The sequence below is a fragment of the Dermochelys coriacea genome, chromosome 9 (genome assembly GCF_009764565.3).
Source record: "Dermochelys coriacea isolate rDerCor1 chromosome 9, rDerCor1.pri.v4, whole genome shotgun sequence".
Classification (NCBI taxonomy): domain Eukaryota; kingdom Metazoa; phylum Chordata; order Testudines; family Dermochelyidae; genus Dermochelys; species Dermochelys coriacea.
Window position 1 is genome coordinate 21,548,470 of NC_050076.1, and position 134,438 is coordinate 21,682,907.

Genomic DNA, 134,438 nt, shown 5'->3' on the forward strand with positions numbered 1-134,438 from the left:
GGAAAACCTTTCATGGTGACAAGCAAGGTAGGCTAATTCCAGCAGTTAACAAGAATATTAGAGGAACAGTGGGGGGTGGGGTGGGAGGGAGAAATACTACACTGTAGTAGTCACCTACTACAGGACAGGCCCAACAAAGAAAACAACAGAACGCCACTAGCCATCACCTTCAGCCCCCAACTAAAACCTCTCCAACGCATCATCAAGGATCTACAACCTATCCTGAAGGACGAGCCATCACTCTCACAGATCTTGGGAGACAGACCAGTCCTTGCTTACAGACAGCCCCCCAATCTGAAGCAAATACTCACCAGCAACCACACACCACACAACAGAACCACTAACCCAGGAACCTATCCTTGCAACAAAGCCCGTTGCCAACTCTGTCCACATATCTATTCAGGGGATACCATCATAGGGCCTAATCACATCAGCCACACTATCAGAGGCTCGTTCACCTGCGCATCTACCAATGTGATATATGCCATCATGTGCCAGCAATGCCCCTCTGCCATGTACATTGGCCAAACTGGACAGTCTCTACGTAAAAGAATGAATGGACACAAATCAGACGTCAAGAATTATAACATTCAAAAACCAGTTGGAGAACACTTCAATCTCTCTGGTCACTCGATCACAGACCTAAGAGTGGCTATACTTCAACAAAAAAGCTTCAAAAACAGACTCCAACGAGAGACTGCTGAATTGGAATTAATTTGCAAACTGGATACAATTAACTTAGGCTTGAATAGAGACTGGGAATGGATGAGTCATTACACAAAGTAAAACTATTTCCCCATGTTATTTCTCCCTCCCACCCCACCCCCCACTGTTCCTCTGATATTCTTGTTAACTGCTGGAATTAGCCTACCTTGCTTGTCACCATGAAAGGTTTTCCTCCTTTCCCCCCCCTGCTGCTGGTGATGGCTTATCTTAAGTGATCACTCTCCTTACAGTGTGTATGATAAACCCATTGTTTCATGTTCTCTGTGTGTGTGTGTATATAAATCTCTCCTCTGTTTTTTCCACCAAATGCATCCGATGAAGTGAGCTGTAGCTCACGAAAGCTTATGCTCTAATAAATTTGTTAGTCTCTAAGGTGCCACAAGTACTCCTTTTCTTTTTGCGAATACAGACTAACACGGCTGCTACTCTGAAAACTGGGTACACAGTTACTCACATAGACCTAGCTAAGTGTGCAACCCTCTACTGCAAGGTTAGGCAATATAAATCCAAATTGGCCAGCTCTTCCATGACTGCAATGGGCTTCAGTGGAGTCACTCTGATTTATACCAGCTGAGGATCTAGCCTGAAGGATAAAATGTGGACAAATATCACTATTATTTAAAACAGTTTCTAAAAATCAACAAACCCAGACAAATGTGACAGCAGAAATTAGCAAGGTATAGCAAAGACATTTGCTTGTTCATAGGAGGTCTGACTGATGTGGCAGCAAGTATTCATTGTCTCCTCAGCCAATTACATTTTAGTAACCACTCTTTTACAGCAAATCTAAGTGTCTCCTTAAGAGACTGGAGCCCACATCTCCACTCTTCATCAGAATATGTGACTAGATCCCACACCACCTATCAGAAATAAAAGTTTAAACCTTGGCCCCACCATCAAACAGCCAAAAGTCCCTTCCAAAGCTGACAGGATGGAAGTGAAATAGAGCCACTAGGCTGCATGATTGTCACGAGTAGCCCTCTCAGCAAGCGTTGCAAGGACAAATTTAAAGAACCCTCCCTCCTTCATTTTATGTGTGCACTGCACCTTGGGGTCCCGATATCTGACTGTGGTCTCCAAGTGCAACCATACTACAAATAATACATGGGTAACTAGTACGCTGGAAGCTTTTGCTGTCACATGGGTGTGAGTGAAATAATCCACCATCTGTGCAGTCTCCCTCATGTAACCAATGAAACAGTTGCATGCAAATTAACTACAGAGTAAGGCTGGTGTTTGGTTGTGTTACCTCTGATATCACAATGGTCTTGGCCTCTTGGCATAGTATAGATCAGTAGTTCTCAACCGGGGTCCAGGACCCCCTGTGGGGCCGTGAGCAGGTTTTACGGGGCCAAGCAGGGCCAGTATTAGACTCACTGGGGCCCAGGGCAGAAAGCTAAAGCCACACCATGCAGGGCTGAAGCCTGAGGCACCGCCACCCGGGACTGAAGACAAAGCCTGAGCAACTAAGTTTTGCGGGGCCCCTATGGTGTGGGGCCCTGGGCAACTGCCCCGCTTGCTACCCCTTAACTCCGGCCCTGGCTTTTATATGCAGAAAAACAAACAGTTACTACGGCACAGGTTGGATGTGGAATTTTTATAGTATGTTGGGGGGGCCTCAGAAAGAAAAAGGTTGAGAACCCTGGTAGAGATAACACGCATGTAACAGCAAGGCCTATGTGTGTAAAGTCAAAATGACTTTTGACTTTAAAAACTGGATGGTAATAAATGTGAATCCAAGCAATGATTGAACCTGGTGATATTCTGAACAAAAAGAGCCCTCAACCAACCTTGACACATCACTTCACACTGATTCAGACATTCTAGGCTTCAGAATGACACACAGACACATGAAAATCCTGGAATCTTATTATGAGATATAATAATAGTCCTTCAATCACATGGAAGGGCTGGAAAGAATGAGGGATCTACTTAGTGTCTGGTGAACAAACAGATAATTGGCCTCTCAGAGCAAGGGAGGTTATCTTGTGAGGTCTGAATGGCTTCATCTTGCAATGAAATTGAAGTCACTCAGCCCCAAGAAGTGCTCAGAACCTTGCAGGATCAGGCCCTTAGGGTACATCTACCCTGTGATAAGAAATTCACAGCACCAAGCCTCAGAGGCCATGTCAGCTGCCTATAGGGTTGCCTACTTTCTAATCGCATAAAACTGAACACCGTAGCCCTGCCCCTTTCCCGAGGCCCTGTCCTCGCTCACTACATTCCACCTCCTTCGGTGGCTTGCTCTCCCTCACCCTCACTCACTTTCACTGGGCTGGGGCAAGGGGTTGCGGTGCAGGAGGGGGTGGGGGCAGGGGCTCTAACTGGGAGGTGCTGGCTCTGGAGTGGGACCAGAAATGAGAGGTTCAGGGTGCGGGAGGGGGTTCCAGGGTGGGGTAGGGGCTTGGGGTCTGGGAGGGGGTATGGGCTGTTGCCTCAAAGGGGGAAAAAGGTAACCCTTAAAATAAATCAGGTGTGGTAGAGGGAAAGAAAATGGATACCCCTTTTACTCAGAAGTGCAGATGCGACCCATTCTAGTATCTGATCACTCAGTGGACCATACCCCAGGTATGGTGTGGTGTAAAATGAAGAGGAGATAGGTAAGTGAGGTGAAAACAAAGATATGTATTAGGGATAAAAATGATTAATAGGGAATTTAATTAATTAATAGGGAAGGGGAAGAAAACCACAAATGCAAGCAGTACTAGAACCAATGACAATAACAACAGTGACTTCAATGGGGCATGAAGCCCAGACCCAGATAAATCCCTCCTTTGGCCAAATACCCTATAACAAAATAGATGTCTTCCTACTCAGTCTAGGTGCTGGGTTGTGTGCAGTGGTGATGCTCAGGACCTCTACTATCAGGCTAGTGGAAAGCTGTCAAGGAGGAACTCTGAGGAGTCCAACGGATGAATGGTGATCTCCGTGGAAGAGAAGCCCTCTGAAGATGGAACTGAAGGACAGGGTAGGTGTTAGGATCTTCTAAGATGCCTTCGGGACAGATGTTACTCTTGTCGATCTGGTCAGAACCACGATGAGACCCATACTGCGCATAGGCAGCTGCTCAAATGGACAGCAGCCACATCCGCACAGGAGTCAGTCTTTTATAGACATCAAGGCATGAAAAAGTGGACTGTTCCAAATGGCAATGCCAAACAAGTCTGAGGTAATAGAATCTTCAGGGATTTGGGTGGGGAAAATAGATGGAATGTCCGGAGCCCAAAGGCGGGAAAATCCAGTCCTGACCAGTTGGGCCTAGTTTAGAGTCCATGCCCCTGAGGTAAACAAGGATGTAATTCTGAAGTCACGTGTCACAAACCCCATTTTGTTTTTCTTACTCTAATTATATCAACAGGGCCGAGGGATTCAGAGTGCAGGAGGGGGCTGCAGGTTGAGGCAGGGGATTGAGTTGCAGGAGTGGGTGCAGGCTCTGGGGTGGGGCTGAGGATGAGGGGCTTGAGGGGGCTCAGGGCTGGGGCAGCATATTGTTGCTCGGGGTTGGAGCGTGGGCTTACCTCAGATGGCTCCCAGTCAGCAGCACAGCAGTCCTAAGGCAGGATCCCTGCCTGTCTTGACGCTGCGCTGCACCTCAGAAGCAGCCAGCAAGTCCAGCTCCTAGGCGGGGGGAGGCCAGAAGGCTCCACGCGCTGCTCTCACCCGCAAACACCTCCCTTCCCCAGCTCCCACTGGCCGCACTTTCCGGCCAATGGGAGTGCGGAGCCAGTGCTTGGGGCAGGGACAGCATGCAGAGCCCTGTGGCCCCCCCGCCTAGGAGCTGCACCTGCTGGCCGCTTCCAGGGCACAGTGCAGTGCCAGGACAGGTAGGAACTATCCTGCCTTAGACCCGTAGCACCACCGACCAGATTTTTAATGGCCTGGTTAGTGGTGCTGACCGGAGCCACCAGGGTGCCTTTTTGACCAGGCATTCCCATCAAAAACTGGACACCTGGCAACCCTAGCAGACTACGTTGCACTGGGCTCAGACTGCGGAGCTAAAAATTTCATTGGAGACATTCAAGCATGGGCTTGAGCCTGGCTTCTAAAACCCTGTGAGGTTTCCCAATTCCAGCTGAGGGAAGCTTTTCTTTTAGGAGACAAGTGACAAGAAGCTTCTTACTTAGAGGAGTGGAAGTTCTTTCATATATGGTGTCTAAATGAAACGCACACACTCACCCCTTCCAACTCTTTCACAGTCCTTTTGACTAACTTTCACCACTGTGGAAAGTCTGTCCATAGCCACATCTCTCTCCCCCCTCTGAAACCTTATCAGCTTCCACTTAATGTACGTAACTGTTCCATGCTCTCTTCTTGGATATTTGTCTTACAAGACACTCACTGTAGCATGAGAGTATTGAAGTCTCTACCTACCTATTTTTGAGAAGCTGAAGTTCATAGCCAGTTATGAAATATAAAAAATTATTTTTTTCCAGATAGAGTACATAAGACCTCTCTCTCTCTCTCCCCCCCCCCTCCTTCTCTCCTGGGGGATCTACTGCGTGTTAGTTCCCAGCTCCCTGAAAAACTATAATAAAGCAAAGAGAAGTATCATAGAAGGCCAATTCATCTGGGGTCCTTTCTAGTATAGCTGTAGTGTTCTATGAAATTGACTGTCAATTAAAGCTTTATTTTGACCTCCAAACACCAGCTGGGGCCACACTCCTCCTCAAACATCTGCAAACTGGTGCAAGGAAACCCCTCACCTTCTTAGAAGGGACATGGCCCAAAAACTGCACAGGCCTGTATGCAAGCAATCTGCTGTTTTCCATTGTTTCAGCTGTCAACAAACAAGGGCATTTAATAGTTCCCTCATTTAACTGGAATGAAAGGCAGCTATCATGCCCAACAGTTCCAACAAGGTAGTCAATTACCTCACTCCCAGCATAATATCTTACTAGCAGTATCATGAACAGGTTTCTGTAACTAGCTAGATATGGGGAAATTTAGATAGGTAGCATTTTGGGTTGGGGTTCCCCCCCCCCCATTTACTGCAGCTGTTATATAAAATACCATGTGTATAAGAATAATTTCTGTGTAGCCCTGGAAAAAAATGTAATGGGGGGAAAATATTATCCATGTTCAACAGTAAATCTCACTGAAAATGTTCCAAATGAATATAGGAAGTTCAAACAATGAAATCTAATATGTTCAATGCCTTTTAATATAAAATAAAATTAATAATACATAGCAGAGAGTACCAGTAATTCAGGATAGCAGTTATGGTGTACATTCTGTAAGTAAAATCACTGGAAAGCCACTTGATTTTTGGCCTTTACATATGGAAACTCAACTTGCATTACGAACAAGCTATTGAAGAATTAGAACTGATCAAATGCCCAGTGGAGGACTTATGACTCTGCCAAAGGGCCTGATCTAACTCCACTGAGGTTACAGGGAGTCTTTTCATTTACTTACATGCTATCCTGAAGAGAGATGCTTTTCTAAATTGGGGCTTATGGGTCTGATACATCATTAACGTAAGCATATGCTCACCTTTAACCATGTGCCATAGTGCCATCCTCAATCAGTTTTGGCCATAATGATTAATGATACTAGTGAGTCACTGCTTTCTTGTTCCAAAGCATACAAATTAGTGTTAAGAAAGAGACATGTATTTGTGTAACTCAGTATAAAACATGTTCCTGTCTCAAAATTAAGGGGAAACTAAGGTAATTCTAGAAATAAGTAACATTACGTTAAATTTCTTGGATTTTCCAGGAGAAAGATTAAATAAGTGTTATAAAGCAATATTCCATTATGCTAGCAACAGAGCTCTCTCGTGCTGATGCTATTTTGAATGCTGCACAATTCAAGTACTCCTGCTCAGTAAAGGAAGAGTTTTTTCTTCTTTAAGTGACTCCATAGTCTATCACCCAGACCGCTTTGTTTTTATTTATTCATTTTAAAGTAAGCCATCTCATCAGACATGTTATTCTAAACCTGTCCAACTCAAGAATATTCAGATCCCTTCAGTAAAGAGACATTTTCATTGTAGCTTTTCAGTAATACTACACTGAATACAGACATTTTACAAGTTAAAAATCAACATGTATAGAACAAAAAAACAGCAGATATGATCCATTCTCTCTGCACAAGGTACGTTTCCCCATTCTCCTTCCATTGTTTATTAGTGCTTCTTAACACACATCCTTGGTTGTTTAGAACCAAAGTTCTGTAGGGCAGAATCAAGTCTTCTTTAACAGTAAAGCCCAGTGCCCATCTAAAGCACTATAGAAATAAGCAACGTATTAAGGCCAGTTTTCCAGAAAAACAAGGTATTTTTATTCATATAACCAGACAATAATGGAAACCATTTACAAATATTCATCAAAATGTAAAGCTGTAAGGAGGCTACTCTACTTTTCCAGGCTGCAAAACTCATAAAAATAATGCAAAAAAAGCAGTAAAGCTATGAAACCCATAAGAATGGCCATACTGGGACATACCATTGTAAGAAACCTTCCCACAGTTCTAATGAGTTAGTCCAATAGAATGACTATCCCAAGCCTTATTTTAAGGTAAATCCATTACTTGAGGCCTCATCCAAAAATCCATTGCAGTAAATGGAAAGACTTCAATGAGCAAAAGATTAGCCTTATTTGTTTAGTGTCCTAAGTTCCATATGACGTCAATAAAGGGTGAAGTTTGTCCCATATTTCTGTGAGAATCATGAAAAAATTCATATACTATACAAAAGCATGCCTGTGTATCCTTATGAATAGAATATTGCTTCCCTTAAGATAGATTTGTCATTTACTTTATATACATTTGTCCATTATTTCCTTAAAATCCAAGTAATTGCTCAATAACCCAACACATAAGTGTGGAGTTTAGATGATAATGACCACATTGTCTCACTGCATTCTCGCAAGGATAGGAGTCCCTTTCAGTTGTGTTAAAAACACAGGTGCAGTTCCAGATCTATTAACTCCAAGTCCAGGTTGACTGAGTGATATGCACCACTTGAGTTGGCAGCTGAGAGGACTCTGAATGCAAGTTAGCAGATCTTGAAAAGGCACTTATACCACAGTGATAGGTGATTTTATAGGAACCTAACTAGATATTTAGATTCTGACCTCACTTAACCAATGTTGCTATTCAGCTGAATCATCTAACTCATCACATCTATATCAGTTCAATTCATTTTTCTTCCAATAAGAAAATAATCCACTATTTTGGCCATATTCTCAGCCCTGGTCTGCCACCTTTGTGCCATGGAAGAGTTGCCATAACAGGGCATCTGAGGATTTCCCTTGCATTGTTGGGTGTCTCAGGCAAGTGACCACAGCACCTGAACTATGGCAATCCTAGGCCAGTGAAATGGTCCCTAGGGAACTATTAATGCTGTGTAAGTTATGACAGCCTTGTTGTTGTTCTAATTTACATGCAGAGCCAAATAAGCCCCCAGAATCAAGGAAGCACAAAGAGGATTTTAAGCTTCCATTGCCCCTTCAACCCAGCCAAGCATAGATTGGCTGGACTTGAGAATTTTTTCCCAGTTACAAACTTTCCTGAATGTAGGAAAAATATATACTGTATATTCTGAGGATGCTGTATAACAACCAATACCAAGGTACCACTTTATCTTAACTAGAAAGGATCCTTTAAAATTACCCTCTGAAAAAAAAATCTAATGCCCTGTGTTGATTCTGTGTTGCCTTTGAGGGCACTAGTTGCACTGTAGAATTCAGTCATGTTTCACATACCTCAGTGGACATGCTTCAATGGATAGTCGTATCCAGAGTAGAGAGGGAATAGATTTATTTACTTTATAGACAAGGTGCAGCTTGGCTCACAGCTGTCAGAAATGGTATTGCTTTAAATGAAACTTATTAGCTCAGGGTCCCAAATGGCAATTTTATTGTTCAGAAATAGTATGGCACAGAAAGATAGACAGACACTTGGTGGAGGCTTATTAGAAGATTCTTATTTACGTACGAACATCGTTATGTTTCAGAGTTCTTTAAAGTATAGGGGCCAATCCACCAGTTATATATTTTCCTTTTATTTTTAATTAAAATGAATTAGTGCTTATAAAAGGTGCCAGAGAGGCAGTGGCACTGCAATGTTCTCCAAAATGCTGCCAATGGCCTTTGGCCTGTGAACAATGCTGCTAATAAGAATGACATTTAGTGCCAGAATACAAGCCAACACTTGTTGATTTGCTTGGAGGTTTGGGTGCTACAGAAGATGCACATCAGCCAAGGAATGGTGGTCCAGATCTCTGGGGCCAGTCATAGACTGGAACAAACTCACACATGAACTAAAGACCATCACAAACCTCACTAGCTTCTCCGACAAATGCAAGCTGCTCATCTTTGATTTTGTCTCCTGTAACATAAACACATAACAGTGTGTACCAAGCCAACCCCCAAGCAAAACAAAACACTGCACTGCACACAGAGTTCTCCTCTTGGGCAGAGGATATGAGAAAGGATGAACCACATGTGACAGAGGATAGTCCATTGGTAATGTGCTACCAGAAGACACTATGGTGATGAGTGTAGTGTAAGACCCTGTATAGAACAGGATGGATTGATACAAGATCAGTGTCCTTGGACTGATGTTACTTTCTTCTTTCATGACAAAATCCAGCTCATAAACAAAGGGTAGGGACATGGAATTGGGCCTGCCAATTCTGCATGTGGAAGGAAACATGGAAGGGAAGCTCATAATGGCTATGTAAGCACAGTATGAAATGTTGTCCACTAACCACAGTAAGAGACAACTGGACGTATGATAGCAGTTGAGCAGAGGTCACTAACCTTTCACAACCGCAAACCAAATAAAAGGAGTACTTGTGGCACCTTAGAGACTAACAAATTTATTTGAGCATAAGTTTTCGTGAGCTACAGTTCACTTCATTGGATGCATTCAGTGGAAAACCAAATAAAGATTTTCAGGCAAAATAAATGCAGTGAATTTTGACTTGACGTTTTAGAAAGTGGTCAGTGGCCAAGGAGATGGGCATGGATCTTTGAGTGGTTATGCTGAAGAAGCTGCCCGCTTCATGAGATAGATTGGCAGAGAGAAACATTCTCCCTGGTTGGGGGAATCTTCTGTCATTGTCTATACCAAAGGACGAGAAAGGGAGTAATGATGCTTTTGAATAGTGGACAGAGAGATTACAAAAGGTGGTTGAAGGGGATGCAGGTCGTGTGTTGGGAAATCGGGAGACAGGGCAGCTGCGGTGGCTAAGACAAGAACACATGCCTTTTCCCTTGGTGAAATTTACTGAGGACAAATATACTCAGTATTAGTCTTAAGGTTTAATTGTAGCAAGTCACATAAAAGCACTAACACAATTTTGTTGGTTTGATCAGCAAAAGTGGAAAAGGTTTTTTTCACAAAACATTTTCACAAAAAAAATTAGTAGAGAAAAAATTAGCAAATTATTGGTTTCTTTAGCTTACATAATAGCTTACATCATCGTCATACTCCATAAAATTTCCCTTAGCAAATATTTACTTAATATTCCTACATTAAAAAAAATTCCCAAGCATACCAACTCTACAAAAAGCTATTAGACTTCTCTGACAAAATTATTCAACAAATTATCAGGTTAGTTTTTCAGACAAATTCCCATACTACTTATATGTTATCAAATCAAAATAAAGTCAGAATATGAAGCTCGTAAATGTAACCCTTCCTGTGATTAAAATTCTCCTTAAGGAAATAATGCACTAAACAAGAGGCTTAGTTTAAGATCCTTAAAAGTTCATGTGTATGCTGTTGGAGCTATCAAAGGGCCCATAAAACAATTTTCAATAGGAACTCACCCGTACGCCTTATGCTGTTTTTCCAGGCAGTTAGTCTAATTAAGCCTCTTAGGCAGGTTACAGCTCCCCAATGGGATCTGAACTCGGTTTACATTTAGAATAATTTCTCAAAATCTTTGAGCCTTTGACTGAGGTCCCAGTTATTTTGTGACCATTCAAGGGGATCTTTTGATTGCCTTGATTTTAGCTAGATGATTAATTACTGAATAGGCCATACCAATTACGTTTTGTTAGCAGTCAGGATTGTAAATGCTAACCATTTTGAAAAGCATTAGTGTTTGGGCTTATAACAGCCAAGCGGGAAAACAATAAGTTCCATGTTTCATAATGGAGGGCCAAATCCTGCTTTCCTAACTGACACAAGTCCCCCAGTGAGGAAAGCACTTAGTTACATGCTTAACTTTAACCACGTGCTTATATCCCATTAAAGTTAAGCACATGCTTAAAATATGATTTCTTGAACTGAGATCACCTTAAGCGCAAGTTGTCTGAATCAGAATCAGAGTCACAGCTAGAACCATTTATGTCATAGTGGTGCCACTCACATGAGTAAGGAGAACTGGATTTGGCCCATATGCTGCTTTCTGTTCCATATGAAAGTTCTGGCTCATGAATGACAATTGGCTGAGTATAGACATGATGAATCAATAGTTTCCATCATTCACCTCTTCATCAAGGTTAGCAGTATTAATCAATTAGATTGAAAAATCTATTTTTCTCTTTACTAAATTATCGTTCCAAAGAAAGTGGAAAAGTTCAGAAAAAAAAGTTGGCCATAATGGAGCAACTTCAGATTAAAACATCCAGAAATAGTGTAACAATACATATGCTTTTTTCCCTGCACATCATTTATGTTTACAAACTAAATACAATTTAGATTACGTCAGTAGTTACCTCGCAAGGAAATAAATCTCAATGCTCAACTCATCAGAAGCCAATGGGCCAAATTCACCCCTGGTGTCATCTCTGAAGTCATTGTCCACTTGTGCCAGCTGTAAGTTTGGTTCAATAGCTATTTATTGTTCACATATTTGATCAGATCTCTCTGTATGAAATATAAACACTTTATAAAGCCTAGTTATTCAGCTATATTTAATGCATTTCAATTAAATGGTTGCATTTATTTTAAACATTATGCATATGGACAAAATAAACCACAAATACTTTAAACACAGCAGCAAGTATACAAATGTTTTCACACCTCGCTCTATGTTGAGTGTCAGTGATGACAAGTTATTCAAAGGAAACAAGACTCAGTTTTAGCAGGTAAGTGAAAGAATTATTTTTTTAAAACATTTAGGGTGGGATTTCCAAAAGCACTGAGCATCAACTAACTTCTCTCAAGTGAGCCATTGCAGAGTTAGGCCAACACGGAGCACTTCTGAAAATCCCACATTATAATATTTTTATATGAGAATCATATCCTGCAAACTCTTAATGCTCAGCACAGTGCTAGCTATCATGCATAGTCCTATAGAGGCAACACTCAGAGGAACTATAGACAGTAACACGCATTATGCTTGATTGAAAGGAAATGCAGGAACAGGCTCTAAGTATACAAAAGTTGTTTACAGAGCTTTTAAAAATAGTTGGACATCATAAACCAATGTTTGTTTGTTTTTCAAGGTAAAATAAATTGAAATTTACCTTTATCTGCATTTCATCATCTGAAACACATAACATATGGAAACATTATTTTCCTGTAAGGGTGACTGAAAAACAACTGTTAAGAAGCAAAAAAAAAACTTCCTTTAGATTTTATAGCTTAAACTAACTTGAACACAATTCCTGGAATTCAGAGTATTCTCAAGGACAGTTCAACTTTTATTTCCCATATTTTATATCAAGAGATGCCTCCAAACTTTTCCCCTCAAAAAAGATGTTGAGGATAATTCCATCATCTAGATGTCAGGCTAGCAGTGCAATATGATATTCATAAAATTGGTGTCACCACCATGCTCTGAATACATTCATGTTTTTTTGCAGATTGTGAAATATCATTAACGTGATTGAGGAAAAAAAGGTACTGCTGCTTAAAAGAAAAAAGTGAAAACATTTTCTACCTAACAGGGCAATATATTGCTTCCATTAAGTTATTTGACAAAGTTAGAATATTATCAAAAGGAAAGCAGACACTCCACATAGATTTCACAGGAGGTGCATCCGTATGTGTGCACATGTACACTTGAGCAACTTCATGTCCTCAGGTAAATATTTGACATTAAAATGACTCATACTCATCTGTGTGACTTCTCTTTGGGTTTTTAAAGGTCTGGGTGATCTTTATTTTTATATGAAGAGTACACTGAACTGTTTCCCCTTGCCCTGACTGTCACCCTTCCCACCAGTGATCCAGTGAATGCTATGCACCTCACTGCACAGACTTTTCCCTCAGAGAAATGCTCATGTAAAGCTAGAAACTCATACCAAGAAGTCAAAGCATGATTGCTATTATTAAAAATACAAGTTAAATGAGGGGGAAGTATATAATTAAAACTAAGGGGGGGGGAGGAAATAAAGCCAGGATCATATGGACACAAATCACATTTTCAAAGAATGACATGCAATTTAGCACAAGTACTCACAAATGTGTTAGTTGCCCATACAAATAGATACACACACAAAATATGGCTCAATTTTGAGGCTCATTGTAGGTTGCCAGATATATGTCCTGAAGCTCCATCAAAGAAGCTGACAAAAAAACAAAAATACAGCACCAGATTCATCAGTACAATCCATTTACTTTGTGCCATTATTAAGATTTTCAGGCCTATGACACAACCTAGAACCATCTCTCAGCTACTCTAACAAATGTTGGGGCAGGACTGGCACTGAATCAGGAAACCATAAGCAAGCAAATCATAGACACTGGGGAGAACTGCTAGCCTACAATTTGGAAGGACTAGAATATGGTATCCAACAGCCAGAATCAACTGCCATAAAAATGCTGTCATATCCACCCCTGGGAATTTCAAAACTACTTTAAGGGCCAAATTCTACATTCCTTACTCAGACTAAAGCTCCCAGTGATAAAACCACTGGACATAGGCTCAGTACCAATTCCTAGCACAGCTCCATGGAGCAGATGCATAATATCTGTGGTATATAATATTGATTTGCAACCTGTTCACATTTGTTGCCTATCTGGGAGGGCAGCATGTGGATACTGTGCACCATGAGCACCTGAGACAGGATAAATAGGCCAGGCACTGCAACATTGTAAGTGGCATCAGTACTATTACATCAATATGCAGGTTGCAAAAGTGCACTTCTCAAAGGCAGACAAGTCTAATGTGAGCCAGCAGCCACACTGTATGTAATCTCTTACTAATCAAGCAACTAATGTTTACAATACAATACCTAAGTAACCTTATTTGTCTGCCACTCTAGAACGGCCTTTAAAAAAAAAAACCTGTGTGCTGCCTGCAAAAGCATCACTTTTTGTGCATTATTTCTTCTTTTGTCAAATATAATTTGCAGCTGTGTTCGCAAAAAAGGACAAAGCCACTTACCAGTTGCTACAACATGCTAGACATTTTTCATTTCCTTAACTAAAACCCATTCTGAGTAAAACTGCTGAAAGGAAATATGCAATTTTCTGTGTTATTCTAGTAATTCTTCTTGTAAATGATGCATAATCTGATAAACACAAAAGAGTGACCTTGGCATTTCTGATTAGCGTGCCAACCACAATGTTAGAGCTCTTGCTTTAAAAAAAAGTCATCATTATTTAGCTTCATTGGCCAGTGAAACAATTGACTTAGTGAAGGAAAATAACTCATTAGCAAATCTACATCTCAGAAAAAGTAGTAGCTGAAATTATAGAATTATAGAAAGCTAATAGGGATGCTGTGTCATAAGAATAGATCATATTATGGGAGAAAAAATATTTTCCATTGTTAGCTGTCAAATAATGACTATATAATTATTTCTCATAGTTCTGTGTATTTTCTGAAATATTATCTAAGCTAGAAATGTAATCAGAATGACTCCCTGACACTTGGGCTCCATTAAATATTAATTCATGCTTTTCCTAAAAAAATCTGAAACATTAAAAAGTGTTAATATCAAAGAGCAGTAGAATGGTGAGCTATAAAAACACACTCTATGAAGAAATATAGCAGAGAACACAGTTAAAGATAATTTAATTATTTCACATCAGTTGACCTATATTAATGATAGAGATTTAAAGTGATACAGCTGGCTGTATTTCAAGGAATCCCTGTTGAGGTTACAGGGACAAACCATCCCGATGAGTCGAAAGAATAGTAAATATGGCAGGCGACCAGCTTGGCTTAATGGTGAAATCCTAGCGGATCTTAAACATAAAAAAGAAGCTTACAAGAAGTGGAAGGTTGGACATATGACCAGGGAAGAGTATAAAAATATTGCTCGGGCATGTAGGAAAGATATCAGGAGGGCCAAATCGCACCTGGAGCTGCAGCTAGCAAGAGATGTCAAGAGTAACAAGAAGGGTTTCTTCAGGTATGTTGGCAACAAGAAGAAAGCCAAGGAAAGTGTGGGCCCCTTACTGAATGAGGGAGGCAAGCTAGTGACAGAGGATGTGGAAAAAGCTAATGTACTCAATGCTTTTTTTGCCTCTGTTTTCACTAACAAGGTCAGCTCCCAGACTGCTGTGCTGGGCATCACAAAATGGGGAAGAGATGGCCAGCCCTCTGTAGAGATAGAGGTGGTTAGGGACTATTTAGAAAAGCTGGAAGTGCACAAGTCCATGGGGCCGGACGAATTGCATCCGAGAGTGCTGAGGGAATTGGCGGCTGTGATTGCAGAGCCCTTGGCCATTATCTTTGAAAACTCGTGGCGAACGGGGGAAGTCCCGGATGACTGGAAAAAGGCTAATGTAGTGCCCATCTTTAAAAAAGGGAAGAAGGAGGATCCTGGGAACTACAGGCCGGTCAGCCTCACCTCAGTCCCTGGAAAAATCATGGAGCAGGTCCTCAAAGAATCAATCCTGAAGCACTTAGAGGAGAGGAAAGTGATCAGGAACAGTCAGCATGGATTCACCAAGGGAAGGTCATGCCTGACTAATCTAATCGCCTTTTATGATGAGATTACTGGTTCTGTGGATGAAGGGAAAGCAGTGGATGTATTGTTTCTTGACTTTAGCAAAGCTTTTGACACGGTCTCCCACAGCATTCTTGTCAGCAAGTTAAGGAAGTATGGGCTGGATGAATGCACTATAAGGTGGGTAGAAAGCTGGCTAGATTGTCGGGCTCAACGGGTAGTGAACAATGGCTCCATGTCTAGTTGGCAGCCGGTGTCAAGTGGAGTGCCCCAGGGGTCGGTCCTGGGGCCCGTTTTGTTCAATATCTTCATAAATGATCTGGAGGATGGTGTGGATTGCACTCTCAGCAAATTTGCGGATGATACTAAACTGGGAGGAGTGGTAGATACGCTGGAGGGGAGGGATAGGATACAGAAGGACCTAGACAAATTGGAAGATTGGGCCAAAAGAAATCTAATGAGGTTCAATAAGGATAAGTGCAGGGTCCTGCACTTAGGATGGAAGAATCCAATGCACCGCTACAGACTAGGGACCGAATGGCTCGGCAGCAGTTCTGCGGAAAAGGACCTAGGGGTGACAGTGGACGAGAAGCTGGATATGAGTCAGCAGTGTGCCCTTGTTGCCAAGAAGGCCAATGGCATTTTGGGATGTATAAGTAGGGGCATAGCGAGCAGATCGAGGGACGTGATCGTTCCCCTCTATTCGACACTGGTGAGGCCTCATCTGGAGTACTGTGTCCAGTTTTGGGCCCCACACTACAAGAAGGATGTGGATAAATTGGAAAGAGTACAGCGAAGGGCAACAAAAATGATTAGGGGTCTAGAGCACATGACTTATGAGGAGAGGCTGAGGGAGCTGGGATTGTTTAGTCTGCAGAAGAGAAGAATGAGGGGGGATTTGATAGCTGCTTTCAACTACCTGAAAGGGGGTTTCAAAGAGGATGGCTCTAGACTGTTCTCAATGGTAGCAGATGACAGAACGAGGAGTAATGGTCTCAAGTTGCAATGGGGGAGGTTTAGATTGGATATTAGGAAAAACTTTTTCACTAAGAGGGTGGTGAAACACTGGAATGCGTTACCTAGGGAGGTGGTAGAATCTCCTTCCTTAGAGGTTTTTAAGGTCAGGCTTGACAAAGCCCTGGCTAGGATGATTTAACTGGGACTTGGTCCTGCTTTGAGCAGGGGGTTGGACTAGATGACCTTCTGGGGTCCCTTCCAACCCTGATATTCTATGATTCTATGATTGCTTCGGATACTGATATCCTTTATTTAAACTTCTACCCTCCCTTTCCAGCTGTTCTGAAATATTGAGTTTGTAACTACAACATCATCAAGTATTTCAAATTGAACTGATTGGATTTTGGGCCATATAAATAAAGCAACAGATATTAGAGCCACAGACATTCCCAAGCAAATATCATCCATTTCCTTGAAAGAATGAACAGAAATGTGGTTATTATACCTAACTAGGGTGACCAGATGTCCCATTTTTAAAAGGGACAGTCCCGTTTTTTGGGACTTTTTCTTATATAGGTGCCTATTACTACCCACTCCCTGTCCTGTTTTTTCACAGTTGCTATCTGGTCACCCTATATCTAACCAGAAATGGGATCGTGAGCCGGAGCATTTCACATGTAACAAAACATGGCACAAAATGAAGATGCTTAGATGCCAAATTTTATGTAATTTCTTGTGTGATTTTAACACAAATTAAAGAACTCATTTGTACATTTGCAAATAATTTTTATACAGCCATAAATTTAAGCTTATAGAAAACATACCCTGCCTTCCCCAATCAATTATATGAAACAGGGCACGTAGCAGCAAAAAACATAGTAGCTATGGCTGGGGTAGGCAAGTGGGCACTAGAGGGTGTCTGTAGGTAACTGGGTGAGCTAGTGGCTGGGGAGTTGGAACCGGAGTTAGGGGGCTGCTGGGAGAACAGAAGTTGGGTGGGTGCCTCGGTTTGCTAGAAAGGTGCCTGGAAAGCCTAGGAGTATAGGGAGGGGGCAGCAAGAAGCCTGGTGTAGCTCTCTGAGGCCTGAGGCAAGCCGGGGCCAACCCTGGGCTCCTCATCTTCTGGTGTGGAGGGGGGTTGCTGCTGCCCATATCACTGCTGTTTCCTCCAGTTGCTGCCACTTCCATTGTCTGCTCCTGGCTGCTCCTTTCAGGCTGTGATCCAACAGGGCAAACAGTCAGAAGGGAAGCATCTGCTTGGCTTCGCAGTGGCCCCTTATGTCCAGAAGGCACAGCTGCAATCAAATGCCTGCTGCCTTCCCACAGCTCAGTTGGATGCATGGCTATCTAACTGAGATACATACAGATGTGCAGCATCATGCCAGATGCAAGATACATGACAGCCACATTGAAAAAGGGTTATACCAAGATTATCAAAATGCATGCGTAAAGCTAGATACTGAAATCTATATTGGGGCACCTAAATAATTTGATTTGCAAAGGTTCTGCGCACCCACTTAACATTCCTCTTAACTTTAATGGCTCAGCACACATGATTTATTGCATGGTAATTATGACATTTGTTGCTTTGATTTAAGCATCTAACTTTAGGCACCCACATTTGAAATTTTTGGTCTTTGCCTATAAAATGCCTGAGGAGGAAGGGAGGGAGGGAGAGAGACAGAAAGTACTAGGAATAACTTGGTACTCCTCCTAAATCAAACTGAACCCAACACATGAAATCCAGAACCAGACCCTGGATTTATTATACAGACTAAAGAACTATAAGAAGTTTCCACATCACTATGACCTATGACAACAAATGGCCAACAAGGAGGAAATAATAGCAGTACAGAAAAATATGGAGATTAATTTATCTTTCTTTTTATTATCAAATGTCAAAGTGAAGGTGCGCACACAAACACACACACATACACACGTCATAACAGCACTGAACAATTATCCAAATTAATGGCATTGTGATGGGGTGGACTAAGCGTAAAGGCCCCCTGCTGGAGGCCTCAGTGTCCTGCCACAGCCATCACAGAAAAGGAGCACCAGGGGAGTCCTCCAAACAACCAATCAGAAAGGCAGCAGGGGAAGCGGCCAGTCAGGGTCCAGGAGGGCCATATAAAAGGAGTTGCAGAGCCAGAGACAGTCAGTTCATTGCTGGAGCAGTAGTTCTCAACCAGGGGTACATGTACCCCTGGGTGTACGCAGAGGTACATCAACTCATCTAGATATTTGTCTAGTTTTACAACAGGCTACATAAAAACACTAGTTAAGTAAGTACAAACTAAAATTTCATACAGACAATGATTTGTTTATACTCCTCTATGTACTTACATTTCAGTGTATAAGAAGGAGTACTTGTGGCACCTTAGAGACTAACAAATTTATTTGAGCATAAGCTTTCGTGAGCTACAGCTCAGTTCATCGGATGCATTCAGTGCCTGGAAAGGTTGGGAGCCACTGAGCTAGAGGATGCAGATAGTGTTCCTGACTGGCCAAAGGGAACTGCAGCATCACATCAGCTCAGTGTGGGCAGCAAGGAAGAGCTCCTGGCTGTCTCACTGGCTGCTGGGTCTGAACTTAAATGAGCCCTGCGGTAAGGGTGAAGGTTTGGCGAAGTCTGGGGCCTGTGGGGAAGTGGCCCAGGGATTGAAAGCTGTGTAGTTAAAGGGACATGGTGGCACATGGTTGCTATTCTTAGGGTCCCTGGGCTGGGACCAGGAGTAGTGGGTGGACCTGGATTTGTCCCTCCCATCCCCCAACCCCCCTAGGCCTACACTCGGATAGCAATTAACCTCCAGAAGGGGAACTGAACTACTTAGTGGCCCAGCAAGAGAGCTGGGGGCAGAGTAGACCAAGAGGGCAAAACCATTGCCTCCAGGGAGGAAGCCCTGGGGGTATGGCCCAATATCAGGGCTAGGACTATTTAAAGACCTCAGACACACCTGACCAGAAGGGGTGCTTGCAAGAGATGGGTGCCATGCCATTACAGGCATCCTTAACATTTGAATGAGAAAGAAAGATTTACCATTTTGTGCTGCTAAAAGAAACTGTAGAGCGAGGTTCAAGTTGCAAAATTAGGACCCAGGATTTCAAATACACCATGGGTAGAACTATTGTGTAGGCCTAAGACCTGATTAACTCCCTCCCCCCACACACACACACATTAGATTCAAGGATTTTAGTTCAGTCCAGTGTAAAGTCTGCTAAAAGGGGCCATTAGATGTGTCTAATTTTGAACACCATCAAAGTTTTAAGATGCAGGTTTGGTCCCAACTCCACTTCTGTTCCTATTACAGTAGTGCCCAGAAGCCCCACTAAGATTAAGGTTCCATTGTACTGGGAGCAGTACCAGCTTTTTGTAAGACGCTCCTGGCCCCTAGGAGCTTACTGGTCTAGGTTAAGAAAATTAAGTCAGTAGTTGTGTGTGTGGCTGTATGAACATATACTTTTTAGTAAAACTGGAGAGAAGTGGATCTTTCTAAAAAGCAAACAAATTACTTCTGCTGCAGCTGCAGAACATTCAGGGTCAATACATCTCAGATCTTAGCTTGGCAGTGACCTGACAATTCAAAGGCTGAAATTTACAGTCTTCCTGAAAAAGTTCTATGAATTACTTTATGACTCTAGCATTCTTTGCATGGAACAAAAATGTCAAACACACAAGGATTCAATAAGCTCTTTTGCATCAAATGCAAGTAAAACCCTCTCAGTTTTCACTTTCAAGGAGATCTACAACATAACTAGGAGCCAGAACCAGCAGAGGGAAAACATTCCTATTCAACACCACTTGTAAATTATGCTTATTTTTTTTTTAGGACAGTACAAAACAGGGAGATTGCTTTTGCTGCAACGTATTACAAGGGTATTTCAACATCAATTTGTTCTACTATTCAGCATACATATGCACACACACACACACACACGGAAACCTATATAGAAACAGACAAATATGTGACATATGATAATCTCCTATCAAAAGCATCTTATCACAATATACTGTGCTTACACTTTTAAAAAATACCAATATATTCCAGTCTGCCACAAAGACTTCTACATCATTTTAAATGGAACAATGTGATACTGTAATCTGATATTTGAAGTCAGTCCTAGGGGAAGCCCAGTACAACACAGTCTAGGAAGCAGGTGGTGGCGGCAGGAGCTTGAGAACTGGGGAGACACCAGCATCTAAAGAGTAGGACTGGTGTGCTGCCAGAAACAGGCACTAGACAGTTGCAGGTGGAAGGACTCCAAGTCAGTAATGGCAAACATAGATGTGAGGTTTCAGAGTAGCAGCCGTGTTAGTCTGTATTCGCAAAAACAAAAGGAGTACTTGTGGCACCTTAGAGACTAACAAATTTATTTGAGCATAAGCTTTCGTGAGCTACAGCTCACTTCATCCGATGAAGTGAGCTTAGCTCACGAAAGCTTATGCTCAGATAAAATTTGTTAGTCTCTAAGGTGCCACAAGTACTCCTTTTGTTTTTATAGATGTGACGGGAGATGGAAGTAGGCAACAGGATGGAGTAGCAAAGGAAATCCCAAGAAAGAGATGGGGGAAACAGAAGTCTAGAAATGAGTGAGGAGAGAAAGGGACTTGCCTACCAGACACTATCATGATAGTGCTGTGAACTGGCAGAGTATTTTGAACATCACCTCTGGGAGGCCAAAAGCAGATACTGATAATTCTGTGTGTGGAAAAAGGCAGTCGGCTATGATGTTACTGACCACACACACACACAACACATAGGTAGCAGGAGGCTGGTAGTCTTCTTGGAGCCTTACCTGCTCTGATCCTATCTATCTTGCTGTTGGTACTTTAAGGAATTAAATACCTCCTATTAGGAACTTCTATGGCCCTCATCTCTTACTATCTGAGCATTTAGCATACAAGCCCTACTGGTCAAAATACTAAGCCAGCAGAGCTTTAACTGTTTGGAGACATGCTATCCCTTATTGTGCAATAAAAACCAAGCATTGAGCTAATCAAGTAGTGACGGTCTAACATCCACTCAGGCAAGTGGTCAGATTTCTCTTATACTTAGATACCAGTCCTTAGTGCTAGGCAACAGGTTCTGTATGAATTCAATAGATGGATTAAATCAACACATTTAATTCCTAGGCCCCAAAACCCAAACAATGATTTGGAGGCATGCCCTTCATTTCACTAAACCGCACCCATTATTTAGCAAGGAATATACAACATAGGGAACAATGAGTGCCCTGCAGTAGAAGAAAATAACGCTCTCTTTAAACCTAGGACTAATTATATCCATAGCTGCCAAAGATCCAATGCAGTCTATTACAGTGTCCCTTTAAAGTCCCTGGCACAACAAGCTAGAGGTGGCTGATTGACCTACATGGACGGATCAAGTCTCTGCCCATTCCTTCACATGACCTTGTTGGCCAACCTGCCTGTGCTACTCAATCTCAGACTGTGCTATCAGCTCCATGCCTGTAACCTCCCAAAGCAGCCAGTTCAAGTCCCATCCATGAGCAGAAAACCCTGGTGTTTAGTCTTTCTGAACAATTTGGTCTTTCCCTTGTTACTGTGAGAGTATACTGGGCAATAGTGATAGATATAATGAAGCCATAAAAGCCATTCCTACTGTAAAATCCTCACTGGTTTGGCTCCCACCCACACCCCACAGTAAAACAATAAATACAGAACACTCCCTCTAGAGTTTTCTTTTATTCAGCAGAACTCCTAATTTGTCACTTTTTCTGAGAGGTAGCTATGCTAACAATACATTAACAGGTCTTTTAAAAATGGCCATGAGTTTCCAAATATACTTGTAATTTCTCCCGGCCCACAGGGAGTGCCTGTATTTACTACTTTGTCTCATACGCACATTCTCTCAAGTCATTCTTTGTTTCTAGCAGCATCACTGTTGCTCCTGGGTACAAAATTGGTTATATGAATTGGTGCTCAAACAGTCCAAGTGTGATGTAAACACTTTTTTGTCTCTCAGTTCATTGGGCTATTGAATATGTCTCTTACTCTTGTCCCTCTACAAGAACGGTTTGCTTTATTTATTTTTTTCCATGGAGGAGTCTGACAAACCAAGCAGTAGCTACTGTTTCTATTACATCTAAAGCTAGCAGAAGTGTGAGGGCTTGCACTGGAGGAACAGAGTAAAGCAATAAGCAGAGAGTTACATATAGGCAAGAAAGGTCTCATTATTGTGTCAACAAGATCGGTATACAACTCTCCTTACATTGCTGTTAGGATCTCTACTATTGTGTGGTTATTACAATAGCTGTGTAACAATGTGTTTTTTTCTGGGAAGGAGTTACAAGCATTCTTGTCATTTCACCTCTCATGTGAGACTACACAAATAGGCTCAGCTGGAAAGACTGTAAATTCAATCTCATAGCTTCTAATGGGAGTGTCTACTGATGATGCATATACTATCTAATTTCTTGGCTGAGTGACTGGAGGCATGAGTAAAGAATGGAAAGGAAAACATTTGACCCTACTTCCAGTTATACCTTCTGTCTAGTAGGGCTGGGCTAATAGATCCTGGATACCAGACTAGTGTCTGAATGCTTTTGTAGATTTTAAAATAATCTAAGGGCATTTCTAGCAAATTCTCCCTTTGTAGACCATTAGCTTTCTGTGAAAGAAGCTGAAAAGTCAGCCCCCTAAATCCAATAAACACACAAGAGCTGTACACATAGCTAATCATCCTCTGCAAGCCAGAGCCATCTCTGCAGAGACTCCGTTCTTCCATGCTACATCTTATCTGCCTGTAACTTTAGATTGGCTCCCCCTGATAACCATTTCTCCTCAGCCTCACTTAAAAAAGTGTTGTTCTATTGCAACCAGGGACCTTTGCTCAGAAGTTAATACATTTGAGGCTGCATTAATGTCTGATTGGATGTCCAGCATACATGACTGAAAGTTGATGTATATCCCCTTCCTTGCCACACATCAATCCTGAATTTGTCGTTCTTCTGCGGGATCCAGGGAATCACACAGTAGAAAGACAGCTGACCCCTCACCTAGACACCCCACACACAGGCAGGGACAGATCTGTATGCAGATGGTGACTTCTACACACGTCCGGGGCTAGGGAGAGGAACGATTGAGACTCCTGTGAATATTTTCTGTTATACTTATAGGTCCCAAATCCTCAGCTACAACTGCAAGTAAGATGGAGGAGTACAAAGATACCTCTGAGCCTCCTTTGTGCTCACCTGAGCTTGGGCTGATCCAATACCTGGCCAGTCCTCTGGTATAGATTAGAATAGCCTGAGGGGTGATCTACATTGTACCAACAGACATCAGAAGCACCAGTAATGATCTCTATGCCAGTATCAATGGCGGGAGGCACCACTATGCAAATTCTACATCAGTGGTTTTCAAACCATGGGTCATGACTCAGAACTGGGTCACGGTGACTCTGGTCAGCACCACCGACCAGGCCATTAAAAGTCCCATCAGCAGTGCTGCCCAGCTAAGGCAGGCTAGTCCCTACCTGTTCCAACATTGCACTATGCCCTGGAAGCAACCAGCAGCAGATCTGGTTTCTAGGCAGGGGGGCCATGGAGTTCTGCGCACTCTCCCCACCCCGAGCACCAGCTCTGCACTTTTCTAACATGTCTCTAAGGTTGAATTTGGGTCATTTACCTGCAGGATGCTTAACCCTTTCTGGCCATGCATCATATTTTTGTAAGATTTGTTGCAATTATATAACAGTGGTAGCAACAATGAGTTGCATGGTCATATTCTAACCCGATACCATCACAGGAGGAGGTGATTTTTAAGAGCTTGCACTGTACAGATCTCTCTCTATACAGCATAAGACAATATAATTTTGGAGTTTACACTTCAAAGGAGGGGTGCACGTGAGTGCTGGGTAAATCCCCACTTGAATCTTCCCACATAGAGCTGATTTTAGTCCGTGTCTGCAGTAGGGTGACCAGACAGCAAGTGTGAAAAATCAGGACAGGGGGTGCGGGGGTCATAGGAGACTATATAAGAAAAAGACCAAAAATCGGGACTGTCCCTTTAAAATCAGGACATCTGGTCACCTTAGTCTGCAGCTGGGTGTGGCCTTACCTGTGTATGTGCTAGAGAAGGCTTGAGGGCCTGGCACAGCAAGGACAGGGTGAGGAAGCCCAGGCTGGTGGAACAGCCGGGCTCAGTGGGACCCCAGTATATCAGGTAGCATCCCGGACTGAGGGGTCCAACCCATCACAATGGTATCAAATGAAATTAAATATCTGGAACCTTGCCATAAGTAATGGATGATGATCACTGTAGCTATTATCTCCATTTTACAAGTGGGGATACTGAGATAGAGACTGGCTTGTCCAAGAGCATGGGACAAGTAAACGGAAAAACTAGAAATAGAGCCAACAAAATGGAGCTTTCTGAAGCAATCGGAAAAATAGCAGAATGTGAAGGAGTTTAAATAACTTGACACAAAGCAGAAAAAAAATTTCTTGTATCTAACTGAATTTGTCATGGACTGTTCAACAGACTAAGCAGATTTATGTTTGAATCTCTTTGGACTATTTGGAACTGGCTGATCTGCAGAGACCATAGGTATGGCCTAGGAGAAAGCATGTTTATGTGCATGCATGCCCAGCTTAAATATCACCTTTGTATTCCCCTGATCTTGGTGGTGCTCCATACCAGAGCGATGCCTCTGATGGTTGCTCTAGCTACCAACAGCTCAAGGGGGCCAAAAGTGCAGCCAAGGATCCATGGTGCGTAGATGTGTTCTGGCCACCCTCCTTTTTCCTGCCACCAGCAAAGAGGAAGCATGACATAAGAGCCTCTACACTGGCTCTACACCACTGCAGGTTCACCTTTGCACCACACTAAAGAATCTGATCCCTTACATTGATAAAGTAGAGACGCTAGATTATATGGACAAAGCTTTACTTCGTTCCTCAGAGATACAAGGGTTTGTGACTCACCTTATGAGCTATAGACATAAATTGTAAATAAATTCTACAGCACTAAGTTTATTTCTAGTCTTAAAAATATAAAATTTCTGAAAAAAGTGTTAGTTATGAATGTGCTCTCTACAAGCAGATTTCCTCCATGTGCCGTAACTACTTTATTGCTGTAGAGAATATAGTTCCACCTAATCCAACCCACAGCTACAGCAGCTGTGCTCAGCAGATATATCCATTTGTATGAGATTTCCTTAAATGAATACCAAGCAGTAGTGTTCTGTTAGCAAGAGTGAAAACCCAGTTAGCAAATTTTAGTGGCTAACTGTTAAGCATGTATACAAGACTCAGTGAAGCCATTAAGAGATAAGTATAGGAATCTAAAGTCACTGATGCCAAGAATTTAGATTCACAATTCAAAGAGAGAGTGGATATTTATATCAATAGTTAATGTTATCAAAAGGGAATTGGAAGGGAGATAAGGATTGGTTCAAACTTTGAAACATTTCCTAACTAGTAGGAATTAGGAGGCGACTTTCAAGGGGGGCAGATTATACTTACTCTTTCTATTGTGGGGTTTCTTGCACTTTCCTCAGAAACATCTGGTCCTGGCCCCTGTCAGATAGGATACTGAACTGTAAGACTCATGGGTTGATTCAGTATGGTAATGGCCACATTCAAATGACAATGTTTTAAGAGCACAGCAGAGCAGGAACTATTCGTGAGAAATTTAGAGACTGGTCAAAAGTAAAGACTAAGAAGAATTCACAGTTCCCAAATTATAGCCAGAAAGTGAGGAGATTGCTAGGGTAGACTTTTCATACTTGTTTCTGAATGTGAAAGCAGCATGGGGCCTAACAGCAAATTATGTTTACATATTTAAAATAGATTGAGGAAGAATCCGGGTAACTGGAACCAACCTGGCAGGATGATCTTCTGCAAGCACCAGGAAGCCAATAGTCTCTCAGTCTCCCTCTCGCATCCCCCAAGATCCTCCTGTGGTGCAACCCAGTCACCTTCTTCCTTCTCCCTGGACACTACAAGCTAGCTGTCTAGCTGCACAGGCAGCTTCTGCAATCACAGCATTTCTGAAACTCTAGTTTTGTTTTGTAACCTCATCCATCTCTACTACCCCCTGGTTCCGACCGCACCCTTTTTCTCCATTGCAGCATCTATCCTGTTCCTCCTTCCCTCTCCTGGTGGCCATCACCCCTCTACAGTTCCCATCAGCTTTATCTCCTCTTCTTCATCCTGATCTCTCCCTTCCTCCCAGCAGCACAAATCCAGATCCCACAGCCACACCAGTCTCTGCCACTTCCTGCGCCACCTCTGGTGACATATGCTCAATCCTGGCCTCTCCCTCCATCCTGGACCATCTCCAACTCCTACCCCTCCACTTCCCCCTACCACCATTCCTAAACTCATGCCCATGCCCATGCCCATCCCCTTCACGCTCCCTCACCCTTCCCTGCTGTCTCTGGAACACCCCTCCATCTCTTTTAAAAAAAAAAAAAATCACAGCCATACACACACCCTCTTCATATCCGACTCCTCCAGAGACTTGGATTCCTTTTTCAGACACTGCATCTGCCGTTTTCCTCTCTTATTCAGGCCTCTCCTTTTCTTCCAGCCCTGGATCAGACCATGAGGATGGAGAGGTGGTTAGGCTTCTCCTCTCCCATTCCTGCCACTTCCTTCCCTTCCCCTTTCTCTCCTGTTTTAAATAGCTCAGAACCCTAATCTTCGCTTGTCTCCATCTCCAAATTGCTGCCATTTACCAGCCACCCACCTACTCCTCATCATCCTTCCTCTCTGATCTGGACTCCTGGCTCTCTCTTCTTCTTGTTACCAATTCAGGTTCAGTCTTATTTAGTAATTAAAGAGACCTCAGGTACACAAACGTGATTGGTATTTATGAATTAATTATTAGCACATAACAGGCATATATGTTATCAATGACAAGTATGAGACTGATGACAGTGCTGTCTAGTTTGACTCATTGCCCACAATTGGACCTTATGATAGGTACCTTGTTTACAGATTCATTTTAGGTTGTTTCTTCTTCTCATATATAAACAGATTTTTCACACATTTCATAAACTTCCAACTGAAAGATCAGCATCTGGCATTTATTGTTTGTACTATTTATATTTAGATGTACATTTCCAATAAATACATTAAATTTGTCAACTTAACATCTAAGTCTTGTGGTTACTACATTCCTTGAAAAATCATGTACTAAGTGACACAGGGCAGTATGTTAAAGTTATTTTATATCTTTTGCAAACCGGCATTTTTTCCCCTTCATACACTAGTCTAACAGCAGTCTCAAAGCACCTTGGGATCTTGGTGTACTTACTAGGTATTAGGCCTAAAAGAAGGCTCACCAGTCAATACTCTCCTCACATATCATCTGTGATCTCAGCTTCCATATTGATGACCCATCCGAACCCTTCACTGCATTTTTCCTCACCCACGTGCTTTATGATGACCTGCAGCGCTGGTTCAGCGCTCCCACTGTTCTTGGGCCCTCACCAAGCACTGCACTTTCTCTGATCTCTGTTGCCAAGTTCTTCCTCTCTGACCTTCACCACGTATCTTTCACTACCACCCACGCATGCATGCACACATACACGCACCCTGTAACTCAGCCTGTGAATTTCAGTCCAACAACATATATGGCTTTGTCTACTCTCAGCCCTCTCCTCCTTTCTTCCATTCACACAGATGTTGATTTTCTCCATGCTTCACTCTCCTACATCCTTGACACTTTTCCCCATCTTGCCCATTGTAAGGTCTGTTCTGCCAACCACCAGCCCGGGATCACTCCCTATATCCACTTCCTCCACTTTTGCCCTTACCCTGTGGAACATCTGCAGCAGAAATCCTGTGACCAGGCTGACTTCCTCCACTCTAAATTTGCTCTCTCCTCTTTCACTTCTGCCATCTTCCTACCTGAAGTACTCTACTTCTGCAACTTAATTGAATCCCATACTCACAACATCAGCTGCCTTCTCACCAACTCCGAAGAGTGAGTCAAACCCTCCCCACCTCTTTTCTCCACTTCTCTCTCTGCACAGGACCTTGCCAAGAAAAAAAATGGCTAAGTATATTACCTTCCCTCTCCCCAAATTTTCTCCCCCACCTTCTCCTCCTAAAATTCTTTCTTCCTTCTACTGTCACATAGACACAAGTTTCTCATCTACTCTCCTCCTCTAACCCTTCTATATGCTCCAGTGATCCCATCCCATCTTCTGATCTCCCTCATGCCCATACTCATTCCCTTCCTTACTCTTCTCAACCTCTCATTCTCCTGGGGCTCTTACAACTCACAATACAAGCATGCTTTAATCTTTCAATCTAAAACAAAAACCACACTTCAGCCCATTTCACTCTCCAACTACTCCACCTTCCTACTCCCTTTCTCCTCTAAGCTCACTGAATACAGTCTACAATTGCTGTCTGAAGTTCCTCTCCTCCAGTTCTGTCCTAGACCTTCTCTAATCTACCTTTTTCTCATTGCATACTACTAAAACTACTTGGGCTAAAGTCTCTAATGACCTCTTCACTAAAGCTTAATATAGCTCACAAAAGGTAATAAAGAGACAAGGTGCAGTCATTGGGTCTCATGGGAAAAGCTGCTGGGAGGGATTAATGTTACTTTCAGAGGTTAAAAAAAGTGATAAATGATAAAAATATTAATTGCAAATGGCTTCAGTTGGAAGCCTGATCACTCTGCACAACAGGATAAGGATATTGTCATGGCCGAAAGCAATCAATCAATCTTAACTGCATCCTGACACAAACAGTGCTTTGCAAGAGAGTGGGAATTGAGGAAGTGAAAGAAGTAGTCACCTGTTTTTCAGCAATGTCATCCTTTACATTTAAATACAGGAAGAGTCTGAGGGAAACAAAAAGAAAAAGAGGATGGAGTCTATTGCATGAAGGCACCACCATTTATAGAAGCTTGAAATGTTGTTAGTGTTAGGAAGTAAAATAATCAGGAAGAGCATAACACAACTTTGTGGCAAGTTTCTTCTGTGAAACAATAAAAAGCCTGCACAATAGAAGGCAAGAGCCTTGGAAACGAAGTTGAGAAATGTTTTGACATAAAGATAATACAAAAAAATAAAAGGTAGAAATACTTGGGGAGAAATAGCAATTGAAAGGAAAACAATTTATATGTAACAGAAGCTTCTGTACACATTCAAAGCATGAAGTGGGCTAGGTAAACTCTTGTTGACACATGAAGAGCAAAAATGCACTGAAATTTATCAACTTTAAGCATCAGGTCTGAATTATTCTTAAATTGTCCCAACTTTCATTTCAACTCTATACGATTGTTCTTTTAAAAAAGGGCTGTTTAATTTCTCTAAGAAAAAACACACTGAAAGCTAGAAATAACTCTATCATTAAAACTCCCCTACAATAATAGAAACTGCAGAAAAGCTCTCACAAAATGAAAGTAGTCCTGAAAATAATAATTTAAGCTCCTATCCTGCAAATACGCAGAACTCAGTGTGATTACTCACACACTTATGTCAAAAGAAAAGGAGTACTCGTGGCACCTTAGAGACTAACAAATTAGTACTCCTATGAATAAAGGAACACAAATGCATAAATGTTTGCAGGATTGGGGACCTTCGCATACAAACAGTACAGTCTAAATGAAGAGTGGAGTGTTGTTTGACAGAACATGAAATTCAGATTCATATAAAAATGATCAATTATGTGAAACTCAATTACTTAAAACATTAACAAAAATTAAATTAAGCCTCTTAAAAGCTTACTTGCAAATATATTTTAGTAGATTGCTAGGAGGTCTCTATATACAGGCCATTGCAAATGTGACTCAGAGCACAACCCTAGAATGGAGTTACTACATGAGTAAATCTGCAGGAATGGGCCGAAATCCTCACCAGCTATTACTTTGATCCAGTTCATTTATGTATCACCATCAGATTTCCACTACTGGCTCAATCCAGTAGACAGTAGGTGTATCAGTACACAGCACTATTTTTTTTGCATATCCCCTAGAATAAGCCACTTATGTACAAGTCAGATATCCAGAGTAACAATGACTGCTGCTTCTCCCATTACACTGGATTGCACAGAATTTGCTCTTACCTACTAAAACCCTGCACAGCCTGTGGCAGTTATGGTTTGGGTAGCAAGAAAAAGGGACATGTTAAGCCTTAAAGGGGCTGTCTCAGGGCTCCATTATTTCACATCCTAGATTTTCAAAACAATTATGCAGAAGTTATGTGGGTATGTGGACTCATCTTTTGACTAAAACAAATGGAGTCCTGCCTCCTATTTTGTGCAGAGGAACTGAGCCAGTGCTGCTGTGAAAAGACACTCAGCACCCTTAGAGGAATGGAGCTGGTTTTACCTCCAGCATCAAATTTTGCTCCCAGTTAGGTCCGACACAAAACCCGTTCAAATCAATGGAAAGACTTCCACATCCAACAGGCTTTGGATTAGGCCCTTACAATGGTGTAAATGTGGAGTAACTCCTATTAAATCATTTGAGCTACACCCAGGTAACTAGAGCCCTGTGCAGATACAAATTTATATCCCCAGATGAAGATATAAATCAGTATCAGCGGAACCACAGGGCTCTCCCAGGAACTGCAGCGGCGAAAGGAGGAGAACATGGGGCCGCGGCTCCAAGATTTATCACTGTGGATATCCACATCTGCAGATATAAATTTGTATCTGCACAGGGCTCTACAGGTAATAGAGCAGAATTTGAACATAAGAACGGCCATACTGGGTCAGACCAAAGGTCCATCTAGCCCAGTATCCTGTGTTCCAACAGTGGCTAATACCAGGTGCTTCAGAGGGAATGCACAGAACAGGTAATCATTAAGTGATCCATCCCCTGTTGCCCATTTCAAGCTTCTGGCAAACAGGCTAGGGACACCATCCCTGCCCATCCTGACTAATAGCCATTGATGGACCTATCCTCCATGAATGCATCTAGTTCTTTTTTGAACCCTGTTATAGTCTTGGCCCTCACAACATCCTGTGGCAAGAAGTTCTACAGGTTGACTGTGCATTGTTTTAAATCTGCTGCCTATTAATTTCATTTGGCTCTAAGTAACTCATTTCTAGGTACAGGACTGCAGTTTTTACTTCTATGTTTTTCACCACATATTCTGCAGAAGTTACAGAGATGTTTCTATACTTTCCTAGCATAAAGAGAAAAGGTTTTATTTATTTTGATTAATAAAGACTTGCTTGGATAATGGTATTTGTAGCACTTGCAAATTTGAAACTATTGTAAATCTCCAAAGCTACCCTCCTTTAAATCTTTAAAAGCTCCAGGAGATTTTCAGTCACTTTAGATCTTGGGTAATGTGATTCGCCATTAATCCTAGTGCAGTTAGGAAACATTAAACACATTTGGTCTGCTAAAAATTTCTCGGTTTCATGTTTTCCACTATAGAAACTCCACTCATAGCTGTTGTCAACTTCATAGGAGGAGTTGGCCTTCATGATGTTATAAAGTGTTCTTGAAGCATTACAAAAGCAAAAATCATAATTTTCTGCAGGTATCATTTTCTCTGCCCAACTAAGCTTTTAATGTTTTCAGTAATGCTGATTTATTGGGATTGCTTAGGGATGCAGTGCTCAAAAGCATCTTTACTCATAAAATCTCAGTGACAGAGAATAACTTTTACATCTTTCAAACTGTCCATTGTGAAAGATTTTTTTTCATTACAATGACAGTGCTTAGAGATTTTCAGTGTAATATGGAATGATAACTCCCTCGAGACTCAGGCTGTGTCTGGTTAGGAACCAGTGAATTTGGCCATGTTCTTCAAGACTGATGAAATATTCTTGATCACGTAGTACATAAACTAAGTAACTTGCCTATTTGTCTGCTTGAATTTACACAGGGGTAGGCAAACTTTTTGGCCTGAGGACAACATTTGGATATGGAAATTGTTTGGCGGGCTATGAGTGCTCAGGCAATTGAGGGTTGGGGTGCGGTAGGGGTTGAGGGTTCTGGCTGAGGGTGTGGGCTCTGGGGTGGGGCTGGGATGAGGGCTTTGGGGTGCAGGAGGGTGCTCTGGGCTGGGATTGAGGGGTTTGGAGGGCAGGAGGGGAATTAGGGCTGAGGCAAAGGGTTGGGGCATGGGAGGGAATGAGGGCTCTGGCTGGGGGGTGCAGGCTCTGGGGTGGGGCTGAAGGGCTTGGGGTAAAGGATTGGAATTGATGGGTTTGGAGGGTGGAAGGGGGATCACGGCTGGGGAAGGGGGTTGGGGCATGGGGGGGGCTCAAGGGTGCAGGCTCCAGGCAGCGCTTTCCTCAAGCAACTCCCCGAAGCAGCAGCATGTCCCCCGCTCCAGCTAGTATGCAGAGGCACAGCCAGGCGGCTCTGCACACTGCCCCATCCAGAGGTGCCGCCCCCACAGCTCCCATTGGCCGCAGTTTCCAGCCAATGGGAGCTGCAGGGGCGGGGCTTGGGCAGCATGCAGAGTCCCCTGGCTGCTCCTACACATAGGAGCCAGAGGGGGGACATGCCAGCTGCTTCCTAGGAGCCAGGGCAGGGGCTTGCCCCAATCTGCACGACTCCACTCCCCAGAGGGAGCTCCAGGGCCAAATTTAAAGGTCTGACAGGCCAGATGCGGCCCGTGGGCTGTAGTTTTCCCACCCCTGATATAGAACATATTGGTAGTGAAATCCTGGCCCCATTGCAGTCAAGGGCAAAACTACTATTAAAGTCAAAGAGTCCACTATTTTACCCTAGAATTTTATCTGTACTAGGATATCTAAGAAAACTCTAGCTGCAACCACACCAGTAGTGAATGCTAGTAAGGATCATAAGTGTAATAAACAATTTTCAAACTAAAAAAATAGTATGGGCCATATCATGCCATTACTTTATAGACAGAAGTCCCAATGGATTTCATTGAGGACTTCTGCTTTAAAAAATTACAGTTCAATATGGCTTTACATTTGGAAAAGGAGAGTACAATAGGGCAGTAGGATTTTAAGACATTTCCTCAACCAATGTGACCTGCTGTCTAAGGGGTAAATTCACGATTTTCTGCGGAAAGACTGCAGAGATAAGATAGCACCATTCCTTTCAGAATTCTTAGTCTTCACACTTAAGTACTATGTGGGACATCCTGTCTTCTGAGATGGTATAACCTTGTGGAAAAAGCAGAGGTATAGAAGAATAAACCCATGCAAAGAGAGAAGGACCTCTGGCTCCTGCCCTAGAGTATGTGCAAGTGAGATGACCATGAGCTTATTCATGCTCCATTCCCCTGTGTTCTGTTTGGTTGCTAAATATGTTCATAACACTCATTTCAGTATGCATATATCCTAGAGCTTATGCCATTTGGAGCATAACACCTTGTTGAGCAGTAAGAAGTGCCATTATCAAGGATGACATCTGATCTATCCATTACTACTGACAGAAAAGCAACATACCACAAAATGAGATTGTCTAATAGTCCCCTTTTAGTAGCCTGGCAGATCTCATGAACCACTTTAGACTTTGGATAGGACTTCTGATGCGACTATCAGTTGCTTTCAAATCGGCTAATATAGGCATGAATGTACTCATCATGGTAACTCAGATCATCCTCTTGTTGACCTGTGAATCATGACCTAATCCTGGAGAGGATTTGAGACAAGCTTAATTCATATAGCGTGTAAGAAATTGCTTTTAATAATTAAAAGTGATACCAATATAGCAGAGCTGCAAATAGAAAAACATGCAGCCTAAACATTAACATTAGGTAGGCTTGTTAATAAGCTATGGTTTAGTGAGGCTTATAATAGCCTAACAGTTATAAGTTTTATTATTAGTGATATAAGAGTTAGCATAAGCAGTTTGACCTACAGTTATAAGATTTAGCATAAATGCTTTTTTTAATAAAAAAGTTAATGATAAAAGAACAAAGCTAATGGAAATTTTGGGGATTTTTAGTCTGTGTAACCCTGAGGTTAACCTCATTAAATATATTATATTAATTATATTTCTCTCTGGTGCATCTGGGCCCAGCCCCTTGCCTGGTTTCTCATGCTCCATCCCAAAAGGCAGCTATTGTTTTGCATGCTATGTTTTAGAATAGCCATGTCAAATTTCAATCAATAAATATTTGAAAGGTCACTTCAAGCTCTCTCCTACCTCTGTTGTCCCAGACATATCCCCTCATTAGTGAACCTTTGCAGTTTTATTACACTTTTGTCAGTCAACCATGATGACTCCTTGAACTAGCCATAGCTTTTTCAGAAAAAGTTTAAATTGTCAAGAACACTCTGACCAGGAAAAAATTACTACTCTTTTTTTTTTTCAAATGTTCTAGAGAAAAGCACTCTGGAAGATTATTCATTTCTAATGTTACAGATAACCAAATAAATGAATGTGCAGTTGTCACCATTGAAAAGTCAACATTTACTAGTGACTACCACCCCGCAATACTTAAGATACCATAGTTATTCCCTTTTGAAGGACTAGGGAAACAACTAGCATCTCAGTTACCACAGCTTGGTAAATTAAATGTTGATTTGTTCAATGGCAACCACTGCACATACTTTGGGACTAGTCAGGAGCACTACTCTGAGCCTTTGCAGTGGAGTAGGGGGAGTAAAAAGCCCCCTTACTTCACTGCACAGGCTACACACCACATAAGACCCTGAACAGTAGGAGAGAAAATGCTGCTGTTCAGCTGTTCCACTTCCTTCTATGCAAGTGGATAAGGAGAGGGTGGAGCAAAGGTCTTCCTCCCCATTCGTCAGTCACTGCAATGGAGCTGCCATGGAGGGAGAAATAACCTGTGCCAGCAAAAGAGCTGGAGCAGTTTGCTTCTTTCATTGGTCAAGAAGGACTGGATCATAAAGTTGCAATCCATCCCTACAGCATTGGATTCAAAGCCCATTAAAAACTCTGGGAGAATACATTCACTTCAAAAGGCTTTGGATCAAGAGCTATAAGAATTAATGTACTGTCTGTCAGTAGCACACATGGTTAAGAGGACATATCTAGTGGGGTTCCACAGGAGTCTGTCCTGCATCCAGTGCTATTCAATATTTTCATCAGTGACTTGGATAATGGAGTGAAGAGTATGCTTATAAAATTTGCAGATTATGCCAAATGGGGAGGCATTGCAAGCATGTTGAAGGACAGGATTACAATTCAAACTGACCTTGACAAACTGGAAAAGTGGTCTGAAATCAATAAGATGAAATTCAATAAAGACAAGAACACAGCACTACAATTAGGAAGGAAAACTCAAATGCACACAAATACAAAAAAAGGGGAACTGGGTGGACAGCAGCACTTCACAAAAAGATCTGGGGGTTATAGTGGGTCACAAACTCAATATGAACTAACAGTGTGATGTAGTTACCAAAAAAAGGCTAATATAATTCTGGGGTGTATTAACAGAACTTCTTTATGCAAATCAAGGGAGGTAATTGTCACACTATTTGGCACTGGTGAGGTCTCAGCCTACTGTGTGAAGTTCTGGTGCATGCTTTAAGAAAGATGTGGCTACATCAAAGAGTGAGATCAGAGGAAAGCAACAAAAAAAATGCTAAAAGGTTTAGAAAACCTGGGGTGATCAGACACCAAGTGTGAAAAACTGGGACAGGGGCTGGGGGGTAATAGGTGTCTATATCAGACAAAGCCCCAAATATCAGGACTGTCCCTATAAAATCAGAACATCTGGTCATCCTAAGAAAACCTGACCTATGAGGAAAGGTCAAAAAACTGAACGTGTTTAGTCCTGAATGAAGAAGACTGAGGGGACACTTGATAGCATTCATCAACTATGTTAAATACAATGATCAAATGTTCTCCATGTCCACTGGAGGTAGAACAAGAAGTAATGGGATTAATTTCCAGCAAGAAAGATTTGGGTTAGGGAAAACTTTATAACTATGGGGATTGTTAAGCACTGGAATAGGCTTCCGAGAGAGACTGTGGAATCCCTATCAGAGATTTTAAAAGGCTAGACAAACACCGATCAGGAATTATCTAGGTATACTTGGTCCTGCCTCAGCGTTGGGAGATGGACAAGATGGTCTCTTGAGGTTCCTTCCAACCCTACATTTCTAGGATTCTATGGCAGCACTGCATATATAGAATTAAATGTCCAAACTGTCTTCATTCCATACAACCTGCCTCAGAAAAATCCTCTATCTCAAACCAAGATCTATTGACACAGTGCAGCCAAGAGGATCTGAGCACCATCATTGCCATAGGAGGCAATAGAAGATGGATCAGTCATGTGCTTCGAATGGAAACTGATTCCATCACCAGAGTAGCAATAAGATTGACACCTGAAGGCAAGCAAAAATGAGGCCACTCAAAAACAACATGGCAAAGAGCTGTGGAAGCTGAGATGATAAACCTGGGGCACAGCTGGGGAACCCTTGAAAGACTTGTCAGAAACGGACAGCAGTGGAAGAGCTTCATCACTGCCCTAAATGCCCGAGGCATAATAGGAACATGATGATGATGAAGGCAAAGCATAAAAGCTACATTTTAAAAGTGCTAATAGAATCAAGAACCAAGTATCTGCTAGTAGGAAGTCCATTTCTTGAGCAGACTTAATGAAATAAATCAATTTCAATTATACATTATGTTGTTCCAGGTCAATGGACAGCAGCCTGTAAAGATTTCATTCCTGTCTCCGAGGCCACTCATGTAACCCAAGAAATTAACAGAACTGTAGACTGTACTACTTTCCAACAATCTTACTCAAAAGACTCAGTCATATTTTCATTGGCGATTAAAAATCCTAGATTAAATGCAGAGAATATATTCCTGAAACATGACTGATAATAAATTAATGAAAAAGTCAAATTCAAAGCTCTGAGTGCACATAGGTCGGCAGCTGGGCAGGCACAGAGCCCTATTGAAGTCCGTGAGGCTCCAGAAGGGTGCAGTAGTCGATCCACACAAAGTCAGTTGCAGGATTGGGGTTTAATATTGTAATACTGGTCTGTGGTCTGATCCAGCTCCTGTTGAAGACCAAAAAAAAAAACAACCCACACACCATCATCAATGGGGTCAAAAAATGTCCTACCTTTGAAATAGTTCATCCCCTCCCTGGATGCTGCTTAATCATCCCTGCCAATGCTCTCTTATTCCAGGGCTCATAATGCACCTGTCAAAGTCATTGTTGTTGGGGTTTTGGGGGGGGGGGAGGGAGAGGAGGGAAACTCAGATAGGAAAGTGTCATTCTCACACACTGCTCATTGTGCTGCATTATCAATATATGCCATAGATTTTTGCTTCTCAGAGCCTCACCACCACTCTTTGGAAGCACATGAATCCTGAGTAGATGGTATTTATCACAGGCTAAGAGGGAAAGTTTTATGGCAGCCCCTTGTAAAAAAAAAAAAAAAAAGCAGCATATCATTGATCAAAACACAGAGTGGATTTTTTCCAGAAAATTAAAAATAGGGTACAATTGCCGTGCCCTTGCATTCTTCCATTTCCTATGTTTGTTATATAGTGAATGACATCCAGCCAGCTAGTTTGGATTGTTCATGGTGTTGAATTGTTTCAGAGTAGCAGCCGTGTTAGTCTGTATCCGCAAAAAGGAAAAAGGAGTACTTGTGGCACGTTAGAGACTAACAAATTTATTTGAGCATAAGCTTTCGTGAGCTACAGCTCACTTCATCAGATGCATGCAGTGGAAAATACAGTGGGGAGATTTATATCTGTATGAGTTTTTTCATGAAGTTGATAGATTTCCACTCCATATGGCTAAATTCAGTGCCTTGCATAATGAATTGAGAACACACAGTCAGTACAGCAAAGCCAGCATTTTTAAAAATACTCCGTGCAATGTTTTAACACCACAGTGGAATGTTTATAACAGAAGAGACTACCAATAATATAACTTATTTAAATTTATCAAACACATTTAGATAAATATTCTGAAGCTATACAATCTGTACAGCTACATTTAAACTCCTAATGTTGGGAGTTAAATTTACTAGAGATCGCTTCCTAAATCCCAATCTGTATACCATAAAGACTCTTACTCAGATTCTTTAGTGCATTCTGATAATGGTTAAACTCTAAAGAAAAAGCCTTCAACCCTGAATATGACAAATACCATTTTATCATGGTGAGACATGTGGAACTCCTTTGAAAATGTACCCTTTGTTTTTCAAATAGTATTTGTTGCCCCCCCTTTTTTTTTGTATTCAATAAGCGACACAGAGAGTTTTTGACTACTTTTTACACAGAGCACAAATGAAATACATGTGAATCAATCCCATTAAACTTAAAGGTGAGTGCACTATTGCACCTATCCGATAGATGTATTATACAAAACCTAGATGCCTAGGTTTTATATCTAGATGTAAAAATGAAGTAACAATTGAATTGTAACTATTGGTTACAGAGCACAGATAGCACTTGCACAGCATTCTTTCTGCTCTCTTAACATAGGCTATGAGAGGTTTTGTTTGGTATTTAACAAATTAAAATTGAACTCTGCCCAGAATGAGCTGTGTTACTAACAGAGCTGTGCAAGTAACTGGTTTTTTGGTTCAGCCTAAAATATACATGTAGTGTGCACCCCATCTCAGGTCAACTCAAAATGAATTTTTTGGCAAAATGAAAAACCTGAAAAGTTTTCATTTCAGAAATGTTTCATTCAACCCATGTTTCATTTCATTTGAAGCTTTATTTAGAAAAAAAATAAAACTGAAGTAAAATTAAAAACAAACCCACAAGTCACTTTGAACCAAAGTTTAAATATTTTGTTTGAAAATGTCAAAATGAAATCTTTCTGCTATTTTGAAATTTTTCCCCAATCAAAATGACTCAGTAAACTCACCAAGTTTGTGAAGTGTTTTGGTTGACCCAAGATCTGAAAATAAAAGTTTTGGCCAGCTCCAGTTTCTACCGAAGTAATGGAGCTACACCCTTTACACCTACATTGAATTTCACTGTTCCATCATATGGAAAGCATGGATGAAATATCTTATTTTAATTCCAACATCATCTTAACTGTCTTTCTATACACATTACAGCTTATACCTAGATTTGCTCATCAGTCATTTCAATTTGCAGGTTGTCACACTTTTGCATTCTCCATGCATTTTGATCTGTACATTAAATTCAAGTAATACACAAAACACTCAGATGAATCCTCCCAAGTGTCATATGGTCTCCAGCAAAAGCCTAACTCACTTGGGGACAAAAGGTTCACTCAAAACATGACTCATATTTCCCCAGAAGATCGATGAATCATTATCTAGGTTAGTTTGTAATAGTTTCAGTTTCCAAGAATTTTCATATATGATACACACCGCCTTTCCCTCTCTAAATTGTTTGGCATTTGAAAGTCAGTGATTAAATACTGTAAAACCACTACAGAAGGGATGAACAAAACTCAGTCATGGTAGTAGAGGTAGTCTTTTAGCTAAAGGTCAAATTAAATTGTACTGCAGATTTTTAAAATGCTGCTTATTGGAAGTAATCCTTAGATCTGTTTTCACTCTACTTTGCTTGATTTACTTTTATTGCTCACTGATGTTAATAATGTTCTTATATATACTCACATTCTTTATTTCTTACTCTCTCATAACAGGACCTTTATTGCTCTTACTCAGTTAAGAATTAGAATCTGTTTTCATTTTATAGATTATGAAAAAATAAAGAAAAATGCATATGTGGTTTTACAAGAAATTTTATTTGGAGTAGAAAACAAGATGATCATCTCCTCGCGCTATACTTTATTTTTCAGTACATTTTAGAAACAGATTTCTAATACAGGAGTAATATCAATAATGTAGAATGGGCTATTAACTGTGCTTTTGATAGTGTTTAAGAATTCATTACACTTTAGTATTGAGGCATAATGAGAAAATTGTTCTGTAAGTATAAGTGAAGAGGTGCATTAGACTGAAGGACAGTATAACACTGGTATGAAAATAACCTGGTTCTGTGTACTAGGAACTAAGGGACAGATTTTTTTTTTAAAAGATAGTTAGGCACCTAACTCCTGGTTACATATACTAATGCAGGGGGTGGGCAAACTATGGCCCAAGGGCCGCATCTGGCCCTCCAGCCGTTTTAATCCAGCCCTTAAGCTCCAGTCGGGGAGCGTGGTCAGGGGCTTCCCTGCTCTGCATGGCTCCTGGGAGCGGCAACATGTCCCTCCTCTGGCTCCTACAGGTAGGGGCATCCAGGGGGCTCTGCACGCTGCCCCTGCCCCAAGCACTGCCCCCATTGCCAATGGGAGCTGCAGGGGCTGTGCCTGCAGATGGGGCAGTGCGCAGAGCTGCCTGGTCGCACCTCTGTGTAGGAGCTGGATGGGGGACATGCCGCTGCTTCTGGGAGCTGCTTGAGGTAAGCACTGCCCTGAGGCTGCACCCCTCATTCCCTCCCATGCTCCAACCCTCTGCCCCAGCCTTGATCCCCCTCCTGCCCTCAATATTGTGTTCAATATTGAAAATGTGTTTCAGGGTGTGAAGGATGGATATTTAAAAACCCACTATTTTTCTTGTGAGTCAACATCAAAAACCTGAGATTTTTAGAAAAATCATCATCAGGACAAAATTTATAAACCCTTTACAACTGAAAGAACACCCACAAAAGAGGCATCTTAGCCAGATCCTGATGCCCATCTCAGTCCACTTCCCACAGAATTAGAACCACCTTTCCTCCCCACTTTGGTCCTGCACTAAGTGTAACTCCACTTATAAAGATGTTAGTAGGAAAAGATCATTTATTATTCAACCCAACATGGAGACCAAAGGAGCTCATTTTATAATTACTCAAAATCCTTGCTTTCCAATTTGATGAAAATAGTCCTGTGCACCGTTACATATTGGGTATAATGATACAAATCAAGCTTGACATTTCTTACAGTAAACTCTGAATTATGAGTAGATAAAACTAGAACAATTTTCAAAAATTTAAAAAAAAAAACCCACTATTTTTTCCAAAATCTCAGAATGTGAAAATGGCTTTTTTGATTAACCTCACACTACCCAAGAAGAATTCTTTTTTCATAGAGATACAGTGGCCAGCAGAAACACTGTGTAAAAAAAAGATTTTTCAGCAAATGAGGGAGTTCAGAATTGGAGCTTTCAGTGGAAACTTGAGCCAACCCTAACAATGGAGACACTAGTTAAGCTTATGGGATGAAGACAGATTGAGTTTTTAATCGTGGCAGAGTCAAAAGTTGGCATATATTGTTCAAGACTCTTGTTTCTCAAATGTAGACTACAGCACATATAACAAACAAAGGTTTGGGTCTATCATTTTAAGAGATGTTCCAATAAAGGAAGAGGGGAGGGAAATCAAAGCAACAATGCTATACTCAGCACACTGTTTGATCCTGTCTGCAGAATATCTACAACACTCTATTAAAGTTTGGTAAGGGCAATTATTTTAAAGGGCATCTATCTGACTAATACATCTGGTCAAACCTTTCATTTTAAATAATGTATTTATTGGTTTGAGACCTTTATTTTGTTTCAGAATTGGCCACAAATCAGTCATGTGATTATCAGTCAATGTGATATATTGCGTGAATATATTTGGTCCTATGGGCTATTCCAGACTGTTCTTAGCCAGGCTGATTTTCAATCCATGTGATAGGTCACCTAACTCACCTGGCCTAGTCATGCAGTTTATATACCCACAGAAATCAGACAACTTAAATTTGCTCGTGTACCAATGTATTTCACTGGCAAATGGATTAACAAACGTTTGGGGGATGCGGATGCAAAGCCTCCCATATATGTACAAGGGATGAAAGCGTCATAAAATTTGGGCCCTTTTAGAAAATGTTGGGGCTCCGGTGAGCTGGGGCTGGGCACGGGGCAGGGAGCTGCCAGTGGGTGCTCTGCACCCACCAAATTTTCCCCATGGGTGCTCCAACCCTACAGCACCCAGGGAGTCGGCGCCTAAGGTGCCACTTTTGATGTGATCAGTGGGGGAGTGGCTGCTCCCCCCCAGCTATGCTACCCCGCCCCTAGGAGCCAGAGGGACCTGCCGGATGCTTCCTGGGAGCTGCCCCAGGTAAGCCCCGCCGGGACTCCCCACCTCACCCCCGGTAGGTGCCTCTGGCTCTTAGGGATAGGGTGGGCACCCACTACAGGGGCCCATGAGACCCTCCTGCCCAGTTCTGGGGGCCGTCAGGAGACGGGGAGGGGATGGATGGGGCAGGGGTCTAGGGGGGAGGGCATCAAGGAACACGGGGGGGTTGGATGGGGCAGGAGTCCCAGGGTGCGGCGGGGGTGGGCAATGACCCCCTTGTGGGGTGAGGAGGGAACCCATTGTTAAGATTTTGGCAGCTCATCACTGGCTGTATCTCATAGTAATCTGAGGAGATTTATATTCCAACACTATATTTTGAGTGTAGTTCAAAAGGCAAAAATACTCTGCGACACTTAACTCAGTTAAACATACTTTTTTTTAATATCAATAGCGAAGTCATAGAGTTTAAGGCCAGGCAAGACCACCAGGTCATCTGGTCTGACCTCCTATATATAACAGGCCACCAACAGCACCCAGAATCTGCTCACTAAACCCAACAACTGCAATGAGACCAAAGTATTAGAGCCCACAGAAGACTACTAGACAATTACGTGGCACAAGCAAATAGGAGGGACTGAGATGCACCAATGTCAGGGAAATGATTAAAATCAGATATACCCAGTTAATCCTGACAAATCACACACATCCACACACTTCAAAGGAAGGTGAAAAACCCGCAAGGTCAAAAAACAAAATGAAGGTAACTTAATTGGTCTGATCATCAATTGGTCTATGCACAATGACATATCTAATTTACATGCATGCTTTTCAGTGAGTGTGCATCAATCTTCAATGTCCACCTACAAGATTTGATCGGTTCCTACCAAAAATCAGGGATTTGCACATTCATATCCACTAGTGTGTTCTCAAAGCAGTCCTGAAATTGAAAACCCTCAAATAGATGGAATGGGAACTGCAGCACCTACTCACCCCAATTCTGGTGTATGTTCTACCTCTGAAAGCCAACTCTACTCATGTACTGGGGCCATAAACTCAGCTGAAATTGCAACCAAGATATCTCCTCCTGACACAGAGGAGTTTCCCCCTGTTGGAAGTGTAAGGTGGGAGACTGAGTCAGAAGTCCATCCAATTTAGGCTTAATCAATTTTTGCCTTTATTTATAAGTTTTCAGACAGAACTATTGTCACGTAGAGTGTCTGGACATATACTTATGCCAGCCAATAAATAGAGAAGACAAAACTGGGCATCTGTTCTGGGGTATTGGGAAGCTCTTCTGCACTTCATAACCTCTGATCCCTGATCTGGTTCTTCAGTCTCATTCCCTCCGGTTTTGGTCTGGTATTTCTCTGATTTAGACCTTGTTCACTTGGTTTTTTATAAAATTTGCATATTACATATTCATTACCTTTTCTCCAGTCAGGGTTAAGCATTATCTTACATATCCCATACAATATATATGTGCAACCTTCAATTTACACAACTTTCACTATTTACATTATTTTCATGTCATTATGTTTTCATGTCCCTTTGCTCTTTGTTTTTCCCAGTAAGGGGGACTATAACAGTGCTCACTCACCACTCCAGCACCTCCTTGTGGCCAATATGGAAATTAATTCTGGCAGCCAGTGCGGCCTGCACTGGTGGTGCTCCGCCTGTGACAACTTCTGCTCCTGGACCCAGTTCCCTCCAAGGACCATGGTGTCCTTTTCATTGACACAGCCCTCCAGCTGTGCGACACTCTGTGCTCCCCACCTTCCAGGGACATCTCTGTAATCCCTATCCAGCCACTTCTCTCAGTCTACCATCTAGCCACTTCCCCAGTGACAAGTGGTGTGGGGGGCCTGTACTAGGCCGCTGCTTGCTACGCCCCCTGCGACTCCTCAGTAGATTTCCCTGGGACACTTCCCTCTTTGCCCTTGCCTCAGGGCCTCAACCTGCAGATCCCTGCAGCCCACCAGGAGCTGCCTTTTGCTCCCCGGGTCTCTGCATGCATCACTGCTCTGCCCAGGGTGCTGGCTGCCTTCAGCCTGCAAGGCAGCCCGTTCTCCTCCCTCCTCAAACTCCAGGGAGTGACTGAAGCTACTCTGCCCTGCACCTCTTCTTATAGGGGCCTGCTGGGCCCTGACTGACTGCTCCTCTCATTCTGTCTCTGATTGGCTGCCTCCTGCACAGCCTCCTTAGGGCTTATTAGCCCCTTAGAGCCTAGTGTGGGGCAGGTGCCCCATCACAGGGCCTTTAATATTACAGTTTTGTGTATCTATAATACTAATTAACTTTCCTTTTATCTAAAATCTTCCAACACAACATATGCCATGAACAAAATATCACCTTTGTCCTGTCAGCAGTGAGATTTACTTTAGCAAACATGCACGTAAGAAAAACTGGCAAAATACTCTTGCAGGCAAAGTTAGGCAAAGGCCTTGGCACAAGTTACCTCTCCAAACTCATCCAGAATTATAGACTATAAAAATAGCAAAACCCTTATTTTTACCATTTGGCAATCTTTTATGTTCTTATGATATTGAAATATAGACAGCCATGCTGGGTTAGAACAATGGTCCATCTAGCCCAGTATCTGGTCTTCCGACAGCGGCCAGTGCCAGATGCTTCAAGCGGAACGAACAGAACATGGCAACTTACCATGTGATTCATCCCCTGTTGTCCAGTCCCAGCATTTAGCAGTCAGAGGTTTAGGGATACCCAGAGCAGGGGGTTGTGTCCCTGACTATGTTGGCTAATAGCCATTCATGGACTTATCCTTCAGGAATTTATCTAATTCTTTTTTTGAACCCTGTTATAGTTTTGGCAATGACAACATCCCCTGGCAATGATTTCCACAGGCTGACTTATAATATATATAATATATTATATATTGTATAATCATAACTAATTTTTATTTGAGTGGGGAAATTTTGGGAAACTCTGTGACTTAAATGTCAACATTTTTAATCTTCTTCAAACATGGGTTTTCGGAAGACTTCTTATTCAAAGTCCATCATCATCTCTGCAGATTACTAAAAGGTCTTATCAGTAATTTTTCCCACTGAATTTTGAGGGGTGCTTTATTTTAGGGCCCTGAGAATCATTGTTCCCCAGCTCTCAGGTCATGTACGACCTATTTCGCTTCTTCTCCTGCCAATAAACAAAAATTGAAATGGTCTACCTTCACAGCCTCCAGTGTAGAGGCATGCCAGAATTGTGGCCAGAGACAGATGAGGTATGTCATGGACAGTGAGGTGTGGCCAAAGCACACTGTTATGGGTATTCCAAGTTGCTGTAACAGCCCTTCGGGGGCTATGACAGACAGCTATAAATAGACAGATTTATGCGGGAGACCAGAACAGTCAATAGCCACCTCCAAAATCTCAGGGACCACAAAGTTGGTATAAAGCCACCTAACGGCACCCAGTTCAGAATTGAGGCCACGTCTTATATGTTAGAATTCCTCTTGATTTTTCAACAGGGTTTATAGGCTTGTATTGGACTATCCATGAATGTGGCGTTATTCACCCAGTTTTTCCTGCACCCTTTTATAGTGCAACATTGCCATCTTCTGTCCATTCCTTCATCAGTTTTCACCACTGACAAATAATTGGAATACATACAGTGTTACAGCTAGCTTGTTACAAACAACGCTGTTCAAAATGCAAAAAATTGCAATTAATCAGTTTTAAATTAATTTTAACATTTAAAAAAATATATAAGATATGATATGGCAGGAAAGTATTTGGAGGAAGGATTATGAAGAGTAATGTTTTAATATTTAATACCAGTGAAAGCATTAAATCCTGGTACACTGAAATGTTAGTACAGGTGTACAACTTTTGAAAAAGCAACTGTGAAAAAACAGGACAGGAGGTGGGGGGGTAATAGGCACCTATATAAGGAAAAGTCCCCAAAAACGGGACTGTCCCTTTAAAAATGGGACATCGGTCATCCTAGTACAACTCCAGGACGTTTTTCATACCCCTGCAATTCACTCATTCAAAAAAGAAATTGTACATCCTTCAAGCTGCAGTGTGTACTTGGATAATATAAATGGACAGTGCCAGGTTTTATCAGTTTGGGAAAGGATGTACCAGATTCCTTTTGCAGTAGGTTCAGTCACCGGTTGAATCCTGTGTGCCTCATCTCAGACATAAACCCTGGGGGTTTGTGATCTCTGCTCATTTTTCTTTGTGGCAACTCCAGGAGGGGACTCAGGTAACTACATTCCAATTTGCAACAGTGGATCCACAACAGAAACTTTCTGAATGGAATTCTAGTTTTTGCTGCAGTTACCATAGTCACAAGATCCTGTGTCTTCAGAAAGTATCCCAGGGTTGCTGGGAAAAGTCACCAGAGACTTTCTGAACCAGTTAGAAACCAGAGGATTTGGGTCTGGCCTCCACTGTGGTTCTTGGATGGCAATGGAGCTGGTACAAAGGGGCCAAAATCTGGTGGAACTGAACCCCAGGTAATATCCCTGGTCCATGGGGAATCCCCAAGTGACTCAGAAACTATGTCATCTTGCAGCCTTTCTGTCAGAAGGGGAATGGTTGAGGGGAGGGAAAATAGCTAGAGAACATGTCTACCTATTCTTGGCTGCTGAAATGGCTTCTTGGTTGCCATTGCAACCAGCAGTACAGTCACATGGAGACAGTACAGCTCCCCTTTCAGTGCTAAAAGCAGAGGGGAGTTCCCTCTTCTCAGCTTGGATGACTGTGGAGGGAGAGAAAGAAGAATACTCCACAATTCCCTGCCCTCCTCCTCGGCTGGCACAGTGAAAACTCTCCTTCCCGTGTTCATTTAGTCTCATCGCCGATTGCAGCTGAGCATATAGAGGTACATGTACTGGGATCACAGCGAGGGAGAGGGTTGTTTCTTTTTGTATCTAGCAGAAAGATACAGAGTGATCTGATGAAAGAGTAGACCCAAACCAAAAAGCTGGATAATGCCCCCACTCCACACTTTGGATCTAGATCTGAACTCATGGCTGGACTCTAGCAGTGTAATAGGCATAGCCAAACCAACCTCCAAAATCTATTCACCCCCAAACTTGGTTGAAGAGGAAGTTTTGAACTTTAGACCCAAAGGTCAATTGGTTTCCCTCTTGCTAGTGGTCTACACAAGAACCAAGAATTCAACCACTGAACTTTGGAGAAGTTTTTGTCTGGATACAACGTGTGATAGAAAAACCTAAATCACTAGAGTCAGACTGGGGCCTCAATTCCCTGTACCCTGGAATACAGGGTGATAGGGCTCAAACTCCAGGCCCAAACCATATCAGAATAGCTTGGGTCAGGCCTATGTCTATTTTATTTTTTATGAAAAGGCTTAAAACTGAATCCACACCAAAAATATGTATCCAAATACCCTGGAGGTTTGAGACAATTCAGAATCCAAACTCAGAGCCAGATCCAAACTTCATGAGTGGTCTGTCTCTCTCCATTAGGCCAAACCAAACCTAACCTCCAAATGCAGACACCACCAAATTTTGGATAGGGGCAACTCAGACAGCATCTCTATTGGGTTGGTAGGTCACCTGTTACAGTCGTATTGTTGCCCCTTTGACAAGCATCAGCAGATTGTCCGAGCCTTACAGGTCAGTTTCCTATTTGGAGCAAAAATTGGTGACGTGAAGTTAGGTATTTCCTTTGTGTAATATGTTTATTTACAAATTTACAAAAGTTCTGTTCCCTTCAACAGGGAGTAACAAACACATAGACAACTGCCTCCTGTGGAAACCTCATATCATGCATCTCTGTCCCATTCCCAGAAGTGACAGTCTTCTGACCCTCTCTCTCCAGGACCTTACACATCTGTAACTGTTAACAGTACCAGTCCCTTACTTTAAACCTGGCCTGGTAACTCCTAGCCAAGGCTGCTCACCAAGACCACATGGCTCAGAAAGGTAGACCTGCTTTACCTTCCTTTTTTAACCCTCCTTTTGTGCAGCTGCTTGAACCTCAAAGCTTCAACTGCCAGACAAAGGAAAGCATTTTAATCCACACTATAACATTAATGAAGCTCTGTGCATAGTTACTACATGGCCCCTATGGAAAGCTTGTACAGCAGTGACCCCTAACATGCAAACCATTAGCACCTTTTGCCCTTGTAGTTCGTTTCATGTCAAGAGACCTCAAAACATTTCAATAAATGCAAACAAACAAACAGCAATGAAATGAAGCACCTCTGGGTTGGAGTGCAGGGGCCAGTTAGTTTACAGTTCACTGCATAACAATGGCTGGGGGCAGAAGGGAATTCTGGCAGAGACAATCCTTACAAAGCATATAGCACCATAGCATCCTTAATGCACATGCAGAGCCAACAGGACCTTTGTATGCAAAGCCCAGTATGAAACATGCTTCTCTCTTGTGTAGCAATTAGGTTTACCTACTCTAAAATACTGTTTTTCAAGTGGCTTGTTTAAGAGCATTTTTGAAAGAACAGTCTAGACTTTCATTTGAGAGACACCTACAGAAATCTCTTCATTGCATCTTTCAAGCTATGATCAAACCTGATGCATTTTCCCCCATTCTCAAATATTTATTTTCTACTGCCACTGTGAAGCTTTTTATTGTTATAATTTAAAAAAAAATATATTTACTAGTTCAGAATTAAAAATATTCCCTTTTTTAAATCAAAGTTCATATTGAATTACTGCAAAACATTTGGAATTTTTGGAGCCTGCATATAAGAGTGAAAGTTTATATTGTTCCTCTGTGTATAATGATGATTGTAGCATTTGTAGTAATGATGATTGTAACATTTGGTTCTTTGCATTCTCCCATTTCCATCACCACGGTGTCTGATACCACTAGACACAGTTGACTAGATTTCCAGATCTGAGAACACAGAAAAGAATTATTACCTGATTTGCCCTTACAATCATGTTGTGTCCACAGCTTAGGCAGTAACTGATAATTAGGCCCAGTGTGTCACACCAGTAGCCCTGAGATAATTCAAAATGATCAAGTTGTTGCAAGAGAAATCTTTGGGAGTAAATAGCTGACTGAAATATTTCTAACAAAATAGGGGTTTTTTTCTGTTTCCAGCTTAATAAAATTTTAGATGAAATGTGGCATCTTATGCACATTTTTTCCATTTGCATTGTGTCCCCCAAGAGGCAACACACCAAAGCTGGCAGAGCACAGGTCTGGGAGCCAGCGACACCTGGATTCTATTCCTGCTTCTCACACCAACTGGGTTAGTACTTTGCACATTTCGAGCACTTTACAAACATTAGCCTCCCAATATCCTTGTGAACTAACCTCCATTTTACAGATGGGGGGACTGAGGCTGACAAATGGTTGGTGTCAGAGCCAAGTTTCAAATGCAGAGCTGATGACCCCCAGGCCCATGCTCAGTCCATTAGAACAAGTAATTTAACTTCACTACACTCTCAATTTCCCCCATGGAATAACAACTCCTTACATTCCTACCTGACGGGGTGTTCTGGGTTTAATAAGTTAACACCTGGGCGGGGCTTTGAAAATATAAAATACTAGATAATAAATAGAATTAAGTGTCCTTGCAGCCTGGACAAGTAGAGAGCAGCAATGCACCAGGGAGAATAAACATCACTCATTGCCTTCCATGGAGCCCCAGAGCTAAAGACCCAGGCCAGACAAAGGGAGCATGTCTTGACAGAGTATTGACAGGGTATTGAATAATGAAAGGAGCTGGAGCAGAGCAAGAGATGAAGCAATTTCTATGTCTGACTAGCCAGAATGTGGTAGTCTTACAGCACATGTACATTGCATTGATCCCATTGTCTGGCTGAGATCAAAAGGGGAGAGAAAACAGATGGTCAGCCTCTCATCTAGGGAGAGATTAGCAGCTTAGACAGTGTCATAAAAATAAAGGGAAGCATAACCACCTTTCTGTATACAGTGCTATAAAATCCCTTTTGGCCAGAGGCAAAATCCTTTCACCTATAAAGAGTTAAGAAGCCAACATAACCCCGCTGGCACCCAATCCAAAATGACCAATCAGGGGACAAGATTCTTTCAAATCTGAAGTGGGGGAACAAAGGGTTTGGTCTGTTTGGGATGACGCTTTTGCCAGGAACAGATCAGGAATGCAAGCCTTACAACTCCTGTAAAGTTAGTAAGCTAGAAAATGCGTTAGATTTTCTTTTGTTTAATGGCTTGTAAAATAAGTTGTGCTGGAGGGAATGTATATTCCTGTTTTTGTGTCTTTTTGTAACTTAAGGTTTTGCCTAGGAGGATTCTCTATGTTTTGAATCTGATTACCCTGTAAGGTATTTACCATCTTTATTTTACAGAGGTGATTCTTTTACCTTTTCTTTAATTAAAATTCTTCTTTCAAGAATCTGATTGATTTTTCATGGTTCTTAAGATCCAAGGGTTTGAGTCTGTGTTCACCTGTACCAATTGGTGAGGATTCTTATCAGGCCTTCCCCAGGAAAGGGGGTGTAGGGCTTTGGGGGGATATTTTGGGGGAAGACGTCTCCAAGTGGGCTCTTTCCCTGTTCTTTGTTTAAAACGCTTGGTGACGGCAGCATACTGTTCAAGGACAAGGCAAAGTTTGTACCTTGGGGAAATTTAGCTTATTCTTATCATCTTAAGTTTAGGGGGTCTTTCATGCAGGTCCTCACATCTGTACCCTAGAGTTCAGAGTGGGGAAGGAACCTTGACAGACAGAAAACAACAAAAATGGGATTCTGTATGGAAAAAGCAGGCTAATCATCCGAAACTAGAGATGTTCAGTGGGAGAGAAACATGGGCTGCAATAGTACTAAAACAAATCTAGGACTGACAGTGGAAACATGTTTGCAAGACTGAGGGTGAATGTTTGCAATGTGATGAGGATGTAAAAAAGAGACTAATGCAGTTTTGGCCAGCATACAGAAAGGCAGCACACAACAGAGCAGTACTGGGGTCTCTACACACAGCTCTGGTGTAACCCTGCCTGTAACACCCAGAATTCAGTTAGTAACACTTGAGGGCTGATGACTAATTAAGACGGCAGCTGAAAATGGAGAGCTTTGCTAAGCTGTGCCAAGTCAAATATCTGACAGGTAGTAAGACTCAGGAGAAAAGGATCTAGCAAGGTACCAGTAACTGGGAGTAATGAGATAAATGAAGAAATAGAAAAGAAGACTGAACATCAAGAAGATCTTCCAGACCAGGAGATCTCTTAAGCAACGGAATAATCTCCTAAGGAAAATGATAGAAGTCCCCTCATCGCATGACTAGTCTGGACACAACAGCAGAAGTACCACAGAGGGAGCAATCCTACCTTGGCAGAAAAATGAACTGGATGAACTAAACAGACCATTTTTCATCTCCGACTTCTGTGATGTACCATCTCCTTCATTTTGTGCTCCAGAATACATTGTAGTATAGGATTTCTGGAATTAGCACATGCATCGCTTGCTATCCTAGTGGATTCTGTTGCTTTTCCCTGTCTGAATTTCCTCCCTGAAGCTGACACCGTGGGTGCTGTCACCCATATAATGACTAAAGTCTGACAGTTGACAGGCGACATGTCTTCTGTTAGGGAAATTGTTTTTCCCTTACCTTTCATCATGTCAACAAATGCAAATAGCAGATAGGCAACCACCATCATTGCATTTAGTGAGAGGGCACTGAGTGGGACAACCTGTGAGCTATTGTATTATTATCCACATTTTACAAAAGGGAAAATTAGACACAAAGGCATAAGATGATTTGCCTAAGTGGCATTAAATTCAAGAATTGCATATGGCACTGGGAGGCAGGATATCTGGGTTCTGGTTTGGACACTGACATGTTAAATAACCATGGGCAAGTTACTTATTAACCTCTTGCTGTTTTTACTGGTTTTGGCCAGTGATACATGTCCATGAACAAATGCTCCGGCAGTGAATTAAAATTGGAGATGGGCCCAAACTGAAACCCACATCCAAACATAGGAAAAGTTTGGATCTAAGCTTCATGGCTTCAGCCTATTTACAGATTTAACAAGAGCTGGTCAAAAGTTTGTAAGATTTAAGATTTTGTTTAAAAAAATCAAAGTTTAGATTGTTTTGAAGAAATTATTGGTTGAAATTTGTAATTTTTTTTTAAACAAAAAATACATCCTGTTTTTTGACCAGCTCTAACTGAAATGCAATTTCTCTACCCACAGCTGTCATTCATAGATGTGTGGATTGTGATTATCTAGTCTGACTGCCTTTATAACACAAGTCATAAGATGTCCCCAACGTAATTCCTAGAGCATCTTTTAGAAAAGCATCCAGTCTTGATTTATCCAATCTTGAATCATAGTTTCCCCTAAATCATTTTAAGAGTTCACAGATTTAGGGAATCAAAATTTGGGCTAAGCAAACCAGTTCAAATAAAATAAGAATCCCCTGAATCTGTCCCCAAATTTCAGAGGGTCACATTCTGATATCCTCTCTCACATTCATTAGCTCCTTACTACACAGGTAGTCCTGTTGATTCCAGTGGGACTACCAACGGCATAAGGGGTATCAGAATCAGGCTCACAAAAGTGCCAAAACAGTAGAAGAAAGATGCTTTTGTGATATCTCCAATCTGAATGACAAAAGAAACAGAAAACGTATTTGTTTGAGGAGAAACATCTTTCTGCAAGATTTAAAATCTACTTTTGCAAGCAGACTAAACGATAGTTAAGTTTTGAATAAGCATCCAAAGTTTTCCCATTAATTAGAACCTAGACACTCAGTTATATTCACCAGTAATGTAAATGGCATTTTATTGTACAAGAAACCAGCACTGTTAGCATTTTCTAAGTTTACCTAAGCAAAGAAGTTTCCTTTTGGATCTTTGAAATTATCAAGCTTAACTCTTAGATCCTGTATAGGAAACATTTTCCACCAGAACACCCTGAAATACTATAGCTCAGCCTTCCACATTAGTGTCAGGGGTTTAGCTTGGCCAAGAGTTACCTTATTTTGGACAGAAAATTGGGGTTTGACCTAATGAAATTTTTCCCAAGATGTATCTGCTCTTCTTGAAGATGTTCAGTTGTTGCTGGGAAAACCAAAAGCTGAAGTTTTCATTTTTCAGCGACTGAAAAAAATGTGCCCCCTCTGCACCCCAAAATTCTGACCAACTCCTATAAGCAAATTAGTTGTGCCTGTGCAATCTAGGAAATAGACTTGCTATAGTTTTCCCAGAGGTGCTAAAGTAGGACAGTCAGATCAGCAAAATAGTCCAGAATACTGGACTATTTTTAGATATGGCTTGCTATTACATACAGCACACTCCTTTCCTTTAGAGTGCCATTTGAGAGCCTATCCCTCCCTCATTGCCAATTGTTGTGTCTGTCAATGGGTGATCAGAAACACTGTGTGCTAAGCCATTTAACAGAGTAATTTTTTGTAAGGAGGAGGGATCTATAAGCTGTATAAGGCTCACACTAGAGAATCAGAGTACTGGCGTTCAGTTAGAAGCCTGCTGTTGGACTGCTGAGAGCTCTTGTTCTCATTCTTTAGATAAGAATCCAGATGAGCTGTGTGAAGGCCTAGGAAAACTATATCTATGAAATGTATTGGGGGAGTGGGGGTTTTATGTTGTGCTAGTTTTTGGATGTGATAAATACAGCACAGTTTGTGTTAAGCTATCTTTTCATCCGACCAGCAGGTCTTTCAAAGAGCAGTTACTCAAGGAATGAGGTCACACAGACATGCAGCTGAGTTGTCCAGAAAAAAAAAAAACAAAAAAAAAAAAACTTATGCCTAGGCCCGCATTCTTCCATCCACTTTTTAGAAAAATAGGCACACTGATGAAAAATCTCCAGCTGCCAGCAACATTTCTCAGCTCATTATCCAGGAGCAGCACAGAGCAGCAGAGTTGACCAAGAATTGTCAGCATATTCAGTTCTACTTATGGTCATCTTCTGAAGAACTTCAGTGGCTCTTATTGAGATATCCCATCCCATCTTTGGAATGCATTAGCACACAGCAGAAAGCAAAGAAGCAGAGGCCCCCATATATTACCAGATATTCTATGGGTCAGCAGAGACAAAACTGGGAACCAACAGTCCCTAACTTTTTCCTTCCAATCATTGTTATAGGCAGAAGTTAACATGTGCACGCAGCCACCTTTTCCCATTTATTATCCAAGAGAAGCCAAACTAATTAAGTAATCAGCCTCCAACAATCTATTCTTTCAGCATGAGAGAATCACAGCCTCCTATTAACTTTCCATGAAATACCAGAAAGGCTAAGTGAGAAACCACCAGCCTGAAGACATTTTCTCCTCCAATTTACATTTTAATGGAAGAGCAGAGAACTTATTGCAAAGTGCTGGGAGTTGATAGGGTTGTGTAGACTCTAAGGGTCTGACAAATACATGCACTGACCCACATTTTTACATTTGATAGGACAACGGGGGAAACCGCTGAACAGCTCATTTGGAGTTGCATTAATTACACTTTTTATGTGAAAATAGCAAAACATGTCACCAAGAGCTAGTTTGCAGGCTGCATTTGTGGGACAGTTTAGACTAGTGTTTAGAACAGATAACTGGGTGCCAGAAAGGTCCAAAGCTCCAATGGTGGCTGAGCCACTGATTGTGTGATCATCATGGTCAAGGCATTTGACTTTCTTGTGCCTTACTCAACTCAGTTGCAAAAGCTATAAAAGCAGCATGACTTCACTGAAAGACAGATGCTGTGTCTGGGTGAGCTTTCCTGGGTAATTAGATTTCCCCAAGTCATTGTCACTGAAAAACAGAGGAGTTAGTGAAAGGTTTTTGGCTGTGGTATTTACTTTCTCTGATTTAGCACAGGCATTAATTAAGGCTACAGATTGGGATTTCCCATTCTCTTATCACAGCTGGAGAACACAGAAGAAGTGAAAAAGTCCTGCACTGCCATTCAGCTGTTTCTCTCTCCACTTTTCTAATAGGACAGTGGCAAAACTATCTGAAGGAGTACTTGTGGCACCTTAGAGACTAACAAATTTATTAGAGCATAAGCTTTCGTGAGCTACAGCCGATGCATCCGATGAAGTGAGCTGTAGCTCACGAAAGCTTATGCTCTAATAAATTTGTTAGTCTCTAAGGTGCCACAAGTACTCCTTTTCTTTTTGCAAATACAGACTAACACGGCTGCTACTCTGAAAACTATCTGAGAAATTCCAGCTTGTATCTAGACATGAAAGCACTTTGAATCACTTGCTATAGCAGAGGACTGGCAGAGACATTGATCCCAAGCCCCATAGTTCTGCCTACTTAATATGTAACTGCTGGTGAGTTGCAGCCTCTTATGTTTGGGTTTTATTACAGATCATAACAGTAGATTAAAGAGGAGTCAAGTTTGTCCTTGCTTACACTTACTATGCTGAGCTGTAGCTCACGAAAGCTTATGCTCTAATAAATTTGTTAGTCTCTAAGGTGCCACAAGTACTCCTTTTCTTTATGCATGCTTAAGTGGTTGACCCTAACAAAGCTCTTCTAATATCATTGAACAGAATGATCAAAAAGTGCCAAAAGTCTGTTCCTCCATAGGAATTGCACACAGCAGCCTATGCCTGGATTTGTGGTCTCTTTCCTCCCTCCCACTATGGGAGCTTCAAACATTTTCTTAAAAAACAGTCAACATCTCACCTTCCCTAGATCTATCTAGATATACAGATGGCCTCCACCATTGTAGCATCTGTGCAGCACCTCCCATGTTTGCATGAATTTAGCATCACAATACCCCTGTGAGGTAGGGAAATGTTATTGCCATTTGCAGATGGAGGCACAGAGAGACTGGCAGAGGTCACACAAAAAAATCTGTGGCAGAACCAGTAGCTGAATCTAATCTTCTGAATCCCAATTCAGCACATTTACTGCTCTCAGTGGCAGAGCAGAAAGGCAGTTGAAACACACGAGCCTGCTACAGGATTCTTTTAAATGAGAGAACAACTGACTTGACTATGGTTGGTAGATGGATAGCCATATTCTCCTGCTTACCTTCTATGGAGTACAAAGTTGAAAAGAAGAGGTGGCCAGCAAATGAATCCACCATTGAGCACTGAATAAGGAAAGCAGCATTGTTTAAGAGAGAGAAATACTTCCTGGATAAGTCATCATTTTATCCTCCAGGGAGTAAGTGGCAAAGGCAGTTGTGAAGCGCCTGGCCATTCACAAAAAAGAGATGGTGTTCCAGCAAAGTAAGCTCAAGACACTGACAGCTATCATTGGCCAGAGATGAAGCAGCCTTGGGTGAATGAATAGCATTTCCCTCTCAGGCTGTAGCTCACGAAAGCTTATGCTCTAATAAATTTGTTAGTCTCTAAGGTGCCACAAGTACTCCTTTTCTTTTTGCGAATACAGACTAATACGGCTGCTACTCTGAAACCTGTATGGTTTCTGCAAGTGTTAGATAAAGTTACCTTTTCAAACACCTTAGCCCAAATTTTCAATCTTTATTCATGTTAGTAAGGACTTGTCAGAGTGTTTTTAAAGGGACTTATTGTCTACATATGCCTCATTATGAACAAAGTTACGCAATGAGACTTTAGGGAAAGAAGCATATGCCTGAAAGCTCTGATTATTCTATTGTTACCATTCTGTTGTTGCTTGGGCACTTGGAATGAAATCCCGGGCCCTGTGAAGTCAATGGGGCTGGGTTTTTACATTTATTTTTGGCTCAGTTGCAAGCACAGGTTTACAAGGCATTCCAGTTCATCCAAACATTGGCCCCAACGATACCATAATGGAGGTGAGGCTGAGGCCAGTTTGTGTAAAAGTCAGTTGGATCAAGCTAATATTTTGTCATTACAGAGATGATACCACTCATTTGACTCAATTACAAATTTCCCATTGACTTTAATGAGAGCAGGATCAGTCCTTTTCTTACTGATAAAATTAGTCACTGTAAGACTGACTGACTATATGTCCTGGTTTTCTGCAAAATGTACATTGCATTATCTTGCTAGTACATGAGACAGGGCCTCTGAAAACTTGCGGGAAACCATTGACTACATTTTAGCCTATACTTTGCTTTGTTTCTAGTAATGAACTGATGAAATTCTTGAAGGACAATTCCAATGTATTGGGAGACTTTAATTATTTTAATTTTTTACCCGAACCTAAGGAAAAAAACACCTGTAAAGGTCTAGTATATTAGCAATGGAGCTGATTCTACAAAAGTAAAATCAGCTAAAAACTGAAATTTCAGAGTGGGGATAGTAAATTGGCATATCTGGAAGAAACCATTTTCTGTCAATACTAAAATGTGAGTGGCTTTCAGGAGATGTACTCATGCTTCTTAGAAACATATGATTAATTTAACAGTATTGTCCAACAACTTACATTTACACTCATATTATAATACATCAAGATGGATACAGAGCTTTAATATTGTATCTGTAATTATTAGACGTCTACTTCCTTGTCTCACCCCATTCCTCATTTACTAAAAATGTTTTAAGAACAGTAAAAAGAAACCTTGAAAATGGACTCTGATCATTTTGTTCACCAGAAATTGCTCTCTATGGATAACTTTCATGTTTATATTTATCAGACTAATTCTATATAACCCCAAATTCACACCTATAAAACCAATTTACAGGTTTGTGATATATAGCCCAACAGAAAGAGACTGAGTCAAAATGGATAAAACAACAATTTCATTTATATAAGTAATGTGATTATATTATTCTAACATTTTATTGACTCTTTACAATGAAATAAACTCTGAGATTAAGAGGGCCATAGACAGACATTTTTATTAACTAGTCTGGTGTCCTTTCGATACCAAATTGATGAGCAATCATGGCAGACAATCTTATTATGCTAGTTTGCAGATTTATGAAGACCCTGTAGTTTAATAAACTGTTATGGGGCAATGAAAGTTTATGTAGATCATTAGAAATGTCAGAAGAGTACTCCAAAAGGCACCATAAAATGGTGCATTACTCGTTTAATTCACGACCTAATTAAAATAAAATCAGTAGTTGTTTTATTAGTTTGTCCTCATCATAGCAAAATCCAGTTTTCCTGCCTAGAGTATCAACTACTTGGTGAACAGACTGGAGCCCTAGTCTGGAGAACAATAAGTTCAAGAGACCTGAATTTCACCTAATGAAAACTGTCTTCTCATGGTGGGGTGGGGGGGGGTGATAGGATACACTTAAAGTAAGGTAACAGAAAAAAAGATAAAGGTGGATGGGACGCAAGTACAGAGAAAGTAAATGACAACAAAATTAAGCCGATGATCCCTTCCTCAGTCAGAGAGAAAAGGTGCAATAGTTACATCCCCACCGTCTCTTCGGTGCCTTTAAGGAGAGAAGCTAGAGTTATATCCTGCCCCCCATTTTCCACCATCTGAGAGGAAAGACATTTACACCTCCCCTTTTTCTACACCCGCCAAACTACATGGAAAGAAAAACAGTTCCTTGCAGTTCTCTTCTCCCACATAAAGAGAAATAGGGAACCAGGCCCACCTTTTGTACAATCCCATTTCACCCTCCCTCCCTCTCTCTCATCAAATGCTTAAACTGAAAGCTCTTTGGGGCAATGACTGTTTTAAAACACGTGTTAATACAGTGCTGAGCATGGTGGAGACCTGGTCCCTGATTGGGACCTTTAGGTACTGCCACAATACAAATAATATTGTAAAAGTTTAGATTATATTTATAAGTAACAGGAGCTAAGAATAATTCTTTCAAGCTACACAGTATACCAGCTCTTACTTGTTACTCCACCTCCATCTGCTCTGGAATGACATTAACACACAGCTACTCCCCTGTTCCACACCAGACTTGGAAAATGCAGGTCACTTTATCCTCTGGACAGCACAAAACACATGCAAACTCAACTGGAAAATTAGACTAAAGGCTACGGTGAAGGCAGTTATGGCTACCAGAGAGAGAGAGAGAGAATGATTCTGTAGTCCAGTGGTTAAGGGCTCCAGTCCCCCTACTCCCATCACTCTTTCATTATTTATCCACAGTGGAACAGCTTCAACGGAAGAGACTGAGGAACCCCACATAGGAATTATCTGATAGCAGGGGTGGGCAAACTTTTTGGCCTGAAGGCCATATCTGGATATGGAAATTTTATGGCAGGCCATGAATGCTCATGAAATTGGGGGTGGGGTGCGGGAGCAGGTGAGGGCTCCAGCTGGAGGTGCAGGCTCTGGGATGGGGCTGGGGATGAGGGGTTTGAGGTGCAGGAGGGTGCTCCAGTCTGGGACCAAGAGGTTCAGAGAGTGGGAGGAGGATCAGGGCTGGGGCAGGGGCATGGGGGGTGAGGGATCCGACTGGGGGTGTGGGCTCTGGGGTGGGGCTTACCTCAAGCAGCTCCCTGAAGCAGTGGCATGTCCCCCTCTCCATCTCCTATGCAGAGGCATGGCCAGATGGCTCTGCACGCTGCCTCATCTGCAGGCGCCACCCCCGCAGCTCACTTTGGCTGTGGTTCCAAGCCAATGAGAGCTGCAGGGGCAGAGCCTGGGGCTGGAGCAGTGTGTGGAGCCCCCTGGCTGCCCCTACACATAGGAGCTGGAGGGGAGACATGCTATCTGCTTCCCAAGAGCCACATGGAGTGGGACAAGCCCCTGAGCCTGCTCCCAGGCTGGAGCGGGGCAAGTCCCTGTATCTGCTCCTAGGAGGGAGCTCCAGGACTGCATTAGAAGGTCTGATGGGCTATAGTTTCCTCACCCCTGTCCTATAGCTCAATGGTTAGAGTACACAGAGTTGGAAGACTCCGTTCAAGTCCTGTCTCCTCTTCTGGCAGAGAGAGGGAAATCAAACATGAGTCTCCCACATCCCAGGTGATTGCTCTAACCACTCATCTAAAAGTTATAAGGTGGTCTTTGGGTTCCTATGGGTATGTTACTTGGAGCTAGGGTTAGGGTTCCTATGGGTAGGGTACCTGGAGTTAGGGTTAGGGTTCCAATAAGTAGAGTACCTGGAACTAGCCTTAGCATCCCTATGGGTATGGTTTCTATGGGTAAGGCTCCCCAACCTAGGATTAGGGTTCATATGGGTAGCTTACTTCCAGCTGCAACTAGAATTCCTATGAGTAGGGCACCTCGAGCTAGAATTAGTGTTCCCAAGGGTATGGTATTTGGAATTTGGGTTAGGGTTCCTATGGGTAGGGCTCCCTGCCATACAGTTAAGGTTCCTATGGGTAGGGTACCTGGTGCAAGGATTAGGGTTTCTATGGGTAAGGCTCCCCACCCTAGGGTTAGGTTTCATATGGGTAGGTTACCTCCAGCTAGGGTTAGGATTCCTATGAATAGGACACCTGGAACTAATGTTAGGGTCCCTATAGGTAGGGTACCTGGTTCAAGGTTTAGGGTTTCTATGGGTAGGGAACTTGGAGCAAGGTTTAAGGTTCCTATGAGTAGGGCTCACCATCTTACGGTTACAGTTCCTCTGCATAGGATACCTGGAGTTAGGGTTTTGGTTCATATGGATATAGCTCAACTCCTATGGCTGGGTTCCAATGGGTAGGGGACTTGGAATTGGGATCAGGGTTCCTATGGGTAGGGCACCTGGAGCTACAGTTAGGGTTCCCTTGAGTAGGGCCCCTGGCCCTAGGGTTAGGGTTCCTATGCATAGGTTACTTACCGGAATGTTTAGGTTTCCTATGGATAGGTTCCTTGGAGCTATGCTTAGGGTTCCTATGGGTAGGGTTCGTGGAGCTAGAGTTAGGGGTCCTATGAGTAAGGTAGGGTTAGGGTTTCTATGAGTAGGGCTACCCGCTCTAGTGTTGGGGTACCTATGCGTAGGGTAATTGGAGCTAAAGTTAGGGTTCCTATGGGTAGGGCTCCCCCCCTAGATTTAGGGTTCCTATGGATAAGGTAATTGGAACTAGGTTTATGGTTCTTCGGGATAGGGTAGTTGGAACTGGGGTTGGGGTCCATTGAGTAAGTCTCCCCACTCTACGGTTACAGTTCCTATAAGTAGGACCCTCCACCCTATGGTTATTGTTCCTATGGGTAGAGTACCTAGATCTAGTGTTCGGGTTTGTATGGGTAGGACTCAATGCCATAAGGTTAGAGTTCTTATGGGTAGGGCACTTAGAGCTAAATTCAGGGTTCCTATGGGTAGTGCTCCCCGCCCTAGAGTTATGGTTCCTATGGGTAGGAATCCCTGCTCTAGAGATAGGGTTCCTATGGGTAGGGTACTTAGTGCAAGATTTAGGTTGCCTATGGATATGTTACTTGGAGGTAGGGTTCGGATTTTTATGGTTAGGGTTCCTATGGGTAGGGGTCCCCGCCTTAGTGTTAGGGTTCCTATGGTTAGTGTATTTGAAGCTAGAGTTAGGTTTTCTGTGGGTAAGGTTCTTGAAGCTAGGGTTAGAGTTCCGATGGTTAGGTTACTTGGAGCTAGGGTTAGGGTTCTTATGGGTAGGGCTCCCTGCCCTCAGGTTGGGGTTCTTATAAGTAGGGTACCTGGAGCAAGAGTTAGGGTTCCTACGAGTAGGGATCCCAACCCTAAGGTTAGGGTTCCTATGGCTAGCATAGGTTTCAGAGTAGCAGCCGTGTTAGTCTGTATTCGCAAAAAGAAAAAGGAGTACTTGTGGCATCTTAGAGACTAAGAAATTTATTAGAGCATAAGCTTTCGTGAGCTACAGCTCACTTCATCGGATGCAGTGAGCTGTAGCTCACGAAAGCTTACGCTCTAATAAATTTGTTAGTCTCTAAGGTGCCACAAGTACTCCTTTTTCTTTATGGCTAGCATAGTGGGAGCTGGGGTTAGGGTTCCTTTGGGTAGGGTACTTGGAGCTAGGGTTAGGGTTCCTATGAGTAGGGCTCTCTCCATCTGTTGTATAGGGAGCCTAGCCCCTAATTCAGCTGTATGGATCATAGTGTTGTTCCTCGACTTTCTAGGTGCTGTGACACTCAGCGTTGCAACACCAGTGCCTTTGTGGGTCCCACCTCTTCCTATATTTCTCATTAAATTGTCTACTCCCTATTAAGTGCTATGTAAATTACCTAGAAACAATGTGGATAGAAAGATAGTCACAACATGGTGCTGAGTTATGTAATAGAGGGTGTTTGGAGGATATGATTCTTAACTGTGAATTTCCATCCATTTGTTAATACAGGATGAACTTTCTTTTAAACAATAGCTTATCTCACCAACTCTTCTTCTGTAAAAATGTCCTGGTATTGCTTTTGCTAGGACACAACCCCAATCTAAAGGTATGAAGAAAACAGATCACTTAGCAATGCTCTCTTAAATTCAATGTACTGTGGCTTACAACGGGATTCATTAAAATCAGCTTACTGATTTCAAGCAGAAGCAAACTGTAGGTTCCTTTAAAAACTGAAATGCTCCCTGAATTTCAATAGTTCTCAGCATATTTCCTAAAATCATAGGGACAGACCTTCAGCTGGTGTAAACCATGGTAGCACCATTGGCTTCAATGGAGCTATGACAATTTACACCAGCTGAGGATCTGATCTGTAATTTTGTTAGAACCCAGAGAGAGACATAAGAATGAATTAGGGCATTTTAAAGTAAGTCAATAAGTGATCTTTATTCCCCATTTCTGTTCTCCTAGATAGGAGAAAGCAACAATTTGTATCTCCAAGATAATACCTATGTTTGTATAGAAATATTGATTATTGCATACAGTGAGCAACTGAGTTTGTTTAGCTGTCTGACAGGCCATAAGACCCCCCGTGGTCAAAAAAATATGTGCCTAAGTGTGTGTGCCAAAGTTAGGCATATCAATCATGCCTTCCCTCATGACCACCATGGCACACATATAATTGCATGTGTATATTTAGGGCCTTATATAAACCCACTGAAATCAATAAAAGATTCCCATGCACTTCTTTGAAAATGTGGGGTTCATTTTGCGGGAGAGACTGGATCCCTCCCCCATTCCTTAGTTGGTTTTAAGCAATTAGGGGTGGGAATTTCAGAAGTGCTCAACATTGGCCTATATCTGCCAATAATTTCAGCAGGAACAGAGTGAGCCCATTGCTGAACAATGAGATTAGGGATTTGGGAATTTCTATTTGCTATCATTTTTCATGCAAATATTTTTTTAAAATATTATTTCACCTGATGTAAATAACTTTATATGGAAGCTACTCTCTTGCTGAATACCAGATGCATTTCATTTTGGTAAACAGGAATGTTTTCTCATTATTTTGCTTCATTGTGGTTTTTAACATTATTGAAAGTGTTCAACAGCTTGATTTTAAATAATGTTCACCCAGCTCATCAAAACATAGAATAAGTAGTTCAAATACCATTACATGCAAGGAATAATATTATAATGCATGAGGTAGGGGAGGGAAGAAATCATTAAAAAGATATTTGGAACAAATGTTGTTTCTGTCCAACACTATGTTTTAGCATGTGGCTTTATTGGTCCAATGGTATATTTAAATATGAAGATTTATCATATGAATTCCAGCTAATCACTTTCTAATTACCCAATTAAGACCATACTATAATATAAGACCTACTGCATTTGATCAACAAGTCAATCCCCTACTTGCAAATGAAAGATATAGTCTCCAACAGAAAACTTACTCAATATTAAATTGATACTACACTTGAATTTCGCTAAAGGCTAAGATGTAGCCAAATAGTAGGTGCTTCTCATGCAACAGCTCACAGGTATTTTAGGGTTTGGTATCTTTATATATCCCTTCCATCAGTCCAGACATAGAAAAAACTGTCGTTACCATAGCAGCACTACTAGCTGAATTGGCAGGAAAGGTCTTACTATCTGGATTAACACACCATCTCCCACAGGACAATGCAAGGAGAAAGAGTTTCAGTAGAGTCTTGCACAAACTGGTGCCTACAGTTCCCCCAGCTGCCACTGTCAATAATATAGGGCTATGTGCCCAACAGCAACAGTCCTGAGTAATGGATGGTGAATAGTCACATGCAGGGAGATTTCCCATAATTTCTAGTCCAAACCACTAGAAATGGAAAGTCCTGATATCATGAAGAAAATGAAGTGGGTCCTGTGGAACCCGATAAGTGAGGCACTTTAAACCAGAGACCACATCAGAAAAGTTTCCCATCAAAATAATAAGATACTATTTTAACCTTTGGGTCAATGTTTTATAGCCTTCCATGTTTGATCTGACTGCCTTATCTCCACAAGGCAGTACCAAGGGTTCTGATTCTTTAGCCACCGCTGTCTCTCACTTTCCTGTGTACAAATAGGCTTATTTATAGAGAGAAAACCCTAGAAGTGCCAGCATTAAGACTATTAAGCCATTTTCTCTACATCTTCACATGCTGGAAGTTGAGCTAGGTGGAGACAGATTTAAACTGACCCCGATTTTGGTTTTGCAAAACTCAACCAAATGACAAGGATTAGCTAAGAGAAGACAAATTCAGTGTCTGCTCATCTCCAGTTTTATGTTTAATTAATTTGTATGTGAAAACAGTGGGCAATACACATTGCTGAATAACGTGAGTGGGGCTTTAAGAACTTCTACAGCAAGACTGGCTGCCACAGTATATTCAGCCTAGTTCTCCTCTCACACTTTAACAAAAAAATAAATTAAAAACCCCCACCAAGCTAACTTCACTTTCCTTATTTACATGCATTCCATTTTTTCAGGCTGCTTGACTTCTTCAAGTTTAATATTGCATTAACATTCCTATTTTGCAGAGTAGAGATGTAGGCACATTGTAAAAGTATTTTGGGTGTCCTCTGGAGGAAAGGTGATAGATATGTGTACGTGTATATTCACCACCAGAGAGCTGTTGTGTAGTAACAACCTTCAATACCAGCCTTCATTGCATAGTGTTTGAACCAGTGATCTAGAAGGAAACATATTATGCCCTATTACCGATAACCTCAGCCATCCTCCTCCCAGCTTCATCTGTACAACTCCTATTTCAGTAAAAAAATATCACTGAAATTGTTAAAGTATGTTGTTGGTGAATCTTGCATTTACTGTGCAAGGTCTCAATTCTGCAAACACTTATGTATGTGCCAACTTTCAAGCTTGTGAACAGTGCCACTGAAGTTCCATTTTTATAAGTAATATTGAGCATTATGAACTTTGGCATTTTGCCAAAGAAAGCAACAGATCTCAGTGAGACCCACAAAACAAAATGTATTTCTAGCTCACACGCAAGTCACGTTTGCACAAACTTTCCAATCACAATGTATAAAATGAACTAATTCTTTTTCCTCCAGGAATAAACAATGAGAGAGCCACTTACCCAAGGATGAATTTTTCCCAGTTTCACCTATGAGCTGAAGCCAAGTATGGAAAATTTCAGCCCAAAAGGAATTAGTTGAATGAAGTTAGGAGCAACTCAAAAAGGAGATTAGAATGGAAACAGTTTTCTAGCTTACCTAGAGTGGCCACTGCCACACCTAGTATAAACATACAGTGCAAGCACCTCTGGATAAAGGACACAGCAGTTGTTAAACTGAATCCAGCTATACTATACACCAGTATGCACATAAGTATTCTGAGATGAAATCATTGCACTGTGGCATGCAGTACCATTCCAAAAAGACTGCTTCAGGTAGTATTTCTGGTGCTCTAGTCTCATTCTCAGAGGTACAGCTCTCTGGAAAAGGCACATAAGATTATGGCAGTGCTCTGACCATGAACAAATAATAGTGAATATAGCAAAACAGTGCCAACCTCCCCACCATTTGATAAATATTCCCTGTTAAGAATCTTCTCCATTTCACAGACACATCTGATTAACTGAAAGTGATAGCCCTTGAACTCATTTTAATTTACATTGAAAGGTTCTTCCTCCCTCCTCCTCCAAAAAAAAAAAAACAAACAGATTTTTTGGTCCACACAATTGACATTATAGCAAAGCTACAAATCTTTATGACATGTAGCAGTCCTTAAAGTGGGATATTTTATGATGTCTTCAAAACCATTATGAATTTATTTCATGAAATCACTGTGCTTTCACTGAAACACATTCATTTTTGTTCAAACTGGTCTACAGCACTTGAGCTGCTTGCTTACCTGGCTGCTTCCTATGCACTTGCTGATTAGTCATGCCCTCCCTGATATACCTAGAAGAAAGGATGAAAAAAGGCCCCACTGAGCATGAATGTCTTGCTGATTTGCAGCTTAATGACAATGACAAATGGTATTTCCCAAAGGAGCATGTGATTGGTGAGAGATTACATCAGCCAGTACATTAAGGAAACACCAGCAGTCAAAGGATGAAGCTGCAGATGGCCTTGGTCCCAGTGCAAACCAACTGATCAGGCTAGTGGGATGACATGTCTGAATGCAAACCACATTACCCACAAATACAATCCTCCTGAACAGAGGATAAATGAGCAGCAAGGAACACTAGCAGAACCAAATTATTCAGTGTCACCTGTGAAGCCTCCCCCATTGTGCAGAACAGAAATTACAATATTGCAAACAGGATATGGTATAACCTACATATGGGAAAGCTGGGGTCATAGGGGCTGGGGTCAAATTCACCTCTCATATAACCTCACTGAAGCTAAAGGTGTCAAACTAGGGGTTAATTTAGCTCTTTGTATGGTGATAAGATTAGTATTGTAATATACATCATAATATTCATATTACCATTAAGTTATTAGGATGATAACTGATTGGGGGGAGGGAGACTGAGAAGCATAAACAAATTTGAAGTGAAACATTTTCAAGTAAGAACTGAAAGAGTTTGGTAATCTCAGCATAGTGGATTGCAACATGACTCATCAGCATCGAGGGGTGGCATAATCAGGCCCTAACCTGTACACCATTGTAGTTTGTTTAGTTTGGGCTGATGTGAAAGACATTGTGTAAAATGAAACTGTTGCACAGAGGCCTGATTCCACAGACACATGAATAAATACAGTAAATGGAAAACTGGACAGTAACATGAAATATTAACAAGGTTCCTGAAGCACACATCCATTTCAAATGATTTAGGGCATTATTAATAAACTTATAAAAATAAATGGAAATCAAGAGCACAGAAATACAACTTGATTTCCATTTATTTTTATAAGTTTCTCTTTTTTAATGATCTAGATGTGTCTCCGTTGTGGTGATGGGGACTACATGAGAACCCAGTTTAGTTAGTTTAATGGGTCTGAATTGTACCTAACAGGTCCTACAAAACGTTATGCCTGAGTCTCCATTTCATTTTACTTTGTGAAGTTATTCACATTAGCACAAAGTGAGTGCAAAACACTCCCATTCAGTTTTACGAGTACTTGGCACTAGTGTAAATGACTACACAAGGAGAATCAAGCCCATTGATTTTTTTCCCCTCTTACTGCAGCTTGTTGTAAAAGGCACAGTCATTTAAAAATAGAGACTGAGACATCGAGGATGATTTTCTTTCAGGAGAACTTGTGTTATATTGTGGGATGGTGGAAAGTCTTTGTGGTAAAAAGCCAGGAGTTGGGGTCAGGGTAGTATTCCTTGCTTGTCCTGTCTGACCAGGGGTGAGACATTTCACCTCTCTCTGTCTGAGTTTACCTCCATTAAAATAGAGAGGATAATGATACCCCCTTCACAGAAAGAAAAGGAGTACTTGTGGCACTTTAGAGCATAAGCTTTCGTGAGCTACAGCTCACTTCATCGGATGCATCCGATGAAGTGAGCTGTAGCTCACGAAAGCTTATGATCTAATATATTTGTTAGTCTCTAAGGTGCCACAAGTACTCCTTTTCTTTTTGCAAATACAGACTAACACGGCTGCTACTCTGAAACCCCTTCACAGAAGTGGCTTGAGGACACGTTCACTACTGTCTCTAGAGAACATTGAGGTTTTCAGACGGAGGGAACTACAGAAATGAAAACTATTATCACTAGAGGTCGTGATATCCCAGAATCATTTTTCTAGGCTACTGAAAACAACTGCTCCTACATTAGTATACTGAGTACCTGTCTTATTTTCTAGGTCAAAGAGTCAAACAGGAACATTTTAACTTAGAAAATAAGATAAGATGTTTCAGTCTGACTAAGTAGCAGCTGCCTTTACTATTAAAAAATATATAGAATAGAATATTTCACTGTAATATGACCAAACTTGATACACCATGATGCAATACTACTGACATGTCATGACATAATAAAATGAAAAATTTAATTAACGTTTTGAAATGAAATTTTATTTTCCCAAATGAAATTTCAAAATAAAGAAAAATTCATTTCAAGATGTATGCCCCCATGGGAATTCTTGTCAGTCTACTAATTTGGGTTAAAAAAAAATCTGAAATGGTATTTTCCAACGGAAAACTGTTTCAGCAAAAAAAAAAAAAAAAAGTTTTCTAAGCAGCTCTAATTATTATATATCCAGCCAAAATTCAGCTCTTCATAGAACTCCTCGCTCATCTTATCAAAGAAGCGACAGATGTGAATGGGATTTATTTAAGAAAAAGGCAACAAAAGGATAAAGATTAGCTCTGCAGCAGGTGTAAATAGACCTGCCAAGTGTCACTGATTTGCAGTGTGCAACACACAGCAAGACAGCAAATCTGCGTATTTATTTCCATTTCAGTCATCCTTCCACTTTGCTTGGTTTAAAGAAATTGAGGCTTTTGATCAGGAAAGTTTTGCATGGCCTCTCAGAGAGAGAAAATTCTAACAGGGCAAGAGCTCTGTGAATATCTGCTTACAAAGGGATGGGGAAGGGGTTAATGTGTGTATTTGTTTGTGTAGAAAATTAAAACTAGTTTGGGGCAATTTATAAGCCCAGCTGTAAGTTGATCTGATCAAAGGCACTTGGACTAATAAACAAACACTTAGTATGGCCAAAAGACTGAAATAAGAAAGATACTAAACATAGAATAATACTTTTCAGCACATTGTTGTTAATGTTATTAGATAAGATCATTCCTTTTCTCTTTGAAAACAGATTTATTTTTCTCATCGGCCCCAGCTCTGATGAACCCTGACTAAAATCTATCAAGAATCCAGTTTAGTTTATCTGAATTAAATCAAGTTTATACAAGGAAAAATAGAATGCACATAAACATGCCTCACACTCACTTTTTAAAAGATCACCAAGCAGGCCAGAGGTTCTAAGTTACTTACAAGTATGAAATAATATCTATCACTTGGCTGTAACTGCCTTTGGGAAAGCAGCTTGTCTTATCAGTGACCCATCCAGTGTTCCTCTCTCCCTTTCCAGGAAGTGGTTCATTACAAAATTCATTCCACCTGCATAAAACCTGAGGCTAAAGACTCTAACCAGATGGAATGCAGAGGGAGTGGAGACATGAGATCCACTATCCCATCCCCAGGTCAGTGAGCCACTGCCCCTCCCAATAACAGTAGCTACTACTGCCTACAAGCTGCAGTACCTATCACAGTCCCTTCATCCCATTTGCACAGGGGTTTTGAGGGCCACTGGATTTGTGTTAATGTGCACCCTGCAGGCCCTCCCTTGGCCTGGCCCAGCCCTCCCACGTATGGCCTTCTGTGCTAGCCCAGACTCTTTCCATAGCATTTATGGGTGCACAACACTCCTGCATAAATGCTCTGCTTGCAGTATCCCCACATAGCGCCTTCTGCATGGTTTAAATGTGTTGAGGACTTGTGCTGCCCTTCTGCACCATAGGTGAATTCCACCCACAGAGTTTTGTAAAAAAGCAGGGGCTTTGTATCTTCCAAACCATTCACAGGTGACACTTGGCCTGTATGAATAATGAGTCATTTACTATTGCATCCCTGCTCTCTTTAAAACTTGCATATAGAATTACTGGCTGCTGTTCTCCACAGAGAGCCAATCAATTTCTAGCAAGGACTATGTGGGCAGTTTCTTCAGAGCCCCCAAACCCTGATGAGCTGTTTTTCCCAGAAAATGACATATAGTTTATTCATACTGAAAGTTTACAATTCAGAAGGAGAACAGAAAATTGCTGGATGTCCAGATACAGCCATCTGTTACGTGGACCGCGTCTGTTGCTGTGGGCATGCACAAGTAACTAAGTAGTACTGTGACCAGGGCCGGCTCTAGGTTTTTTGCTGCCCCAAGCAAAAAATTTGCCACCACAAGCTCCGAGAGCGCAACTGCCCAAGTTAAAAAAAAAAAGGTGGCCAGAATGCCACCCAAGCAAAGAAAAAAAAAAAAGGATGGCCGGAATGCTGCTGCTGGAATTGTGCCACCCCGAGCATGTGTTTGCTTTGCTGGTGCCTAGAGCCGGTCCTGACTGTGACAGCAGAAGTCCAAACTTATAATATTTTTTCCAAATATTTAACAGTTGTCAAAGAATGTATAGACCATACCCTGCATCCTTTAAATGGTTAGCACTCTGAATTCAAACCACACACTAAAGTACTCAGAATAAGTACCAAATTAAGTCACAACTACTTGATAAAGCTGGTACATGTTATATTTGAATTACCAGTGTTTAAACAGAGCTGTGAGGCTGATGAGTTGACAGACATTTTTAATTTTGCAGGTAGATAGAATCAGTCTTTTAAAATTGGCTTGTCTTTTATCTTAGAATGTAACAGAAGTTCTCTGAAGTTAATTTTCTCAGTGAACATAAGAAGCCTTGCTATGCCTTAATCTTGATACAATATTAAAAAAAGTAGAAATGAAGTACATAATTTATGGTGGTATTTAAAGAAGATATTGAAGTCATGATGACAATTTAAGTGAAAGAACCAAGTGTGAAAAGACCACTTAACCTCTCTAATTCACTGTATTTCTTTAAAGTCTGATCCAGCATCCATTGAAATCAATGGAAAGACTGCCATTGACTTCAATTAACATTGGATCAGGACTTTGTAATATATAATAATCCCACAAGAAAACTTTAACCAACCACAGCAAGTGTCCTTAGCTGAGAGGGAGCACAATCCAGCAGATAGAGCACTGAACTGGGAGTCAGGAGACCTGGGTTCTATTCCTTGCTTTGCAACTGACAGGCTGCTTGGACAATTCACTTCAACTCTCTGTGGATGTTTCCTTCCTATCCTTTGTCTGTTTTGTCTATTTAGATTGTAAGAGGCAGGGACTGTCTCACTATATGTTTGTGCAGTACCTAGCACCAGGCGTCCCTATCATCGTAGGGGCCTTAAGTGCTACAGTATTACAAATAATAACAGTGTTAAAAATATATACAAAGTAAAGTCATAACTCAAAATGAGTTGGTACATGTTACCAACTCCGAACATTGAAATAGATCCCCTTTTGGAGGATCGTAGTTGAACTGTTTGGGCCAAAAAAGTGACCTACCTGGAAATGATTGTAAATGGAGTCAGCAAAAAGTGTGTACAACATTCCATCTATTTAAAAGACAGTCATCTGCTCCACAGACAAGAAACAGTGTTGTTGATTCAGAATGTAGCAGACTTCCTTCTGAGTCACTATTGAAACAATTCTCCATTTAGAGGGCTTTGAGGTGTCACCATCCAGATTATATGTGCACCAAGGTCTTGACCACTGGCAAAAATGCAAGAATACAGCTGTGAAACCCTTGTTGTCCTGGCTACATTCCATCTTCAGTAGCAACACTACACTGCATTTCTTCCTCTTTTGATCTAAAATGGGATGTTGTGTTGCTGTGTGGTGTTAAAACGTTGCCATGTTGCACCCCAGAGGTGGCCATATTTTAATTATGGGTGAAGTGGTTCCTATGTGTATAATTTGTATATCTGTATATAAGACACCTTGGACTGTGAGGACATACGTGACTAGTGGAGTTGCACATCTCTCCCAGAAACATTGACTGTACAATCCTATTGGAAAGCTGACTGGGCCTGTTGCTTTCTCTGGGTGAAATGCCATTATGGCAGTGTTAATGTTGTTGGATATGATTTCATGCTCCAGAGAGTGCCTGCCTTGGGCAGAGAGTGCAGCTAAATTGATGTTTTGAAATTCTGTTTAATTTCATTAAAGCTGTTAGTTTTAGTGGATCTTTGTATTATTCATACAGGATCTGTTCTGAAACCCATAAAATTAGTTTTCCATTCACTTCCATGGGTTTTGGAATCAGGCTTTCTATCAAGGTTGATCTCTGGGGGATTTTATGTGGTTGACGTAATATCACAAGTACAGTTTTTATTACTACTTCTTGCCTAAGAAGCCATGTGAGAATTCTCCTTTTTGATCATTGAAATAGTCATACTAAATCAGACCCATGCTCCCTCTAAGTCCATGTCCTATCTCTGATAGTAGCCAAAAACAGATGCTTCAGAGGAAGGTGAAAGAAACCCAGATACAATCTGCCCTTTACTTTGGTCTCTTCCTAGACTCTCACTCCCCCATCTTCCTATCCACTGATCTGGGGCCCTGGAAAATATTTTCCACAGGTTTGTTTTTGATGTTTTCCAGCTTTAGGAGGTCAAATCATTTTGTTGAATCTCTAATTCTATATCCTTTCCAGATTTGTGGTCTGTGTGTCCATAAAATATTTGCTGAAAACTTCATAAGGCCCTGATCTGAGACCCAAGCTTCTAGCCTCCTAAACAGAGTCAGCAAAACAAAGTCTATATCTTAGTCCAACTAGTTACCAGGAGCCTAAAACAGACCTTCACTAATGACTACTCCCTCCCTAACTAATTTGCTCTCTCCCTTCTGCATGTTCCTCCTTTCTGATTATATAGGCCAACCCCAGGCCAGAGCAGGGAGCCTCCTTAATTACACACAGGCTGTTTTGGTTGTGAGCTCTTAGCTGTGCCTTAAAGGGGTAGTGAGATTCACAGTGAGATTATGGCCCTCTGAATGGTTACCTTAGAATCCTACCACCCACGAACAAGAATGCTATCTTGGTCATTCTTTTTGAAGTGTAATTTTGTTTGTGAGTGCAGGTAGCTGCTGAACTGTGATTTCCTAAGAAGTAATGGTTCCAGTACCAAGAATTGGGAGAGAGGAATATGTGATGTCACTTTCATTGTAGCAAGAGAGTGATCAGAACCATTCCATTTATCATACTGAATATGCCCAATGTTGTTCTAAAGTTGTAAAAGGAATTATGAAGTTAATCAATGTGAGAGAAGGCATTGAATGGCCTCTGATCCAGCACTTTCTTAAGCTAATAAGGACCTGGATCAATTCTGGTACCCCAAGATTACTTCATTTCTTATTTTTACTTCCCGAAATTCAGGTTGGCTTTGACAAAGGAATTCTTAAAAAGTTGTCCATGTGTTCATTAAACATTTACCGAGTTATAGGATTTTTCTGATCATACGATGATATGCCACAGTCAAGCACCATTTACAGAAGTACTTTTCCTCTAAATCATTTGAACTAATCGTTCCATCAGCTACAATGTTGTCAACCAGCACATTAATGTATTTTTCTCTGTGTATCATAGGAAAAAATAAATTTGATTAGGCAATCATCTTATTTTATTCTTTATTGTTCCAAAGATATTCAGTTCTTGTAAATACAACAATAATTTGATGAACAGAGAAGTTTGCACTAATTGAGTGATTATAATACAATTGCTAAGTCAATCTTTTATTCCATGCATTACTATGTATAAAGTAACACATAATACTGGTTTGATAGCAAACATTTTTAAATCTATTAACATAATTTGAACAAACAGACTACTTGCAATTGTATCTGATTAATCTCTGAGTCAAATCCTGCAATCCTTAGCTAAAACTTGAAACTCCAACTAACTTCAATACTGACTCCCATGGACATTTTGACTTGTAATTACTGCAAGATTTGGCCTTATCTGAATTAAACTAATATATTGACTTTGTGTAATTTTAACAATTTGATGATCTAGCATGGGTCTGAAGTATAAATAAAATCTCTTTGGGATCTATATTTTCCTGAATGCATTTGGGTAATATTTCCTTATATGATCATGACAATTAGGCCTCATCATAGAGGGTGGCTGTATCTTTTGGGGCTCTTTAGTTAAAATTAATCAGTTTATTACAAATATAAATATTTGTATAGAAAGATTATGACATCTATTTCACTAAAGTGACACTTTCTTTCTCCTTCATCCTTCTCCCTCCACCTCCTACTGACAATCAGAGTGAAATAAATGTTATGTTTCTTAGTCGTTTGTTTATCATCATATATTTATGCAAGGGTCTCAAAACTATCATCTGGATACAAAAGAAACCCTGTAAATATGCTGTCATCTTCAGCACTGACATAGATCCCATTCCAATCCCGTCCAACCTCCAACCAAACCTGATCCCCTGCATTTAATTTCAAAATGATCAGGAAAGATGCCTGGTCTATCTCTTGACCATAAAGTGTTTCACGGGTTTTGACTATCTTCTTGTTTTGTGCCACAATGCTAATTCGAGCAGGCCGCCCTCTGATCGTCATGTGATAAGCAAAGACATACGCTCCAGGAATGCTGCAATTGAACTTGCCTGTAGAAGGATTATAATCTTCCTGGTCATTGTACAAAATCTTGTCAAATTTAATAGGGACATTTGGTGGAGGGAAAGACTTTGACAAGCCAGCACTGAAAGCTGATCTTCGGACTTTTGAGTTATCACCCTTGGAGCCTTTGATACCTCTGGAGCCTTTCTTTCCACTAGCTCCTCGTGCCCCTTTACTACCAGGATTTCCCTTTGGTCCTAGGGGTCCCATCACACCAGCTGGTCCCAAGTCCCCTTTTTCACCCTTACTTCCTGGCTCACCCTTTTCTCCCTGTTGTCCATTCATTCCAGGAATACCCTCAACTCCAGTGTCTCCTTTGCTGCCTTTTTCCCCTTTTATTCCAGCTTCCCCTTTCCCCCCCCTCTCTCCTCTCTCCCCTGGCTCCCCACAATCCCCCTTTTTGCCCAGGTCTCCCTTTTCCCCTTTATCTCCATTTTCCCCATCTAGCCCCTGTAAGCCCAGCTCTCCCTTTTCTCCCTTCTCTCCTTTGGTCCCATTCTCACAAGTGTCCCCCTTCACTCCCTTCTGTCCCTTCATTCCAGGAAGGCCAGAGTTTCCTTTATCTCCTTTAACTCCAGCTTCACCTATAAAAAAAAAAGGTCGAAATAAAGAGTCACAAGAAAGAATAAATACCTCAAACTATGCAGCACTCCTAGCCTTGGTCTGGTCACTGTGCTAAGTAGGGGCTAGCAGAAGCAGATGTAAATGCCATGTGCTTGTGGTTAAAAAGTAGACTGTATGTTACATTCTCAATGTTTTCTTTCTGTTTTCCGCTGGAGTGGGTTGAGTGAGTGGAGGGAGTAATTTGTGTGTTGAGTGAGGGGGGCAGTGGATTTGAGGGAGGGGAGTCATCGTGGGCTGAGTGAATTTGGTGGGAACAAGTGGAACTGAGGCAAGAGGAGGAAGATGTTGAGAGGAGAGGTTAGAAAAGGGAGGAGGGAGGAGTAAGAGGCTAAGGAGGCTTGGGAAGGCGATTAAAAAACAAAAGAGAATAGGAATAAAAGATGAGGGCAGAGAGTAAGACTGAGACAGAGACCGAGAACATGGAGAAGACCAACGAGAATACAACACTGGGTATGTGGGGAGGAAGCCAACTTGATGGAAAAGAGAGAAGTAGTGACATTAAAAACAGTGCCAAGATATATGGCAAGAAAGAGAAAGTGGAATCAAAGAAGAAAAACAGGCAGAAATAGTAAGTCCGTTTTTTAAATGCATTTATCATAAATTTGAGGGGCGACATACAACTGAAAATACTAAATCCACAATATTAAAAGCAATTGATAAAATACCTGTATTCTATACAGGGCAAGACTCTCTAGTGCCATCTATCTGCTGGTGTGATCTGGCTTTAAAGCCATCTTAACCAAAGGAAGATTGCCCCAGTGTGAGGGTCATCCTCTGGTGGCATAGAGCCAGTGTAGCTACTCCTACACCTCACGCTCTCCTGGCTGTCAAGGCAGCAGAGAAAAAAGGTTGTGGCTTCAGGAAAGCAGGTGGCAGGACAACTTTACACTATGCTGATCCTTGGATTGCACCCTAAAACTCCTCTAATGTAGCCCAGGGATGACAGGCCTGCACAGAGCAGCGGAGAGCAGAATTTTAAACCACATTTGCACACACATCCCTGTGCATTCTGAGCCATTAGGCTGCATCAGAGGATCTGATCTGTCTCTGATGGGGTTTTTCACACTATCTAAATATGGCTGAAAGTATCACTTCCAGGTGTGAATTTTATCTCTGGCTCATAAAGTTACTTTTCACTGAAAAATAACTTTTCTTGCCTTCAGAATGCACCAGATTGCAACAAATCCCATCTCCAATACATTTTCCAGGTGGAACATACTCCCCTACAGGAACACTCTCTCCCACACAAACACACACACACACAGTCTCTTCCTTCCCCACCGCCCCCCCCCAAGCCTCCCATTCCAAAAATTATTAGTTTGGTTGGTTGCTCAAAGATATTGCCTGGGTGGTTTCAGTTTCAGTTGGGTGGTCTCAGTTGGGTACTGTTTCTATCATACACTAGGACCGGCTATAATTTATAGTATCTACACACTTAACAAAATGGGTGTTTCAGTTGGATGGTTTCCGTTGGGCCCTGTTTCTATCATACACTAGGACAGGCTATAGTTTATAATATCTGTACACTTAACAAAATGAAATTATTGAAACTGCACCATAGGCAGACAGGAGGGTGACAGATAACAACATAATTTAGTATGTAGACTGTGATCTAAATACTGAAGTCCACATTCAGTTCTTACTCACGCATAGCTACCACTCACTGTAGTGAGTTTTTCCTGAATGTGAACTGAATAAAAACTAAGTAGTGAATTCCACATTGGGAAAAAACAGATTAAATATTAGAAAACCAGATTAAAGAGGAAGATAGATCAATGTTCTTGAATACTCTGGTATAGCCTTACGTACCTTGTTCTCCAGGTTTGCCTGGATACCCTGGAATTCCATTTGTTCCTTGGTCACCATGTTCTCCTTTATCTCCTAAGACATTGTTACCATTAATATGCTGCTATGTATATTATTTGTGGCAAAACATTCATTATGTGGCATGGGGCTTATACCATTTGTGTATGTGTGTGTGTGTGATTCTCTCTCCTGTAGTAAAAATGAACTTAAAAAATGACAGTTCTAAGAAAGTTCCTTGGGACCCCTTAACCGAAAACTCCAAAACACCAGCACCCATCAAACTACCCATCATGTTGTACTTCTGTAGTTATCTGGTTCATCTTAATGCCTAAGAAATAAGTAACTGTATGCAATCAGTAATGTCGGATGGGGAGGGCATTTACTGTCATTTAATGGCCCGAAAGAGAGGCTGACAGCCACTAGACTCAGTATTGTCATTTTAGTTTGACAGCCCTAAAAAGCATTAATCAAGAGGGGACATCATAGCAGAGGACATTGATTGAATCACACTCTGCTGTCATCTTTTTTTTTTCCTGAAAAAATGTTCAAGTGCATTCAGTACTTATTGAAAAGAGAGATTAACTGCATTCGCTTTAGCAAAGTATGATGCATGCCAATGCTATGCAAGCAAACATTTATAGCTCTGCCAATAGAATTCAGTCCTCATGCACTCTTCTAGTTTTTTTGGACAGAAACAGGCAATTGAGCTGAATTGCATCCAGTGTGTGGTAGTTTAGTGACATGCAAAATGAGAACTCTGCGATGACCATCAAATTCATTTTCACTTGAGATTTGAAGACAGGTTTCTATGGCAAATGATTAATAGAACCAATAACCACAAAGACAAACCCCTTGATCAGAGGATGGCTTAGAAGAGGATGCACAACCTGATTGGGTACTTATGGTTATTGCAAATATTCCGAATGGGATCATGCTTGACTTTTTCCTCTCTTTTGTATTGCACACAACTCTCTAAGTGCAGGTCAAGAATAACCTAGGCATGGCCCAGTATCTAACCAAATACTTTGCCTCAGTCTTTAATAAGGCTAATGAGAATCTTAAGGATAATGGTAGCATGACAAATGAGAATGAGGACATGGAGGTAGATATTACCATATCTGAGGTAGAAGCGAAACTCGAACAGCTTAATGGGACTAAATCAGGGGGCCCAGATAATCTTCATCCAAGAATATTAAAGGAATTGGCACATGAAATTGCAAGTCCATTAGCAAAAATTTTTAATGAATCTGTAAACTCAGGGGTTGTACAATATGATTGGAGAATTGCTAACATAGTTCCTATTTTTAAGAAAGGGGAAAAAAAGTGATCCGGGTAACTACAGGCCTGTTAGTTTGACATCTGTAGTATGCAAGGTCTTGGAAAAAATTTTGAAGGAGAAAGTAGTTAAGGACATTGAGGTCAATGGTAAATGGGACAAAATACAACATGGTTTTACAAAAGGTAGATCGTGCCAGACCAACCTGATCTCCTTCTTTGAGAAAGTAACAGATTTTTTAGACAAAGGAAACGCAGTGAATCTAATTTACCTAGATTTCAGTAAGGCGTTTGATACCGTGCCACCTGGGGAATTATTAGTTAAATTGGAAAAGATGGGGATCAATATGAAAATTGAAAGGTGAATAAGGAATTGGTTAACAGGGAGACTACAGCGGGTCCTACTGAAAGGTGAACTGTCAGGCTGGAGGGAGGTTACCAGTGGAGTTCCTCAGGGATCAGTTTTGGGACCAATCTTATTTAATCTTTTTATTACTGACCTCGGCACAAAAAGTGGGAGTGTGCTAATAAAGTTTGCAGATGATACAAAGCTGGGAGATATTGCCAATTTAGAGAAGAACCGGGAAATCATATAGGAAGATCTGGATGACTTTGTAAACTGGAGTAATAGTAATAGAATGAGAAGTGTAAGGTTATGCATTTAGGGATTAATAACAAGAATTTTAGTTATTAGCTGGGGACGCATCAATTAGAAATAACAGAGGAGGAGAAGGACCTTGGAGTAATGGTTGATCATAGGATGACTATGAGCCGCCAATGTGATATGGCCGTGAAAAAAGCTAATACGATCTTGGGATGCATCAGGAGATGTATTTCCAGTAGAGATAAGGAGGTTTTAGTACCGTTATACAAGGCACTGGTGAGACCTCATCTGGAATACTGTGTGCAGTTCTGGTCTCCCATGTTTAAGAAGGATGAATTCAAACTGGAACAGGTACAGAGAAGGGCTACTAGGATGATCCAAGGAATGGAAAGCCTGTCTTATGAAAGGAGACTCAAGGAGCTTGGCTTGTTTAGCCTAACTAAAAGAAGGTTGAGGGGAGATATGATTGCTCTCTATAAATATATCAGAGGGATAAATACTAGGGAGGAAGAAGAATTATTTAAGCTCAGTACCAATGTGGACACAAGAACAAATGGATATAAACTGGTCACTGGGAAGTTTAGACTTGAAATTAGATGAAAGTTTCTAACCGTCAGAGGAGTGAAGTTTTGGAATAGCCTTCCAAGGGAAGCAGTGGGGGCAAAAGACCTATCTGGCTTTAAGATTAGACTCGATAAGTTTATGGAGGAGATGGTATGATGGGATAACATAATTTTGACAATTAATTGATCTTTAACTATTCATGGTAAATAGGCCCAATGGTCTGTGATGGGATGCTAGATGGGGTGAGAATTCTTTCCTGGGTATCTGGCTGGTGAATCTTGCCCATATGCTCAGGGTTTAGCTGAGTGCCATATTTGGGGTCGGGAAGGAATTTTCCTCCAGGGCAGATTGGAAGAGACCCTGGAGGTTTTTCGCCTTCCTCTGTAGCATGGGGCATGGGTCACTTGCTGGAGGATTCTCTGCTCCTTGAAGTCTTTAAACCACGATTTGAGGACTCCAATAGCTCAGACAGAGGTGAGAGGTTTATCGCAGGAGTGGGTGGGTGAAATTCTGTGGCCTGCCTTGTGCAGGAGGTCAGACTGGATGATCATAACAGTCCCTTCTGACCTTAATATCTATGAATAAGTTTGTTTCATCTACAGCACCCATCGCTGGGACAAGTGATTATTCAAGTGTAGGTGCTAAGTGTTTAGGAATACTAAAAATCACACTGTTGCAAACAGAGAAGCATCGCTCTAAATAACAGATAGTTTAATGGATAGTTTAACTTTTTAAACATTTTTTTAAAAAATATGTTTTCTCCATGAGCAAGAAACTGCTGGGTCATACTTAGAGTGATTCATGATAGTAGAGTGACCACTGAGGGCCTGGTCCAAAGAATATTAAAGTGAATGGGAGTCTTTGCATGAAGTTACAGATAATGAACTAAATTCCACTCTCTTGTTGGGTGCAGTCAATTTGGTCTGAGAGATTTAACTTTTAAAAGCTGCTTTTATGCCTGCTTGTTGCTTTCTTTACTACACATGGGCCTGATCCAAAGCCCATTGAGGTAGAACTTCAATGACCTTTGGATCAGGCTTTTGTGAATATCCATTTTTATTTTGTGCTGTTATAAGTTATAAGTTACAGGCTATGGGAATTACAAGGTATTAATTTGTACCAAGACATTTCAATTGCTTTAGAAAATATATGAGAAAAAAAAGAAATCTCGTGCTTTTGAAATGAGCAGCTACTGTTCCTCACCCTTGTCTCCTTTGAAGCCCTTTGGACCTTGAAGTCCAGGAATTCCTGGTAGGCCCTGAGGGCCAGTGTCTCCCATCTCTCCTTTAGGACCTGGAAAATGAGCATTTGAAAATTCATTAGGCAATGGAATTCTATCTTCATAATGACTGAAAAGGATGAACTTTATAAAGTGACCTATGAATGTTAGTTAGGTAGTAAACCACAAATGATGGAGGTTGCCACATACTGATGGGTGCTTTGTGGAAACAGAGAAGAACTGAGTATTTTCCTTTGTGTCGTGGGAGTGATACAAAAGAAGCAGAGCAGGGCTCAGAACTGAGTCATATTTCCTTCACAAATGAAAAACACTGTAATTGTTCATAGCCAATTAGAGGGATTAGCCATACAGCTGGCACTGAAATTAATGGGAACTGTGTGCCTAAATTCTCTCATCAGCTATGAAAATCCTAATTTCTATTTCATAATATATCTATTGACTGGTTCAGGGACCTTTGTCTTTCACATAGTGTACAAATCCCCATGCCATCTTTAAGACTTTGATTTCTGAGTTTGGAGGTCTCTTAGCTTAAAAAACAGCTTTCAACTGCTATACAGCTATAGAAGCCCAAACACACAGATTACATCAGAATTTGTGTATACAGTATTTAAATGCATCTGAAGACATCCTATATCTAATTAACTCCGCCCCCTTTCTTTCTTTTTTTTATCTGCAAATGCAAGTATGGTAATCGGGCAGATCAGATCCACATATTGCGAGAAATGTCAGAAAGACAAGCAAACAAGATACTCGGTGGTTTAATTTACAATAAACTTTAAAAAATAGCTGGTGCACATCTGGCCTTGTTCATTGTCACAATACAAACAACTTGACATGAGCTCTTCTTCCATCAGTGCTCAGGAGATGTATGCATAGAACTCCCTCTATAGCTAATACAATGTTGTCCCTTATTAACAATGGGAGACTAGAGTCCCTTGAATACAGTATATTTAAAAGCTCTAGGCATGACTCTACCACCTTTACTCCGATGAAAAGTATCTCTCTCCAAAAGTAGTGCCATTAAAATAAACATGAATACTTGCAGATTAAGGTCCTGCTCAATGTAAAGGTGTCAGAATCAGGCCCTATCTGGGTGTGTATTTTAATAATAAAAAGTAACGTTACATAATATACAATATATTAGGTTACAAAATATATAGCTCTTATAAAAATATTTATAGGGTATTTATAGAGACTCTGTTGAGCAAATTAATCATATTTAAAATTTGGAGCCTTTATCATCTTTTGCATTGAACTTCCCAGTTTCCAAGAAAGGGTCAGGGATTTTATTATTAATTATTATATAACTCTGTAGAAAAACACAGAACTACTTTCAGGTAGCATGAAGGGTCACAAAACCATGCTAAAGAGAATATGAAAAACAATCTGCAACTATTAGAAGACAGTAAACACAAAAGTGCAGGGAGAGGAAATGTCTGTGGGGTTCCATGAGGACATGACAAGGACTAAAGGGATCAATGTGAGCAAAGGGAAATTCAGACTGAATATCGGGAACATTTTCCTAGTTACTAAATCATATTTCTCTGTTGAGTAGTCTCCTAAGAGAGGTAGTAAAAATCTCACTGCTTGGAAGACATAAAATCAGACTGCAGACACCATGGAAGAAAATATTGCATTGGCTGGTGGAGGGATTTGGTAGACTATCAGGTTTTCTCTATTTTTAATTTCTATGCTCTAAGTGGCTGGCAAACCAGGCAAATAAGGAAAATTAAAACTGGGGGGAAGGTTAAAGCTTTTTGGGGTGATCTGTCCTTCTCCGAATGGCCACTCTTTCTCTTTTCAAATCCTAGGTATAACTCAATTATAAAGCAATAAAGATGACGTAAGTACAACAGTCCTTTGTCTTAGTGCACTTTTTGTATAGTCTGTCTGTTACAGATTTTAAGATACCCTCAGTGCAAGGACACTTTTCTTCTGTGGATTGCCTGGTTTAACACTCAGTTAAAAAAAATAATAGAACACAATAATCATACCCTTCTCTCTGTAACAACATCATAAATGAAATGTAATATTGCACAGTTTTCTGGGATTTCTACAATACAAAGGGAGAGAGAGGCAGAGGAAGATGGAGTATTGTCCAGGAGTTTGTGTGTAACAGTAACTCTGATTCTCCTTAGTTTAGTGTGTAAACCTGAGTCCTTGTAAGACCTCTACATGCAGAACACTGATTTTAATTGGAGTTCCACATGTGAGGGACTTACAGATTTGGGTCCTAAGTTGGCATTGTTTTAATGTAGCATTTAAGAACAATTAGATTTTTATCTGATATTATATGTAATATGAATCCATTATGCCCAATCCTCAGCTGGTGTAAATCACCATAGCATGATGATCTGGCCTGCAAGAGAATTTATTCAAGACTTAATAAAATTGGAGAATCATTGCCACTTTCGTCTTAGTTCATATGCTACAGCTGACACTGCCTCTTGAAAAATGAATAATGATAATAATTGCTTTCCCCTACCTGGCAGTCCATGCTCTCCTGGTTCCCCTTTCTGACCTGACACAGGGGTACAGCAATCACAGCAATTAAAAAAGAAATCGGCTGTGTCAAGAGTAAAGTTTTCAAAGGGAAACAGAGTGGTGGCCGTTCTGAAGGCCGAGTTCAGCGTGGATAACTCCACTGGCATTTCGCTTGTTTCCGATATTTCTGTGAACGGACTTTCTTCAGTGGGTGGCACAATGGATGTGTCAAAGCCATCAGTGACCTCTATCTCTGGAGACTTTATCTTAGTAAACTTTTCAGCCAGGGTAGCTTTCGCCTCTGTGCGAACAGCAGCAGCAATAAGTATAATGAAGGTGGCGCTGTGCCAAGGTAAACGCCACATTTTTGTAGCTGTAAGAAAAGATTAATGTAATTATAAAGCATTGCAGCAGGTTTCTGGTATTAGCAATTTCCCTGTAAGGTTCATTTGTTTTGTATTCATTATTGCTTGTCCTGCACTTCTCACTGTGAGTCTTTTCTTTTTAAATCCGAGATAAGAAGCTTGACATATAAACAGTAAAGAGTAAAACAGCAAAAGTAAATTTTTGTCAGATAGGCAGGTTTCTTCTTAATTAAAAACAGTTCACGGCCCTGATCTTGTCAGTTGATCTATGAGGAGAGACCCCTGTATCTGTACAGAGCCCCATTGATTTCAGTGGGGGCCCTATGCAGCTACAGGAGCCTTCTACCTAGGCCAACTTATCAGATTGGCATTAAGTGATGTGGAAACTAAAAGAAGTTAAGAGTTTCTGCTGTGTGACCCTGCATTTTATAATGAGTAGATACATTCCTGTTGTAAAGAGACACAAAAAGACAGTACTGCCAGGTGCCCAGCTCTCAGCAATAGTTCCAGAAATCTCAGAGGTTTCAAGTGGGAGCCACTGGGAGGATGTAGGCTTTGTCCTAATACAAGAATTATCTTTGTAACACATGAAGAAAGCATAAATGCCACAAACAAAGTTAGAGGAGGGAATATTTGACATCCTGTTCGATACTTTCTATGCCATCTCTAATTTGAAAAGAAAGTTTATTGAAGATTTTTACATCTGACTATTCTTCTGCTTAGCAACCTAACTGAAGCAATTAGAACACAGTGAAGTATCAGTGATTTGAAACAGCAAAACCAGTCCTTTCCGCTCGAAATCTAGAGTGATCACACTAACAAAGCTAATGCTGTTTCAAAAGATTCAACTAGAATGAGACATTCTATATTTAAAACAAGAAATATTGTCTGTGGCTAGCACGTACCAGTAGCAACTTCCCCCCAGATGTCAAGTGGCATAAAGCTGGCATAATGTGGTACAGAACCAGGTCCTCTAAGTGTGCCCATGGCTACCAGTGTTGCCAACTCTGCCAACATTTGGTGTCTGTTATAGAATCCCAGTTCTTGGTATCAAGAGATGGAATGAGAATTTTGGCTTTTTAAGTATGTTTTCTAGCCCTCGTTGTGAAGAAAAGCCTGGAGGCAAGAAGGAGTTGGTAGCAGTGGTTTCAGGGCAAGAAGCTGAATCTGACAGATATTTCATCACAGCTGGAGGTAGCTGGGCCCCAGCTCCCTGTAAAGGAAAAAGAGAGATGCTGGCAAGCAGTAGCTAGGAAGCTGCAAGAGGAGAGGAGGAAATATATGCAAAAGCTCAAGTGGATCTGAAATTGTGACTTACCCCTGAAATGCTGACTCTCCTAGATGAATAAATACATTTTACTCTTTTAACTCGAATGGCAAACGGTTTTTGTTATGAATAAGTTTACTAAAGCCATTGCATTCATAGGGGCTTCTGTATCTCTGTAGGTTGCTGGATAAAACAGCCTCCTTCAGATAACCAAGATGGGAAAGGCAAATGGAGAAGGAAGCAGACACCTAATAACTCTGCTTTTGTGTTATCTGAGCACTTGGGACGAATTCTCTTCTCAGTTACACTAGTGCCCTAGTGACTTCAGTGTGGGTTGTATGATTATACATGAGAGCAGAAATTGCCCCTTGGCTTTTTGTCTGTAGAAGATAAATCCACATATTTACAAAGGACTCATGAGTACTCCCTTCCTCCAAACATCGAGTCTGATTCTGCAAAACACAATCATTTGAGTAGTCCCTCTGATTTCAGTTGGGACTGTTCCAGTTGAATTTCCTGGGATTCCAATGGGACTGTTCTTGTCATTGGGGTTTTTCAAGATCTAATCCATAAACCCTTCCCAAGTGGAACAATGGGCTTGAGCCCCATTTCTCTCTGGAGCTTTTCCTAGACCTAAGAACACCGCAATATTTCTTATAAAGCTTGAGAAACATCTGGTGCAAGGGATGAATGATCAAGACCATGCAGGGTGACTCTAAAAATACAGAAAACTCAAATTCTGAAGTGTTTGATGTACTGAAATGATTAGAGAGAATTCAATAATGACTTCAGAGTCAAGCACAATTACCTGCTTTAAAAGGCTTTGCTTTAAAGGAATAAGTGGAAACAAAATTACACCTTAAGTATTCCAAGCGGTCTGAAGTAAATGTTTCAAAGAAGATAAGATTTTCCAATTACATACTCCATCTTGGTCTCAGTTTCCATCTCTGTTTCCTTATCTTTCATATGGCTAATTGCTTAAGCAAAGAAGGGGAGCCTAAATAGGGGGGTTGCAAACATTTTCATAGTGTGGACCACATTTCAAAAGAGGGTTGGTCTTGTGGACTCCCTCTTTCCTTCCTTTCAACAATTGTGTTGACTACCTCACATCCAATTGGTTAGTATGAAGACTATCTCCCCCCTTGCTAACTAATTTTATAACATTGCAGTGGCAACTACAGCGGTTCCTTACACTGAAAGCTAACACTAGGAAAGCATTTACGTATTTTTTGCTGTCCTCAGTCTAATGAGTTCTGTCTACAGAAAATTCTGATGAAAATAAAAACAAAATTCATTTTCATCTAAATTTTCCATGGAAAATTATAATTTTCAGCAAATATTTGAACACTAAATACTTCAGCTGAAAACCAAAATATTTCAATATAAAAATGCTGTATGGTACCTTATGGGAATTGTAGTTTAGGTGCCTCATGCTCCCATTCTCTTCTATAGGCTGGGCTCCCCAGTCAGACTACAATGACCATGATTCACCCTAATGGCCCCCTCTGGGGAGGGGATGCACTGCATCATGGGAGTAACTGTCCACAGTGCATCATAGGACCTGTAGTTCAACTGAAGAATCTGGCCCATACAGAACAATGGAGACATGAAGCAACTGAACTACAATTGCCATAAAGCGTGGCAGCAGCATCTCTAAATTTTGGTTTTCAGATAGACTCTTTCCATTTTTAGGTGTTTGGGTTTTGACAAAAAAAATCCGCAGAAAGCAGACACTTTTTATGAAAAAATTCATTTAATCAAAAACCCAATTTTTCATCAAAAAATAGTTTAGACAGAACATTTTCAACCAGCCTTACTGTCTAGGTTGACAGGCTGTCTCACCCTTCCATTTGTTCGGTTTCTCTAGCTGCAAACCAGGAGAAGAGCCAGCATCATGTACACAGTTAGCACCTCCCAGACCACGAGGCGTCTGCCAACAACAATTTAGGAGTTTCTGGCCTACGTGATGCAATTCATGCAGAAACCCTAAACCAATTACATTTCAATATTATATTAAGGGCAAGAAAGAGACTTTGGGTCTCACTGTAAGGACTAGTGTGTAGCTGTAATGCCCCAGGAGCAGCCAAGGAAGGAATTGTGAATCAGACTCTGTTCCTTCCTTGGTTCCCATTTGTTCCAGAAAGGCAGTAATCTGTTGCTGGTTTAGGTATGCTTGCTGGGGTGTGGGCAGGTGGACATCAGAGCCAAAGCTCCACCCATACCCCACTCTGCTTGCCCACCTGATCAGGTGAAGGATTAATAGACACATAGTACCCACTTACTCCTGTATGTCACCCTCAGAGGTTTAGTAAGGAAGGATTTTTTATTCCACCCTTAGTTCCCTGAGTGTTGTCTAAAAGAGAGAACAGATTAGATAATGAAATGCTCGGAATGTTTATTTGGTGCAGTGAGTAAATTTCATATTGTCTGATCATGCAGCCAAGGCTAGCATGCATACCTCAAGGGGCAGTCACTGTCTAATGTGCAAGTATGACTTGATCTGACAAGGTACTCTAAAACTGAGATAACTTCAGCACAACTTGGGGCCACTCTTCACCTTACAGAAGGCACTCTGCAGCTCCTGTCCCATAGTTACTGTTTCAAAACTTGCTCTGATTATCCCAGGGGAAATAACCTAGAACTGCAGAGCATAAGTACCTCTTAGTGCCCATCTAGTCACAATGTGGTGAGTGGCTTGTGAGCCAAGAAGCTGATAATAGTACATTTTCCTCAAAGCAGCAAGTTCAGCACCAGCCAAGAACAGAACAGAGGGCGACTGTTTCTAAGATGTTAGCAACAGATTAATGCAAGATGTGAAAGGTCATCAGCCACTTCCTTTTTCAGGATATCCTTGCTCCTTTATACTCCAGATGTCTAAGAACAATCCATGGCTTTGTACAGAGCACTGTAACTCAGGCAATTAGCAAAGTAATGGCTTGTGTGGTTCATTAGAGCAGAACGTCAATTTAAACACCTGGCAGGATGCTTTGGAAAACCCATAACTTAAAAATGCTACAAACCTGCAACCAGAACAGCAGAACAATAGCATTTACACTGTCAGGTTACTCCTAGGAGCTAGCAAGCAGAACAATACAGTAGTATCTGAATTGTCAGTTCGTTTCTGTGCACATTATAGGATCATAAATAAAACATGCAAAATAATATCTGTAGGGCCTATCTTCATCCCACAAAAGTGAAGAAATACCATGTCACTTGCTGACTATCTGTCTCTTAGGCATGAGTTTGGGAACACAAAGGCTACAATGTGCATAAAGCATAAAGCATTTATTTTAATTTTTAATTCCATGACTTTTTTTCAAGTTAGACATTGGACAACTTTTAATGTAGTTATTATAACGCGAAGAGCAAGAGCTATTATACCAAAGATTAAAAACACCTAGCATGAAATCCTGGCCCCCTGAAACCAATGGCAAAACTCCCATTGATTTCAATGGGGAAAGGTTTTCACCCCATAGTGTCAGAAGGTATATAAACCTTCATGCTTCAGGGCAAAGCCAACTTCTAGCTATTGGACATTAGGAAGAAACTTTAACTTAGATGGGGTTTTTTCCATAACTGCCTAAAGCAGATTTTCCTGCACCTTCCTCTGAAGCAGCTGGTTCTGTCCACTGTCAGAGCCAGGATACAGGGCTAGCTGGATCATGAGGCTGATCCACTATGGCAATTTCTGCTTTCCTATTAAATGTCAGAAGTAGTTGTGTTTTATTTTTATTTCTTAAAAATCTGAATGGCATGAAATATATTTAATTCATTGCCAAAATAGCTTAATTATGCCAAGTTGCCAAATTGTAGCCTAATTATCTTTAGAAAAAAATGTAATTTTTCAAATTAAAATTATTTGAGAGTTTGACAGGCACAAAGAGTTTCTGTGACTATTTCTAAAAACAGAGATACTGTACATTTAAGTGGCCAAATTCAAATGAATGGGTTTACATGATAATCTATCATAAAATGAATACAAATAAAATAAATTGCCTAGATGCTCTGAGCTTGTATATGTTTCAGCTAGTGGTGAATTTTAAAGTCCAAGTTTTATACCCTTGAAAATAGGGCTGATAATTAGACTGCTGAACCCTGTGTTACAATGGGCAAAGGTGTTACTAAAATAAAGCTGTTAATATATGTAAATACATTTTAATAAATGTAAAATTGTTCATTTTTCATTATATTAGATTTTTTTCCAATTGTTCTAAAATAATTCACTCTAATATACTCACTTGACATTTATATTTCACAATAGACCCAAACTGAGAGCAATTATTCTTCGCTGTAATGATGTCAAGTTTAGCACATCTATCCTTTATTGGGTCTAAATGTCCGTGAAATGTTAGCATATATCTCACAGCTGTACACTCGTAATGCAACTGTACCTTTGTTTTTGTCCCTGAATAACTGAATTCAGATATTCTAGTTCACAACAGAAGTTTATCCACAACCAAAAGACTTTAAATAATGGGCAGATGGCTGTGTTTCTTTGTTGTTTGAATAACATTTTGCGCTTTTATTCTGAGGTGGGGGAATAGAACAGTCTTCTTACAATTACACATTCATTAAATACACTCGGATTTTTTGAGGTTAAATTATACTAATAGCATCTTTTAAACTCCATAATTTCATTGCAAAAGCCATACTGAAGATAAAGCGAAGCAATGTTTGTTATCTCCTACCTTATGAATGTTCCCTTTATCAGGAATACCCACCCAGGATGGCACATTGGAAAAGCCAATCTTATTCTCAATCAGGCAGTAATCTGTTTTATTTCTTTAATTACTTTTATTGTAACCAATGAGATGGGCCACTGTGACAGAGAGAAAGTGAGATTGGTGAATTCTCCTCAAAGTAACTAGAATGACACTGAAATTTGAGGAAATGCAAATGTTGCCCATAGGCTGGGACACTGCTCTTCACCTGGCCCTTTCCTGGCTACTCTCCAGGCCCCTACTACCAGCCTGCCGAGCATAAAGGACTCTCCTTGCAAAGCAATGCTTTTCAGTGATTTCAGAAGATGCTTACACAATCCTTTATGCTACTCCAGACAGATAGGAATTTATGGCATGCTATTTGCTGCACCCCAGGGTCAGATGAGAAGAGCAGAAGGGAAGAAACACTTTGAGATTGTTCATGATGAGCAGTGTGAGAGATGCACGCCGCTCCTCACTCAAACCCCAGGCTGCATTGAAGTCAATGTGAATTTTGTCATTCACTTCAGTGGGACCGGGATTTCACCCCCAGGATTTAACAGTCACGGAGCTTTTCTACTTAGGTATGTGTAGGGTTTTGCCAAGTAAGGGAATGGTCTTGTTTATCTTAACCCCACCATCTTTCAGTGTCTACAGGAAAGGTGAAGAAATAAACTGTAGAGAGTGTGCGTAGGTGTAAGAAAGCCAGTGAGAATAAGGCAAAAAATCTTACATTTCCTAATGTGTTGGCAAGTCTGGGCTGGTGAAATGTGTCAGACTGACAGTTCTAGAGTATGAAGTACGCACCACAAAACAGGTGGGGTCTAGGCAAGTCCCTTTCCTAGTGTCTAGCGGCTAAACCAGGGGCTACTGAAATCATGAAACCTGGGTTCTATGCCTGACATTCCCACAGACTTGTTGTATGACCTTGAGCATGTCACTTCACCTCTTTGTGCCTCAGTGTCCAGAGACAGTAATTATACTTACCCTACTTTGTAAAGTGCTCTGAGATTTAGAGAGGAGAAGTACTCTATAAATGCTAACCAAGTTAAGTGCTTTTGCCCTTAGCAAGAGGGATCACCTCTAGGGATGGAATGGTAGTATAGTTTTCACACCTTGACCCTTTCCTGTACATATCCAAGCCAGAAATATATTTCCAAAATCCAAATTGTGTAGAGATCCATAGATAACTGTCATAAACAGGGCCTCTCACTCTATTGTAATATTTGGAAAGTGTCATTTACAGCAGAAGCCACTTAAATATTAATATTTGCCAATTGTCATCATGTAGTAACTGTAGATATATTGTTAAATATATAGCGAAACTGTGTATCTCAGCTACCGCTGTATATTCCCATTAACAAATGGCAACTACTATAAATGCATTCACTTGAATACTTTTATATTTGATTTTGGATCAATTCCAATTCCTGAAACCATTTGTTTTAGTGGAATTAGTTTGGATTTCTCATATAGTACTATCCTCAAAGAGGTTTTTTAGATGGGGGGATGTGAGTTGTTGTTTTTCTTTGATTTGGTTTGTTTTTTACCTTTAATCCCCTGAGCCTTCTGACTTTCATTCTGATAGAAGAAATTTCATTTGTTTCTTGGTATATGTTATGTTCCATCAGAATCATTTTACTTTGGAGCAGTTTGGAAAAATTTAATTTGTGTTTCTGTACTGGGATAAATTATTAGATATTTTTGGTCTAACAAAGTATGAAAAAATATAATATACAATATATTCACTTTGGATTCCTTCTTGTACTCTCCTCTGCTTTCTCAATTCTTATAGTCACATATATTTCCACTTTCTCTCTATAACCACAGGTTTCAGAGTAGCAGCCGTGTTAGTCTGCATCCACAAAAAGAAAAGGAGTACTTGTGGCACCTTAGAGACTAACAAATTTATGAACATAAGCTTTTGTGAGCTACAGCTCACTTCATCTGATGCATCCGATGAAGTGAGCTGTAGCTCACGAAAGCTTATGCTCAAATAAATTTGTTAGTCTCTAAGGTGCCACAAGTACTCCTTTTCTCTCTATAACCAGTTTTCATCTATTTTTAGCAAAGTCCATGATTCTAATATAATCATTTTCCTGCTTTAGATTCTTTCATGATTTTCTCCAATAACACTTGGCAAGCTGCCAAATCAGAATAGCATTACAAGAATTACAATAGCAATATATTTCATTGATTTAGGATCAAATTCCTCTATTGCAAAGGAGAGGGATTGAATGTCAAGTCAAACTGAGTGAAATGTGTAGACAATATTTGATTGTAAAAATATGTATTTTTGGTCATGTCAGAACTCACATTTTTCCTTTATCATTAACCTTCAGGGCTCAGTCCTGCTCCCATTGTATGAGCTGAACATTTTGGCATTCACCTGGAATATTTGCAGAGAAAATTAATTTTGAACTGGTTTAAAGATATTTAATTCCTTTCTGTTTTTCCTTCTCCACACCCAAAACTGCCTTTATAAAGAGTGGTTTCCCTTTCCCTTAACATAAGGTCCATTTTGGTGCTCTCATTGTTTTAAATTTTGGAAACTGCATAGTTCACCGATCATGTTTGTTCATTTTAAAAGGGAAACTAAAGGTGGTATCTCAGTAATATTATACAGCATTGTGCCTTTAAGTAAAGACAGGACAGACTTAGTGCAATGGAGGGTTCAATGTGAGTAGGCCAGGAAATTCGATGTTGGAAACAAACTCTGGCAGCAAGAATTTTTAGTTTCTCAGCAACACTTTTCAACTGGAAAAGTCAAACTGATAAGAGATGTATTTAACAGCCAGGATCCTAAAGGTTATTGCTTGTCTCATGATGTTTAGATTGCTTGTGATTCACTGTCTTCCATAAATACACAACTAATGTTCATATAATTTTACATGCTAATTTTCGTATTTTATTTGAATGTTCTCACTTACCCTCATTGCCAAAGCCAAAAAGTAAGCTACTGATCAGGCACCTGTTCTGGAAATAAAATGGTGACAGTGAGGAAAACCTCACCAGCATACATCAAATACAGGGCATGGAACACTCGATAATTGCACTGTTCTGTTCAGTCCCTCAGAAGCATCTGGTACTGGCCACAATCAGAAGACAGGATACTGGGCTAGATGGACCATTGATCTGACCAGTATAGCATTCTTATGTTCTTTTTACCCCTTCATCATTACTTCTCGCAAAGGAAATTAAGCAGCCAGAACAACACACTCTTTCACAATTATTGTACAAGCCATGGGTCTAATTCTGTTATGCTTATTCACTCCGAGCAATACCAATAACTGGGGCAAATTGACCCTTCCCACATTAAAAATTGTGGGAGAGTATTTTTTTACAAGTAAATTCTCATGTGAATTCCCAAGTCAAGATTACTCCCCCTTGTCCCATCAGACAGATCCCATGGGATCCATGCAGAAGCCCTCATCCCCTGCTTCTGGACCAGCTGTCCACTCCACAAACTTTCTGGCTGCATGGTTTCTATTGGAATCACTCTACACCAGGGAATAGTGGCTCCTGGGGATCCTCAGTGGGGCCATAGCCTTGAAATGTATTACCATAATCAGATAAAGATCTGCAATACTGGCAGGGATGGCATGAGGATGTTCTGCCTACTCTCCAAACCTGTGTGATTTATTGAAAACTGTGTTAAAATTACACTTAGAAGAGGTTTTCTGGTCCTGCTTGCAGGCTAGGGAGCTCAGTATGGAAGTGTACAATCTGGGTTTTGTATAGTCAGTCTGCAAAGAGTCAGCCTAGAGCAAGGCCAGTTTCATTATGGAAGCTGAGTTAGGGAGCAGCCTGTTTTGTCTCAATGTGTTGATGGTGTTTTTTTCTTGTGTGTTAGGGTTCTGGATTTTAAGAAGTAAATTAGTGTTATATTGCAACCTTCCAAAAAGTGTATTTTATGTTTTACCGTGTGTGTGTGTGTATGTGAGAGAGAGAGAGAGCTGTGAAAATAACAGCCTGCACCCTCCTTTCACCAGTCCACATGAATAGGTCTCCAGCAGGTCTAGATGGCATGGTGCCAAAAAAGTGGCTGAGCTCCACAGCAGCATGGAATGAGGTGACCAGCAATCTGGCCCACTATGCTGCCCTGGAATACAGAACTACTCAATAGGAGTATGGGTGACGGGATATTGTGTCTAAATTTTTATCTACAGCAATAGCTCTTCGGATTTTTGTACAGAGAGCATAGCAGGTTAACAGAGGGTATGTCTACACAGCAAAGAAAATCCCGCAGCTGGCCCATGCCAGCCGATTCAAGCTCACAGGGATCAGGCTAGTGGGATGTTTCATTGCTGTGTACACTTCTGGGCTTGGGCTGGAGCCCAGGCTCTAGGGCCCTACAGGGGTCCTCATCCTGGTGAAAATAAAACCAGAAATTAATTTCATTTAATGATTCAGCATTTACCGTGTTACAGTACATTCAAAATTCAGTTTGGCCATTGGACAAGAAAGAATGAGTTTGTTTCAGACCTTCTTAAAGTTAACAATCAATTCTCCTTTGATAAAAGGTGCTGGGATGGTAATCTTCCTCTATCTATTTGTAATTTAAACATTACCTTTTCTCTCCCCAACACTCACACTCTATGACTTTCAGAAATAAAAAAAGTTCAGCATGTTATTAAACATACCAGACCATATTGATTCATCAGTTTTTCAGAACATCCAGTTGATGTCAAAGAGGAGTTTTGATGTAAAATCCATTATAGCCCACTCTTAGCCCACACATCCTGACAATATCATGGAATAATAACCACTCAGCGTGACACTAGAAGTTAATGCTTACTAAGCTGAAAAATAGGACTAAGATCCTCAACCCAACAAGGTCAGTTCATTTTTAATAATATTGGTTTGTGTATCCATTAATCAGTCCCAATTCTGCATATTTTAAATTGAAATTCAAAATAGTTAAAACCTGACAAGACAAAGGAAGGGTGTATGTGAACTGCAGACAAGCTGAATCATTTCACAGGGGATTAGGCCTTTGTAAAGGGATATATTCTGTTCTCAGTAACACTGATGTAAGTCCAGAATGACTCTGCTTAAGTGCTTTTGAAGGCAACTGATTTACACCAGTATAATAGAGCAAAATTTGGCCCAGAGTTTGCAACAATTTGCAATCTTTACATTCTACTTTTTTTGCTATTAAGTTTTTAGACTCTTGTTCTGCTTACGGACAGCAGTGAACAGGAAGAGGATTGACAACATACTATGGGCCCAATCCTGCCAACTCCCACATGCCTCCTGAGAGATGCTGAGCATTCTCAACTTTCATGGAAACCAACAGCAGGAAGACCTCAGCCCCTGACAGAATGAGATACAATGACACCTGGCAAGTTTTTAATTTCTTTTTAATGTGTTGTTTATTTTAACATTTTTTTAATTGCACTCTATTGTATTCTTCTGTATGGAAGGACCAAAAATAACAGGGAACCAACAAAATGAGACTGTTTTGCAAAGTATTCTCATTAACCACAACGATAAATTTCTAGGATTAAGGAAGAAAATTACTGGTGTTAATAGAGTTCCATTCTACAACTGGAAGCCAAATAAAATATGATAAAAGATACAAAAAAAATACAATGTTGGTACAAAAAGGGTAATTTGCACTTGTAATTTGAAATGAAATTGTGTGCATTAGTTTAATCAACTGCATTACAATTACAAAAGTACTTGGGTCAAAACATTTAATTGTTTCTTGAATGCTACCAAAGTTGCTCATGTATTTTAAATTTCTTGGAAAAGGCTAGATTCAGCTGATGACTCATTTCTTTCTGCTTCCTTTAAAAAAAGCTACTTAGTTCAAATAACCTTATGGTGTCAGTGTCTAAAGGAAGGCAGGAGTTATAATTGTTTCTATGGTTTAACAACTCAGCATTGTAACATCACATGTATAATAGTGGGACAGCAAGCCCTTTCAGAGCCTTTTACATACTATTATGAACGGTCTGCAGTACAATGGTCATAAGAGGTTGCTTGGTCTATTGCAGCCTGAGCTGCACCAGTTGATCTCTATTCTGTGAATTATCATGGACCAGCTCTTCCAATCCTTATTCTTGCAAGTAGTCCCACTAATATCAATGGCTCAGATCAACCACCAACACCTGGATTGTGGATGGCCCTGATCCTCTAGATGTGGTCAGAGCATGCTCTACCAGCTCAGACCCAAAAGGCAAGATATCTTTCCCTGGTTTGATGATCACACTGGGGCTTACGCCTCTGGAGATAGGCATCCAGATGCTTAGAGTGAGGTATTGTGTTCGTGCCCAGAGGCAGAAACACAGGTGCTTAGGGAACTTTTACCACAAAAACGTAGGCACCAAGTGAGTTCAGGCACCTACAGGATTATGAGGCAGCCAAGCATGGGTTTTGCAGATCTCAGCAGTGCCTAAATCCAGGGTTTAGGCACCTAAATTCCTTTGTGGATGTGGGTCAATGGGACTGCTTATATGAGTAGTAGATAGCAGCATCAAGCCTTCACTGGAGAACTTGTCACATCTGTTCAGTCAGGAACTACACAATTGTGAAACAGCTATCAAATTGGTTGTACTGTAATAAAATCCTGATGTTGGTTTCAAATCAGAACCTTTCAGAAGCAAAATAACTTATTCAACAGTGCAACTTTTTAAATTAAGATTATTGCCATTTACAGTGCTACCTGTGTATTCACCAAAGCTACTCTTTCCTGGCTTCCAGTTTAATGCCATATTTGTGCATGTTAAGGTTAGAGCATTATCTTTGCTACAAAGACAGCTTCAATCTCTTGTTGGTATTTGCGTAAATGACTTGAATGCTGTCTGTGTGGGAGCTGCAAGACTATTACTTGGTTCTGTGAGAATTTCAGGTGGGTCGGTGAATGGGAGATTTTATCTGTAAGTCGACTGTACATGATGCAAAACTCAGAATGTGTCTTTATTTTCACGCTAAGCAGTAATTATTGAATTTTAGGCACAGTTTGGAGAGCCCAGAGGCTGAGCATGTAAACGAATGTTTATCTTCACTTACATCACTTTCTTTATTAATATAATTTAGAATTCACATTTAACTGATATAAATGATGCATGCAGGCCATGAAATGCCTTAAAGTATATACCCACAGACATTGTTAGCATCATGCATTTCCACAGGGATAAGCTGAGATTTGTAAAGCTGACTAGGAGATTTACGAACACAATTCCCATTTAAATGAGTAGGAGTTTTGTGGCTAAACCACCTATTCATCTTTGAAAAATCTCAACCTATACCTCTGTTTAATCACAAACATCCCAATAAAGAGCCTTTTGTGAAGAAAACTAAGGCTACCGCAAAACAAGAAAAAATAACTTTTTCTTATTTTACCTAGTATGAAAAATAATGTTTCTCTTTTTTAGCTAGTTGTGTGGCTCAGTAAGAATCCAAGGTGGAAAAAAATAACTCAAACTATTGATTATTTGCCCAGCTAAATAAAGATCAAATAATATACACAAGGTTATGCCAAAGTAACATTAAGGGCCACTCTACATTCCTTCCAGCCCCTAAGAGTTTTTGGTGCATCAGGAAATCAGGATCAGGTTAAAAGATTGTGACAGACCAATAAAAGCAAGGAAACCCAAACCTAAAGGCAAATCAGCTCTTTGCAAGCCCTAATATGCAAGCTGTCCACCCCCCTTGACTTTCAGACAGGAAGAGAGAAAGAGGGATCACCCCTAGCAATTCCCAGTTCTCCCTCTTCCTCCATGGGTAGATTTTTTTTCAGAGGTGTTTGGGGTTGGTTGAACTTGAACAAGGTTTTCTGGATGCTCTTTCTTCCACTACAACCTCACACCTAACCCCTGTTAGGAGACTCGTGGGGGTAATTTATGCCTTTAGGGCTGAGAGGAAAGGGCAGGATGTATGTTGCTGCCTGAGGCAGGGAACATAACTATCAAGGCTATTCACAGTACTAACCACTATGCCAAAGAGGAGCTGTTTGCAAAAGCAGGCCTTTGGGTGGCGTTTTGGAAACATATTTGAACAGTTTGAATATATTTGATATAATGCCAGGAGCCAGTTCAATAAAGGAGACACAGAAAGTTTCTCTAGAGATGGTTTCACTTCCACTTGTTACCTAAATGTAAAAAATGAAATTGGAAAATTGCATTTACAGGCACAAAGACAGACCAAAAAAAATAGCACAAAAAATAGAAAAAAAGGTGAACAACTGAACATCGTAGAAAATAGGATTTTGTTAAAATGAATTAAACAAAATGGATGCTAAATGGACAAATGGCAAGAAACAAGTATATCCATCAGGATAAAAAATTCAAAGGAAAATAAGCAATGAAATGAAATAAAGAAAACAAAAAAAAAGATGTTTAAGGTAGAGCTGGGTGGTTAATTGTTTTCTGCAGAAAACTGAAATATTTTCATTTATTTTTTTCAAAATTTCCCACAAAAATGTATTAAATTTGACAGAAAACCCAATTTCAGTTTTCACAAAGTGAAACATTTTCTGTTTTTTCCGCCTTCCCCACACACAGCCTTTTTTCTTTTACACACCCTTTTGCAGAGGCAATGTCACAAAAATGTTTTCTCTTTTACATTGAAAAACTAAAACATTTTGACAGAAATGAAAATTTTCTGCTAAAATGTTTGATTAGAAAAAATACTCATTTGGACCAGCTCTCATTGCACCCTTTCTCCCACTGCTGTTCATTTTATAGTATAGTATCTTTTAAGAATCTGATCCTAGATTCTGTGATTGTAAATGTCTTGGGGCAGGGACCAGTGCTTTTAAATTACTGTAAAATGCACAGGACACACTTTGGTGCTACATAAACAATTCACAACAGTGATAATAATGCCCTTGTTGAGGTAGAAGAAAAAGAAATTACACCCATTCATAGATTCCATAAACAGAATTTGAAGTTAAATGAAATAGAGTGAAATGCACAAATATGTAACATATTACAAACAAGAGCAATTTGTCTTTGTGATCTGAGCTGACACTGTCAATAATTGGCAGTTTATAATCACAGCATATGTGCCTTATCTTACAGAGTGCTGGATGTCCCCAGCTCCTATGTTTAAGTACTGCAGGAACCACATCTACTGTATTTTATATTATTTTGAAATTTTCTAGTCAGGGAATACCAGAAAACCTGAAAATACAGAATCAGTGGTTTCATCAGCTATCAGACCATTTTGAGATGCATTCAAAATCTGGAGCCAAACTTTATCATCTTCATTAAGATGAATCAATATAGATCCAGAAACCTGATACACATTATATGCAGCTTGTTTGACAGGTCTTACACTGGACATTTGTAGAATTCTTTTACCATTGTGGAAAAGTGCACCCCTCAGTGATTTGCTGGAAACACTCATGTGGTAACTGAAAAAGTAGATGCCTCCAGTGCTGGCTACAAACACACCTGACTCCACATTATATGCTTCATTTTCATTAAGGAAAATTTTATCAAATCTCACTGGAGACCCTGGTGGTGGGAAGCTGTTTCTTTTTTGAAGACCAATGGAGAAAGCTGTGATGTCACTTTCTTTGCAGTCTCCCTTCTGTCCTTTTTCTCCTTTCCGTCCTGGAAGTCCAGATAGTCCATGTTTTCCAGGATGACCCATTTTTCCATAAACCCCAGCATCCCCTTTAAGACCTGGAGTCCCGCGGACTCCTGGTGGCCCTGCATATCCCTTTGGTCCCCTCTTACCTGTTTGCCCTCTTTCTCCTCCATGTCCCTTTTCTCCAGGACTCCCACTCTGTCCAACATCACCTTTTGGACCCAATTTTCCACACTCGCCTTTGTCTCCCTTAAGTCCTTGAGGACCTCTAGAACCAGTGCTTCCAGCATCACCTTTATTGCTGTTTGGACAGGAAGAAGACCGACCTTGTTCTCCTTTCTGACCAGGAGGCCCTGGTTTACCTAGATCACCTTTGGATCCTTGATTACCCTTTTCTCCCTTTAGTCCTTGTTGTCCAGTTTCTCCCAAGGGCCCTTGTAGTCCTTTTTTCCCTGGGTTACCTACAAAGAAAACGGTTGTATTTCAGATATTGCCATCCTATATATGCTCTTTGTCAAGTGTGGAATGTCCCAAACAAACATAAAATTCCATATCAGAATGTTCACTTGACATTTTCATTTTATAATGGTCATTCTATACTGTGTGATTATAGAAAGCTAAGCTGTAAGTTTTCTATGTGAAAAATTAGCCACTTGATATATTTTACAATAGACAAATATTTAAAAGAATGAAAAGTCTTATCACCTCATGCTATTTGTTATTTATACATTACCCCGCCTTTAAAAAAATACAAAAAAATTTGTTAAATTAAGGACATATATTTTTTAAATTATGTGTTTATGTTTTTAAAGGTTCTGAAGATGAAATTTAAATTATGTAATTTAGAGATGGGTCAGCATTCAAATCTGGATCTAAACTTCTCCAAAATTTAAGTGTGCAGATCCAGAGATGTGGTTTGGAGCCATCTCTAGTCTGATATGTTAATGTTTCATGCTATATAGTGAACTACAGGGTTTAGGAGTGGTCATCATGCCATCTCAAAAGAACACATAATTATGGTGCTACTGGAAGAGATACACAATTCAAGATGGTCAGCCATTCCATTCTGCAATCATTTGCTTTAATGACCTATATAGGATTTCAATCAAGGCTAAGGGGCCTGATCCCTAGAGGCTTACACACATTAGTAGTTTTATACATTACCTACTCATGGGATGACACATATAAGTGTTTGTAAATTTTTAGAGCCTGGTCTTGCAAACATAGGGTCATCCTTGATTTTTCTTTTGAATACAACATTAGAAAAAAATTGGCATATTGACAAAAAAGTAACATTAAACAAGTTTTTTAGAAACATTTTTTATTTAGAAAAGAAATTACTGTTCATGTGGAGTAATGTTTAAAAACAATTCCAAAGGGTTTCTTGTTGGCTGCAATAAGGATAAATCCTCCCATTTTTTATGCTATCGTAACTGATATATCAAGGGGAGAATAGAACCAGTACAAAACTGCACTGATACAAAAGAATATGCCCAGATATTATCCTGTATTATGCCGAAAATTTTCTAAATTTCCTTAATGGCACCTTAGTTGCTCCTAAATGTGGATTTATTACACGTGTTAAAGTGTAATAGCTAGGAAGGTCCAAAAGCTACAATTTAGTAACTCCCTAAATGCTTGTTTACATGAAAGACTATAAACACTTCATGATAGCCATTTCAGTCTATTGAATCAATAGCTCTTGTCTTGAAGAATCCTTAAATACATATTTAAAGTATCAGTAAAGTGTGTTTATAGATAGCAAAGATTCCAAATGAGCCATTATGACTCATCACGCTGAATCTCATACACTTCTAGAAAGGTTTGCACTTTTCTTAGCTGCCATTAACAATCCTAAGTGTGCTATAAACTAACACATGCACATACATGCGATCAGTAACATCATCAGTAACATGTGACACAAAAAAGCCAGTACAATCAGGATGGTCCTCAGCTTGTCCGAAGTTGTCTATTGCAGGTACAGCAAGAATACCAAATTAGCACACAACACTGTGTGTGACATGTGTTACAGTGGCTAGGCACAATCGGACAAGGCGGGTTTTGTTTTGTTTACATTCTGTAGTCGGGGTGAAAGTAAGTTAGAGGACTTACCGGTACACTGGAGTCCTGAGCAGGGGGCATGGCCTCAACCGGAAGAGGAGTGGCTTTAACCAGAAGAGGCGGGGTCTTAAATCCCCTGGCCCTTTACATCTTGATTTAAAGGGCCCAGGGCTCCAGCTGCAGTAGTGGCAGCTGAGAGCCCAGGGCCCTTTGAATCATCCCCGAGCTACCAGCTGCAGAGGCAGCTGGGAACCCCAGGGCTCAGGGGCAATTTAAAGGGCCCAGGGATCCAGCTGCCACTACCGCAGTAGAGCCTTCGGCCCTTTAAATCATTGAGGAGCCCTGGGAGCTCCCGGCTGCCACCGCTACCCTGGGGCTCTGGGCTCTGGCAGAGCTTTAAAGGGCCTGGGGCTCCACTGTGGTAGCGGCTGCCGGAGCCCCAAGCCCTTTAAAATCCCCGCCTGAGCCTTGCTGCCCAAGCCCTGGGGTAGCAGCAGCCAGGCTCCCTCGGGGATTTAAAGGGCCCCGGGGATCCAGCCACCGCTAGCACCCTGGCCCTTTAAATCCACTCCGGAGCCCCACCGCCACTACCCCAGGGCTTCGGCAGCAGGGTTCTGGTGGAGATTTAAAGGGCCGGGGGGGTAGCAGCAGCTGGAGCTCTGGGGCCCTTTAAATCCCCGCTGCAGCCCTGCCACCGCTACCCCAGGGCTTTAAATTGTCGTCTGGGAAAGCTGGTCCTGGTATGGCGCACAGGCTCTTACCGGTACACCGTACCGGGGCGTACTGGCTTACTTTCACCTCTGTCTGTAGTTTCATGCTCAGCCAGTGCATAAGCAACACGTCCAACTTAGAATTGCACATAGAATCCAGAGTTGTGGTTGCTCAGCATGATACTGATGCATCTGCTTTTACCTAGGAAATAATTGAGCTCATTTGAAAAACGTAGCTGACCAAAGGCATTAAGTGATAAAATTACCTGGATCCCCTTTTTCACCCCGTTCTCCCTTTTGTCCTTCAGGCTCAGGACTGTCACAGAAGCACTGTTTTTCTGTTGCACTTCTGTTTTCCTTTGGTGTATTAATGGAGAAAGAAGCAAAGTGATCAAATACAATGCTTTCATTAGCACCAAGTAATGGGATTAAGATGGTATCGTTTTCCTCCTCTCCTCTAGGATCAATTGTTACTGCAAAAGTGTTCTCAGTGTTTGTGTTGGTAAATTCTTCTGAAATGACTGGTTGTATAGGGCCAGTAGAAGTGGGCTTCAGCTCTTGAAGGTTAATGTTATTTTCCACTCCCCCAGCCTCATTGTTAAAGAGAGAGGTTGCTGGGGGTGTTACAGCATGCTGGGAACTTACTTGAGTTCCAACATCTGCGACTGGATCAGTTTCATTTCTCCCCCGGTCTGGACCAGGGAGAACAGTAGATGCTTGTTTAGGATCTTCAGTTTCAGCAGCACCATTGAGGGCATCCATTGTGAATAACTGGTTAGGAGCTAGACTGAAGATAGTTGTAGATGCCACAGGACACCAGACACTGCACAGCAGAGCCTGTGTCAGGAGTGCAGAAATCATTCCGGCAATAGTCAGAAAGCGCACTGTAAAATAAAAGTGACCAAACTATAGCCATGCTCTTATGCAAGACAGAGGTCTGAATGGATAACCGTGAACATGCACATTAATAGGAACATAAAGTAATTAAAATGACAGTCTATATGATATCTGAGTGTATTTCAGTGAAGTAACTTGCACTCCTAAGTCCTGCCACAGGGCCCAGTTATCTAGGACTTCATTTGGGGGCATAAAGGCCAAAATTTACATGTTTCTTGTGTATTATAAGGAGGCAAAAAGAGGGGGGACTTCTCTCTCTCTCTCTCTCACACACACACACACACACACACATGCAAGCACACACCCACATGAAATGTGAAGGGGACAGCTCAGAGAGGGAGAGGGGAGGGAAAGTGCCCCTGTAGTGTAGTGCTATATGTAGTGGTCTTCACACAGCACTGATCTACATGGCTAATACCCAAACAAAGGAAGGAAACCGTGGCTTGACATCACTGCCCCCCCACCCCGATCCAGAAGCAGTGAATGTGTCCAGGTAACATAAAATATCTTTGAGCTTCTTTCCAATTTGGAAGTTAGAATCTCTTCAGCTTCCTGGGAGCATTTATGGATAGATTCAGAATGGGGCCCATAGACCGCAACAGGTAACCAAATCTCAAAATAAAAAATACTTAGTGTTTATAAAGCATTTCCACTCAAAGATCTCAAAGTACTTCACAGACATTAACAAATTAAGCTTCACAACCCCTCCTGTGGCAACTTTTATTAGCCCCATTTTACTGATGGAGACAAATAAAGCACAGAGAAGCAAAGCAACATGTCCCAGGTCACACAGCAAGCCATTGTCAGAACCATGATTAGAACCCAGGTCTCTGGAGACTAAGTCCCATGCTCTAACTGCTAGACCTGGCTGCCTCCAACAATTAATCCAATTTGCTTCCCCAAATTTCTATCTTCTTCTCTTCCCAGTGCTAAATGCAAGAGAAAACTATCTGGCAGATTTCACCAAGTAACAGAGAGATAAACTTGAAAAAAACACAGATTTAATGAACTTCAAAGTATCTTTCTACAGTATGTTTATCTGGAATCAGAAAACAAAAGTAAGCATTTAAATTGAACACACTGAAGAAACTATGATGAAATTAAGGTTTTGGTTTAACCAGCAGTACAAAAGCAAAGGAAATTTTGCATTAGTTAAACACTGAACAGCACTCTCAAATGAGCCTGTAGGTATTATTATGTAAATCAATAAGTACATTCGTCCAGAAAGGAGGTTTCAGACTACTATTCTGTTATTATCAAGATAAATATTATGGTATCAAAGTGGTTTGTGACTTGCAGTAATGATGAAGAGTGAGACTTGTACACATACAACAAAAAGACAACACAGCACTTAGGTTATATTAGGTTACTTAGGTTAACACCTAGACTTAGGTATATTTTTAAAACATTTTAGTTAACATGCTAGTACATTTTAAAACCCTGGTGTAGACACGTGACAAGCTGTATTTTAACATGTGTTAGGTGGCAGAGATGAACCCTAGCAGTTGCACTGCCTACACTATGGTGTTAAATATGTTTTCTAACATGTTTTTAAAAGACACCTTTCGGTCTAGCACAGACACACCCTCGGGGGTTAACAAGCCCAAGGCTTGAAAAATCCACTTGCCACTGAAGATGGGGAAGCTCTCCTGGGTGAATATCAGCATCTCTGCAGCATCTAAGCTCACACATAGAAAAAATATATTTCTAGCCCTTATGGCTGTGATTAAAGCCTTTTAAACATAAGTCATATGCATTAATCAGTCCATATGCAGTGAAAATTTCCACTGCAGCTAAGAGGATTAAGACAGACAGGATGAGTCCTTTCCTTATGCACACATAGTTTCCTCCCATTGATATTAATGGGAGCTCTTCACATGGATGAAGAGGAAATACAGATCGCATAACATGTTGAATTGTAGAAAAAGAGTGGTAAAGATACATAGTCAAATTCATTGCAAACTTCTTACCTGAAAGAAAATCTGCAGATATATAGGTTTTTTCAGCATCCACAAAACTGAAAACCCAAACTGAATTAACAGACTTAAATACCAAAATGAAGAACAAAGACCATGTATACAGTACAATAATTAAAGACACATATACAGGAAGATCAGTATTTCTCCATAATAAGCAAGCATCTGCAGGAAATGCTGCTAAAGACAATGGTTTGTTCATCCTTGTGCCCTCATAATTAAATTTTTTCTTCACAATTTCTTTTTGATGTATAAAATAATACCTCAGAACTCAAAACCTATTATTACATCCAATACCTGTTATTTATGGAGATAATAGACAACCAGCCTCTACACAAAGCATATGGAAAATGCATTTAACTGTTGAAAAGAACAAAGGCCAAATCCTGAATCAGGCATGGGTCCCATAGAAGACTGAGTAATTTTGCCTGAATAAGGACTTCAATCATTTGGACCAATGTTAGAAAGTAATTTATAAGAAAACTCTAGAGCTTAAAGGGCCAGTTAGGTCAAATTTGGACAAGATGCAGCTGTTATAAAAATAAGGTTTTAGATCAACAGAAATATTTCAATGACCTGAGAGTTTTATAATTTCAATCGAGACAGACACTGGGACAGATTGATTGTTAGCTGGTTAAACCAGCATGGCACTATAATTATGCTGATTTATGCCAGCTAACGGTTTAAAAACATATTCATACCTTAGCCTGCCCCAAGAGCAAACAGTTCTTTTCATCTCCTCCTTTGGTAACACTATTAGATGTAGGAGAAACTGAGGCACACATAGGATTCATAAAAATATTACTATAATATTAATATTAATACTAATAATTATTATTATAATTATTAATAATTAATATTATTACTAATAATTATTTATTACTATCATAAAAAATGCCTACTTCACCTCACCTCTATGATACAGACCTCCCCACTTCAGCCCTAGGGAGGACTCGCACAGTTCAGGGTGAGTGCTAGGGGAGGGAATGAGACTGGGTGAGCAGGGAAGGGAGTCATGGATGGGGCAGGGATGCACATCATTCCCCATCAGATTGCAGAAATTAGACAAAAATGAACATAGAGCCGAGGCCATATTATCTTTTACCCTTTCAAGGGTCTCGGGGACAACTAGGACAACAAAGGGTGCTCCTGACAGCCTGGCTTCCATGCTGGCAGGGAGGTCTACTGGAGCTACAGCCATTGAGGAAGAACCAGGGATGCCACCAGGTTTGGGATCAAGCCCTACAGCCTCTTCCATATGATGGCAATCTGCCCCAGACTCCCTGAAAGGGGACACTGGGGGAGAGAGGGATCTCTGTTAGGAGATCTTCACTGAGGTTTAGTCTTGTAGGAGGTGTTGTCCTGGCCCTTTAATCTTTAGTGGCAGTTTCCATCCAGATACCATTTTAGACCATTGCAGACATTATCTATTCCACTAGAGAGCAACGTTAGACCACCTAGTTTTCCTTTGTTCCACACTGTTGAAGGAAGTACCTGTGCATTAGCACAGACAACTATGCTGCTTGCTGTTTGCTGTTAGCAACACTGAAGATATTTGCAACCAAGGTAAACAGTAGCCAACAGCCTGTTCACCACTTGATTATATAGGGAATAAAAACAGCATGAAATTTTTTTTCTATCAAATAATAACAATTCAATGACAACTTATATTAACAAGCATTTGGTGTTCATTTGTGTTATATTACAGCACTGCATTTGAAAAGAAAAGAAAAGAAAAGAAAAGAAAAGAAAAGAAAAGAAAAGAAAAGAAAAGAAAAGAAAAGAAAAGAAAAGAAAAGAAAAAGCCTAGCAGAAAACTTGTATTATTACCCCTAATTTTCTGGAGATGATGGAGTCTTTAACAAACAGTGCATTATGAAGTTTTTAATAGTCTTTAATTTTTGTTTTTACTTCAAACTATCAGAACTTTTCTCTCTTGACTGGTCTGTCTGTTGACTCACTGATTGTCACACACAGTTTGCTTTAGGGGCACACGCCAGCATGGATGTGCACTACTATTTCCTCCCAGATTTGTTGTCAGCTTCACAGATGCAGGTATTAGTGAATAGCTCCACTAGCTCCCCACCTACCAAGGTAGCCCCCTATACTGTGGATATTTCCAGGGGCAGGAGAAGGATGATGACTGAATAAATTCCCCACCCTCATGTTCTTATGTAAGATTCATTAGATGGTGATATAGTTCCAGTCCATTTCCTACATATCCCTATGACAACGGGGACCCTTGTTACAGTCTCCACACAGAGGCCGTGCAGTTTTGTTTTTGAAACAAACTTATTCTACAAACTTAAAAATTCCTAAAATTAAAGGTTGATTTGACTTATGTCACCCATAGTTCATGCTGTCATCAAACTCCTCATTGAAATTAGAGACATAACTTACAGCTACTTCATTATTACTATGTCCTTCAGGAGACTATTTTTAGTAGGATCCCAGTCATATTATTGTACTAGGTTTGTTTGTTTGTTTGAATAATAAATAATAATAATACAAACAAACAAGGGAATATGATTCAAATGTCTCATCCCTTTACAGATATAAAAATAAGTATCCATTTCCTCTACACTAAATTCTGAAATCACAGACCAGTTCTGTAAAGATTACAGCTTAATCAAGACCACCACATGGTCCTGGGATGGATCATACAATACTTGTTTTTTAAATAGCCGTTAGTATAATTCACAAATTTGTACATATGCCTATATCCTTTGCAATTCAGATCACTTTACAGGAAAAGGTGGAGCTATTTTCTATATCTTTATTTAGATCCTTGATTATAAACCAATGCACTTACTTGACCAAATTATCAAATCTGAGTGAAGTCTCTATCAAGTACATTTAGAACAAGAAAGAAAGAAAGAATGCACAAATGAACCCAGATAGGTTAAAATGGGAAGACATTCATGAAGGCAACTAGAATATTGTATTTCTCAGGGATCAGGAAAAGGATAGATTAAAACTTTAATGACCCTGAAAAAGAAGATCAAAAAATAAAATATCTTGAGAAAGTGATTTAATATAGTATAGTCTAAATCAATCCAATACAAGCTATAATTTAGTGAGGAATGGGTAAGACTAGAACCACAGAGAGCTAACATATCTCTGTTTATCATCGGACATAGGTTACATATGGTGTAATGAGCCAGTTGCAAGTGATGGAGTCAATTCACTTCAGTGGGAGAGTGAAGACAGTAAATAGGAACAAGTTTGAATTCTTCCTTCTTACCTCTCCCATCTCAAACCCCACCCTAAACTTTAAAGCATGGGTTTGTTTAGATTCAGATTTCTGCTAAATTTTACAAATTAAGGAAAGTATCTACGTACAACTATCATTGTACTTAGGTTATGTAAAGTTATTTTCATACATTTGGTTCATAGAAAATCCCACAGGTGTGGATGGCTGCCAAGTTTTAAGAGGTTTTGGATTTAAAATAGGCAATATTTACAAAAGGTAAGCACCAGGATTACTTACACAGCAGTGCCCTATTAATCAGTACAGGGCAGGTGTTGTTATTTAAGACTCTTTATTCCAATTTTGTTGACTAAGCCAAATCTGATCAGTTTTCACCTAATTATTACACACACCAAAGAAGGTCTCTCTATCTCCATATCCCTGCCACTTTCTGCTAGGAAAGCTGAATTTTAATTAAAATTAGGAGCCTATATCTTTACTAAGAAAGATACAGTGTCAAGGACTCAGTGCAGACATTAGTGCTGCCAACTTTCATGGTTTTATCATGAGTTTTAGGATATCTGGTGTTTTTCAGGAAACCACACCTCCTAGAGTCCTGTGACTCTCAGCTTTCATTGAAAAGGTAAGTTTCTAATCATCATATTGTAGAAAAAGCTTAAAAAGTGAGCCTTAAAGGCTCAACCACAAGAAGGTAAATAAAATATCTCTAAATTTATTATTTTTTTAAAATCTCATTATTTTTATGCTAAACGAATGATTTGGGGGTCCTGATTCATGATCTTTGAACACCTAGAGTTGGCAATACTTAGACATCTAGCATTTTGATGTGAAGAGATAATAAAGAATGTTTGTGGGTTTGATTACAGCAAGCCAGAGAAAAGGTAAGTTTCTAATCATCATATTGTAGAAAAAGCTTAAAAAGTGAGCCTTAAAGGCTCAACCACAAGAAGGTAAATAAAATATCTCTAAATTTATTATTTTTTTAAAATCTCATTATTTTTATGCTAAACGAATGATTTGGGGGTCCTGATTCATGATCTTTGAACACCTAGAGTTGGCAATACTTAGACATCTAGTATTTTGATGTGAAGAGATAATAAAGAATGTTTGTGGGTTTGATTACAGCAAGCCAGAGAAAGGAAGGAAAGCTCACAACATGATCAAGCCATTTTTAAGTTTACTGACTACCACAAAGGTCACAAATGCCACAAAATAGACAACTTAGCTGAAAGCACTGCTTGTATTCTACAGAGATGCCTCTACCAGTTTGGGAGGAGAAGGGCTAAAGAGGGAGGGCAAACCCTTCCACTGACACCTCCTCATACCCAACTTCCTCTTCCTTAAAATACCCCATTCATCCATACCAGGAGGCAGGGGATCCCTTAACTTTTTCCTGGCTGTTGTGTCTACCTGCCATATACTAAAATTGGAACGATACAGAGAAGCTTGGCCCCTGCGCAAGGATGACACACAAATTCATGAAGCGTTCCATTTAAAAAAAAATAAGAACTATGGCTCAAACTGTAACTTCAGATCTGATTTTGGAGATGTTCAAATTCACCAAATTTGGAGATGTTCAAATTCAGACCCCTGGACCAGACCTACCCCTACAGTTTTTGAAGCTGGATCAGGCCTGATTTCCGGATGTGGAACAGATGCTACCCTAGATTGCAGAAGCCTCTTGAATGATGTCTCGGGAGATTTCAACCCATAAGGAAATTGTAGGCTGAAATCTTACCAGTAGAATGAAAACATGAATTATCAGTCACAAAATCTTTGACTGGTATGATAAAGCTATTTTTCTCTGTTCAGCTAATGAACACGTATGTGTTTCTATATTCCTTCCTTGAGATACAGAAATAACTCTCCTCTACCCATTGGAAAAGTGGCAGTGCGTTCACACAGATGAATTTGTGATGACAAGAAATAATAAATATAAGCTGAATTAATGCATAGTAACTAGAAATATGTCCAAACAGTTTAGTGTTCTCCTACTATTAAAAAACAAAATATATGAAAAGGCACTGTCTTGACATCAATTTTCATGTCCAGTCTCTTTTGCCTTTGTGGACAACTTCCTTTAGTCCACACACACTTCGCTAGGTGTTATCTGTCCAATAGATGGCAATGTTCGACTGTCAGACATTGCCTCATTGTTCAAGTCAGCCTTGCCCTTCACTAGCAAAAGCTATAGTACTACACTTATTCCATATTAAAATGCTGTAATCATTATGTTTTTTAATACTGTGAAATCCAGGCTACTAACTGTTTTATGAGACAATGGCTTTATAGAGCTATACAAGACCAAATTTCATTCAACGTGGATTCTTGTCCTGCTCCTTCCCAGAACCATGTTGATAGGCAGTGATATGGTTTCCCTTGTAGTTTTTGGTTGGGTTTTTTTTTTGGTTTTTTTTTTTTTGTTTTTTTTTTACAGCATAATGATAGATATGCCAGCCTTGAAGTGAAATAAGGAAATGGGAATATTTTCCTTTCTCTATGCCACCCATTTTGGATGAAAAACAAGAGTCTGACTCGTTATAAAGCAAGATTGTTAGTCAACTTAAACCCAATTTATGTTAAAACCCCATTTTTAATTCTAGTTGTGCTTAATACTGTTAAATTAAAAAACACCAGGTATAACACAAATTGGGGAATGATACTAACTCAATGTTTTTCTTGTTCTTTAACCCAAAGGTCCAAATACACATGGGGAAAAACAGAAAAGCCATGTACCAGCACCCCTTTACCCTGTGGTGGAAGGTAACTTTCTACAATTGACTTTTCAAAGTGTGTGTGGTTTCTTTTTTTAAAATTTTTTAATTAGTTTTAATGTTAAAATTGTGAGTAAGGGGTCTGTGCAAGACATAGGTATGGGGTTGTTTTTTTTTAAGTATATGGTTGCAAACTGTTGGTTTGGTGTGTTCCAAACTAACAGATTTTTTACTTTGCAAAATGTGATGTGCTTTTAAAAATGGGTGGCTTGTCTTTTTAAAATTAGCTTTAATGTTTAAATTGTTGTTGGTGATTCAGGGGACCTATGCTACAGATAAGTGTGTGGGGTTTTACTGTATTTTGTTTCAAAACAGTTTGGTTTTTTACTCTGCAAAATGTGATGTGTTTTTAAAATGGGCTGTTTTAAAATTAGTGAGGGTCTAAATTGTTGTTGGTGATTTAGGGGGCCTATGCACAACATAGTTATGGTGGGGGATTTAAAAAGTATTTTATTGCACAATTTGTTTTTAGGTGCATGGTGGAAATATGTGCTTGTATTAAAAAATGTCTAGGTTTTAGAGAAACACTACGGTAGAAATAAACCAAAACCTGTGTTTGTTTGGATTATTTTGTTTTAAAGCTATGACTTTCAAATAGAAAAACACCCTAATGAGTATTTTATTTTTTAAGTTTACAAGACAGTTTCATGTGTTTTATAATAATAATGTTGTCTGCTCCACAGTACGGTCAAAACATGAGAGATCCTTGGACCAGAGGGTAAACAAGCTCAAAAGAAAAAGGAAAGAGGCAACTGAAAAGGAAAATTCACCAGCATCAGTGGCTGATGGATGGATGAAGCCCAGTAAATATATTTTGCTTATTGGTTTGGTTATTTTATGAAGTTTTGTATTTTAACCAAATACATAGGTGTGAGTGAGAAAGATGGTAAAGTTAAATTTTGTAAAATGTTTATTTGACGGTAAATTGGAACATCTCTGTTTTTCTTAATCAGACATGGGCAGCTCTCCTGATAATGCTGTACTCGGAGCTACAGGGACACCTCCGCCAGAACCACCAAAGAACCAGGAATCTGCTCTGAGACCTTTAACAATAACAATGCCAATGCAAAATAGCACAAGAGCGCAGATGAAGCATCAGTGCAGTCCAAAGCTCGTATACGTCAAACCCAAGGACAAAACAAAAGACTCTGGTAAAAAAACAACCACACAACAAACACAAACTCCAGTTCCTCAGTGGTCAACACCACAGCAAACCCTGACAAAACTGTGAGTGAAAACGCACACATTCACAAACCCGGAGCACGCTCTTTAGGGGTAAAGAACATAAGAACAGCCATACTGGGTCAGACCAAAGGTCCATCTTGCCCAGTATCCTGTCTTCCAACAGTGGCCAGTGCCAGGTGCCCCAGAGGGACTGAACGAACAGGTAATCATCAAGTGATCCATCCCTTGTCACTCATTCCCAGCTTCTGGCAAACAGAGGCTAGGGACACCATTCCTGCCCATCCTGGCTAATAGCCATTAATGGACCTATCCTCCATGAATTTATCTAGTTCTTTTTTGAATTCTTTTATGGTCTTGGCCTTCACAACATCCTCTGGCAAGGAGTTCCACAGGTTGACTGTGCGTTGTGTGAAGAAATACTTCCTTTTATTTGTTTTAAACCCGCTGCCTATTAATTTCATTTGGTGACCCTAGTTCTTGTGTTATGAGAAGGAGTAAACAACATTTCCTTATCTACTTTCTCTACACCAGTCATGATTTTATAGTCCTCAATCAGATCTCCCCTTAGCCATCTCTTTTCCAAGTTGAAAAGTCCAAGTCTTATTAATCTCTCCTTATATGGCAGCCGTTCCATACACCTAATCATTTTTGTTGCATTTTTCTGAACCTTTTCCAATTCCAATATATCTTCTTTGAGATGGGGCAACCACATTTGCACACAGTATTCAAGATGTGGGCATACCATGGATTTATATAGAGGCAACATGATATTTTCTGTCCTATTATCTATCCCTTTCTTAATTATTCCCAGCATTCTGTTTGCTTTTTTGACTGCCGCTGCACATTGAGTGGATGTTTTCAGAGAACTATCCACAATGACTCCAAGATCTCTTTCTTGAGTGGTAACAGATAATTCAGACCCCATCATTTTATATGTATAGTTGGGATTATGCTTTCCAATGTGCATTACATTGCACTTGTCAACATTAAATTTCATCTACCATTTTGTTGCCCCGTCACCAGTTTTGAGAGATCCTTTTGTAGCTCTTCGCAGTCTGCCTGGGTCTTAACTATCTTTAGTAATTTTATATCATCTGCAAATTTTGCCACCTTACTATTTACCCCTTTTTCCATATCATTTATGGTTGTGAATAAAAAACCAAGGACTGAAAGCTCCTGCAATGCTGGGGTATCTCCTTATGAAGTATCTGAAAATTATTATGAACCATTCTCCCAACACAATAAGCTCAGCACAGCTCTTCGGTATTCTAAAAAGATTTGGAGAATAAACGGATGGCTGCTCAAAAGTTTCAGGCCAGGGTCACTGTAAAAAAATTTTAAAAGGCTAAAAATGTGATAAGGAGAAAAAAAACAGAGATGTCCCCTATTGGAGGCTCTCAAACTGATGTATCTGAGAATGGGGAGGTGGAATCTGACCTGCAGGGTGACAGTGACTCTCACACAGTCTGATTTAGAAAATTCTCCAGAAAGCTCTCTAGACGGGTCCCTGTCTACTCCTGATGATCCTCGCCGAGGCCTCTCAGAGTCTGACTCTCAAATAGCGTCTCACGTAGAAGACGCAGCTGATGGTCCCATAGAGGAACCTCCAAATAACCCTGAAAATGCAAATGCAGACCCCCAAACAGATGTGTATATGGAGCGAGTGAGAAGTTGGCAACAGGTATTACCTAGATTTGGGGGTTCGGTGTATTGTGAGGAATTTTGTTTTGTCAATCTTGAGCGAATGAATTCAGCTCAGCAGGTCATTGAAGCCATACACAGGGGAATACAGTTAGTTCTTGATGACCTTAACAAGAGGCTAGCCCCGATGATTACGTTCAGTTACATTTAGAGAGTTGTAATTTAACCAACCCTTTGTTTTCGGTAAGAACTAGGGATGAGCTGTCTGCTGAAAACTTCTTAAATCAGAACTCAAAGCTGTTACAGAGTAATAGGGAGATGCATGTCAATGGGACATTGTGCCTTGTTGTGACAGTTGTAAAAACCATGGGCGGGGGTGACCATAGAGTTTTAAATTCTATCCTCAGTATTCAAATCATCCATAAAAAGAGACAGGGTTTAGTAGACCTGACTTACACCGGTACCAATCTGTGTTTTGCAGGCGGGTTCTTGGCCGTCTGTAAACCCACAGACGGGGAGTTGTTAGACGGGGCGAGAAAGTTGGATGAGAAACTGGGGTGGTCAGATTAAAAAAAAAAGATTATGCTCAGCGACCTAGCGGCATTTGAACAGCATTTAGGAGTCAACAAACAGGTGGTGCTTTATGCGACAAAAGGCAGGTGGGTTTTTTTTTTAAACAGGAGGCCCAGTGTACCCCAATGCTTTTTTTCATCCTGTTGCACGATGAGCATTATTATGGGGTTCTCAATGTGAAAAAGTTGTTCAGTGCGAAAAATTGTCACATTTGCCACATGGTATACAGTCACGACCACTCTTACAGGCATCGGTGCCACCTCTACTTGAGTGTAACGTGCTCAGACAGTGTGGGCATGCCGCTGAGGTGTCCTAGCTGTAGACTGTATTGTCACTCCAAAGAGTGTTTAGACAGACACGTTGACTGCACATCGAAAAAACAAGTCGAATGCCTGTCTAAAACGTTGTGCGATAAGTGTCAGTCTTACATGGACAAGGGGCACAGGTGTAAAGGGAGGCATTGTAAGCACTGTCAGGGTTTGATCACCAATGATGTAGACAGCCACCTGTGTTTTATGGATAGCATTAAAAAGCCTGAATCATCGAAAAAGTATATTCTTTTACGATTTTGAATGAATGCAGGAGACGGGGTTGCATATGTCCAATTACATTTTTGCTATGTCCCTAAAGCCATAAAAATCCTGGGAATTTATAGGCCGTGAGTGTCTTTCTACCTTTGTTAAGATCTTCATTGGCAAAAAGTTCCCGGACTACATGTTCCTAGCACACAGTTCCAAAGGTTACAATGCGTACTTCGTTGTTAGACAGTTACTGAAGGAAAAGATGTGCATAGAACTGATAACTCAGGGTAGTAAACTAATGTTTATGGAAGTTAAGGCCCTGGGCATTCATTTTATAGACTCTTCAAACTTCTTGCCCATGAAACTTAGCAAGCTCCCGTAGGCAATGGGATTTGAAGGTTGCAAAGGGTATTTCGCACATTTTTTTTAACTCCTTAGAAAACCAAAATTACATGGGGCCTATGTCTGGGGTGAAGCACTATGGCATAGATAGCATGATGCCCAGGGAGAAAGCAGAATTTCTTGACTGGTATCGGGACAACAGATATGAGATGTTTGACTTGCAGAAAGAGCTTGCATATTATTGTCAGCAGGATGTCCACATTTTGAGACAGGCCTGTACAGAGAAGAGATCATGAAAAGGACAGAGATGGGAGTTATTGTAGAGAGAGGCCCTGGTAAATTCACAGAGGTAAAATTGTGTATATAAGGTTGGCATCTGTCTGCATGGCTATATACGGGTTTATGTTTTTGCAGCCTAACACAGTAGCTCTTCTCCCACCAGACAACTATTTCAGGCAGAAAAAGAGATATTTGACCCCCTCTATTCAGTGGCTGTTGTATACCACTTACAAAGAAAATGTATAGATACAGCATGCTTTACAGGGTGGGGAATTACAGGTAGGTCCCCTACTTTCTAGACCATTTCTAGACCATTAGACTATCGTTAATGGGGTACGCACAGCCTTTGAGTTTAATAGTTGTTTTTTCCATGGCTGTGCCACCTGTTATTGTGAAAAAGCGCAGAACTCTATGACGGGGACAATTTTTGGGTTTCTTTATTACAAGACGCAGCTCAAGACCGACTGTCTGAAAAGACTTGGTTATGTAGTGAGGACCCTCTGGGAGCACGAGCGGTAGGTGATGATAGAAACAGAGAGGGAGCCTGCAGATTTCTTAAACAAAGCCCAGCTGCCTCAGCCTCTCATGCCTATGGTTGCTCTTTTTTGGGGGAGGACTAATGCTATCCACCTATATTACAAACCTAACCCCGGTGAAGAAATCCACTATTATGATTTTACCAGCCTGTACCCTTTCATAACAAAAAACAAAGAATACCCTATCAGAAACCCCCATTTTGTTCATGACAAATTTGGACCCCTTGCAATTTTGGAATTGCAGAAGTTAAAGTGTACCCCCGCAAGGCCTCTTTCACATTGTTACCTGTCAGAGTGGGTGGCAAACTTATGTTTCCACTATGCCGAACCTGTGCAGAAACTGAGCAATGGGAGACATGCACCCATACTGACGAGGAGAGGGCCATTCTGGGGACTTGGTGCATGGTGGAATTGAACGCGGCTATAACGAAGGGTTACGCGGTGGCTAAAATCTATGAAATCAGGCATTCAGAAGAAAAATCTGACAAACTCTTTTCAGAGTACATAAAATTACACCTCCACCAGAGACAAGAGGCTTCAGGGTATCCCAGCTGGATTTTCCTCTTGAGATCTGTGTCTCAGACACGAGCAAAAACAGCTGATGCATAATCGATTTACTCCCACAGGGCTCCCAATGCGTAAGTTATCAAAAGCCACTAGAAAGACATCGTCGAGCTGAGAGATTTTCAAAAAAGAAACACTGTAAGCCCCCCTACTGCTTGTTTTTAGATTTACACAACCGCGGATCGGTTCCTAACCCCATTACACCCCATCCTCTACCATCACTTCTTAATGGTTCATTTACCTAAGCGATGTCTTTTCCATTCACCTTGCCACCAGGGACTCCATTAAGCTGTGGTCACCTTCCTCCATAGGGGTGGACAATGAGAGGCCGTCATGCTCGTGGGGCTGCCTCACAAGTGCTTGGGTTTCAGGATCAGGTTACAGCGTATCCATCAATGCAATACAAAGGGCTCCCCATGGCCACTCCCTCCTCCTCCTCAGAACTGTCGCTGATGTAATGCTTCCTCCATGGGTGGTCTAAGGTCCTCGGAGCTAAAACAAAGTCTGAAGTTCTCATGGGGTGGTGAAGGAGTCCAGGTTTCCTCTCAGTGTTTCCATGATTTCTAAAACACACGTTTTTAGAACAAAATGGCCTCTTCTGCAAAGCACTGGGACTTCTGGGGGAGGTGCTCTGCTCTTATTGATATAGGGTGGTGGGGGAAGTTCTTAGAGGGGTCTCATGATACCCTTTGCTTCCGGTCATGTGATCATATAGACCCCGGAATTAATACCCCCAGGGGTCGGGTCTTAGAATGACAGGTGGGTGTGGCCTGAGGAGTCAGGGGGCAGGGCCTTCATGTGATTGATTGTAGGTCCCTTGAGTAAGTGAGGGACTGATCAATATCGCTTTGAAGATAATGGAAAGACTCCCATTGACTTCAGCAGGCTTTGGATCAGGCTCCAAGAATCTAATTTTTAAAAGCATTTAACTGCCTAATGATGCAGATAGCCACTTAGTGGGATTTTCAAAAGGGGTCAAGTACCTACTTGCATCTTTAGATTCCACTGTCACCACCACCACTGTTGCTTTAACTATCAACCTCCCTTTTCTTTACCCCCTATCCAGCTGTTTTTCACTGGTCTGTCTGTCTGCCAGGTTTGGTTTTGGTAGGATGTGAAAACCAAACACATTTTTTTGTATAATAATTTAGCATTACATTTTCTATTAGAAAATCATTTAAAATATTAATGTACTGCATCATACTTGCTGCTATTCTTCCTTCTCTCACTTTCCTCTAGTTTCTCTCCACTTTTTTTTTCTCTTCCTCTCCCCTTCATTTTCACTCCCTATGGCAGACCAGCACTGCAGAGGCCTATGCTATTTCCTTCTCCCCCTCCCAGGGGGACTGAGAACAGCACCTGGAATCCCTTTCTCTCCACAAGCCCACACAGTTAGGAGAAGGGGTTACCAGCCGCTATTTTCTCTTCCTCCTCCCCCATGGACAAGAGGCTGGACTGTGGATCTTCAGCTCTTAACCACTGGAGAGAAAAACCCTCCATGCTGCCACCCAACAATAGCTGTAACCAGCTTGTACTCCCCTTCCCATGACTTGGAAAAGAAAAGTGCAATGCCAACAATTTAAGGATCATGAGGAAAAGGAGAGGACATGGAAGAAAGCCAGGACTTTTGGACAAGTGCAGAACAGGTGAGCATGGTCTATGCCAGGGGTCTCAAACTCAAATCACCAGGAGGGCCACATGAGGACTCGTACGTTGGCCCGAGGGCCGCATCACCCCTGCCCTATGCTGCCCCCGCCCCTCACTCCACCCCTGCCCCTGCCCACAGGGTGCAACAGGGGGCTCAGGGCAGGAGTGCAGAAGGGAGTGCAGGGTGTGGCAGGGGGTTGGGGTGCAGCAGGGGGCTCGGAGCAGGGAGTTGGGGTGTGGGAGGGGTACAGGGTGTGGCAGGGGGCTCAGGGCAGGAGGGAGTGTGGGGTGGGGCAGGGGGTTGGGGTGCAGGCAGGGGGCTCAGGGCAGGGAGTTGGGGTGCAGGATGCAGGAGGGATTTGGGTTCTGGCCCAGCGCTGCTTACCTTGAGTGGCTCCGGGGTGGCAGGGACGTGCACCAGGGCCAAGGTAGGCTCCCTGCCTGGCCCTGGCCCCACGCTGCTCCACTCCGGGAAGTGGCAGGCACCACGTCCCTGCAGCCCCGGGGGAGCAGAGAACTCGGTGAGCTGTTCTTGCCTGTGGGTACCTTCCCCTAAGTGCCCATTGGCCGCGCTTCCCCATTCCCAGCCAATGGGAGCTTCAGGGGAGGTAACCACAGGCAAGAACAGCTCACGGAGTTCTCTGCTCCCCTAGGGCCACAGGGAAGCGGTGCCTGCCGCTTCCCAGAGTGGTGCGGGGCCCTCAGCACCACGGGGTTGGCAAATCCACAGGCCGGATCCAAAGCCCTGAGGGGCCGGATCCGGCCCGGGGCCGTAGTTTACCCACCCTTGGCCTGGAGGTAAGCTGGGGACATGGCGTGCTGAGGAGGGGAGCGGACAGTGGGGCCGTGGGGAGCTTGGCGGGCCGCAGGGAAGAACAGGCCGCGTGTTTGAGACCCCTGATCTATTCCCTGGCTCCTTCCCTACTCCCTGTAGATTCCTAGGAGGTGCCACTCCCCAGGTCATTACATTCCAGCTCCAACTCTGCAGCTGGTCTGCAGAGAATGGTGAGAGCAGTTGATACGCTTCCAACGAGAATACTATGGTGGCTGTGATCTGTACCACCATCCCTTTTGAGGATCCCGATCAGGCTGAGCTCAGGATAATTGTCCTCCCTTGGACGGCAGCTGCTGAGAGGGGACAAATGGAGAAAGTGGGCCTTTGTGAAAAAGATTTTGGAGGTAGTAGCCATTATTGTGGACCCCAAAAGAAGGGCGGTAGCAATCCATTTTTTGATTAAAAAAATAGCAGAAATATGCCTACCACATAATAAACCTGCAGAGTGTGTGTGTCTGTGTGTTTGTTGACAGAGCAGAGAAGTGGATTGCCACACTGGAAGATGGCGGCTGTGGAAGAATCAGATTCAGAGACTCCAGAAGCTAAAGTGGAACCTTGGGGAGCTTCTGCAAGAAAGATCAACCAATGCAGAAAGCCAGTCCAAGAAAGAGTCTTCATGTAACAGATCTCTGAGAAACTACTGAAGGGCCCCATGCCAATATATTCTTCTAATGTTGGCCCCAAGTGTGAGATGCATACTGCCAGTAAAACCTATAACAAATTCTAAGCACAAATAGCTAGCCACTTTCCATCCCTGCCAACCATAGTCACCCACATAGTTGCTGAACATGTTAGGCAGGGAACAGAAACACTACCATGTGACTTAGATTTCCCATCACACAACAACAATCGCATAGACCATTGGAAGAAACAGTTCGCAAATAACTTGTAGACTAAAAGTTATTTGGCTGAACAACACTGAATTAACAAATATCTTCTTAAAAATCAGGATTCTCTCAAGAACATTTCACTAAACAAAAATAGGCTATGCCTTTCAAACCATCTTGATTCAACTGAAAGTAGAAATACAGGCTTATCCTGCCATGGGAATGACAGGAAGTTTGGGGGGGGGGGGAAAGCTAAGAAAGAAGAATAGAAAATTGCTACATCTGACAAGGACAATTACCAAACACGTCATGGAAAAACACCCAAATCAGAATTAGTAGGATTAACTAGTCCATACTATAGCTAAAGAGACGTGATTGTATACATGTGATTGTGAAAGAGCACACACAAAAATGGAACAGATATGGAATGGAAAACACCTAACATTATAATGAAGGCTCAGACCTTCCCCAGGCAATGGATGCACTTCATAGGAGCTGTAGAATTAAAAGTCATTGTTGTTTGATGCATGACTGTTTCCAAATTATTGCAAAACACAAGCTGCTTCTTATTTCTAAATAAAGCTTCATTGTTCAAAATATATATCTAAAGAGAGATGTGACAGGGTGCTATCAGCAGCACCCTGATTGCTGACATTGCTTCAGTCTGGAGAAGGCTGTAGGCTCAGCAGAGGGCAATTATACACTTTCTGGTGGGGGATTGTGAGTACCTGGGTGACAATCACTGGGTTAATAAGGTAATTGGGGAGAATATAAGAGGAAAGAGGAAGCAAGGGGACCTCAAGAAGAGTTCAGATAGGGTTGCCAGAAGGTCTGGTCAAAAAGGGGACCTGGCAGAATCCGCTCAGATGTACTGACCAGACACCAAAAGACCTATTATGGGAAGGTGCCAGGTCATCAACCTGCACCAGAGCACGCAGACAGCTCGCTCTGTGTCCCAACTCTGAAGCAGGAGAAGCCAAACTGGGAGAGAAGGGAGGTAGAGAGGACTGAGTGATGAGGAAGGGGGTGGCATGCTTGATGATAACGTGTCTGATTGTTTCATTTTGTGTTCTTAATTACTGTTCCTTTGTTTTAAGTCTTTTCAGCTTTTGTGTACCATTCAGCATTTGTGTACATGTTTACAGTAGAAGATTTCAGGTGTAGATAAGCTACTTATTTACAGCAGAATATTCCAAGTGTGGATAGGCTATATATTGACCAGATAGATCACTATGAAGAGGAGATTTGAAAATGGTGCAAGCAAGATAGCTGTAGCGGCACAGGAGCTAGCAAACAGCTGTAAACAGGGGAGTTTCAGTGGGAGTTCTGTTGGAGGAGAAGAAGCTTGTAGGGGCTTTGTGCTGGGAGAGAAGCTGAGCCCTGATTAGGGGGCGGGGCTTCTCTGACTAGGGGTCCTATAAAGGTAGCCAGCCAGTCAAGTGGCAGCAGCACAGACAGCTGTAGTGGCACAGGAGCTAGCAAACAGGGGAGTTTCAGTGGGAGTTTGTGTTGTGGTGCTTGTTTGGGGTTTGTTTTTGCTATGGGGGGTGGTGTTTTGCTGTGGTTTGTGTTTCCCAGATTAACAGGATTTAGGTGGGAAGGCTATGACAGATACAGAGGCAGCAGTGGGAGTGATTCACGTTGTAGAAGACACAATGAAGATGACTGGATGTGGAAGTTGCAGTATGTACATGATGCTGGAGGTGGTACCTGGTAAGAGTTTTGTCTGCATGAAATGCTGCCTGATAGAGCTGATGGAGGAAAAGATCTGAGATTTGGAGATACAGGTGGAAAGTCTGGTTGAGTTTAGGAAGGGGTTTGAGCAGATTATGGAGCAAAGACATGAGGTATCTTAAGAGAAAAGCTTAGACTTGCAGATAGAAGCTGGACTGAGGAATTCTGAGGGGAGACTGCTGGGTGAGGAAAGTGGTCAGTGGAAGCCTGTGACTAAAAGAACCAGGCAGAGGAAAAGACAGGCTAGTGAAGGAGAAATAGAGCTCAAAAATAGGTTTGCAGAGTTGGAAAATGAAGAAGGGGCTTAGCAGATAGTCACTAAGGTGGAAGGGCAAGGAAGAAGACCGGCTAGCCTATAGGAAAAGGGGAAGAGTCAATGGAGACTACACCAAATATGAGCCCCAGGAGGATATAGGATGGGTTGAAGAGGATTACAAGGAAGAATAGGAATGGAAAGAACTTGCAGCCAGAGGGAACAGGGGATAGACTGGAGAATAGCACCGTCACCAGGAAAAGGCAGGTCTATGTGATCGGAGACTCTTTACTGAGAAGAATAAACAGGCCTGTAACCAGAGCTGATCCAGAGAATAGAAGGGTATGCTGTCTTCCGGGTGCTAAGATACGGGATGTAGACCTGAGGTTGAAAAGGATCCTAAAGGGAGCGGGAAAGAATCCCCTAATTATCCTTCACGTGGGAACAAATGATGTGGCTAGATTCTCGCTGTAAAGTATAAAGGGAGACTCTGCTAGGCTGGGGAAGACGCTTAAGGAAATAGAGGCTCTGGTGATCTTTAGTGGGATTCTGCTTGTTCGTAGAGAAGGGCAACAAAGGTATGACAAGATTATGACTATCAACAGATGGCCTAGGCAGTGGTGCTACAAGGAGGGCTTTGGGATGTATGGCCACTGGGAGGCATTCATGGACAGAGGATAGTTTTCTCGGGATGGACTTCATCTGAGTAGGGAAGGAAATAGACTTCTAGGATGGAGGCTGGCACAACTGATTAAGAGACCTTTAAACTAGGAATTTGGGGGAGATGGTTGGGAGATGTCCAGGTAATCTCCACACTGGATTTTAGCATTAAGAGGGAAGAAAACGAAGTAAGAAAGGATACAGCCGTGGGTAGGAGAATGTATATAAGGAGGAAGGGCAATGTGGATACCAGTCTAATAGGTTATACTGGCTGTAGAATGACCATGCCTAATAGGGTACAGAATGTGAGCAAGGCCAAACAGCAAAAATTAAGGTGTTTGTACACCAATGCAAGGAGCCTAGGTAACAAAATGGAGGAACTAGAGCTACTGATGCAGGAAGTGAAACCAGATATTATAGGGATAACAGAAACATGGTGGAATAGTAGTCATGACTGGACTACAGGTATTGAAGGGTATGTACTCTTTAGGAAAGACAGAAATAAAGGTAAAGGTGGTGGAATAGCATTGTATGTCAGTGATGAGGTAGAATGTAAAGAAATAAGAAGCGATGGAACGGATGAGACAGAGTCCGTCTGGGCAAAAATTACACTGGGGAAGAAAACTATTAGAGCCTCCCTTGGGATAGTGCTATAGACCGCTGGGATCTAATTTGGATATGGATAGAGCCCTCTTTAATGTTTTTAATGAAGTAAATAATAATGGAAACTGTGTGATCATGGGAGACTTTAACTTTCCAGATATAGACTAGAGGACGAGTGCTAGTAATAATAATAGGACTCAGATTTTCCTAGATGCAATAGCTGATGGATTCCTTCATCAAGTAGTTGCTGAACTGACTAGAGGGGATGCCGTTTTAGATTTGATTTTGGTGAGTAGTGAGGACTCATAGAAGAAATGGTTGCAGGGACAATCTTAGCTCAAGTGATCATGAGCTAATTCAGTTCAAACTGAACAGAAGGATTAACAAAAATAAATCTGCAACTAAGGTTTTTGACTTCAAAAGGGCTGACTTTCAAAAATTAAGGAAATTACTTAGGGAAGTGGAGTGGATTGAAGAATTTATTAATCTAAAGGCAGAGGAGGCCTGGGATTACTTTAAATCAAAGCTGCAGAAGCTATTGGAAGCCTGCATCCCAAGAAAGGGGAAAAAAATTCATAGGAGGGAGTTGTAGACCAAGCCGGAGGAGCAAGCATCTCAGAGGTGATTAAGAAAAAGCAGAAAGCATACAGGGAGTGGAAGATGGGAGGGATCAGCAAGGAAAGCTACCTAATTGAGGTCACAACATGTAGGGATAAAGTGAGACAGGCTAAAAGTCGAGTAGAGTTGGACCTTGCAAAGGGAATTAAAACCAATAGTAAAAGGTTCTATAGCCATATAAAAAGAAAACAAAGAAAGAAGTGGGACCGCTAAACACTGAGGATGGAGTGGAGGTCAAGGATAATCTAGGCAGGGCCCAATATCTAAACAAATACTTTGCCTCAGTCTTTAAGGCTAAAGAGGATCTTAGGGATAATGGTAGCATGACAAATGTGAATGAGGATATGGAGGTAGATATTACCATATCTGAGGTAGAAGCGAAACTGAAACAGTTTAATGGGACTAAATCGGGGGGCCCAGATAGTCTTCATCCAAGAATATTAAAGGAATTGGCACATTAAATTGCAAGCCCATTAGCAAGAATTTTTAATGAATCTGTAAATTCAGGGGTTGTACAGTATGATTGGAGAATTGCTAACATAGTTCCTATTCTTAAGAAAGGAAAAAAGTGATCCGGGTAACTACAGGCCTGTTAATTTGACATCAGTAGTATGCAAGGTCTTGGAAAAAAATTTTGAAGGAGAAAGTAGTTAAGGACAGTGAGGTCAATGGTAAATGGGACAAAATACAACATGGTTTTATAAAAGGTAGATCATGCCAAACCAACCTGATCTCCTTCTTTGAGAAAAAAGAAATGGAGAACTTGTGGCACCTTAGAGACTAACAAATTTATTTGAGCATAAGCTTTCGTGAGCTACAGCTCACTTCATCGAAATGCATCTGATGAAGTGAGCTGTAGCTCACAAAAGCTTATGCTCAAATAAATTTGTTAGTCTCTAAGGTGCCACAAGTTCTCCATTTCTTTTTGTGAATACAGACTAACACGGCTGCTACTCTGAAACCTGCTCTTTGAGAAAGTAACAGATTTTTTTAGACAAAGGAAACACAGTGGATCTAATTTACCTAGATTTCAGTAAGGCGTTTGATACCGTGCCACCTGGGGAATTATTAGTTAAATTGGAAAAGATGGGGATCAATATGAAAATTGAAAGGTGAATAAGGAATTGGTTAACAGGGAGACTACAGCGGGTCCTACTGAAAGGTGAACTGTCAGGCTGGAGGGAGGTTACCAGTGGAGTTCCTCAGGGATCAGTTTTGGAACCAATCTTATTTAATCTTTTTATTACTGACCTCGGCACAAAAAGTGGGAGTGTGCTAATAAAGTTTGCAGATGATACAAAGCTGGGAGGTATTGCCAATTTAGAGAAGAACCGGGAAATCGTATAGGAAGATCTGGATGACTTTGTAAACTGGAGTAATAGTAATAGAATGAGAAGTGTAAGGTCATGCATTTAGGGATTAATAACAAGCATTTTAGTTATTAGCTGGGGACGCATCAATTAGAAATAACAGAGGAGGAGAAGGACCTTGGAGTATTGGTTGATCATAGGATGACTATGAGCTGCCAATGTGATATGGCCATGAAAATAGCTAATGCGGTCTTGGGATGCATCAGGTGAGGTATTTCCAGTAGAGATAAGGAGGTTTTTAATACTGTTATACAAGGCACTGGTGAGACCTCACCTGGAATACTGTGTGCAGTTCTGGTCTCCCATGTTTAAGAAGGACGAATTCAAACTGGAACAGGTACAGAGAAAGGCTACTAGGATAAGAGGAATGGAAAACCTGTCTTATGAAAGGAGACTCGAGGAGCTTGGCTTGTTTAGCCTAACTAAAAGAAGATTGAAGGGAGATATGATTGCTCTCTATAAATATATCAGAGGGATGAATACCGGAGAGGAATTACTTAAGCTCAGTACCAATGTGGACACAAGAACAAATGGATATAAACTGGTCATTGGCAAGTTTAGACTTGAAATTAGACGAAGGTTTCTAACCATCAGCGGAGTGAAGTTTTGGAATAGCCTTCCAAGGGAAGCAGTGGGGGCAAAAGACCTATCTGGCTTTAAGATTAAACTCCAAGTTTATGGAGGAGATGGTATGATGGAATAACATGATTTTGATAATTAATTCATCTTTAACTATTCATGGTAAATAGGCCCAATGGCCTGTGATGGGATGTTAAATGGGGTGGGATCTGAGTTACTACAGAAAATTCTTTCCTGGGTATCTGGCTGGTGAATCTTGCCCATATGCTCAGGGGTTAGCTGATCGCCACATTTGGGGTCGGGAAGGAATTTTCCTCCAGGGCAGATGGGAAGAGACCCTGGAGGTTTTTCACCTTCCTCTGTAGCATGGGGCATGGGTCACTTGTTGGAGGATTCTCTGCTCCTTGAAGTCTTGAAACCATGATTTGAGGACTTCAATAGCTCAGACATGGGTGAGGTTTTTCGCAGGAGTGGGTGGGTGAGATTCTGTGGCCTGCGTTGTGCAAGAGGTCGGACTAGATGTTCATAATGGTCCCTTCTGACCTTAGTATCTATGAATCTAAGAGACGGCCAAAACAACTGAGTGAAGCAGCAGCTAAGAGCTCAAAGCCAATAATTTCATTTCTCAAACCATTGGAAAACAGACATTACCCAACAAACAATGCTACAGATAATGAAAACTCCGCAACTGCAACAGGTGATATTTCAATGCCAATACCTGACCATGAGGACAGTAGTCAAGAAGGAGATGCAGTAACAGATGCAGCTGAAGATCCTGTGTACGATCAAGAAACTCAACAGCAATAGGAAGATGTAGATCTTATGCAGCAAGAGCAATTCATGAGTACTACAGGTTTGACTGTGACTGACATTGGAATTATTGAAATGAGCATGCTGCCCAAACGCAATCTTTTGAAATTCCAAGTAACATTCCACCAGATGCTGATAATCATGCTTTCCCTACTTGTCTGCTGACTAAAAATCTTCCAAATGGTGAAACCTGCACAAGAGACTGGTTATGCTGGAGTATGGAAAAACCATCTCAGTACTGTGCACTCTGCATCATTTTCAACAAAACAAAAGTGCTGCAAATGCATCAGCTCTCTCTGATCAATCAGGATGGAGAATCAACAGAGGTTGGAGGAAGTTGAAAGACGGAATATTGGCATTTCATCTGAGTTCTCCACCAATCACAACTTACCTACTGAATCCAGTGACTAGCAGCATTATAGGGTCAATGTCTTCCCAGTCATCATTGATTAGATTCAATCAGGTCTTGCATATCTATTTGAGTCACTGCAACTAATTTGTACCCTTTTGTGTTTTCTTTGGCAGGTCAACAGACTGAGTAATGAAGATCTGCTTTCTGCAGCTGAACAATTTCAGCAACAGCACAAAAAAGAAATATCAAAAGATCTCAGTGACGAGGTCCTCTTCCTCAATGAATATATTCCACTAACTTTAAATTGGATTGCAAGCCAAAGGAATTGCTTCAAGAAATAGTCAAACTTTGACTCTCTGGGGTGTTTCCTAATATCACAATTACATTGCATATTTTTGTCAGTTTGCCTGCATCAGTGGCTTCAGGTGAACGCACCTTCAACATATTGAAGCTGGAAAAGAACTATCACTGTTGAACTATGGGACAAGAGCATTTGAATGGGCTCGCCATACTTAATATCAACTGTGACATTGCACAAAAGCTAGATTTTTTTCCTCAATAATTAGTACATTTGCACAGAAAGGTTAGAAAAGCATTTGTTAAATAAAAAAAATTGCCTCACTCTTTTTTGGTGCCTTATTTTGTTTTCATGTGTTGTCCTTTTATATTTTTATTATGGCTAGGGGCCTCAAAAGCTGGAAGTGGCCAAGACCTCTCTGGATCTCTGAGAGGGCCTGAGCACTTGAGTAGTCCCACTGAAACCAATGCAACTACTACTCACATGCTAGAAGTTAAAAATCAGTAGGGCTGTGCAAATGCTGAACATGTACAGAAGTGTTTTCAGGGGATAAGTGAGCATCAATCCTCCAGTTAAAGACTATATTAAAGAGAAAAGTAACAAGCAGTTGCAAAATCACAGGGACAATGCTTCTGAGTAAAAGAAACTAGTTAATGGATTACATTAGCCTTTTTTATATATGGCATGAGTCTGGATCCTTGCCTTGTTGTCTCTGCTACTTTGTTTGTTCAAAGTGGCTTGTAAATGTGTTTTAAAAATGTCCATTCATTTAAAACCTTCATTAAGACACAGTGAAAAGTCAGAACAACAATAAGAATTCCTGCCAAATGCATGTACCAACTAAAAACTATAAAAAGTAGACTACAAAGAAGAATGGCTCATTCTCTCACTAAAGGTGTGTTGCCCTTTATTTGACTTGGATCAGAAACTCTGGTTTTATTAAACATAGCACTGCTCACAATTTTGTTTCATTTTATTTTGCTCAAATTTCCTGTAATGTTTGCAAATGACCTGGCTAAGTAAAAAATGAAGAATATATTTGGGTCCACAATATCCACTAGGACTATTAACATTGCTAAGTGCTTGTGAAATGGGTCCTTAAATGATACCTTTCCTTATACCAGCACCAAACAGTCTCTATTTTTCTTGCTTGAATTTTACCAAGCCCCTCTCTGATTATATCTTGTATCTTTCAAGACATTTTCAGGATTCAACTTGCTCACCAGTATTATTCCTTAAAATCTACATTATATTTTGGATTGCATTATATTGGTAATCGGTGAAGCTTGTGAATTGAGGATGGTGCTAGGAACCAGTGACTAATGGCTCTACCACTAATATATTGTATAACAATTAACTTCCACCAAAATTTTCAATGTTCGCTGCTGCAGTGTATAAATATTGGGTAGTATCCCTTTAAGTAATTTGAGTCCTCTAGTGGGCTTCGCTGTCTTCTGTGTTCCAGAAGCCACCAGGACACTGCCAGATCAGCAGTGAGCAAGGCCTTGCATCTTGTATATAGTTATATAGTTCATTCATATTCTATTTGTAGTGTAAAGATACAGCACGTGCCCAACTACAGCTCTCTTATTTTAGGTACCCAAGTTTGAAATTTTTGGCCCTAATCTCCCATATGTACAAAGGGGATATTTACATATACATGTTGTATTAGTGTTGTGATATTAAAAATAGTTAAAGTTTTTACAGTGCTTTGAACATATCAAGCACTGCAGTGCATAAGTGATAAATGTTGTTGCATTTTGATATAGCTGCACTATTCTCCTGCAGGGATAAATAGTTTATCCTCCTTTTGGGGGAAGAGTGGTTTATATAACTGCTGTGAATGAGACTTCTTTTTATAGACTTCAGAACATTCACTGTTTTTTATATTGATAATAAAAAGCAACTTCCAGAAAGAGCAAGTGATAAAAGAACAGAGTAAAAATTATAACATACTGAATAGGACTTAGAAACTAAGGGCATTATCTTTGTTTACAAAGGTTAAGTTAAATGTTGGAAAGAGCAAGAAAGTTCCATTTTTCCTTTTTATATGTAGTCAATATACTTCAGAAAAATTATGGAAAAAAGGTTTTTTGCCATACTGAATCATTATAATGGAGAGACAGTTCATACTTACCCATCTTCCCATCCTAGCTTTACCTAATTTAAACCAATGCATTATTTACTTTTTGCAATATTGCCAGCCCCAAGCATTCAAAAATCATGAGTCATGCTGCAAAAAATCATAGGAGTATTTTAAAGCTCATGAGATTTTTTTTTTTTTTTTTTAAATTGGGGTTCCTCTATTTGCCTTCTGATGTTGGACCCTGTACGCTTCCTGTTGTCAAGCTTTTCTCTGCAACCCTCTGGGTTAGAAGCTTACTTTTTGCTGTATATTAAATCTAAGATTCTGGTATATTCCTATGACTTCAGGAGCTGAAGCTTTAAGAAAAACACTAAATATTGCAATCCTAAGAGTTGGCAACACTGTAAATTGTTTTGAAATAGTGCCCAGAGGCCCCAGTGAAGGATCAGAGCCCCGCTGTGCTAGGTGCTCTATAACACATAACAGTAAGTTGGTCCCTGCTCCATAGAGCTTACAGTCAAAACATAACATGAGAAAGAACAGGCAAATATAAAACACATATAAGAGAATCACAAGTTAACAATGAGATCACTGTGATCAGTGAGTTAAGCAGTGGGCACAGGACAGAAGCTGCCTAACAATTGTTGAGTTCTCGAGTACAAGCCCTGAAATTTCTCAGGTGCAATTTTATTCCACAGTAGAACTTTTCTAGAAAATTTGGGGCAAATCTGACTGTTTCAAAAAAGGAAATGTTCTTAACACTTTCCTAAATATTTTTGACTTACCAATAACTCCTAGACAGCTTGGCTCACAATCCCCAAAACTGTGTTCATCTGTTGTTCTTAGAGAGAACTGATGTCTTTGGCTAGATATATTTCTGGACTGGAAGAAGCTGTTGACAACATAATTTAGTTATTAAATGTCATTTTGTCATGTACATTATGGGCTGTGCAGATTTCTTAGCTCTGCCTGGTTCCACTGGACCTTGCAATGTTGTCTGGCCTCAGAAACAGCCATAATGAGAGGAGCAATAAACAGGGAAACACGTAGGGAATGGTTTGGGAACAGCAGGAGGGAAAGAGAGCTGCCTAGCTCAGTATGGGAAGCAGAGGGGTCTAGAGACAATACTGAAAGTTTTGTCCCTTTGTCACCTGTTTCTACAGTGCCTAGCACACCAAGGCCCTTGCTTCTTAGCACTACCACACTACATACAATAATAATATTAATAATTAATAACCAAAAATCCACTATTTTCACTTGATATTCCCTCTCCTCAATAGGCAAACCATGAAATTAAAATGGATTTAATATGACTTCTTTAAATCCTTATTGAAATCTCTATCATGAAAAGTGCTTAATCCAAATGTCTAAATTGTACATGTAAAGTGTAAAAGGGTGAAATGTCAGTGGAGGAGAGGGGGCAGAATACATTTGCTTGCACATTCAGAATTGTGAATTTCCAAACTTCCTAGTGTTTAGGGGTTTATAAAAATTTTAACCTTAAGTTTCTAATATTTCTACTTTTTGAAAAAGCTACAACAATCACTTTTGAATCTTTTTCTTATGTAATTGAGAAATATTTACAAATTTAACATAGCTTTACAGAGTTTTTTCCCCTGGGAACTTGCTAGAGCTGAGCAGGAATTTCCATGATTTCAAAATTTGTTTTCATTCCAAATCAAAACATCGAATTTAAAAATTTCACACACAATGAAATTTTCAAAAAAATATCAGTTAAAGTTAACAAAACATTTAATTTCAATATAGTCAAAACATCTCATTTCAACTTTAAAAATGTGGGGTTTTTTAGTTTAAAATACATTTTGAAAGGAAAAGTTATTCTGAAAAATATTCCATTCTGAACATATTTAAATGGACCATTTTGACACTATTAAAATGTTTCATTTTCATTTTTTTCCTAAAATTAAATTTTGCCAAAATCAACACATTCCCCCAGAAAGTTGATTTTTGACAAAATGGCGTTTTCCAACCAAAAAAACCCAAAAATACTGTCAAAAATTTCAACCAGCTCCAGAATTTACTTTAGCATTTAGACCAAAATAAATGTTTATATGCAAAGCCATGAATGTATCCTTATTGCAGTAACTCTTGACTTATTACCTACTTAAAGTAATGAATTGAAAGTGTCTCTAACAGTACTCTAAGGGTGTGGTACTCCACAAATACATCTACACACCTTTGGATTATGGCTAAACATATGACTCGTTAACTACACATACCTGTACAATGTACTGTAAACATTGATAAAAGTAACTCCAGTAAAGGTGCATTTAATCAGCAGAAAAGCAGAATTGTAAGATGAAATTTGTTGTATTGAACACTGGCCAAAAATGATTTCCTAAATGACAGGATTCAGAGTGGTAGCCGTGTTAGTCTGTATCAGCAAAAAGAATGAGGAGTACTTGTGGCATCCTAGAGACTAACAAATTTATTGGAGCATAAGCTTTTGTGGGCTAAAACCCATTTCATCGGCTGCATGCAGTGGAAAATACAGTAGGAAGATTATATATACACATACAGAGAACATGAAAAAATGTGTGTTGCCATACACACTATAATGAGAGTGATCAATTAAGGTGAGCTATTATCAGCAGGAGAAAAAAACCTTTTGTAGTGATAATCAGGATGGCCCCTTTCCAACAGTTGACAAGAAAGTGCTCAGCTGTGCAGACACGATGCCATCCACAGCCTCAGAAACAACTTTGACATCATAATCAAAAAGGCTGACAAAGGAGGTGCTGTCGTCATCATGAATAGGTTGGAATATGAACAAGAGGCTGCTAGGCAGCTCTCTAAAACCACATTCTACAAGCCATTACCCTCTGATCCCACTGAGGGTTACCAAAAGAAACTACACCATCAGCTCAAGAAACTCCCTGAAAAAGCACAAGAACAAATCTGCACAGACACACCCCTAGAACCCCGACCTGGGGTATTCTATCTGCTACCCCAGATCCATAAACTTGGAAATCCTGGATGCCGCATCATCTCAGGCATTGGCACCCTGACAGCAGGATTGTTTGTAGACTCCCGCCTCAAGCCCTACACTACCAGCACTCCTAGCTATCTTCGAGACACCACTGACTTCTTGAGGAAACTACAATCCATTGGTGATCTTCCAGAAAACACTGTCCTGGCCACTATGGATGTAAAGTCCTCTACACCAACATTCCACACAAAGATAAACTACAAGCCGTCAGGATCAGTATCCCCAATAATGTTACAGCAAACCTGGTGGCTGAACTTTGTGACTTTGTCCTCACCCACAACTATTTCACATTTGGGGACAATGTATACCTTCAAGTCAGCGGCATGGCTATGGGTACCCACATGGCCCCACAGTATGCCAACATTTTTATGGCTGACTTAGAACAATGCTTCCTCAGCTCTCGTCCCCTTATGCCCCTACTCTACTTGTACTACATTGATGACATCTTCGTCATCTGGACCCATGGAAAAGAAGACCTTGAGGAATTCCACCATGATTTCATCAATTTCCATCCCACCATCAACCTCAGCCTGCACCAGTCCACACAAGAGATCCGCTTCCTGGACAGTACAGTGCTAATAAGTGATGGTCACATAAACACCCCCCTATACCGGAAGCCTACTGACCACTATACTTACCTACATGCCTCCAGCTTCCATCCAGACCACATCACACGATCTGTTGTTGTAGGGGCAAGGTTGCAGAAGATTGGCAAGGAGCTAAGTGGTGGACTGAGTATGTGACTGGATGTAAGCGGAGGATGCAGGCAGTTTCAATGAACTTTGTCCGACAGACCCTACCAAAAGATATCTTAGCATAGCTCAGCATATGTTTGCCTGTAAACAAGTCAGTTTGTAAAACAAGCATAAATCATACAGGTAAGAATGTAACCAGCTGTTGATCCTATGTAACCCCGAGATAAGCGCGGAGAATATAACACCGCAGAGAACAACCCCCAGCGGAGTCCTGCCTGGTCAGCTGTCCCAAACAGCCAGAGTCCCCTGCAGCCCCTCCGCAAGTCCTAGGGGCTCCTCGCGCAGATTGGAGCTTAAGTTATTCCTTCAGTAAAGTGTAGCTTACTATTCTTAGGCTTGAGTGTCATCCTTTTTGCTGGTATCTCCCCTGCACCCTTGCCGGCACAGTTATCTACAGCAGAGCTCTAAAATACAACCACATTTGCTCCAACCTCTCAGACAGAGACAAACACCTACAAGATCTCTATCAAGCATTCTTATAACTACAATACCCACCTGCTGAAGTGAAGAAACAGACTGACAGAGCCAAAAGAGTGACCCAGAAGTCACCTATTACAAGACAGGCTCAACAAAGAAAGTAACAGAATGCCACAAGCCGTCACCTTCAGCCCCCAACTAAACCTCTCCAGCACATCATCAAGGATCTAAAACCTATCCTGAAAGACAATTCCTCACTCTCACAGATCTTGGGAGACAGGTCAGCCCTTACTTACAGACAGCCCCCCAACCTGAAGCAAATACTCACCAGCAACCACACAACAAAAACACTAACCCAGGAACCTATCCTTGCAACAAAGCTCATTGCCAATTCTGTGCACATATCTATTCAGGGGACACCATCATAGGACCTAATCACATCAGCCACACTATCAGAGACTCGTTCACCTGCACACCTACCAAAGTGATATATGCCATCATGTGCCAGCAATGCCCCTCTGCCATGTACATTGGCCAAACCAGACAGTCTCTACATAAAAGAATAAATGGACGCAAATCAGACGTCAAGAATTATAACATTCAAAAACCAGTCGGAGAACACTTTAATCTCCCTTGTCACTCGATTACAGACCTGAAAGTCGCAATATTGCAACAAAAAAACTTCAAAAACAGACTCCAGTGAGAGACTGCTGAATTGGAATTAATTTGCAAACTGGACACCATTAAATTAGGCTTGAATAAAGACTGGGAGTGGATGTGTCATTACACAAAATAAATCTATTTCCCCATGCTTATTTCCCAGCCCCTACTGTTACTCACACTTTCTGTCAACTGTTGGAAATGGGCCATCCTGATTATCACTACAAAAGGTTTTTTTTCTCCTGCTGATAATAGCTCACCTTAATTGATCACTCTCGTTATAGTATGTATGGCAACACACATTTTTTCATGTTCTCTGTGTGTGTGTGTGTGTGTGTATATCTTCCTACTGTATTTTTCACTGCATGCATCCGATGAAGTGGGATTTAGCCCACAAAAGCTTATGCTCAAATAAATGTTAGTTTCTAAGGTGCCATAAGTACTCCTCAATTTCCTAAATAACATTCTATTTTTTCCCCCTTCTTTCTTTAACTGTTCCTGCTAACACTTAAGGAATAGTTTTATTCTGAAAAATTACTGGATAGCAATAGCACCTTCT

The 134,438-nt window shown here is 40.9% G+C and overlaps 1 protein-coding gene, 2 long non-coding RNA genes and 1 other non-coding gene across 6 annotated transcripts; 1 reads left to right on the forward strand and 3 right to left on the reverse strand.

Moving 5' to 3' along the window:
* Window positions 1-8,909: 8,909 nt before the first annotated feature.
* Window positions 8,910-69,513, reverse strand: LOC119861459. Of its 3 annotated transcripts, XR_006274357.1 has the most exons (5): window positions 69,301-69,513; window positions 66,301-66,350; window positions 65,815-65,881; window positions 11,400-11,550; window positions 8,910-9,057 (listed from the first exon to the last, which is right to left on the reverse strand). It is a non-coding gene; the product is annotated as an uncharacterized LOC119861459 (long non-coding RNA). The 3 variants fall into 3 exon arrangements; XR_006274356.1 differs by lacking the exon at window positions 8,910-9,057 and having other exon boundaries at window positions 9,999-11,550; window positions 69,346-69,513; XR_006274355.1 differs by lacking the exon at window positions 8,910-9,057 and having other exon boundaries at window positions 9,999-11,550.
* Window positions 37,146-39,509, reverse strand: LOC122455856. Its single transcript, XR_006274359.1, has 2 exons — window positions 39,439-39,509; window positions 37,146-37,400 (listed from the first exon to the last, which is right to left on the reverse strand). It is a non-coding gene; the product is annotated as an uncharacterized LOC122455856 (long non-coding RNA).
* Window positions 69,514-73,990: 4,477 nt separating the features above from the next.
* On the reverse strand, window positions 73,991-102,744 carry OTOL1 (otolin 1). The gene is made up of 8 exons (XM_043492610.1): window positions 102,133-102,744; window positions 98,676-99,556; window positions 97,491-97,650; window positions 86,695-86,838; window positions 83,222-83,593; window positions 80,700-80,789; window positions 77,057-77,128; window positions 73,991-75,207 (listed from the first exon to the last, which is right to left on the reverse strand). The coding sequence occupies exons 1-8, from the start codon at window positions 102,725-102,727 to the stop codon at window positions 74,309-74,311; spliced, it is 3,213 nt and encodes a 1,070-aa protein (XP_043348545.1). The 5' UTR covers window positions 102,728-102,744; the 3' UTR covers window positions 73,991-74,308.
* Window positions 102,745-109,345: 6,601 nt separating this feature from the next.
* On the forward strand, window positions 109,346-109,448 carry LOC119861969. Its single transcript, XR_005295085.1, has one exon. It is a non-coding gene; the product is annotated as a U6 spliceosomal RNA (small nuclear RNA).
* The last annotated feature ends 24,990 nt before the right edge of the window (window positions 109,449-134,438 follow it).

Coding starts and splice junctions, on each gene's coding strand:
- OTOL1 (XM_043492610.1), bottom strand. CDS start 102,727: ATGATTTCTGCACTCCTGACACAGGCTCTGCTGTGCAGTGTCTGGTGT. Junction 86,839..97,490: donor AGCTCCTCTTTGGCATAGTG/GTTAGTACTGTG, acceptor TAATTGGTTTAG/GGTTTCTGCATGAATTGCAT. Junction 77,129..80,699: donor GGGCTTCAAAGGAGACAAGG/GTGAGGAACAGT, acceptor ACAATGTCTTAG/GAGATAAAGGAGAACATGGT.